This window comes from Vanellus vanellus (assembly GCF_965231255.1).
Source record: "Vanellus vanellus genome assembly, chromosome: 2".
Classification (NCBI taxonomy): domain Eukaryota; kingdom Metazoa; phylum Chordata; class Aves; order Charadriiformes; family Charadriidae; genus Vanellus; species Vanellus vanellus.
In genome coordinates, this window is record NC_138906.1 from 15,137,851 (window position 1) to 15,282,029 (window position 144,179).

General features: G+C 39.7%; 1 long non-coding RNA gene across 1 annotated transcript; it reads right to left on the reverse strand.

Moving 5' to 3' along the window:
• Positions 1-44,225: 44,225 nt before the first annotated feature.
• On the reverse strand, positions 44,226-91,994 carry LOC309668607. Its single transcript, XR_014268859.1, has 3 exons — positions 91,963-91,994; positions 44,828-44,924; positions 44,226-44,338 (listed from the first exon to the last, which is right to left on the reverse strand). It is a non-coding gene; the product is annotated as an uncharacterized lncRNA (long non-coding RNA).
• Positions 91,995-144,179: the final 52,185 nt, after the last annotated feature.

Here is a 144,179-nt window from a genome sequence, read left to right on the forward strand (position 1 = left end):
CCACCTTCTAAACATGCAGGATTTTTTCATTAAGAGATTAAAGTGCAGGTATGTTGTGAATTTATCATATCCTCACAGACTGATGTCTTCATGCTGCCTCCAAACCCTTGGAGCAGCTTGCGTTCCTCTCGCTAAACTCCACGCACGTACCTACAAAACCCATGTATGTCAGTGGATTCTGCCCGGGTTCAAGTCCCAGCTACACGTGGCCTTCTTGAAGTCTGCAGGATTAGCAAATACTACAAACCTAAAGTTAATCACAGAAAATGTAGTGCACAATGTACAGATCCAACAAATGCTCTAAGAGATCACTCCAAGGTCCACAAGGTGGACAGACTCAGACTAGCTTCTCGCGATAGTGCCAGAAATGTTCCAGCATTCACATTTTGCATACACGTACAAGTACTCCGTAGTGAGAGTTATACTCTCTGAAGGATGAATATGAAATCAAGAAGCTTTTGGTGAAAAATATGTATGTTTTCACCAGTATTTTTTATTGAAATGTTCTCGCAGGCTAATCAGAGCCGTCATTTAGAACATAAAGTCATGCTTCTCTTGGATCTCAGTTCACGAACTCTGCGCAGGGATTCCATAAAAAACATCAGTCCAGAAATTGCTGCACACATGGGGTAAACTCTGACCTTTTGTCTGGCTCCCAGTGAAACTAAGAGAGTTTTATAACTATGGGCATCTCAAAATGTAAGGGTGATAAAGTCTGAAAGAAAAGATCAATATTTAGGTTAGCAGATAGCTCTCCAGAGGACCCAACCTTTTTACAGTCGCCATCTATCTCCACCAGAAAGCAGTTTCACATCAAATGAAGAGCAATAAATCTTACGAATGTACAAAAGCAAAGGGAATGAACTTAGTCTACAAGCCATGCAAAACAATGCACAAAATGTGTTCTTGAGAGACAACAGGAATATCTGTATGGACATAATCCGCAATACAGTGTGCCAGAAGTCTGACAACTAAGGATAGGAAGACACATGCAAGAGTTCAGACCATGTTTATCAAGAAAAGTTCTAAAATGTGAAAGCCACAAACTCCTTATTTTTTTGTCATATAATTATCTGCAGCAAAATGGCTAAAAATGGTCTTATCTCATTCAACATCTGTTGGATTGTCCCATGACAAAGAATCACTTCAGTCCACATGTTATTCTAGTATATAGATAAGCCACACTCTAAACTCCCTCGAGTACCTGAATAGAATCTTCAAGTAGGAAAGTATATTTTTAGACCTACTTTTTGAAAGTTCATGGGAGTAGAAATACATCATGCTGCCTTCTAATTTTCTAATTTCTCTGAAAAGTATTAAAAAAAAAAAATTCCCCAGGAATGCCCAGAGATACAAGACAAGACTTGGCAGCCGTACTCATAGGCCACCCATGGAGTAAAAGACTACTTAACACAAGTACAGTTTGCAGGTTCTACCTTTGTAAAGCTAATGGAAAACTGGGTCATTTTATTTGCAGTTCGAGAAATGTAAAAATGGTGAATAGTAGAAGGAAAGATTTTAAGAACCTTTTTGCTTGTTGGTTTGTTTCACATTGTTCATTAACACCAGGAGATGTTAATAGTCTATTTTCATCTTTTTTTTTTTTTTTGAAGTGTGGAGTCCTAGGCACATATGAGCTGTGACTTTTGGCTTCGGTTGATTAACTTCCCTATTTCTACTATGTTCATTCTTGCTGTCATATCCAAATCCAGTTTTCAAGAGGGTGCCAAGTCCTTGATGAAAACAGTCTTTTATTATATCCTAACCAATGGACTGGAAGTAGACTGGGCTCATATGGGAATAATCAATCACAGTTTACATTTAGGCCATTCAGCACATTTAATACTCACTCACACACACAACATGTAAAAAGATATCTACTATTAAAAGCATTGTTTTGACACAATTCAAGAAAATATAGATTCACAGTATTCTAGGTCATTTGGACACATCTTTCTTCCATTAATTTTAATGGAAGAGATGGACCAGATTTGTATTTGGCTTGCAGTGATACAATTTCACTAGAAGTCAGTTGGACAATATTCATAGAATCACAGAATCATAGAATGGTTTAGGTTGGAAAGGACCTTGAAGATCAACGAGTTCCAACCCCCCTGCCATAGGCAGGGACACCTCCCACTAGACCAGGTTGCCCAAGGCCACGTCCAGCCTTGAACACCTCCAGGGATGGGGCCTCAACAACCTCTCTGGGCAACCTCTTCCAGTGCCTTCCCATCCTTAAAGTGAAAAACTGCTTCCTAATGTTCAATCTAAACCTGAATCTCTTCCAGTTTAAAGCCATTCCCCCTCGTCCTATCACTACATGCTCTAGTAAAAAGTCCTTCCCCAGCTCTCCTGTAGGACCCCTTTAGGTACTGGAAGGCCACAATAAGATCTCCCCGGAGTCTTCTCTTCTCCAGGATGAACAGACCCAACTCTTTCAGCCTCTCCTCAAATCAGGGTATAGATCTCCCAAAAGAGAATCAGTTTGTGAATCAAAATGATACTGTGTTGGAAAAACTCAAACATACTCTCTTCTGCTGAAGACACACTGATTAAAAACCCTGAGCTACATACTTTCTTTCAAATGTTTCATTCTTACTGGTTTCACCATGTATGAACACCAAAATATTTCACTCCCTTTCAAATTGAAAGCAGTTTTATAAATAAGGGCTCCTAGATAAGTAATTTGAAACTCACTCAGAAGATTTCTGAGAATTTTGACAACCTCAGAAAATACTACTGTTGAAAACCAAACTTCCCTCAGAAATGTGTTAATTTTGGTAGCATTTTGTGTCATCAGAATATCCAAGCAAATATGGTTCAGTAATATCAAATTGTACCAACTTTGTAAGAATGTTAAATGATTTTGTTATTTACTTCCTATTTAATACATTATAAAATACATTATAAATTAAAGAAAGACATCAAAATCAAAATGAAAAATCTTGATTCGCTAAAAGAGACTTTTTTAAATGCATTCTTCCATATGCATAGATGTTCTGCAGCCTAAGGTATTTCCTAGGATACATAGTTCTCAACATAATTGGTTGGTATACATTTCAAAGTATTTCACCACTAATGGCTTACATTGATTAACTACCTAGATAACGCATTTTACTGTACTCCATAATCATAATACAGAGGTATTAATTCATGAGATGATGCTAGCTATCAACAAATCTACGCTCTATTATTCACTGTAACTTTTTGTCTTCAGAGAAGATGATTTCAACTACACAAGCAAAGCTATTGTGAATCAAATCTAAATGGGAATATAAACAAGAGTTTAAAAACTCCACTTTTGTCACCTTTTTTCTTTTTTTTATCCCTAAATAACATGCTTTAAAATAAAAGGTCAATTAAAAACTTTTAAAAAATAAAATAAAATATCAGAGCTTCATGCCACGACAGTTTCTTAAATTACGTGATTCTCCAAAATTGAACTTCTAGGAGACAGGCATTTTTTCCAGGATACAAGGAAATTTTTGTAAACTCTTCCTTCACCATATCAAGAAGACAAGAACATTTCTGAATAAAGGAGAAGACTACAGGAGAACTTTGGGACTGCCTGTTAGATCTGGGCTGAGGTGGGAGATACTAAACTAATCCCTCCACGATGCCGACTAGGCATATTTCAATAAGAATAACCACAAATACATGTATACTAAAAATATAGTACAACCTACAACCAGAAAAACCTCTGTTGCCCTGGATACAAACCCTTCACAATGATGATTTTAAAACTTTCCTAAAGAACCTCCCTACTCAAAAACCCTGTTCACAGCCATGAAAGTATTTTGATGCATTATCGCTTAAACCTACATTGAAGTTTATTAGAACATATGATGTGCCTCTTTAGAGGCTTTAATACCATCCTCTGGTCTCCTTTGATACTGTATAACAATACAGAATTGATGGCATAAAACCGAGAATGTGAAGACTTGTGACACCATGAGCTAGAATTCAGTATATATTAGTAGTATTGTGTTAAGCCAGTGTGATTTTAGAAAACAGAACCTAAGTGCAATGATTTTTATTTCCTTACGATAAGTAATATGAACTGGAAAGAATTACAAGATTAAACGTAGCATAGTTAGAAAAAATTTCACATTTTTACCCCTTTTCTATCATTGGGAACAGAACTCTCTTTCATTGTGTCTTTCAGATCTATCCATTACATTATCTTTGCCAATTCTCTCTAGTCGGTCAACTCTAGCTACTCCACTCAGGCTGTATCTTCATTCTGCAAATCTTTTTTTTCTCCTCATCTGCACAGGTATTCAAGTATGGATATGCTCAGCTCTCCTGACCATATGTCCGATGCCACCGAGCATCGGTTACTCAGTTACGCTGTGCTCACTAATTCTTGGCTTTGTCTTCCAGATTGCCACCCAATCAGGAGTATTTCAAGTCCAGTATTTGCATTTCGTTTCACTGTGGGACAACTAACAGTCTTGCCTGTGGAAGTTATTTTGTGCACCACTGAGTGTAGCTTTGCCAGTCTTTTATACTGCTCATTTTTCTGCATTTATACTTGTGGACAGGCTATTAAATTAATATATGAAGTGCCGCTGGTGTGTTGCAACTATTTGCCATACAGGCCAACTTTTCAGGGACGTGCTGGCAGAATTTTCAGACACTCTAGGAACACACAAAAGCAACAATGTGTTGGGAGAATCACTTTGGAATGATACAGTGAATTATTTGATTGAGGCTCTGTTCTGTGTGCAAGCACAAAAGCAAACAGCACTTTACCAAAAAAACATCATGCCATGGCATCCATCTGTTCACAACTAATACACACAGTTTGTCTCAACTATCAGGCACTCTGATATATGATGGAAGATCCTCCTATCGGACAGTTTGCTCCTGCCGTGTCAAAGTTTCCCCACACTTCTCAGGCGAGCTGGGTTTGTGGATGAGCACTTTGAAACTTACAGAAAAATCGCCCTGCCACTGGTGTAAACCTTCTGTGAAATCAAACATACCTAATGTAGTTGGGGAAAAAAATTGGTTTAAGACAATGGGATTCCCAGCTTCTGATTTACCTGTTGCTATAGCTTTCTGCTAGAGAGAACCAACACCTCTACTAACTGCACAGGTAATGCTATTCAGTTCTGAAGAGCACCTTGAACGTAGAGTCAAGTTGACCAATGACAACAGAAAAAGCACAAGCACAAAGATTCAACCATTTGCATATTTTGTTCACATTATTGTATGAACGTGTTATAGTTATCACTATTATGCCAATATACACATGTTAATGTATTAAGGCCATGTTATGCCTTTTTTTTAACCTGTTGCAAGAGTAAACCACTATTCTGGAATACCTTGAATATTTTTTCCTGCAATAGACTACAAAGGTTACCTTAGAAAATAGAGAGATACACCAAAGATTTCGGTGACTCCCTAGCAATGACATTATAGTGGATTATTTGGAGGACTAATGGCAAAATATTGCTGTTTTCAAAAAATTAGCATGGCAATATAGAACTATAGAAAAATAAGTTGGAAAAAAAAACTCCAAAGGCCATCTGGTCTAATTCCTGCTCGAAATAGGGCCCACTGTAAATGTTGTCCACAGGAGTGAGTCATATTGCACAGCCACACTATTCCTATTTAGGTAGACACAATTCTTAAAAACGAGCCCTGGCCATTGATGAACTATTGGACAATTCACCCATTCAGAAAGGATTCTTGTGAGCGTGATAGGTCCAGCATCAGTGAAATTAAGGGACACAAGAATAGCTGAAGTGGTCACCTCCATGCTTTACATGTCAGTCTTAATAAGTGGACACTTACATATTTGCTCTTTTGTGGACCGTGAAATTCTATGGACATCCTGTGCTGGTGTGTTGCAGGTTTCTAAAATGTGTGGTGTGTGAGATTGTTGGTTGTTTGGGTTTTTTTAACACATGTTGTTGTTGTGCTTCCAGCAACAGTGGATGGATAAGCTTTCTGGAATATCAAGCATGATTATATTGGGTAAAGGCTGGTCTTTTTTTTCCAATAAAATATAAATGTAAATATAAATCTGTGTGTAGGTTAATCTGGAGACAAGAAGTATTATTTAATTGGCTTGTGCTGATAGCTTGCTATTTTTTATATTTTAATAAAACATCATAGCATAGTTGTGATTTTTCATCTCCTTAGTTAAGTGGAGAATAGCACATGTTTTAACAAACATAGACTTTTTTTTTACTTACAAACCTATGCAAGTCAGAATCTGCAGACAACTCAGTAATATATTCTGCTTGCTAATAACAAGTTGAAAAGCTTTGTAATCTGTAAAATAAGAGGGACAAAGAGAAAAAAAACCAAAACAACAAAACAAAAAACCGCAGCATGCCTCAAAAATAATCGTTTCAGTTTACAGCTCTAATCCTTTTATTTTCCTTTTCCCTCCTACATTTTACTATATGTTCTGGTGGTATCCAGTGATTGCCTTCTATAGTGGCTAAAGCAATGTATTTCGCTCTTTCAGAGGACCTTTGTTATCTTCCGCATTGTAAAGAAGATCCATCTGGAGAAAAGGGCATTGAGAGGTGATGAATTTGGCACAGCAAAGACATCACAGGGCAAAGTCGCAATATTGGGATACTGCTAGAACACTCATTAATCTCATCTCATTATAACTGCTTAAGATATTTCGTATGCACCCGGCCTTGCGACCATTTCCTGCACTATTTGCTTTTAACACCTTGCTCCTTTCTGTGTGTACCTCCAGCACTCCCACTTTTTATCTCATCAGCCATGAACTCCTCACCTTTGCCTTCACGAGCCTGCTCCTGCTAGCTCTCAAGGACTAGCGAAATGTTGCCCACATCTTAAAATCACAAACAAGCGTTTTCGTGTTTCAAGTCCCCGACAGTGGCTAGGCAGCCGGCGCCCCGAGATCACTGCCGCACACGCAGCTCTGCATTGCCTCGCTGTTTCTTTGGCCTTCCTCTGGGTGCAGTGGACCTACCAGTTGTGGCTGTCTCCTACTTAAAAGGTGCGAGTTGTGTGGTGGATTTTCTTCCTCCTGGGTCTTTGCAGAGCATGTGGTACAGTTGAGTCAGGGACCACTGCTCGTGCAATAGCAACATACAACCAAGGGGTAATAGATAAATATTTGCTCACAAGAAGCCAGTAAGTGTAATGCTTATCGCCTATCCTCTCCTGTAAAAATAATGAAAAGTACTTAAGACAATAAGACTCATTTTGAATATTTGATAGTAGAATTTCAAAAACCGGTAGGGCTGTGGTTTATTTGCTAACCCTTCCCTGAATGAAAAATTACTGCTTGTTATGAACACTTTGATAAATCCAGCCAATTGTTAATGTATAGGGTTGTCTAGCTTTGAATGGATTTATGTACAGAAATGCTTAAAAAATGGAAGAATATTTGCAGAAATATTGCCCATAAAGTCTTTATTTACATAACATTGTGTCCTCTGGGGGGGATGTGTAGTGTACTCTGGTGCTCAGTGATTTATTGCTGTTCGTTTAAATGACACTTTGCTGAATTCTGAAGGACTTTCGTCTGACATATAGCATTTCTTTTCTAGTCCTTAAATACATGCACATTCACACACAAAACCGCATTGAACAAGACAGATGTATTAACATTTGTTAGCAGGTCAAACTAAAACATTATCAAGGATGCAGTGTTCTCTTTGACCTGCTAACACTTAAGCAAGCTGCAACAGCCCTGTATAATTAAGATTGTAATATGCTTTACTTAACCTTTGTTAACTAACACATGAAGGAACAGCTTTTCCTTTTAGCAAGGACAAAGCGTGGTATTTCAAAAGGGCTTATGTGAGTTGAGAGTAAGACTCTGTACACAGTTAAATCCTACATTTGACTGCTGAACCCATTCTTTCCCCTTTCTACCCAAATCCACACGGAAACGACAACAAAACAGAAAAAAAATAAATGGCTGTATTGAAACTACTTCGAATTATTTTCCATACCAAAACCAAAAAATGAAGACACCATTTCCCATTTGTACAAGGTGTTCCCTAGGAGACAAAATGAAACATCTAAATTCACTTGTCAGGAAACACCAAAGAAATGAAAGACTAGGTTTCACAAATCTGTTGCAAGATAAGCTGCCCTGGCTTATCCACTTGTTCAATCACCAGAGCACATCCTATAACGTCCAAACTCCAGTTCTTGCCTCTGGTTCGGGGATTCGAGGTCAGGCTTTTCTGACAGTCCTCAGCAGAGCATGCCCTCACCAGAGTGCTGTAGAGTACTCCAGGATACTCCTCAGAGCGCTCGGAGATGCAGGTAAACATCCCCATCACTGTAGTGAACTGTAACTCCTCTCCTGGTTCTGCTTCAGGTGCCATTTAAGCACATGGCAAACTGCAGCAGCTTCTGCTGCAGGCATGGTTGGAGCTCTACCCCACAAGAACAGTCATCCATCCAGAGGAAAACTTATTTTGTTCAGACTGACCCACTCTTTGCCCAACACAGGTCTCTTCCATCCGCACTCAGTAGCCCAGCCACCACTCACGACTTCTTCTAAGCCTTTTGAGCCTCCTAAGCCTTTTCACTGTGGTCTGTGATTGCACTGGACCTTTGTATAGGAAACACAAAGAGAGTGGGGGAAGGAAAGGGTCCCGCCAGACACAGGCCATCCTTAACAAAGATATCAGTAAAAACAAAGCTACCTTCACCCTCCCAGCATTGTTCCCATAGTTTCAGGAAACAGAGTTTTTTTTTGAAGGCTGCAGAATTGAGTGGCAGGTGTGAGAGTTATAGGAATCTGTGAAAAAGACTTATTAAGTGACTAATATTCTATACATAAAAACTCTAAATGTTTTCTGCAATGTTGAAAAAGCTGAACTTCCAAAATTTCTAATTATGTCTACTTCAACAATACAAGAAACAATACTATTCGTAAACAGGTTTTAATTTTCAAATCCGCTAAACCACAAGCAGGGTGATCTCACATTTCTTCTTCACTTACCAGGTTTTCCTATAATCCCAGACAGAGTGATGTTCTCCAAGCCCACTGCTGTTTTAAAGAAACATCTCAATTTCAATAAAGTATGTGCCCAGCTTTTTCAAGACCATCTGAGTTTAGACAACCTAGCAATTAAGTCCAGGATTGCGGCAGTTAATGATCCCTCATCGTGCTTCATCAGGAGGCCTTTGGGAAGCTATCTTGGCATTTATGATTAAGGGACTGACCAACAGGAGCAGGAGTTGTGTGCTAAAGACCTTAAGCAGATAAAGACTTCAGCTCATAAGCTTTTCCATGCAGAAAAGTTGCAACATGCATGAACAAACTTCCCAAGGCATCCCTAATTTCAGGTGCCAATCAAGGTTTTCAAACATGGCTCTAAACTGTGTGGTTAAAACCACACAACATTATACCAGAGCTGACTCCAGTGCTAGGGGAGTGTTAAGTCCACACCTGATCACAGACCCTCACATCACCTTCAAGAGAGAGGAAGACAGCCACCCAGGTGAGTGAAACGAAAAATGTGACATTAACACTAGCAAATGAAACAACCCAGAGAGAGCTTGGTGGCCCTGAGGCCAGAAGGCACAGTTCAGCTCATGTCCCTACAGCTGTTATTTATTGGCAGAGCCATGGAGAATAAGCAAACTGCCAAACATACAGAGATACATCATAAAGACATCTTAAAGCATGGATAATTTTGATTTCTGCATAACTTCTGCTTACTTGACTACCCTTCACCTCCAAATCACCCTACTTCATCCTTCTTTCCAGGAACACAGTATATCGAGCCAAAGGAAAGGAGGTACTCCCTGCAAAGCTCATGCCAAGTATTTTCTTTAGGGAAGCAAGCTGACTCCCTGCAGGTGGAAAGCATCATCCCGGTGAGTCTAGCAAATTTTGTGGAACATCAGAGATAAAATGCTATTATCACAGAGTCCTTGTGCCCCATATCTGTCAGGTGGTTTGGGGGATGTTCTTCCACCCCCTCACTATAGCCACCCACTGTGTAGACTGCAGATGCGTCTCTTAATTTCAGATCCACAGTCTATTATTTTTCCAACACCTTCCATCCTGGCACTTGGAAGTAAATCAATATCCCCTCTTAGCCTGTATCCAAATCCCCATGTATAGAAAAATAGGTCTCCACAGGGTATAATTTTGAAATGTAAAATGAAGGCTAGAGAGTTCCAATTATCTAACTTGAATGATCTAATGCCAGTAACCTACTCGAAGAAATTTGTAAGAAATAAACCCTCAAATTTCTTTTCTGTTTTTAACAACACGGGTAATTGCAGGATTGGCAGTCCTGGATGGCTCACGTCATTGGGCAAGAGGACAGCTGGAGATAGACCTGTCTTGGGTCATACACTTGATGTTCAGATCTAGTCTTGGACCGTTCTGGAAGCTCATACAAGTTTGCTGACTGGGACAACAATTTCAGAGATAACTGATACTGCAACTTAGACTTAGCTCAAAGCCCTCCAGCCTTGTAGGCAAATCTGATTTTATGGTGTTAGTAAGATGGATTCTTTCACGGAGAACCTCAGACAAGCGGTGAGATTTCTGATGGGAAGCTCTGAACTGAAACTTTGGGAGTTTAAGAGGTAGATGGGAATGAGTGCCTGGGAGGGGATCCTGCAGTTTGAAGGAGTTCAGGAAGCTGTGGCCATGACCTTCCTCTTTTCCCACTGCTCACTGCTTCCCGATCGTTTTCTTTCTGCGTACAGTCAAACCACTGAAAAGTTAATCAAAAATCATTCCAGTGTGGATCAGAATTGTGAAATAGCCTGAGAAACCACCATCTTCTATTTATTTTCTTTTCTTTTCCAGTATTAATCCCCAGGAGGGCTACAGCACAATCTCACTTTGTGATGCAACCTGTCACTGGCTTGAAAGCAGGAAAAATGAGGAAGGAGGGGGTTGTAAGAGTTGTAAAAAATGAAGAGATTTCTCAATACCTTCCCCTGGAGATCCTGGAAGATGTTAACATAAGGTCTCCTAGTGGCTAGGGCCAGTGCTGGAGGCAGATAAGCAATAATAAAATAATCTTAGAATAATAAAAGCTGAGAGAGCTTGTGTAACTCATCATGTCCCCATTTTTAAAAGTGCCAGTATGAAAGGGCCACTAAAGAAAAGACCTTCAGTTTTCTTATTTAAATAAATTACTTACAAAAGGTGTCAATACCAAAGAGTTACCTGTTTTATTGCCCAAAACCAACATTTTTTCTAAAGAACTTTCTATAGTGAATAGAGCCATCGTGTAATATATATTACCATTCTATGTATGAAAATTCTGGTTCAGGATGGGCTTAAAACACTCTCCAACACAACTATTGTTTCCTTCCTCAGGGTGTTCAGAACAATGGTGATTACCTGGCAAGGAGAAGGTTTCAATATCTGAAATACCATCTGTGCTCACAAAGTAAATAGTTTTCTTAGCGTCTACTGTCTTTCCTTCCTAACTCCCCTGGCTTGCTAAGGAAATAATTGACAAAACTAAGCTAAATGGGGAAGACTTAAAGGAGAAGACAGACCATCAAAAAGCACAGCCTGGAAAAAGTCTTTCCAGGTAAAAACTGAAATCACTGACAGATCTCTGATATTCAGCACAGCCAGAATTGCCTCCCTTAGCTTTCAGCCCCTCTTCAATATATATGATGATTTATCAAATAACATTAAAAAAATGACTTAATTTCTTGGTCAGAGCTCCTTAAATGTAACATGGGGACAGTAACAATATCTACTCTTATCTGTTTCTGTGTTCCTGGTGCTCCATGGATCAACACCTGTAAACATTTTGTCATCATTACACCCAGTAGTTGAATTTATGTCAGTTTTTCCTGTGATTTTGTCAGGAATTACTATCAAATCCATAAAGAAAAATACAATTAAAAAAAAAATCTTTAAGGCCAACATATAATATTTATCTCAATAAAAGGCAACAACTTGCTCTTTCATTGCCATGTTGCAATAGCTATTTGATATTCCCAGTTTTAGGTACAAATTGCAATACTGCTGTGAAGTTATCTCATTAATGTTTTCAGCACAAACAAAAGCACATGATTAAAAAAATACCGTATAGATTAATACTCATAAGATTGATGTTTGTTTGGCTCTTTAGGTTGTAGGTTATTTTGGTGTCACTCTCTTTATCATTTTACTAAATATTCAGCACCTGAAATTTTTTGAAAGGAATATGTTATCCTTAATTGCCTCTCTGCCACCTTCTCTATGGCTGAAAATGCAGTAGCCACTATATGCTAGCCAGTATTTTACATTACAACTGTCCTGTTAAGGTCACTATACTTTCAAATACCCTGGATATCTGCTCAATCTCCACAAAGTATTTGTAGGGGAGCATGAGAGAAGGGGGAAAGTATATGTCTAATATTCCCACCTTCCCACTTTTCAAATGCATGAATAAGTACTTCTGGTTTTAAGATAGGCGCTGTGAATCATTGGTTTAATTCCTCAGCAAATCTCCCCCAGGACAGACAGGCTGAGCTTGAGCACTCCAAGGACACTACTGACAGTCCAAGGCAACCACCTCAGTCCTGGCTTTCCCGTTTCTGCTGGCTGTGCAGGGAAGGAACCAAAGTGGTGAGGGAGTATCTTTCCTATACAACTTCACCTTTCACACATTTGGCAACAACAGCAACACCACCTCCGGTCTGAACCTAAGACTTTCCAACAGGCACATGTCAATAACACTTTCCTGTGAGAAGATACATAATGTTTTTCTTTGGGTTGAGGGGGGGTATCTATTATTGTCCTAAAGTTAGACTATTGCACAATTTTGATTACACTCTGCCTGTTTTAATCAACTGCTTCTCTCTTTGATATTGCTTAAAGAGAAAAAAAAAAAAGGAATATAATTTTCTCCTTAAATCTGTCATCAAGAGCACCAACTACTGTCTTAATAAACTTTTGTTGAAAACACAAGTTTTTCCAATCTCAAAGGCTCTTATCTCTGAGGTGCACTGAACTAATTAGTAATTTAGCAGAAGTAGAGGGAAAAAAGTTCACTTCAGGCACTTTGGTAGACAGAGACAAAGAACAAAGTTCCTTCATCTGTATTAATACTCTAAAAAATAGAATTAATGACCCGAAGCTAAGACAGTACCTGGGATGATTTTATGGAGTCAGTGTTTAATTTGAAAACATTCACACACCGATAATATTTAATGAAAGCAACTAAGAACCATATTGCTTTACTTTCAATAAAAGGAAAACAATATTAATAAATTACTAATCTTAAAGCACATACTACAACAAAGCCAGTATCAGACTCATCAGGATCCCACACAGAGGCTAAAGCATGGCAGTATCTGCCTCCCACCAGTGAAACGGACGACGCGTGCTGCTATGTATCATGGCCAAGCCCATCTCCATCCCCACCCCAACTGCAGGCAGCCACCGTGTTTGCCCCAAAGCCTTTTTCACTACTCTGTTTCGCTTGTTGTTGTCTTACTGAGGGGGGGTCTGCTTATTTTCCTAGTGAAATTTGATGAGTCCACTATCAGAATATTTTGTTTTCAAATGCATAACATGGATGCACACCATTTCCAAAGCCAAGGTGGACAACCCTTTGTATGGTTGTCAAGCAGACCTGAACAGGATCATTTCAGGTATATTCAAGTGAAGAGAACAAAATCCTCATTTCATATATATCCACCTCCCAAATCAGCTTATGGCTAGTAGCCCTGAATTGTGACAATCTGCACCCCCTAAATCAAAGGTGTATCAAATTAAGTACCTATACCACAGCACAGAATCCTACAAAAGACCTTGCCATTTCCCAGCAGACTACTAGTCCACCTAGCTTGAATTTCTTGCCTCCAATAGTCCAGTTGCATTGGAAGTAAGGTATTTTCTATAGTAATATTTCTGTAAGATTTTTTTTTGTTTTTTTACAAACAACAATAAATTAAACACCAAAATCAGTATCCAGCTAGTCATCATTGCCCATGATGTGTTAACAGCTACATGTGTTAAATCAAAGGAATAAACATATAGAAAGGTTTTAATATGGGATTAGAAAGAAGGAAAAGACATCCCAAGAGTGACTAAACTATCTTATTGTCCTTTATTTTTCACGTTTAGTCTTTCAAACAAGCAGTTTTCATGACGGGATCTTTCAAGCCTTCTGCAAAATCCAAGAGAATTAGGAAATTATTCTGTGAGCTGATAAAAATCCTCTGGTGTTTGGGACTCTAAATCCACTACTTGGACATCACTACTTTGAACCACAATTCAAGGTACTTTTAAATAGAATGAAGTAATAAGTATTGGTATTTTGACGAAAAAATCGGTATTACAGGTGCACCTTTGTATGGCTCAATCTTTTTTCTTTTAAGCATCAAAAAAAAAAATCACTGCGCAGTTCCTCCAATCGTACAGTACAGTTCACTTATTATTTTTAAGGTATTTTTCTCTGCTTTGGTGTCATAACCCTGTTGTTACCTCTTGTAGGAACCAAAATGTCAATGGCAAATTGTATATGAATGCAGTGAACGGATTTCATAGCTTTTTTCATACTTATATGAGATTAATCTCACCTCTATTGGGTGCTATTGACCGTGTATAGAAGTCCTTACCTGATAGATGGCTGGTAGAAAATTAGTAGTCAGAATGGAATTTTAACTCCTGAGGGAGTTTTGTACCATATATAGTCGCAGAATAAGGTATTTTTTTTTCCTAATTGCTTGAAGTATAAATAGACAAAGCAAAATACAAAATGAAGGAAAGAAAAACGTTGTTTTCAGTGTCAAAACTTTCCCTGTATGCTGGAGCTGGGCACTCCTCTGGGTCGCAGACCCTTGCGACACCTGTAATCCCGTTATAAGGGATCACGACTGCATAAAGGGGAAGATTCTAATGAGTTTTTGCAAAAGTACGTAAATTCCTAAATGTGTTTTGTAAAACCTTAGTGTCAAGTGACTTGTCTAAAATGACACAGACACTTTTCAGAAGAAGAGAGGGTCCTCTGAGTCCCAGAAAAATGTTTTAATTAAGTCAGCATTCTTCCTCACTGAGAGCTATAAGGCGATAGAATAATTTCATAATAGCAGTACTTAAAAGCTCATCATTTGGACGATGCAAAGTGAACTGAAGAGTTGTAAACTGACATATGGAAAGCTGACCTGAATGGAAAGCAGATTTTTTTTTTCAGTCACTTATTCTCTGTACTGGAAAATTTGAATTCCAAACTACAGATAAATGTAACCACTGGCAACTATTATTTTTAAAATACCTTAAAAAAGATGAATAAATGAGTTTTCTGCCGGCTGGGGTTACTAGTACTGAAATGGGATGGTATAATTTAAAAACACTGTGAAACAAGCAAAATCACATCTTATTTCAGTTTCTTCATTTTACTTGTAAATTTTTACCAACATGCCATAAGTAAACTGCTTACAGGATACTTTAATCATTTGCCAGTCACAGCCAAATAAGTGAGATTTCTGGGTAGGCCATTTACCTTGGATTTGAATCCAAATGACAGAATTATTTGGATGTAACACAATTAAGTCTGTCCAGTTATGATGGCCATTTAATGAGCTTCAGCAAGGCAGAAGGGAGTTAGCTCTACCTGTCTAAGCAAGGTTTTAATATGCCATAAAGCTAACATAATAAATAATTTAAGTGCTGAAGTATTACAGAGCTAAGACTTTCCCACTGACTCAGTAATACGGATTGTCACGCACGGAGACAGCCATTAGAAATCCAACCGATAACAAAGTGAAGAAGAGTAGATCACAATATTTGACTGCTAAATAGTTAAAAATGTGCTGTCTCTCTTCGTCGGAATGTGTTATGGTTTGAGATAGTTGTAACTTGCACTTGACAGACATTTCTGTGGCTCTGCCTATAGGTCTGCTCTCCTGTGTCATGTTGCTAGAAGGCACAGTCCTGGGGAAGAGTGAATGAATGAATGAAGACAGGGAGAACCTCATAGAGTTGTATAAGAAATCATACGCCGCTCTATTTTAAACAGAAAACCCAAATGATTTCTATCAGACACTAAATTAACCCAGCGGGGATTTCTGACTCTTCCAGGCAGAAAACTACTTTATTCATAAGAATAATTGGATCTTTGAGAGATCGTCATGTTTCATATCGTGAGTTGTAAATGTCGGCTCATCTGTAAAGGATTATCATGGGGTCTGTGTGTCTTTACCAGGGCAATTATGCAGTTGGTTGAGTTCAGCAATGCCCTCAAACCTAGCTTTAGGACAGAGTCAAGGTCCTAAACCAACAGAAGTTGGCCTTTTCAGTGCTGGGCAGGAGTGAAGTCAGCAGCACAGCACTAGGAGCCTCCTCTGTCACTTATGACACAGACCAGCTAAAAGGAAATGGAAATGATGCCAGAAATGGAGAAAAGGGGGGGTGGGGGGGTGGGATAAAAGGACGGTCCACCTTTAAGACGGAAATGTGAAAATTAGCCTTGAGTTATGGTCCTCCAGGAATTAAGGGAGGGTATGATTTTTACATCTGCTGAATTTTCCAAGTCCTCTCTTCTTTTTGGTGACAAAAATTCATAATTCAAAGACAAAACATTTTTCCGCCACCGTAAAAAGTTCACAAGTTATGAGGTAATTACATTAGCACGCTGAGAAAAGAGAAGAGTATGCAAGAAATCCTGATTGGCGTTTCTCTGTTTAAAAGGAATTATTTTCCAATACCTGAGCATGCCCAGAGGAGCTAGTCTCTGAGCAGCTGTGAAACAGAACCTTTTTACTTCGGGGTTAGTGCAGGGAGCTCATTAGCACAGCCTCAACCCTCAGCTAAACAGCCTTGTTTGCATATTGAAGCAATAGAATGTGAAGGTGTTAAAAAGGAAGAATTGCAGCCGCTACTCCTGACTGACATGTCTATCTGGGCTCTTGTGTTTACAAGAGAATAACGAAGCTGCCCCAAAGCCCCTACTGGGCCTGATTATTATGCAGAGGCTTCTTAGATTATGTATAATTGATATCCATTTTCCCTCCAGCTAACCAATGGCAGCTCTCAGGAGTAATGCTCACTCTCCTGCATCTTACCAACCAAGCAAACACTGGAAATTGTTATCTCTTACTAGGCTTAATAATTTTTAAAGACCAAAAATTGACATTTACATTTTTCTGAAGCACAGATGACTGCACTCTTGGTGGGGTTTTCCTGCTAATAACAATCAAACAGTGGAGGTATTGTATTTAAGTATGATGCTGGTCTGGGGGTATGTTTGTGTATCATTTCTGTATATTTATGCATGCACACATTCAATGGACTGTGTATATAATATGTGTGTATGTCCCAGATTTTCCATATATTAATAGTATGGTAACAAAAAGCATGGGCAAATTCTGAAAGTGTATTTTCTACCATTTTTGTGAAAGATTTGCAAGGTGAATTATGCAGGCAAGGACATTCCTTCAATTACATTTACTGGTCCCCTTTCTGCACTTACAATAGTTATCTTCATCCTTACAATTTAGGCCAAATGTTCAATTCCTAAACCTGACACAGGCATGAAATTGAGTAGTGCAGCGCTCATTTTTTAGTGCTCAAACAGTTCTCTGCTCATCCAAGAGAAAATACCATTGAAGTTTTTCCTCAAAAAACGAGATATTACATTTGGCCTTTAAATTACAAAACAGTTATGAGATAGAGGTTTTTTATTGCATTGGTCACTTTTTTTTTTTTTTTTGGTCTGGTTCAGAGCTTCTGAAAGGATGTTTGCGGGGGAGGACTGGGCACGATAATTTTAAAAGTTTTGTCTGTAAAGAGCTGATCTTGAAAATGAAATGCTAATAGCTTGAGATAAACAGGCAAAGTCTGTATAACCCTCTCAATGCACTGTACTTCAATCCTGACCTTCAGCCTTTTTGCTGTTTTGGTCCTGGATATCTCTTCAGCACAAACTGTCACTTGCATGGAGATTTTTTTATCCGTACAAACAGTTGCCAGAATAAGGATGTGTCCAGTCCAATCATTTGCATGTCACCTTTCTCTCCAGAGGTGAAGGCCTAGCTCACTAATCCTTTCTGCTACCTAACCTTGGCAGAATTTTAATTTTAATCTGCTCTCCGAGGAGGTGCACAAGAAAATGCAAGGAATATTAATACATGGGCTGAACTGGGTTGAATGTGAAAAGGTGATCGCTCTGTTCCCATTCAAAAGCATAGCTACTGTGAGTGCACTGAACCCGCTCTCTGCACAGAGCCAGTCAAACCAGCAGAAAGGAAGACCCTGCATTAATTGAACCACTTATACCACCTGAACCACTACCAAAAATCTACATAGTGCTTCCATCCGCTGAAGAGCCTGAGCAATAGTAGATACTAATAAGCAAGGAGCAGACAACCTTTACATAGCTGATTTTTGTTCCAGCAACTTTTAAGAAACCAGAGGGTAGTCACAAAAAGCTGAACAGTTTGCAGCTGCCCTTACGTTAGCATAACTGCCTTTATGTGACGGAAACATAAATAGACAGAAACCAACCGTAACAAAAAAATTTCTGCCGAAAGAAGAGGCAAGTCCCAACAGGCAGTCATTCACATAATGATCTCCTGACCTGTGTTTAACAAAAGCTACACACCAGTACTAAAAACCACTGAAGTCAAATAGTCATTTCAGAGGGGCACCTTTGGCCGCTGGACCACGGGACTGCAGTATGCACTGTCACACGAGGATTTCAGGGCACGTAATTACACTCCAAGCAGTGTTAGCCCTGCACTGACCAAGTGGATCAGTTAGGAGATGCAATAAGCCGCCTTTTTTATAATGTAAGCTTCTGCTTCTACGTAAGCCTCTGCAAAGTGGTCATTGCTGTGCTCAAAGAGCTGACTGGTCACATAGGTCTGTCTCTCCGCTTCCTTTCAGGTGCTAACTTTAATTAAAAGAAGCTTTAATTAAATATTAATTTATTACTTATTTATTACATAGTGCTTTTCCATGCCAAGAACTGCTGAGCTTGCCATACAGATGTTATTTGATCTCTGGGAGGAAAGGAAGAAGGCTGTGTCCGTGCATGGGAGGGGGACATGATCTGTATTAAGATGCAGCCCACATTGTGAAAGACTTAGTTCACATCCAGTGTCTACTATAAACCTCAAGACCGTCTGTATTATAAGGCATATTTGTGGTGTTCACGCCTTCAGTATATGATTTTGAGATGCTCCTTAAAAGTAGTTGAGGCAGTTCATCATCACCTCTCCTTGAAAAAAAGTTATTGAAAGGACAGTTGCACCTTTGCTTTCACATTTGCTCTCAGACACACTGAAGCACAAGCCTTCTTTGACTTCCCCCAGTGTCCAAAAGAGGCTACAAAACTTTATTTTTCTTCAGAAATGTAGAACCACCTCAGTGCTTCAGGTTTGGCGTCATCTTCTGCAGGTCTCCCGCATGAAGAGGGAGCATGCCTGGTCTGATTTGCCAAGCACTTGTAGAAGCTATCAATAGATCCAGGGGCTGGCTTTAATAACACAAAATCTGGACTCTCTCTTATGAGGACATGACTATTCTCCTTCTTTCTTTTGTTCTATAAGCCTAAAATAAAGACGTAAAGACATCATTGCCCAATCTCCTTCTGGAGAGCAGTCTGTGATTGTGTCTTGGAGTAGACTCTGTTTCTCAGCATACTTTTCCTGAGGAGTGATATAATGAATACTGAATGTTTTTCTTTTATAATTTAAAATACCGTCCAAAGTCCATTTACCATCATCACATGGAGAAAAATTGTGCTGACTATCTGACAAAGGTCATAATCAGTAAATATGCAAGGTGATGTACAGACTAGAGCTTTGGTCCAATTTGCTAAGTGATCCATCAACAGTAATTAAGAAACAATCATCACGATTTGGTCTAGAAAGCATTTAAGTGTTAACGTATATATATATAGACATATTGAGTTTAAAAGACTGACTGAGAACCTCATAGGAGGTTTTTCTTTTTATTTCCATTTGCTTCTAGTTTACACCAGATTTGTCTCACCCTGTGTTGGTAATTCCTTTTCCAGATCCAGAGGAAACCAAGGCATGCAGCCATAAGTGAAAATCTATATTTTAAATCAGCTCTGCAACACATTTTTCTGTTTATTCGCTGCTTATCAGTTCCCTTGGTAGTAACAGGAGTCTTTTGAGTCACAGCTTCTGTGCCACACTGGTTGGCACATGGCACACAAATGAAGCCACAGCATGAAAAAGACTGCAGGACATGATTATAGCAAAGAATAATTGAAGGCCCAGGAACCTATGGTCCAGGATAAATTTTAGCCTGCCACTCGGTGTGTTCTGCGTTCGTTACTATTCAGTGGAAGTGCCATACACAAAAACAACAAAAAGTTTACTCCTGGCACAGGAAATTCTCACCCGCAAGAAGGCAAAACAGTCCGAACTGGAGACAGAATAACTGTTTGAATGAATATTTAATGACTGCTTCAAGAGGTTAGCACAGGGAGGGAGGAGAACAAAGTCTGCCCTTCAAAGACTGCTCATGTACACGGTCAGTGCAATTTGTTTTACAAGTCTATTGAAATATAACATAAACTCCCTCTTTATTAGATAGATAGGTCCTCTTTGCTTTAATTTGTTGCTGCTTCCAGACTGACACTGTGAAACACCTGAAATTTTCTGTATCCTAAAGAAACAGACTATACTTTGGTATAAATACAGAAATACTGGTAGTGGCTTTAGTAGTCAAAACCCTTATTGTTCCACATCGTTTCCTAGTTCAACAGAGGAACTTAACATAATTGGTTTGCACAAGTCAGTGCCCAGGAACTACCTCAGCTTTTCATTTTTTCCATACCTTGCTGGTCTATAGCTACCGTATGTTGACCTGAATATCACTGATCTTAGTGTCTTGCAAAGTGTTCTTGCAAAATTAAGTGCCGCAGAATTGACATAATTTTGTATACGAGAATCTCACAGACAGTATCAGGAGATAAAGCAACGCTCTTTGGAGAAACAATAAAAGTACCACTACGTAGGACTATCACCTCTCCCAGCTCACTGCGCTAAAATTTCAAGTCCTAAGAATCTGATTACATCCATAAAAACGTAAGTCCAAAAGCTTTCTAGGTACTATAAAGAACAGTCCCTTATTTATTTTTAAGTCTGTTAATGTTGATATCTTTCACGTCTATCACCGGATTTCTCTTCATTTCCTGCCAGACCAGCTATATGCACAGAATACCGCAGAGACAAAAGAAAACTTCCACAGCCGAGCACCGTTCGCTTGGGCTGCTTTTTTCCTCAGAAGCCCTTTTTCAGACAGCACCTCATTGCTGCAACAAATTAATCACCAAAGCCCTGGTCTGGTAATGAAGTGCTATGGATTTGCAAAAGCTCGAAAGGCATTACATCTATTACCTGAAAGAAAAATGAGGTGAGCGCTCAGGACAGGAAAATTAGCACAGCAGCCCTGTCAGAGGCCAGTCTTCCTCTGAAAAGTGACTAGTGAAGTTAGCAAAGTCCCAACACTCTGATGGTTCATTTTTGGCCAGGGCCAAATATTCATCTCTACAGTTGTGCTTGAAATGTAAAGAGGAGATAGATTTTGCATCAGAGCTGCATGGATCTTGGGTTGTTGTTTTCCACAGGTTTGGTAAAAGAAACAATTCTCAAAGACTGGCATCAGCCTGATCTTTGTTAGGACTCACAGAGGCTTAGATTCAAGTACAAATTACTCCTTAGCCCGTTTTCATCCTCCCTCTTCCCAAGCCTATCATAACTTTTATCATGTTCTGAAGGAACAATCGTGATGCTTATGTTGTTATTCAAGTGGGCAAGTTAATTAAGTTCTACTTTATCTCAAAACATTTTTGTGTTTTACCACTGATGACAGTTCTGTAAAATAAGACAGACAGCATCTTAAAATAAGACAGACAGCATCTTCAAGTGACAGAATGGACAGATGTCTTTGGCCTTAAGCTATAACAAAAGAATGGGGAAAACACTATAAATGCATAAATACGGCATTTCCTGAGTCCCTGCAGAAACATTCAGCATATGCCTCCTCTGACACTTAAGGTTCAATTCTAGCCTGTTATAACAATCTTAATCTTAATGGTACACTGAGAGACCTCCTCTGCTCGAGCTCCACAGCTTTTTGGAGAGGGAGAGTGAGCAATCCCTCAGCAATGCTCTGGTGTTGGTCCAAGCTCTTTCTCATGGAGATGGATCAAGCACAATAAACCATCCACCACCAAATACACCAGCTCAGTTCTTGCAGAATGGATACTTTGAGACTGAGCCAGAGCCTGACTGCTTGCAGAGTAGGCATTGCCACAGGAGCTGTCTTGACAATGTTGCTCTGAACCCACTGAAGTCACTGAAGTTACGCTAATTTTCTTTAAATTGCAATTACTCCAGCTGAAAGTAGAATCAACACCAAGGAGATTGCATCATCCCCACACAGAGCCTGGGAGCTCAAGAGCAAAAATGCATCCCCTGACCTTTTATTGGAAATTCGCCTCCTAGCAATAAAGAAGGGGAGAAAATGAAGAGTGTATGGTGAGGTTTCCTATTAAAGCATCAACAAACACGCCAAGTGTTGAACACATATTGTACATAAACACATACAATCTCTGCCCCTCAGCTTTTTCTAAATCTCCTCTCTCTCCTATCTCTCCAGGCAATATATTCCTTTTCTTTCAGCACAGCAGAATTGCCTTTTTCAGGACCATAATGTGAACCATCAAGCAAAGCACAGCCATTTGAGACTTCCCATTTAAAAATAATTAATAACAATATCAGAACAATGTTGCTGCATGATTACAGGATATTATTTAACACATTTTAGCTGAGTGAGCAAGGGATATATTTCATTTGATTTCCCTCACATTTCAGATACTTGCAAATATACATATAAAGAAAGTATAAAACATAACAATTTTTGTCATGAAGCATACAGTGGGGCTTCATCTCATCCATTTAAAAACATAGTCTCTGAAATTAAGATAATCCAAAAGACAGTAGACATCATCCTGTCATCAGTGCCTAAGACAAGTTTAATGAAGCTGAGATGGCTCAATCTAAATGTCTACTGTTAAAGCGGCTGAAATTAGAGAAGATGAAAACCACTGTAGTGATGAGGGGGGAGACCAAGGCAGCAAAGGATTTGGGCCAATGTGGGAGCACTGGAACCACCTGTATGGACCAATTTTTGTTACAGACTTCAGAGGAGATGTAATTCTGTGTGTAATTCATGGAGAATGAAGTTCTCCAATCACAGGTGACAAAAGTTAATTGTAACAGAAGGATATATTGTTGTAATCTTAATGAAGTAATTCATTTGAGAGATCTTGTACAACACTCAAGTGCCCTGATTCCTCCTCCTGTGACAGAAAAGCTGCTGTATGAAATTTAGAAATGAGGATTTATTACATCTAAAGCACAGTGCAAAGGGCAGTTTGTAGGTACGCAGGGCAGCAGCAGACTTGCAGTAATAGATTGATCCCGTCCCCCAAACATGAGAACTTTTCCTTATCAAAATCACCTTCACACATCACATCTTCACCCAAGCCTCACCACACTACCCGTCTCAGTATCTCTCTTTTTGGTGGTTAGGATTTATTCATGTGTATTAAATCAGAAATCTATAAATTTTTGACACTAAAAAGGCTGATCTAGACTTTCTCTAAGACTTTTGGAGGGTGCCATTGAAAGAAGTAGCCATAATAATTAAACAGGTAGGACAGGCACTGAAAAAAAAAAAAACAGCACAGCTACACATTTTTTGCACTAACTGTCAGATAATCTTATGTATTTTTAAAAGGTGAGTTTTGCCAGAAGAGTAATTTTGGAGGAAAAAAAAAAGTTCAGATTGTGTTCCAGAAATTAAGAGTCTGGGCATGGTCAAGGATCTGCTAGTTGTGGAACACTCCATGAGAACTAACAAGCAGCCTAAAGGAAAAAAAAAAAAAAAAAGCATAGATAGTAAGGTATCCCCTGAATTCGAGGTAACAAAACACCTTTATGTAGGGAACTAGCAATCCTTTTAACCATCAGTCATCAGTTCATTCATAGTTGCCATAGCAGAAATCAACTGAAATATTTCAAAGAGTGTCGCTTCAGAATTGCTGCCAGAAATTGGAGATGAAGGCTTTGCATTATCAGAAGGGAAAACACAAATCTGGCATAGACTTAGCGTTAACTAACAGTAGCAAGGAAAGTGAGAGGCTGAAGTTCAAATGCCTTTTTCTGTGCCATTCCACCCTGCTTTGATATTATCGTTCCTAATTTTGAATCAGTGGAACACAGAAGCTGGTCTCTTGCCTTAAAGTCAGTGTTTGTCTGGCATCTAGCAAAATGAGAGCTTGGCCTGGGTTACACTTCCTAGGCATTACAATACAAATCAGTAAATTGTAAATACAATTTTTCATTAAGGAGGTAATCCTTCCATAAACCTCTTATTGTGGAATAAGTCTTTCTCTCAATAAACTTTTCTACATCTGATTTTCTACATTTGATTCTGCTCCTCTACTCTGCTCTCATGAGACCCCACCTGGAATATTATGTCCAGCTCTGGAGCCCTCAACATAGGAAAGACATGGACCTTTTGGAGCAGGTCCAGAGGAGGGCCACAAAGATGATCCGAGGGCTGGAGCACCTCTCCTATGAGGACAGGCTGAGACCATTGGAATTGTTCAGCCTGGAGAAGAGAAGACTCTGGGTACACCTTATGGCAGCTTTCCTACAAGAAGGCTGGAGAGGGACTTTTTAAAAGGGCGTGTAGTGATAGGATGAGGGGGAATAGCTTCATACTGAAAGAGGGGGAATATAGATTAGATATTAGGAAGAAATTCTTTACTGTCAGGGTGGTGAGACACTGGAACAAATTGCCCAGGTAAGTTGTGGATGCCCCATCCCTGGAGGTGTTCAAGGCCAGGCTGGATGTGGCCTTGGGCAACCTGGTCTAGCGGGAGGTGTCCCTGCCTATGGCAGGGGGGTTGGAACTAGATGATCTTTAAGGTCCCTTCCAACCTAAACCATTCTATGATTGTATGACAGCTAGGGACTTAATTAAAAATACAAAATCTATAAGGAATACTAAATTAACAAATACTTTTGTGAATATCTTACCTAGTAAAAAGAAAAATTAACAACTAGCTCCAATAGGAAGATTCTGTCCAGAAAATCTGTTCTTGCAACACAGAAAATTAGAAAGTTATTTTCCATGTTAATAAACAAAAGCAGTTAGAGGAGTTGTGGTGGTGAAGTGGGGATGGTCTGCAGATACGAGCATGGCAAGCTGTGTAGGGGAAAATGACATCCTTCCATTAGACCAATTTTTATAATTAGAAAAAAGCAGATGAGTTTTCTGGCACACAGAACATTCCTCAAGTTCTTCACAACAAAGTGTTATTCTTTGTGGTTACAAATCATATTGCATTATCACCTCCTGTTTTTCTTAGTTACTTCCATAGAGCATAAATATTTATTCCATTGGCCATTCCAGCTCCCTGAGAAAGAATGCCATCTACCATGTAAAAAGTGTTGTTTATGGAATATGCTTTGCTTCTAACAGCACAAAAGTCTTTTATCAGCTATATTACAGTAGGTATATTATGTCTTATTTGTACTGCTGTTGCCTAATGAAACCCTTCCCAAAATTCTGCCATGCACTCTAAAACCACAGTGAGAAGCTTTCTTACATTAAAAGATTTGTTACCTAAATAAAGAAAACAAAGAGAAAATGAAAAAGAGAGCATGTTACCGACAGGGAACTGAGACACAGACTTGATTTCCTCAAAAGTATTTTCCAAAGACATACAATAAATCAGCGGCAGAAAGTCTGATTCCTTATTCCCTATTCCGTCTCAAACTTTCCTTTCTTTTATTATTTCCTCTTCCACATGATATTACTTACCCAAACACATGAGCAAGATAACTATCACAACTATGATGCTACGCTATTATATAGCACTAAGGATGAATAAAAATGTGAGCTATGGAGTAGATCAGTTTTATACTGTGCTTTTGAATGTCACAGATCTCCACCCCTAAGAGTACTGCATCACCGTTTCCATAGTAACAAGATAACATGAGCCACTTCGGTGTATGTTACTGTCTCTGAAAGAGTCCAACCTCAAGATGAGAATATCATATTGGACTTTGTAAATGAATTCTACTGTGTACTTTTTATGAAAAATATAGCCCCGAATGATGTGCCAACTTGAATAGTGCAGTTATTTAATTGGATGATAGCAAAGATGTTATAGATAGAAAAGAAAACAAGTTCTCAGGTGTGACAATGAGCTGAAAATGCCTTTCTTTTACATAATAGGAGCTATAAGGCAACAGATTCTCATGCCGAATTAAAAAATGTTTATATTAAATTGATAGGAAGGAATTATGGGATGGTAGTGATATATAAGGCCCAGCAAAATGCTGCAGAGAATTTTAAAAATAGAGTAGACCCCAAAATACAACTAATGGCTGAGGAAAGGTGTGATATGAGCTCACTCATAGTACAGGTATAATGGTAGCAAACCAGGTACCTGCACATCCCGGCAGTTGAGATCTGGGAGATGATAGACGGGGGAAGTAAAAGAGCCCAACAAGAGGACAGCAAGCTACAGCAGAGCCAAAAAATAGCAGCAGGTACAACGGACAAGGAGCAGACTTGTGTGAAGTGATCAAAAACCTGCTGGGAATGTGTACGTGGAGACAGTAGGATGGAAGAGAGAGGAATGGTCCTGCAAAGACAGGTAAGAAAAAATCACATACAAGATGTAGACAAATCACACCTGTCTGGCTCCAGGAACCATTTCCACCACTCCTAAAAATTTGACCTGTGGTAGGGCAATCCCACACAAACCTCGTCCCAGTGCTGAGCTACAAAGCCCACCTCATAAGCTCACTTTATCTCATTTTTGGAATGTTTTTCAGGATATCAGTTGTTTCATAGAGGTTTGAAATGCAAAATGCATATAATGGGTTGTAAAACATGGGGAATTTTCTGACTGGCTCCCTACGTGGCAGGAATGTGATTGAAATACAGTAACATGATGCATTCTTATGATCCAATTACTTTTTTCATACATTATGGCTGTTTATATATTTTGTCTGCCTTTTGATGTCTAAAAGTTAAATTAATTCAAAAGGTCTGTGCAGTGAGAAGACCCTCCCTCTGACTTCTAGACACGCATGGCTGGGCTTGTATTCTCCTACCATATGTATCCCTTTTAATGGTTCAGACTTCAAGGGGCTGACAGCATTTCTTCATTTGATCAACAGCCTGAACAGTTGCTCTGTGCTCTAGCATGTACAATGGAAGGGGCCCGGCAGTGCTACCTCTCTCAAAAAAAGAATTAAAACAAAGTCACTTCTTTCCCCAGCAGTCCTGCATGCCAGCTCTTCATTTGTGTTGAATGTCGCTAAATCCAGATGGGAGCTCCACGTCGCCACACCGAAGCAGCGGCAGTCCCTCACTGATGAGGTCAGCAGCCACAGGAGAGCACAAAGGGGGGCTTTAATCAGTCAGTCCATAACCAGTTGAGGAGAGATTAAATTGCCTCCACTAAAACACTGGCCAACCCTCACCGCAAGGAAAGTCTTCAGTGAAACCGTCTTTTCTTCTCTCAAAACTTTGCTTCACATCATTTGTAAGAGGAACCTGGGGAAACCTTTGTAAAATCATGAGAGCAGGGGATAGACTTGTGTGAAAGTATGAAAGTGTAGCTGTATGGTCTACTGTGCAATAGCTTTCCCCATAAAATATCCTATTCTCCTATTCCTGTTTCATTCCGTCTGGTGGGGACTCAAGTGGCTCTAATGAGACAAGCATGAGCAAAAGACAGACAGGTAGACTGTGAACTGAGTTTCAGCAATAATATTTCTCAGAGGCTGGTTATGCTCCTGAGTTTTAAACGCAACTCACTTATTGAAGGAAGATAACTGAAGTGAAGATGAGTATAAACACATATCTGAACAAAAGTGAGATTTGCACCAAGTCATCCAGTGATCTCACTCCTCTCTCAGTGAACCAGTCATCTGACCTGCCCCATGAGAGCTTTTCTTCTTCCTCCCTCACTGCCAGCTCTGAGCATCCTTTTCATCCAGAGGTCTCTGCCATTTCAGATCAGCCGGTCTACCACTGACTTTTGCTCTAGCACTGCTCAGGTTTCTAGGGAGTTCAGAAATGACCTCGTGTTTTACAGAATTCATTCCAGCTTTCAAACACAGAAAGAAATTTCAGCACCTATTATATATAGTACCTGTCCGTAATATGACATGCAACAAAACTTCACACCCTACCTGCAGAATATATAGCTGAAATGTATTTAACCTTCAGCATATATAAGAGCAATAAACAACTCGAACTTTGCCTCATAGTAAGGACATGAGAAATGAGAAACTCTGGTAAATGGTGATGGAGCAAGACTTCCAGTAGGAAAGTGACATAGGCAGTCTTTACGGTAATGCTGACAAATAGACTACTATTATAGGTGTTGGGACGTGTTATGGGACTCTTCCTCCTTTGCCTTGCAAAAGAACTTGCTAGAAGATACCAACAGGACTCCAGCCTCTAACCCCAAGCTCGGTTTACCCCCACAACAACAAAATATAACAAAATTCTTTAAATGGACACTACTTAGATTTGCTGGGTGAGATAGGTAAAACAAAAGCTTTGAAAACTATTTCACTCCTTCACAGGGAGAGTTTGAAGGCGATGCTTTTGTAGTGGTTTTTTGGATAGTCCTGATTTGCAAGCCAGTAAGTTTCAGTGATTTCCTGCATTACATTGATTCCACATCACTTGGTCCCCAGACAATTATTCTTCTCTCCATCACCTCTATAGACTGGTTTTGGGTCTGCTCCTTGTTGCACATCAGACCCCTGCACTACTGCCCCAACTCCCGCCTTGCTTATCACCTGTGTTTCACCCTTTCTGTTAAGGGAAAGTATAATTTTTATTTCCTTCCCAAATGCTCCAGCTGCAGGCAGTAGCTTTCCTCTTTACTATTACCGTACATAGGATGTGCACAACAAACTGGAACAAACAAATCAAGAAACTGTATCAGAGTCCCTGGTATGGAATAAGATAATGTCTTTCATCAGGATTTCCATTTGTGACTTCATATCGTCTATGAACTCTGGATGCAATGTTTGCACTGTTAGATGTCTGCAATGCAATGGTGGGGGGTGGATACCAAAAGGTTTTCTTAACAATCAGCTAGAAAGAAACAGGCATCTTAGGGTGAAATTAAATTAAAAAAATTTAAATGCTTGGTTTAGGCTGAGATGAGTAAAATCTTACTCTTCAGGGACTGAGCTTTGGGGGGACTGGAGGGTTGTTTGAGGGCACTGCATTGACTTGCTTTCCCCAAAGCAAGCCAGACATAAGTGGTTCAAAATTGGATAATACATGGCAGACATTTACTTCTAGAAGACTTAAAACTTGGGGGGGTTGGTTCCTCTTCTTGACCATGGCAGGGTTATATTAATTGCCTAAATGATCTAGGGCACAGTCATCTGGAAGAAATAACACCATGTGATGAAAAATACCATCAGTAAGTGAAGAATGCACTAAGGAACACATTAAGAGAATGAGAAAAATATTTTAGGACATAGTTTAAACCCTGCCAGTTATGGAAAACAAACTACTCATAATCTTTATATGCTTCATGTTTTCCTTCAATAGCATCATCTTCTTTTCTAATGAAAACAAGCAAAACATCCAACTAAAGCCAACTAAAAATTGCCCACCCAGCTCTTTTTCTTTACCCTTCCTGAAACTGCAAGTTATTGTGTTGGACAGCTGGGAATTTCCCACTCACTAAGGGCTCTGTAACTTCATGTAAGTAAACCTCTACAGAAACTGCAATAATTTCTCACTAAGATTATGCCAGTCCTCGGGTTACAGAAGAAGCCACATGCATATTTTCCTGCAAGTCTGTTGGAAATTAGTACTATCGATCTCATAAGTGGGTTTATTGAATACGGAAGAGTAGGGGAATATTTGTACTGAGTTTCTTGGAAGTTTTGCCTAGTATAGTTTATAACTCTTTGTAGATCTCCTTGTAATGTCATACTGGGATTTTCCTAACTCATTCTGTACCACACAGAAAGCTGTCATAGGCCTGAGGCTGTTAATATCATAATATCATATTAAACTGCAAAGAGAGAAATACAAAGAGATATCGTAGATATTCACCACATATTCCTGCTTCTCTTGTCTCAAAAGTATCCATTTCAAAAATTTTAATTTCAGAAAAAGTCTCAAGCTCGATGTGTTTTGTTGTGTTGATTCGGAAAGTTAGACTTACACCTAACCAGCTCTTCAGCCAAACATTTGTTGGAGACAAATGTTACCTCATTAATCTACCAGTTGTTTAGAGAATATGGTCAACTTGCAAGCAGGAGGGTACCTCTATGTCTCTAAAAGGAGCTCAGTTTCCAAAATCCTTTAAGATGCAGGAATAATCTACAGTAATAAACTGTCAAAGTGCCAAAGGAGGCTGTGGGGTCCAAACTTTGCACTGGATGTCACTTATCTCCAAATCCTTTCTGACAACACCGAGGAAAGCATCCACACCAGCCCTCGGCACATGCGTGAGAGCCGGCAGCTCAGGGGTAACTCACACGGCTCGGGTCATCTGCTCACTTCTCCCAAGGAACATAACTCCCTGCGACTATCAGCACCCTCAAAGACCACCCCAATTACTGGGTAAGACTGAGAAAAAAAGAATGAGTCCTATTTATACTATCAAGATAAAATATTAAAGCAAACGACTATGATGTTGGAAAAAAAGTTACCACAGCAAAGTAATATTAAGCATCCTCCCTGGCTTGTGTATTTTATCAGTTACCACAGAGGGCTAGAAACTTAATCTTTTGCCCTAAAAAACTTCCTATGGTTGTTTTGCTAAAAGCAGATTTTCTCTTCAGCTATTACGACTTCACTGCTTGAATGGCTCTTCAGCTCAGCCCCAGTCCCTGTAGACTCAGCTCCCCTTAATACCTGCTGAATTTGTGGATTTCCTGGGTCTTTTCTAAAGATGGGTCTTCATAATATTGGTAGGTGCAGTCTGTGCTAGCTTCTTCTCATGGTGTCCCACCACGCCGCACCTGGAACCTCCTGTTACATGACTTAGTTTTCTTCACAGCACGTAACGGAGAACGGAGGGTTGCAAAGACCAAAAGAGCTGCTTCAGGGAAGAGTAATCCTTTGATGTGTCCCCTCATTCCCTATCACCTTCTCTGTTCATTACTTTCTAGCCCTCTCTCATGTCCCTACTGCCTCTGAATGTCTCTTCTCTGAAATAAAAAGTCTTAATCTATTTAGTATATCTTCACATAAAGTTCTCTTTCATATTTATTGCCATACCTCTCGCTCTTCTGTCTAAATATACTTCCTGTTGTATATGCTTTGTCAGAGGAGACATCAAAATTGTTGGCAGTTTTTAAGATGTGGGTTCACCACTGATTTACGAAAAAAAAAAAAGTAGGGCTGCGTTCTGATCTTCTGGTCTCCACTTCCTCCCTGACAGTGTGAAATCATCACAAAAACAGTTTGCTGAGGAGCATCTGTGCAGAGCTAGCTGATAGGAACTGCTTAGAGCAAGGAGATGCCACCACTAAATCCCACCCTTCTCTGGGGTTATACAAACTCCCGATCAGGATTAAAAACCAAAACTTTCTCATGAAGAGCACTCCATGGGATCATATACAATATATCACATTGCATGCAGAGCACTCACCGGATATGGGAGAGCTCTCATCCAATTTGCCCCTTTCCGTTGGTGATGATTGAAAGCCATCCTTCTCGGCTCCAGAGGAGCACTTATAAAAGTGAACTTACCAGTAGGTCTCCTTCCAAGTGACACCTTGGCTGGTGTGGGAAGCTTCCAACCCTCCTCTGCCTCAGCAGGTCCTGGAGGTATTTTTTCAGCTACAACAGCTTTAAAAGAAGGGATAGGGAGTGTCTTTTCTTCAGACTAGAGCAGTAACAGGCCACTTTCTACAAAGGTAAGAAACATGGATTTAAATCCAGGGAACTAAGGAACTAAACTGTGGTTTTCCACATGCTGGTCAAAAGCTCCAACTGGTGAGCTGCTATACAAAGGAAAAAGAGTGTTCATACTTTCCAGCTTTGTTAAAAGGGGGGAAAAAAGCCAAAGTAAAAACAGTTGCTCCATTTTTACAGTCCCTGATCTGTCGGGCTCTTTGTGAAAATAGGGACTCTATAAGACATCTTAAGCTGAAATGTTGGAGTATTCAAAAGTTATTCTTCACTCTTTAAATTCTCAGCTTAACAGCCTAATTTTTGCAAATGTGGGAATAAAAATGGGCAATTGTACACTATGCAGTGACACTCTTTCAAGAAGAGAAAAGCAAGAAATTCTTTCCTATTTTTCCTGGCATACACAGGCTTCAGAACTGAGATTTCTACCACAGTATAGCAGCAAGAAAATAGGGGAGTTTTATCTAACCTGACAAATTGCAGAATCTAGCAACAGGAGAAGACAGAAATATTTTTTTTACTTTCTTTTTCCTTTGCTTTGTTGGTAAATTTCTCCTCTAGATATTGGAAATGAGCAGCGCAAAAGGAAGGGTGGGCTTGAATTCAGAAGAAATGAGGCTTTGATCTTAAAGAAGGTAAAAATCAGAGCACAGGGAGCACACATATCACTAGGTCAGGGGAAGTGATGTCACACTCATAATGAGCAACAACAATACTTCTGAAAAAAGAACTTCAAAAAATGCCTCCTAGATATTAAATCAAGGAGTATGTTTGCATGTTAACTGCCTCCAAGCGATCTTTTATATTAAACTACTTTACGTGCAAGACTTCCAGATCATTTACAGGGCAAGCGCTTAGGAAAATAGGGGCTTTCCAAGCGCCTGAAAAGATTGTCTGACTGATTGTCTGTCTACAGGTTTTCTTTTAAAGCTATTTTAAGTGTATGATCCCATCCCAGCTATTTAACTCAGGAACCTGTCAATTACACGCTGCCTAATTGAACTCTCGGATACTGTAGGATCGCAAGCCACAAAGCATATGAACAAAAATGTGAAGAAAGGGGTTTCTGCTGTGATTTCATTCTTCAAACCCAATTTGAAAAGGTCAAATTTCAGATTGCACAACCCCATTGAGACTTAGGGACTAAACTGGGACAATCACAGAAAAAAAAAAAAGGGGGAAAAAAGCTAATTTTTTCTTCTCCTTTTTAAAGGCAAGAGGAGGTCTTTAATACCAGTTACTCGCTGGGGCTGATAGCATGGGCTGAGGGTGGGGAGAGGACAATGAAAATTGAAAAAGGGAAACATACGAGTCAGTTTTTGTACTGCTGAGCTAGTAAATGGATGAATGACTGACTGTGTGACATCTCCTTCAGAGACACTTTGCAATCCTGCTTTCTCTTGCTTGATTCTTTTTCTTCAAAGAGAAAATATGGGATACCAAACAGATTTAGGGGCTAAATAAGAGAAAATGCCACTGGAATCAATTTTACAAAAGGCTAGAAAGAAATTGTGTATTTCACAACGGTTGGACTGTGGTTCTGAGCCAAAGCCCCCTGAGGTTAAGTGAAAACCTTAATTTCAACAGGCTTTGTGGCAGAACCTAAACCACAGTGTTTTACAGAAACGAGAGTGGCAGTATCTATCTTGTTGTGCATTAAACGAATTTAAACTACCTGTTTAATCACCACACCAATGGATTTACATTGTCTCCATGTTTATTGATTGACTGCATAAACAAGCATGACCCCAGCTAGGGTAAACCCTTAGGATTCTGCCAACTCTGGTGGAGCAGTGACAGTTTATGTCAGCGGAGAGATCTGAATCAAAAAGAAGAAGGGACTTTACACGGTATATGGCCGTCCGTGCTCTTAAATAGCATGAAATATGACTGAGTGAGCTCATAATTGTAGCTGATGAGCAGTTACTCCAAGAAAGAAAAAACATCTAACCACATATGCTCATGTAGCAGGTGGCTTGCAATTATGATCAATCCCAAATGTTGTCAGAACTATGCCTGGCACCCTCTTTGATATTTAACGGGTAATTGAGTGTTAATTCTATTGACCTTATTTGCAGAACCTCTTCCATCCTGGGAGCATTAGTGACTGTCAGGCAGCACACTTTACGTAGCTGCCTACTGAATGTGGGTTTTTTAGTGATTTTTGTTTTTTTACCTGAGGCATTTCAGTCATGTAACTTCAGCAATCAATTTTGGCCCAAAGCATCACACGCCTCAGTCACAGAGAAGCAAGTATTTGCATGCAAGCTTGCTGTTCAAGCACCAGGGAGAAGAGGGAGTCCACAAAAGCTTAAGAAACGGGAATCTGAGTTGAATCATCACACAGTCAGCTAAATTACTGGCCCTGTAATTAGCCTTTTTGGAGGTCTCTTAAATTGTTAATCCCCTTGCTGGATATAATTGCTTTATTGAATCTAAATTAATCCAATGTTTTAAGAAATAACCATGCAATTCTAATGGCTACATAAAATTTAAAAAAAATATGGAAACTACTTTGTTTGAGACCTAATTTAGATTAGAGTCTGCTGAACCAATTAGTCTTGGGAATGGCATTTTTTGCAGAATTTTGTTGGGGGAGGGCTGAATTTGGGGGTTGGGGGGGGTAATATTTTATTTACACAGTGTATGCAAAGCAGCTGCATTTAAAAATTCACTAGATTGGGAGTAATCACTGCATATGGAGAGTGAGTCGATGCCAAATCAGAACTGGATCCATGCCAGGAAAGAGAGCCGGGGGTTAGACATCTGTAAAGTGTTGGATGGGATGGAAGACAAACCTAAAACACTTCTGTTCATTATACATCTAGGCTATTTCCGAGCCATTCATCTAGATCTGAATTTCCATTCCAAAATCGCTGTATCTAAAGATGGACATTTGCATATTTTGCAGCGCACAAAAACTTTATTGAGTCCCAGAAGGACTAACTTAACCTGAACATATACCACTGAAATACCCAAGGGTAATCAGGTCTTATCTGACCCAGTCTGGGATAGAAAAAACATATATCATCCAGGTGTCTGAGACTTCCAACACTACCAGGAATTACCTCATTATCCTACAGCACTAGCCTCATCAGATAAAGAAGAGGATAAGAGGAAGGACGTGGAAACACGAGAAGGAGAGCAGATAAAAGGGAACTAGGGAGAAGAAGAAACATGTTGAGTCTTAATTGAGCTTGGAGAGGAAGCAGGAGGAGAAAAACATAGTTGGCTGGGTTATGATTTATTCTCTCTAGTGATCTATGTTTGCAGTGGATTGAAACGTGCTCTTGTTCCTAATATATATTTTATACCTTGTTTATCAAGTGTGAAGTCAAGGGTGGACAAGTTTAAGTTATGGGCAAAGTATGATGCTTCTTTAGAGCCCATCTCATCAGGCATTACTTTGCAAAGCCCAGTGAGCATGTTAACGTTTCCTGAGCTGTTACAGCTGATTCTACTCTGAGCCCCAGCTCAAGGAATATGTTGTTTTAGTGTGTTACAATAAACATTTAAATGCTTTACACTTTATATAATCCCTTATAAGCATAATGTGCAGTCTTGATCCCCGGTGCTTCACCAAGAAAAAACCACTGACTGAGCACAAGAAGAGAATTTGAGATGAAATTTGTAAAGAGAAAGAGGAAAAGAAGAGCAGAGCCAGGTACTCAAACCAATGGAAAGACAACCCTCTTTATTTTTCTCCATTTGCCTACAAAAGCAAGGAGAGATGGTCCAGCTTGGAAGGGTAGCAGGAGGGAAACAACACGGTGAACAGAGATCACTGGTAGTAAGTATCCAAAGATTCAAAAATAATTATAACTGTTAACACATACTTTGTACTTTGATTCCTATTTGTGGAATATTTTGCTACCTTTAAGAGAATTTCTAGACATTCCATGTTTATATATACTTTTAAAATTCCGTATTTATATATACAGATATGCAGTCATCTTTTTTACAAACTACTTTTTGAATTGTTAAGACTCCAGCGGTATACATGACTATTTAGAATATCATCACAGTTAACCCTATTAAAAATGAAAGGGGTGTTTGAAACTAGCCCAATGAACTTAAGCGTCCAGTTACCCTTGGGAAAACAAGTATGTAATAAAATGTCATCTCTGAAATACAGCTCTGTATCTCTTACACACAGCTGAAAAACTGCCACTTCAGCACTGAAGCATGACAGCTGCTCAGAAGCATACTATGACTCTACATGCTGTTCTCTTCACTTGGTCATGATACCCTCAGTAATTCTGTATTTATGGAGCTTTTAGCCAAAGATATTTTAATTTGTACACAGGTGAGGATTTCATGATACATAGCTATCAAATGACCCATTGCTATAACACACTTTTTTTTCATAATTATCCAATTTCTAACTCTATAGACAAAAGAATCAATCTGGCTCATCTGGATATATTCCTCAAAGTCCATGTATGTATTATATTTGATGCCGTTAATATGTTGAGGCCTTTTTTTTCGGTTCTTCTTAATATTTAACATAGAAGGAAAAAAAAAAAGAAAAACAAACTACTGAATAAATAACTCACCCAAATGCAATGTCGGATAGTTAGCAATATTTTTCTCTATTATTTTAATATTACTTTACAGGGAACCAAAGGTAAATATATTAAAATAGAAGCTATCAGCATCCTCATTTCTCCTCCCAGAATATCAGTCCTCATGTCTCATTTACTTCAAGTTCTTTTTTTAACTGCAAGCACTTCTTGAAGTCTTCGCCCTTAGCTTCAGTTGAGGAGCTCATCCTGCACTAGGCATAGCCACTAGCATCTGTACCACACTCGCTAGCTACCACCATCTGAAGGAAAGGTACCAAGTGTTCTAGGACCCTGGTCTGGTATGCATTCCTCAATCATCCAACATCCAGGAAAGCCACATAAAAAATGCGTAATCAAATTAACTATGTGCATTAGCACAAATTACTAAAGGATAGTGCAAACCCCTAGGGGAAAAAATTCTACGGGCTTAGGAGCATAACTGTGACAGAATTTGAAATGGAAAAAAAGCATCATGAGAAAAGATGTTCAAGTGCATTATTAATGAGAAAAATTGAAGAAGGTAATAGTTAACAAAAAAATATAATTGAATACTAGCAAGTGGGCTAAAGTGTTGACTCTGACACAGGATTTGGGGAGCAAAGTGATGTCTTTTATTAGACTGACTAATTTAGTAGTAAAAAAAAAAAAAAGATACATCTTCCGGAACACAAACACAGCTCCTGAGGCAGATGCTTGTCTATTTTCCAGCTATATCCTTTGGTCTAGTAAAAGACATTGCCTTTCCCCCACAACTTTTCCTTGCTTATACTCGTAGGCTATCATAGTTACAGCACTATCACTATATCTTGAAAGTTTTCAATGATCTGTTTGTTTCAGCCTGTGCTTAAAAGATCAGTTTCAATGTCATAGCCAATCCCATTAAAATCATAAAAAGAAGGGTGAAAATCAGGCTAGAAAAGGGAAAGAATAATGGTAGAATCTACATGGATAGTGTAGTAGTTTTCAAGTGGTTAGGCCTGATGTAATTCAGCACTGAGAATACAGAAAACCATCTTCAGAACCATCAGCAATTATCTTTAACAACTTGAGAAATACATATTCCAGAAGACTAGAATGGGCAAACATTTATTTACTTTTAAAATGTCAAAAAGAAGAAGAGAGCCTAACTTCAATCACCAGAAAAATATCAGAACAAAAAATGAAAAGCTCTATTTGTAAGAATCTCGAATATAACCAGGATGTACATAAGAGCCAAGATGAATTTTTAATATATAAATCACGTCAGGGCAAACCTATTTCTCTCTATGGCAGATAACAAGCTTTAAGGATAGATACTGCCATGCATCCGGATTTTGGCTTTTCACATCTCACAGGACATTCCAATAGACAAGCAGATTTAAGGTAGTTAGACAGTTACTTGGGAGATCCCATTCAAATAATAGTTATGAATGATTCATTTGCAAATGAGCACGATTCATCAGGTCAGATTCTGCAAGAATCTGTCTTTATGACATATTCATTAATGAACGGGTAGATAAAATGCTTTTTGTATTTGAAAATGACACTAAGCTAAAAAGGCTTCAAACCCTTCCGAGTGCAGAATGTACATTTTAAATGATCTTGGTGAACAGCAGAAATCTGAATTCAGCTCAACAATTAAATGAATTCACATGCACAAGAAAAATTATCTGCACAAATATAAGCTGGAGAATGACTGGCAAGACAAGCCCAGTGTAGAAAAGAACCTAACAATTAGAAGAGATCATAAACAAGCAATAAAATCACACCATTGCATAAGAGATCGTAAACAAGCAATAAAATCACACCATTGCATAAGAAGCAATCATGCTGGGTTAAAGAAAATGAGCACATTTTATGTTAAACACACAAAACATTCCTTCTGCTCTGCTCAGAGTTGGTAATCCTTCATCTGGATCTCTGTGGCCACTGAAGGTTATCACATGTCAAGGAATACATCGACCAGCTGCAGAAAGTCACAAGAACAGAGAGTGAACCTCCAAAAAAGTGACCTAGCATGAGACTTTGCAAGAACTGGGCTTGCTTAATCCAGGCAAGGGAAGACTAGGAGGATATCTGATAACAGTTTTCAAATTTTTAGAAAGATTCTTTCTGAAAGAAGATAATTAATTGCTTTCCGTAACCCCTGAAAAACAGGAAAGATTGCAAGAAGGGAGAATTAGGTTAGAGGTGAGAGAAATATTTCAGTGTGAAAGGCCGACTAAGCGATAAGTAACAGACCTACAGAGATTTTTCATGCTTCTTAGAAATTTTAAGGAGGAGCAAGCCGAACAATAGTGAGGATTGGTTTTCTGTATCGATCCTGCTTTGGAGCACACTTTTAAATTAGTGGATCTCATAAATATTTCACAGAAAGTATTATTATTGAACAGTATGCAACTTTCTACCCTTGCTCTATTACATAGACTGTGGTGCTAAACATATTTCTATTAAGGTCATTATAATGTAAGTCAAATATGAAAACTGAAAGTAAAATGATTACCATAAACAAGTATTCAAAACTGTTTTAACTAGGCAGTATGCTAGTGACCACAGCAGAAGAATGGAAGCTGGAGATATATATGCCCTTCACAGATTTTTCACAGTAGACCTCTACATTCTGTCCAAATATTTCATTTTTCAAAAAAAGATCAGAATTTAATTATTAATTACACCCACAAAATGTGAGTGCCTTTGTGAATAGTCCATATTGCATTGGCTTCTAAGGTTACTGCACGCTCAACAGTTTTCTGTTTCTTCACATTAAAAAGTAAATAAACCAAAATCAATTCCTGTATCCTGCAGCTCTTAGCTTTGACATGTCTGTTATTTCAGAAATATCAATTCTTATCACTTTCTTTCCCACTCTGGATTTTTCAGTAGGTCGTTATTTATGTAATACTGTTGATGATATCTACGTCATGCCAGCATGGTTATGGACAAACCTATAGACTTCATATATGTATCAGCATACCATGTGGAGGCAAATCCTTTAAGCAGTCTGGATGATACTCCTCTCAGTTTTTCATAGAGCTGAAATAATGAAAACTATAGCTTGGGCTATTAAGAGGTAAGGTGGTCCCCAGCCTCACTGACATAACGAGATCCAAACATTCTCTACTTTGTTGTAGCCTCCAGGTCTTCGTCACTTCTTACCTTAATGTTTGTGAGAGGAATAACATAGGGATGTTTATTAAGCCTGTGATCTCCTTCATCTCCAGCTCTTTCTAGTGCCTCAATAGCACACATGCGCTGTTAAACAGACCTCTCCAATCTGTGTGGAGAAGTAGCACCGACATCAATAGAAATTCTGCATGTCTGAAAGGCTTTCTCTTTCATAAAACACTTTTCTTATTCTTGAAAATAATGGGAAACAGCAAAGCACAACTGCTGTTAAAAGAAGCTAACATTTTACTTGTCCTTGTTGCTACGGTCTCATAAAACTCACAAATCGTCCACAACTTTACTCACATTGGTAGAGGTATACTAGAAAAAGCATTCACAAGATCACACTTGTCAGTATGGATTTTTGTACTTAGAACAAATCTGTGCATACACATCTTTTCTAATGTAAGTGAGCTACTAGGGACTCATTTTCTCCTCACAAAACGTAGCACTATGAGAAAAGAATATTTTAGAAAGTTTCTTTACTTCATTGACTGGATTTCTCCAAAATCGGTGTCATCAAAAATAGTATTTGAGAGAGGTTTGAAAGTTATTTTTAAAAACAAACACACATACTTTCTGACAGGAAAGAGAGAGCTTGTGGTGAGCTGTACAAAACCACAACGTACTGCTGTTCTGATCATTACTCCACGTTCCCAGTTACCGGACCACATGCCAAAGCAGCTAAGACAACCTGGTCCAGGAATAATTGTGTTGGAGCTTTAGAGCTGCCTCTGGGTCTGACACGTCGTTAGACTGCCCCTGTGCTGCCTGTCTTCCTTGTCCTCCTGAATGCCAGTTCCTTTCCTTTCAATGTTTTTTCCTATAATTTGTCTCTATTTTATCCGTTCATGAATCACATTCCACTCAAACCCTATATACATCCTGCAATACCCGAGGCGTATACAGCAGACCTTCAAGCTGTGAGTGCAGGTTTTGCTCCGGTGGGCAGACGGATTTAAGAAGCACACGCCTGCTGGCCTCAGAACTGCATACAGGGAGCCCGTCTGCTCAGATGCAGCCTGCACACAACCAGCCTGCACACAACCAGCCTGCACACAACCAGCCTGCTTGATTCTCACTCCGAAGCCTTTGCAAATACATACCACACCCTGTTAGTCAAGTACCCATTTCCTATTATAAATAAGATGTTCTTTTTTTTTTTCTAACTAGATCCTGGCTCAATCTGGAAAACTCAGACTTGGCTTCAGATTTCACGTGCCCTGTTCAGTTCTCGGAAGTTTAGCCTGGTGTCTGGAAGCAACTTCAGGATATCCAGAGTTGGATTCGGTTCGAATTTGTGTTCTGAGATAAAAATGGAACTGTGACTTTTTAGGGGTTGCCTGTGTCTACACTGCTCAGACAGAAAGCTCCCGAGGGTGTCCAGAATATCCTGTGTGCCTCCACACCAAAGGTGCTTGGGTCACTCCCAGCATATGTAGCTCTACCTCCTATGGGTATGCGCAAAGAAAAACCTGTGCCGCAGGTTTTGTGGCATGCAATAAGTCATCAATCACTCAGCCTCCTACTTTTCCACACTCTGCAGATGTTATGAGCCTACCATGCAACCCTACATAAGACATGGGGTCTCGTAGCAAATGGCAGGGGAGGAGGGCAAGAACCAGGGTCGTGGCCAGAGGCAGCTCCCGTGGTTGTCAGCCCTCCCCACTGGTTCCCAAGTTCTGACATTGTCTGAACTTGCAAATAGAGGCTGCACCTTCTCATGGAGGAAGGATAAGGAAGTACAGAGATGCTCATTGGTGATGGGACCCCTTACTAGACAAACTGTGGAGATGCCACCACTGCCAGCCCAGCCACCGAGTGTCTGCAAGCCTGATGGTGAGTGCAGGCCTCAGTACAGCAGGACGGTCCCAGGGGCAGCAGTGCCTCATCCCTTGTAGCTGCAGGGCATACCTCGGAGATACACTCGGAGACACAACCTCCCCTCACAGGAGGTTTCCAGTGCCCCTCAGAGAGTGCTGCAAGAGGTGACGTGGGAGGGTGGACAGTCAGGGGTTTTAGCCTTGATGATGCCTTCAGCAGTGCTGTGAGGCTTTGAGGTCCAGATATCTTGCCATCTCAATCACCCCATTTGCAAACCAGTGTTACAACATCCTCCATAAATAAGGGCTTGTCAGCAAGAATAAGGTCCTTTAGGGCAAATCTGCAGCTAGCACTTGTATGGTGTGCTGCAAGCAAGGTGTTGGGTCTCCCTCTCCCTCTTGCCTTGTGCAGTGCCTTGTTAAAATGCTCATTGCTGCCCAGCGGAGAATACAGACACTGTGTACCAAAGGGGGAGAAAGAAACCCCAGACAGGTGGGAAGGAGAAGGAGGAGGTCTCACCTGGCTTCTTACAATCTTGGCCTCAGTTTTGATCTGTAGGTCACAATATGATGTGATTGGAGATCCATGGAGCTAAGGAACCAGCCCATATTCTCCTTTATTTGGACACAGGACACGATCCAGAAGATCGAAGGAGAGGTATTACATCTTTTCCAAGCTCCATTCAAGTAGCTGCACACCATCCATTGCCAGCTTACGTTTCACAATCACAGAGTGACAAGCAATGTCTACACCATAAGCTCCTTAAAGCCCAGTTTTGCACTGAGGACAAAACTGTGCCTTTTTAGGAATGCCAGAAAACGCTATGTATGCATTAATAGATTGAAAAGTAGTAAAAAATTGCCTTCTCAAAAATATTAAATATGCACATTAGGAACCATTATGAAAACAGACTAATATTGCACACTGCAGATGACATTCTTAACTCCAGAACATCTTGACCTGACTCTATATTTATTTAGTACTTTCACGAAGATGGAGTAATCTCTGGGGACTTCACCAAGCACAAAGAGGCAAAGTGATGTGTCCACAGTACATAACACAGTGATTCAGGAATGTCCTTCCCCGACCCATTATCATACCTGTTAAGCAATATTTCTTCACTTTATTAACAGGCTAAGAGATCATGAGAATTAATCACTGCGATTAATTGTGTTTATAGATAAAATGTATATCACAGGTTGTGTTTATTATGTCTGGGGTTGGGGAGAAATCATACATTGCATCGAATGACTGTCAGTTCTGCTGCAAGCGCATTTCTCGCTGCTCAGCTATAAATAGCGCTCGCAACACATGTGAAAAGGATCACGCTCCATTCCAAGGTGGGAAATCACTGAAGAAAACTCTTCTGGTAAACAAGCCCTTCCTGAAGGCTGTCTGAATAATTGGCAGCGAGCGCAACTGCTGGATCGCTCTGCTGACAAACACTGCCTCGCTCCTCCCCGCTGCTAAAGCAAGGCTGCGTGCCAGGGAGGGCTGAGACCACTAATACGGAAACTGAGGAGTCTTGGTGCTGGCCATAGAAAAAATCCAGCCAAAACTGCACTCTTTAGCAGGCCGTCTCCTGAATAGGGCTTGGGTTTTCCCTGCAGCTCCCGTCTCAGCTGTCAATAACACCATCTCCCTCCCAGCGCTCACCGCGGGCTCAACTCAACGGCAGCCCAGCCCCGCATGGTGGACACAACAGATGTGTTTTGCCAAGTGAGACGTTCTTTAGGATGACAATTTCACTGCCTCACACAGCCCCTTTCAGTGCTCCTTAGAAAGGCTTTTGTCGTATCTCTGTAGAAGTCTTCTCTGCTACAGCTTAAGCACACGGTTTGCTGTACTGTCCACCAAGAATGGGGAGAACAAACTCTCCTCTTTTGCACCCTTCTTGGTTTACTTTTGAAGATCCTAGACAAGGTCGCTATACCTGCTGACAATATTTTACACAGTTCAAGACTGTTAAGCGTTTGTATATCATCCTGTTCCAGAAAGGAAATGGGATGCAGCAGGACTGCTGCATTTAATTATTTGATGGAAAGTATGCTTAAGGGATCACACACCTCTGCTCCCCTCGGCAGTGTCACGCAGCATCGCCAGTACCTGCATCGCACAGCATTTAATGGTCTATTTTCCCCCATCACCAATCAATCGCATGCACAGTGTTAACTGCAGCTGTGCTCCATGTCCCACGCAGTACCCGTGTCAGGGAGCTTGGGAATTCGTTCCATTTTGTGAATTAAGCCATATTTATTTAAGTATAAAATATGCCATCTGACTTTGCTATTAGTAAACATACTATGAAACTGATGGAAAAAATGTTTATCAGATATATTTAGGCTGCAAACAAACACACTGAGGCATATTCATTCCATCCCCCTTGACAGTTTGCACAAGTCATCCTTCAGAGATGCCCACCCCGACTCTGTGAGGAACGCAGGCTCCTGAATTCCGGTGCACCAGACTGTATCGCAGTCTGATATCTAAAGTAGGCAGTGAGTAAATCTTGCATCAGGACAAACATAAGTGGTTATCTCAGCATAGCCCTTTTGGTGTATGCAATTTTTGAGCAAGATCATGCACAACAAACCTCCCAGAAGCCTTCAGGCAGGCAAAACTCAATGGATCAAATACCTCCAAAAGGAGCAGCCCAGTCCAGACTGAAATGAATTTGTTTTCGAATACAGGTGAAAGCACAGGAAATATTTTGCAGTCTTCAGGCTAATAATTATGACGATGCATCTAAAGCAAAAGACTTCATTTTGAGTCACTGGTCAGTAGATACACCCTTCATGTGATTAATATTGAGTTTCACAGTATAGATAACAAATTCCAAGCCTCTTCGGAGATATCCAGATCTTCACAGAGACAACCTGTTTAGTTACTATTGACATACAGAATACGTTATTTGTTTTCCTTCTCCTTCACATTTGACAGTTACTGCTTAAGAAAGGACTTTGATACAGCCCATGACATGCCTGAGGGTGTTTTTAAAAAGCAGTTTTGGGGGAAGAGGAAGAGAATGAATACATAAAAATAATGCCTGATCTAAATTAGCAAATTACACGTCCCCAGATGTTTCCTTCTTGAGGTTTCGCATAGAGCAACTGCATCAGGTCACCTGTAGTTTAAGGTTTTCAGTTGTCACTAAATCTTTCCTCCTTTTTCATAAGCTGATCTCATATTTTCCAGAGTGATGTTGTTTTCACTTCACATCTTCTATAAAAACAAATAAAGTATTCCCTCCCCCACAAACAGGAGCACACGCACACGCATACTCCTCTCTTTGGTCTGCGTACAGTAGCTTGGCACCAAAAAGATATGTGATTAAGTTTTAACAAGTGTCAAAGCCAAGTGGCTCACAGACACTTACCTGGAGATCAGAATGTGGTTTAGGTGCTTTCTGAAATTCAAATTAGCAAGTGTCATTCTTCCTGCCTTCTACCACACTTCAGGGAATGTTTGATCTGCTGAGAAAGAATGAGACATAGAAAATGAGCAAGAGGCAAACCCCCAGTATCCGGGGGCTCAGACTTCCCACTCCCAAGCACTGCCGCGGTCTCTGGGAGCACGTGAATAATCAAGGTTACTCTTGCTTACATGGCCGTATTGCAGGGCACTAATGTAGTGCACCGTAGAACCGATTCCCTCATAAATATTTAAGTCAAGGATTTCAGCATAGAACAACAGGACAATTAACAATTCAAAACGCTACCACTGAAAGTTATTTTTGACACCATCAGCTGGAAGTGAGCAGACATGCCTTTGTTAAGTTACAATGTAGTCTATCATTTGTAATACAATACCAATGCAAAAACAATCCCTCAGAGCATTGATCAGAAATTTCATAATCTTTTTTTGTTCGCTAAAGTACACATTTTATAAAGACTGTCATGGTCTCGTGTTACTGCCATGTTGCTCAGAAATAAAAGACATTGCAAGGGAAGGAAGGAGATCTAACATCTGATGACCTACATGGGTTCTTTATTGTTACAAATGCTAAATGTAGGTAGTTCCTGTATAGGAAAAAAAGAAAATAGATTGTTATATAGAAAATGTATTGTATACATCAAATTCAATAGAAATTTTACACTACACAGTGGTCAGAATCAATGTATCAATGTTTACCTACAGCTACCCCCCCCATACCTTTTTAATACACTATTACACAAGTGTTTGAAAAAATACGCCAACAACCACAAACAAAAAAAAGAGTTGTAATATCAATGTATGAGCAAGAGTGACCTTTTTTTTTTTTTTTTTAAGCTGAAAACTATTAAGAATTAAGTCCAGTGAACTGTAAGGACCTGCATCCCTTGTCCACCTGAGTATCCCATTAAGCTGCAGCGGACATATTACAAAGGAAAAAAAAAAAGATAAAATGAAAAAGAAACCAAGTGTCAGGAAAATAGGAACTATCCAAGAAACAAGTTTTTCCTCTTGCTCGTGCTCAGTTAGACCTATACCATCAGTCATCTTCTATCTTCACAGCTTCTGTGTTTGCATTCCCAACGCTGAATGGCCCATCCTCCAGCCTCACACTGAGCAGCAGCTGAGTTTTAACCAGACTGCATACACTGACATTTTGCCCATTTACACACACTTTAAATACTGACTCCATTCTTCTGCCACAGGACAGAAAAAAAAAGTGACATCTAGTTTTATACTGAACCTTCTAGTTTTATACTGATTTGTTGAACTTGTGATTTCCCCTTGCAGAGAAGGCAGCGGTGTGGACATGCAACATAGAATCATGAAATGGTTTGGGTTGGAAGGGACCTTAAAGAACATCGAGTTCCAACCCCCCCACCACGGGCAGGGACACCTCCCACGAGACCTGGCACATGGCAGAGGATCCCCTTCGCAGTGACTCTTCCTACATGAAAGATGGACTAAACTCAGCCCTGTCAGAGCATTCTCTTGACTGCATTTAATCCTCAAGTGACCCTTTTTCCTGCTCAGAGAGCAGTACAAGGCAAGAACAAAGGGGAATTAAAACATTTTAAACCATATATGCCTCTCATTGTTTATGGGAGCCCACTTATCTATATAGAAGAGGTACAATTGTGTAGTCGTATTAACAAAGAATCACAATACCCCACCCCTGACTTGCTGATCAGTTTTATATGTACCTATGAGTACAGGATGTGCTGTGTACCTTAAAATGTTTGAGATGATCCTCTCATTTGTCTTTGAATGCTGCTAATTTTAATGTGGCTATTTTTTGTAGACAGCAGGTAAGATCTGAGTGCTTTCTGAAAATGCAAGAGGATTTAAAAGGATGAAGGGTCTGAATATCTGAAGATATTCTTTTTACTTTATTTTATTTTTGTTCTTTGGCATATTCGACAATCTATTCTTCTACACTGATGCAATAAGTTCAGAAAAGGTGTCTTAGGAGCAAGCTTGAATGCAGTGTAAAAAAGCACCAAAGAAAACACTCTGTTCACCTTGTCCCAAAGATTTTTTCCAAATATATATATCTACACATACATAAATGCCTTTATTCATAGCTCTGTTGAACTATAGAAGTGAATAAACAGAAAAGCATTGAATAATTCATCAAATTTTCTTCCTTTATCACTCAGGTCCAATATTCCCACATAAACATATAAAACCAAACTGAATTATATCAAATTATTAATATTAAAGATGCAACTGTAGGATTTTATCCCAAAGAAAAAAAATGTCTTGCTAGCCAGCATTGGTAGACTTTCTACGACTTCAGCTGGAGACAGACATCTAGATCTGAACCAGCCATTCTAGTCTCTGCATAGCCAATGTAGATGACCGAGTCCAGGGACTAAGACATCTCATCCTAAGCACGGATCCAAACCAAACCATCTGAATAAATTACAAAAGTATCTACTTCTCCCACTGGTAATAAAGGGAGCCCAGAATAACTGGCTCAGATATAGGCATCTATCCCCTGGTGTTTAAAGTCAGAAGAGAATAAACTGGACTGTGTGTCCAGTCTCTGACAAACCTTAAACAAACCCACCTACACGCATTGAATTATGACTACAGGAACTGTGTCATGCAAATACATATCAATATCTGAAAGTATTCCAAATATACTGTTACCTTCAAGCCACTGCAGGTAACTCCAGTTAAAATGTGCTCCCCAGGAATACCCAACCAGATCCACTGCAGAGTTTATATGTCAATAAAACACTCTCCAGTGGCAGCAGAGCTTTGACTTGACTTTAGTGAAAGGGGGTCTTATGCAGAAAATATTCTTTCTATAGTGTTTACTAATTGATCTTGCAAGGCTGTGTTTAGATGGATGTTAAGCATTAACTAGATGTTCTCTATTTGCAGGTTATGTGTGTAATTCTCCACACTGAAAGATAAGTATATATATCTAAAAATAAAGCTCCATATACGGTTTCCCAGTAGACAATTGCTTACTCATTTGAAATGTATGTTTTCTTAAAATTTTGCTCGCTGGGATGGCCTTATGAAATATACATTTCATTTTAGCAGGGGTTCCCAAAGGAGTCAGCTGCCAGGCAGCTTTTTTCTAGCTCCTTCAGTACAAACAATGTGAAGCAGGACACTAAATCTGCAGTAGCAGGCAACACTCAGGAATTAGAGTTTCAGCTCTGTTTCTGCTGACAGTGCCCGAGGAGTACCTGGATCCAAACAATTCTGTTAGCACACTGGATAATTAATTCCCAGCAATTTGTTACCTGACATTTATTTCCTACAAAGCTCTGATATCTGAACATGCTCCGCATAAAATCATTTTTAGGAAGGTCAGGGAGTAATAGGAAATGAATGAGTGAAATTTCCCTAGTTATGAATGTTTTCAGTATTTTTGCATCCCAAACTCCTGCTAGATCCTCCCAGAGTAATTTTATCTGCTTTTGTATTAGGCAATGGAGATATTCATTCTCCCAGCTGGAAATCTACCTTAAATTCTGTCCCAAATTTCAAAAACATGAAGAAAGAAGAAAAAAAATAGAGCCAAGAAAAGAAAAAGTGTGGAGTCAAACTATTGCATAAAGTCTCTAACAAGCTACCAGTGAATTCAGCCAAAAGACTTAATACTATATATCACATCAAACATGGTCGCACAGGCCACCTCCACTGTTAGTCAGAGTCAAATAATATCTGGAAGTCGATGAAAGGATGTATTTTCAAATAAATGCTTGCTGTTTTGAAAGAGTATAACGTTTTGTTGTACATTACAAAAGCTTCGAAAATCAATGTCACAACCAATAAAACTACATTACAAGGTTTTGGCTGAAATAGAGGACAGGGAAATAGTAGTATACTGCTTGACAGGAGTCCTGAAGACATTTATATCAGGAGTCATTTAAAACTCAATCAAAAGGGATTCAGGCACCATTGGCTACAAGTAATACCAGCCAGAAAGACTAACCTCTATGAAACCATACTGAAAAAAAACTTTTAAAATGTATTGTTTTGCAAGAAAGCCTTTCACAGAGTAAACATCTGGAAAGAGTTTGACTGAACTGCCAGCCCGATCTGTTCCTCTCACACAGCAAATATAAAACGAGATGAAACTATAGATGGTTTTAGAGAGGAAAATTGAGGTAAACTCCAGAGACAACTATGGTTTCTAGCAAGGAAAAAAAAAAAAGATACTTAACTTTGAAGAAAAAAAAAGTTATGAAAACAAACAGCTGGAGAATTAAAAAGGGCGAGAAACTCTCCTCAGAGCTTTTATCCAGCAACTAATAGCAGAGGTGAGCGGTACTCGCTATGGGGAAAGTGGGCTGCTCACATATTATTAAATGAAAAATTGGGTCCTGCTCATTCCTTCCGCCCAGTCTGATTTGCTGCAGAACCATCTGTTTCAAAATGCATTGAAACGGTAGGGTAAGATTTTGTGGACTTTTCTACCATTGGTCAGGGCTCCTAAGAGGGGAGATATTAAAAATAAAAAGAAATTTAAAGGGGTTAGAAATAGGATAGGAAAATAGGGTAGGATAGGTAAGAAAGAAAACGGTTAAAATCTTTTACTCAACTGTAAGCAAATTAATTTAAAAAAAATACAAACTCTGCCTTTTTATTTCTGTAAATAAGTTATTTACAGAAACCCTAGAGTTCAGGACAAGTTGACATGTAAAGAGGAAATGAGCTATTAGTTTTGAAAGACAACATCAAATCCAACAGGCAACATGGTCCATCACAAGAAAGATGCATGAGAATCATTTTAGAGATCTGAAATGTTACTGATACACACAACAATGCGCTTTTGTTTTAAATCATTGTAAGAAACTTTCTGGCTCTTTTACAAACCAGATAGCTGAAGCGACTAGCCCCCAGCCTCGCCACGTGTCATATTCCACTTCCTGCAGAGATAAAGAGTAATATTAACTTTGCAACTTCAGGCTAAGAAAGGAAACAATCCCTCAAGCTTCACCAGCGAGGTGGGTAGATACCCTGCCAGCCTCCCCCAAGGTGACGGCTATCAGCAGTCACATCTTTCCCCGGGACAGCACACGCTAAAATCCATCTGTCTCCAAATCGGAGTACTTATCACTTCAGTAAAAAGATAGAGATTTTGTTTGCAGAATGGCTACCCTCCTGACTGAAAAAGGATTTACAAGCCTGAACTATAGTTGTTTCATAAACATAGACACTCCTCCCTTGCAACTGTAGTGCTGGTGTCCAGGTTACTTAAATTAAAACATTTCTTTCCTCTTAACTGCAACCAGTATATTTTTTTTTCTCTACTGAGGCCACAGTCTGACAGCACTGAGGTGACACGGTCATCAGAAAACAGAGACCCTATCTTCTTTGTCCCCTCCTTGGCCCTTGTTTCCAGCTCCACGCTACCCCAGGCTGCACAAGCGCTAACACCGCTTATTTTCCCAAAGTATCCGATTTACCAAGCAGCCGCAGCAGGTCAGCGGGAGGAGGAGGAGGAGGAGGAGGAGGAGGAGGGAGGCAGTCGGGGCAGGATTACTCTCTCTGGCAGCCATGGTGGCTCAAATGCCCCACAATCTGCAGCTGTAGGCTGGAACACCTTGCTTCGGTTTGGTGACACTATTCCCCAAGAGGCCTAAACGATGAGAGACCTGAGATTTACAGTTGCGTACACTAATTGCTTTGTAAAAGTGCAGGTAACAAAAGCTGTCACAACAATTCATTTATAAGTTTGTTAGATTTATGACTAAAATTTCATTAAAGAAGCAGACAATGAGAAAAGTAGAGCTTTACTAAATAAACATGCACATATCTACTGTAACTACATATCTATTGTTTGCTAAAACTGCCATGGTACTATTATGCTGTCTCTTATACATTAAAAAAAAAAAAAATCTGCACTGCTAGCACTTCTACTTATCTTAATAGATGTATAAACACCAAAATTCAATTTGTCCATTAAATCACTGATAAAAAGAAAAAAAAATGTTCTGCTATTAAGCTTTACCCCTATTAAGTTTTGCTGGATTGCTGCACTCTTCATTACTGTTGTCTCTCAAAATATCACCTTCACTTCAGCTGTAAATAGCCCAGGAAAATAGTTCAAATCTTAAAGGGAAACTTCCAAAGAAAATACTTTTTTTTTTTTTTTTCCCCTCATAGCTAAGACCTTTCCCAAGGGAACAGGCCACTTTTGGAGGTGTTAGTGCTTCATGTTTGTAGCAATGGAAAAAAAAGTATATAGAAATAATGGGTTGGCTGAGTATATTATGAAAGGCTTGCTCCTATTAGGGGATTCAGGGCAAATAAGAGTCAAGATAAAACAAAGTTATGGTGGAAAGCTTGGAGAATTTGTACTAGTTTCAATATCTTTGCTTCCATCTTCTAAATTGCCAATTGTCAAATGTCATTACTGGTCAGGCTGTTAGCTGCTTATCTGATTACAGCGTAGCCCCCTTTCTGGAGTGTGAGTGTGTCCATGTGTAAAATCATAAAATGTGCTTGTGCAGGTGCAAAAGCTCAGGAAAGCACGAAGATGATAATTAAAGCTATTTTGTTGCCTTTTTAATACATAGATACATCTACAACAAAACGCAGAAATATTAAGCTGTTTGCTTCTGTTTGTCCTTAAAGGGTTTGCGGCTGCGTGCACTTCAGCAGTTGCCAAGAGTTCTTGCACAGTTTTAATACTAATTTATGATGAAGCATACCAAATGAACCACAAGTTATTTAAGAAAATGAAATAAGGAAACTTTTGAGGTTTTAGCAGGAAAACAGACTGGAGTGAGAGTAGTCTGATGTAAATGAATAGACGGCTTCAATGAAAATGAAAGAGAAGAAAACTCCCTCCTGGGGTTCATTATGCCTCTTGAGCTGTTGGTAGTAAAGTTAATTTTTAAATGCTTTGAGGTGATTAAGAACTCAGGCATCACTCTAAATGTAAATAAGTCCTGTTTCATTTCCTTGCAGTTAACTGATTGCAGCAGTCACCAGCTACTTAGCTTGCTGATGTATTTGAGATCTGTAGTCTAGTTCATAATTAACCCTCTTCATATGAAGCGAAAATGCTGGCAAGCCTGGTTTTGAATGTATATAACCAGGATGTGACATACTCCCTCACTAGAGAAAAAGAATGTTTATATTTGTAAATAATGAGGGCACTATTTCAAGCAAAAGTATCACAGAATGAAAATCAACATATAAATGAAAAGTTTGCTTCCACCCACAATGAATGCAGCTTAAAAACACAACCAAAATGGATGCAGTTTAGAAACTTCAGCTGAATTTATAGTAAAATTTGGAAAACCATTACAGCTGGACTTCTTCCTCCCCACCAGGTCTAATCAACAGAAAATCTCAGCAATCTGTATATGAATATCACATACAAATTACAAATCTCAGATTGTAATCCAATTCTTGTAAAGCATATATACAAGCAATTAAGATTATTATTAATCAATAAACTTGTTCAACACAGTGACTGCGTCCTGTGAAATCTGTATTCTCATTCCAAATCCGTCTCAGGATTGTTTCATGGCTGGGCAAATGTTTCAAAAGTGACTAATGCTGTGCACCGGTTTGTAATTACCCAGTACTTACTAAACTGTAAACAATCAAAATGTCTCCACTGGATACTGAAATACTGCGGCAACCTACACTCACCTCTGAAAATGCTGCCTTAAAGTTCCCTACGCTTGTGAGAGGACAACTACATCTCTCTTTCTTAGAAGACTGAGGGTAAATTCATTCCCAGTTCTGAAATATTTTAGTTATCCATTTTTAGTAGAGGTTCTTCACATCTGTCCTACTTCAACCTTGATCATTCTTGTGATATAAGCTAAAAAAAGGAATGGCAATAAAAGCGGAATTCAGGACTTCTACACTCCCAGACTTAGCAATGAAATGAAATGACAGTTAAACAGCACTTTTATTTCCTCATACATGTCAGTCTGTCAGGGACTCCCCACATCCCACCAGGTAGACGGAGACGTCCATTTGGTCCAGAGATCAGCTTTTTTTTATTTCAGCCCAAGAGTGGTTGGTATTAAAACCAAGAAGCTCCCAATGGTGATATGCTGAAGGGTAACATCCTCCCGACTAAGAATCCCAAAGGTACCAGGTTACATCCCCCAGTCTTTGCAGTCCTGATACGACTGATGGAGAAGATGCAGTTTCCCAAGAAGTTAGGTGTAAACCATTAAGAGACTTGTGAACCTGCACCAGTGTTTCCAGCTCCCCTGAGACAACACCAGGCAGCTAATGCCACAGACAGACAATCTGTGCACCCTGTGCCCCTGCAACCTGCCCTAGCTAATAGGAGTCTCCGTATTCCACGTCAGTTATTTCAAGGTGATTGAAGGTGACATCGCATATATACTTCACTGCAAGAGTCGTATGTTCAAATGGGATATTAGGAAAAAGTTCTTCACTGACAGGGTGGTGTAGCACTGGAACCAGCTCCCCAGGGAAATGATCGTGGCCCCGAGACTGTTGGTATTCAACAGGTGTTTGGACAATGCTCTTACATGTATGGTTTAACTTTTAGTTTGCCCTGTGTGGAGTCAGGGGTTGGACTCGACAGTCCTCATGGGTCTCGCCTAACCCAGGATATTTATTCTATGATTCTAAAAAGAGCAAAGGTATGGGCTTTATTAACAATATGGGTATACAAGACAAAACATGCAACATCCCCATTGTTAAAGCATTAGGCCAGAGCCCAGGAACCTTGGGTTCAGCTCCTAGCCTCAAACTCTTATAGTGAAAAATTTTTCTCACCTGATGTCAAATTTCTTTATGACCCAAAAGGGCATCTGAGATTTGTCAAAAGATACTATAAAGACAGCAAATATTTCAAGGTAAGGGTCATCCTGCAGAGAAGTCCATTTTCATGCAAAGTCAGTCATTCCATGTGTTTAGTTAAACCAGATTTAAACTTTCTTTTTTCTTTTTTTTTTTTTTAAATTCATTTGCTTTTATTAAACTGAATACCAGAGGGATTGCAGGAGGAAAATATACACAAAATAGACATGAAGTTTTCACAGGCTCCCTCTAAACCAAAAAGCAAAAAATCTCTCACAGCTGTTGGGTACACCTCTGCCTTGCAGAGAAAGAGAGATTGTGCATCTCACCACAGAAGGTCTAGAAGGAACTAGGAAGGAAAGTAAGATTCATTAGCCAGTGAACTAGAAAGAAACTGAGAATTTCCAAATTAATAACAAAACACTGAAGTCACTATAAATAAACTGTACAAAAATGCAGTTGCTCTTTTCCCAGCACTGACATTTAACCCCGAGTGGCTCAAGTGGAAGAAAGAGAAATGTCCTAAACTGATCAAGACAAAGACTTCCTAAAACAGCTGGCAGTCTGAGCTCAGCTCAGCACTGCCCCAGCAAGAATCCTATTTCTGCTCCCAGATCGTCACTAGTTCTTAGTAAATTTGCTGAAATAAAATTCACCCCACTCATTTTGGAAACAAGGTCTCTCCAGTGAGTTTTGGTCCCAATTTCCATCCTCACACTGAAAAACGTTTTACTCAATGTTGTTTTCAGATTAAATGTTTCATACAGCTTAATCTTACAAACGTCTTGAATACAAATGAACAGCTGGATTGCTAATGCTTTCCTTCCAGAAAAGACAGCATAATACAATCATATTTAGCTAATGAGTAAGTCTCTCACTACATTTTAACTTGTAGCTTTTACACAAGTTAACAGAGGAGTTTCTCTTCTCCCCTGCTCTTCTTCAACTTTTAAATCAAATTACAGCAAGTATTACTCATGTCTCACTTTCTATTCTTCACACTTATAGCTGGAAAAACATAGGGAGGTGAGAGAGGTTGATCTAGTCATTTATTAATGTCAGGGAGCTTCAGGCTAGATCTATTCAGTGGGGGAGAAACATTGTTACCGCTCTCAGTAAATTGAGGCAGGTCCCGTCAGTCTTGCAAACAAAAATTCTCCAGTTGTTCACGTTTGCTAAATAAAGGTTCTCTGGCCAGCTGCCTGCTGACAGCCACTGAAAGACAGCAGCAAGAAACACCGTACATCTCTCAGGCACCCGCAGGGAAAGCAATGTTGCCCCACAAAAAGGTTCACAGAATTTCCAAGCAGCAAACAAAAAGGCACAGAGAAATCACTGGAAAGCACATATTGAAACAGGTGGCTGATTGTACAGTTATATACATATATTATTTATAAGGAGGAGCTGGCTGAAGCATCTCCAGTAGGCAAGGTCTTTTTCTTTTCTTTTCTTTTTTTATTTTCCATATTCTAAATATGGCTGACTTCAGGATTTATGTTAAAAATTATGTCAAGCTTTGGAAGTTAGGCTTGAATATTCCTGTGCATGCATATGTGCACTCAATGACTGTGAAGATGTGAATTAATCTATGATTATAACTAGAAATTAGTCTTTGAAAATAACTCTCAAAGCAAGGTAATACCTGCTGGACAGTACATTTCAATATTCATTTTTGCAAGCACAGCAGCTACCTACAGTACTTTAACCATCACTTAAGAATTCTACATCAATGCTCTTATTTGAATTGCAGCCACATTATTAGCAGGTGGAAGTTCTCTCAAAGGCCACAGCCATAACAAGCCTGTAACATTACCAATTAATAAATATGGCTTTAGAAAGGTAATTTCTGTTATAGCCTGCTTACCAGGGATCTGATAAAAACCCTCAGCAACTGTAGCATCCCGTGAGAAGGTATGCAGGCAAAGAGCAGGTTATTTTGTTCCTTTTGTTCTTAATCTTTCTTTGTGTTTCACTTCTGCGGGCTAAATGAGGACAGATTCTTTGCATGGAAGTTCCCCACCCTTCACCTCTCCTCCACCCACCATGACACCCATCCCCACAGAGGAGAGGTCACCTTCACTGTTCTCCTTCCCTCTGGGGCCACTCACTCACAGGCAAAAGGAAAGCTAAAAGTCTTCTCATCTCACAGACTGACCATGGAAAAAGTATCAGAAATCCTGGTCAGCCTTTCTACCCACCGTGATGGTCAGCTAAAAGCGGGAACAGCCAAGAAGCCACTTGACATATGGATGGACACAGAAGAGCGGGGTCCTGTCCATGCGGTGGAGCAGGTGACTGTGGTGCTGCTGCCTGGCCCTTAGAGCTGAACATCCAGCAGGACACGGCCACCTCCTGACTAGAAGCAGGGGACTTTCCCCTCACTACTCGCTAAAAGCAAACAGTCATCCCCAAAACAATACATTTATTTTAAGCCTTTAATTTTTTTAAATAATCTCATTGTCTTTCATAGAGGTGAAAAAGAGGTCTAACCAGTTTTGAACGTTTGCAAATGTCAACCAGTACGAAGTGTATAAAACCACAGTAAGAGTTGGCACCTTTGTGTAGTTGAATGAGTGGATCTTTCACAATACTTCGGCACGGATTACAGTTTTCTTCGTTGTACCACTTCACCAATGCAACCTTGCTCATGCCTTACCTGTCTGGGATAACAACAAGTACTTCTTCAGAGAAGTACTGCAGAAATTAATATTGAAATCTGCAGAAATTAACACTGAAATATACACAGCATGAAAACCAGTAACGTCCCGTTAGCAGGACAGACGCGCAGAGTCTTGATGCGGTGCCCAAGTCAGGCTTCCCCAGGTGAAACTCTGGAGGAGGCTGAGCCTCCGCAGTCCCGAAGTGCAGAGCATTAGAGGGTGTTCAGCATCTCTCAGAGAATGAGCAAGACCGAGTGGTCCCAGCCCACGCTGACAGACTGAGTGAAGATTTTTACATCTTATTCTCAAAGCTTTTCAAACCCTGACCCTAAGAGAGGTGCTAGGAGACTTTTCAATTTTCTTGCTTTTCAAACTCGATTTAATTTAGTTGCCCCTCTCTCAAATCATCAAAGACTGAGGGGGATTTGAGGAGAAATGCAATCCTCTTTCATTAAAAGCAGGGTCTTATCACAGATCTTCGTGATTTGTATTGTCCTGGCAATAAGGGAGATCACGTAACTGGGAGTGTTTATTTTCTATGAGGCAATTAAGGTTGAGAGATATGATTGTAATTCTATGTGCTTACTTGCAAAACTATGTACTCACTCACACCTGGGCTGGGCCTGGTCACTCTGGCACCAGTTGCCAAAGTTATGTATGTGTGTGTGTGCACATATCAAGGGCTTTGTGAGGTCAAAGAGAGATCAGTCAATCGAGACTTGAAAAACCTTGTCAGCGTAAACAAAAATTCTTATCAAATTGAGAGAAATATTGATTTTTATATCACATTTCTCTTTTCCCAGCAAATCTAAAAGGATGTAGCACAGAAAACTCATTTGAACTGCTCTTCTCTGCAATTTAGAAAGATACCCTCTTTTAAGTTTTTTTTTTTCTCATGCTAACTAATTGTTCACCTGAATGCATATCCCTTTTTATCCTTGATCATGCTGGTTCCCTAGTTCTGAACACTCAAACAATTCCAAAATGGGTTGGAATTTATTCTTACTACTCAAGCCTACCAGGCATACATTTTTTCCCACAGGTTAAGGAAATGCACCACTTCCAGCCACTGACAAAATACTACAGTCTGTTTTACTATCTCCTGAGTAAAAAAAAAAAAACAGAACTTACAGAACAGAGAGAAAGTTGCCTGGACAAGGCTATGACTTGCCAATTAAGGGCAGCCACAACCGCTGATTACAAAAATGCAGTTTTCTGTTCTGACTGGGGACAAGCCCTTCCAGTAAAATAAGATGTCAATTAGCATTTACCATAGACCAAAAAGACTGGTTCTTAACCTTCTCTGACACTAGAAAGAATAGAGGATGCCCATATGATATACGGCTACTCAGTTAATTATCTGGCACAACCAGCCTCCTCAGGTAATCACCCAAGAACTGCTAATTATGAAAAGAATAGATTATACTACAAAAAACATATTCTTAAACTTCTTTCCTGGGCAAGGTGATTTCTTCTCTTTTCTTATCCCTCAAGAAAAGACTGAATGTAATAAACATCGGTACTTTCTTCTGCCAGCTTGCTATTCTCAGCTACATCTAATCTCTTACACCTGTTCAGACTCATTAACCCTTGAAGTTAAAAATCCTATAGAATGGTACTTCTCTTAATTAACTTCACTTGTAACTGAAATCATAAAACTAGGACGAATTTGGTATGAAAGTTGGTTCTTAATCACTTTCATTTATACTCCCTAAAATCTGATACAGATTGACCCATTTTTTTCCCATTCCGTGACCAGATCCTGCTTACCTGTGTTCTCCCACTCTCAATAACTTGTGGCTAAAGTCCAGCAGGACGAAGCTGATCCCAACGAAAACTTTGGTGACAACAAGAAACAAAGCATCCGGAAACATTTTTCTCCCTGGTGCATTCTCCTTAGGACAGAATACCTATACTACTGCTGAATGAGTATTTCCTGTGTTCATCAGTGTCGTTAAGCTCTCATTTAACATCAGCTTCAAGGAAAGAAGAGTACTAAACCCTGACCAGTCGCAAGTTGTCCTCAAGCTCGTGTGCCAGTATTGTCCTATGGCATCAGAAATATCCAGAGAATCTGAAAATCTTGCACTACATCTCGCACCATATAACAAGAAATGCTACCTGTATATCAGATTTGTTTGCCAGATTCTACAACAGCATCCCAGGGAAGAGTGAATACAGATAAAAATATTAAATCTCATATTCAAGGTAACAAGGTTGATATCTAGAAGATTGATTAAATCTTCTGGATAAGGATTACAGCCAAAACCATCACTCAGCTGGCACGCTGGGACTTCCACTAAAAAGGTAAATTTTGAGGGCTAACTCAAGACTGCAAGATAAAACTCCCACAAGTCTAACTGCGTCCTGCTACCTTCTCTTTTCACACGCTTACTTAGCAAAGTATGTGTACATGTGTAGGGATGCTCATATACTCCCAGAAAGAATTTCAAAACTCTTTATTGCACATGCTTACCTCACTTTGGAAAAAATGAATCCAGATACAGCAGATGTTAGTTATATTGGTTAATGTGGCTCTGGGAGGAAGGATGCTGTGTGGTACAAGAACCCATAGGATGCAAAGACTAAATGGAAATGAGATTATCAGGGTCTATCTCTAGAGACAAAGTGATTAGTCAGTCAAAATGATTATTCAAAAAGAGCAGTCTCTGACAGGGGAAAAAAAGATGGAATGAGGGTCATAGGGAGACAGTGTACGTTGTTCAAATATCTATAAACAAGCAGCACGGAAGGGGGCAGGGCCTGAAGTACCAGTCACAGCAAGTGGAATTACCTATTTACTGGATGCAGTGAAAATCTACTGGGAATTGAAAGGGCATAAGAATGCAGAAAGACAAACAGCCCCATGTAGAAAACTGAGTAATGTCCTGACAGGGATGGAGCAATAACTGTCATCCAACATTGGAGGTCGCCTTGGGCAGAGTGATCACGAAATGATAGAATTTTCAATTCTTGATCACGTAAGGCGGGGAGCCAGCAGAACTGCAACCTTGGATTTCCGAAGGGCAGACTTTAGCCTGTTTAGGAGCATGGTCGAGAGTGTCCCTTGGGAGGCAGTTTTGAAGAGCAAAGGTGCCCAGGAAGGCTGGGCATACTTCAAGCAGGTGCTCTTAAAAGCTCAGGAGAAGGCCATCCCCTTGTCTCGAAAAACGAGCAGACGGGGAAGACGACCAGCCTGGCTATATAGAGAACTTTGGCTGGACCTCAGGAAAAAAAGAAAAGTTTACATTCTCTGGAAAAGGGGGTTGGCAACTTATGAGGATTATCAAGATATAACAAAGCTATGTAGGGGGAAAATGAGAAGGGCCAAAGCTCAATCAGTACTCAGCTTGGCCACTGCAGTTAAAGACAATAAGAAAAGGTTCTTTGAATATATCAATAGAAAAAGGAAGACTAGGGAAAATGTAGGCCCACTGGTGAATGAGACAGGTGCCCTAGTGGTGGAGGACGCAGAGAAGGCAGAGTTACTGAATGCCTTCTTTTCTTCGGTCTTCGCTGCTAAAGCTGTCCCTCATGAATCCCACCCTCTGAAGGCAAAGGGGGAGGTCTGGAGAGTGGAAGATTTTCCCTCAGTTGAGGAGGACCGGGTCAGAGACCACTTGGCCAAGCTGGACATTCACAAGTCCATGGGCCCTGATGGCATGCATCCGCGAGTGCTGAGAGAGCTGGCGGATGTTATTGCTAGACCACTCTCCATCGTCTTTGAACGGTCATGGAGAACAGGAGAGGTGCCTGAGGACTGGAGGAAGGCCGACATCACTCCAATCTTCAAAAAAGGCAAGAAGGAGGACCCAGGGAACTACAGACCGGTTAGTCTCACCTCTGTCCCTGGGAAGGTATTGGAGCGACTCATTCTGGATGTCATCTCCAAACACGTTGAGGAACAGGAAGTTATTGGAAGTGGTCAACATGGATTTACCAAGGGTAAATCGTGCTTGACCAATCTGATAGCTTTCTATGATGTTATAACTGGTTGGCTGGATGAGGGGAAAGTCGTGGATGTCATCTACCTTGACTTTAGCAAGGCTTTTGACACTGTCTCCCATGACATCCTCATTAGGAAGCTGAGGAAGTATGGGCTAGATGAGGTGACAGTGAGGTGGATTGAGAGTTGGCTGCGGGACAGGACTCAGAGGGTTGTGATCAGCGGCACAGAGTCTAGTTGGAGGCCTGTAACCAGTGGTGTCCCCCAGGGGTCAATACTTGGTCCTATTTTGTTTAATATATTCATTAATGACCTGGATGAGGGGACAGAGTGTATCCTCAGCAAGTTTGCTGATGATACCAAACTGGGTGGGGTGGCTGACACCCCAGAGGGCTGTGCTGCCATCCAGCGTGACCTGGACAGGCTGGAGAGCTGGGCAGAGAAGAACCTAATGAGGTTCAACAAAAGCAAGTGCAAGGTCCTGCACCTGGGGAGGAAGAATGCTAGGCACCAGTACAGGTTAGGGGCGGACCTGCTGGGAGATAGCTTGGAGGAGAAGGATCTGGGGGTTGTGGTAGACAGTAAATTATCCATGGCCCAGCAATGTGCCCTTGTCGCCAAAAAGGCCAATGGAATCCTGGGCTGCATAGGGAAAAGTGTGGCCAGTAGGTCGAGGGAGGTCATTCTCCCCCTCTACTCGGCACTGGTGAGGCCACAACTGGAATACTGTGTCCAGTTTTGGGCTCCCCAGTTCAAGAGGGACAGGGAACTGCTGGAGCGAGTCCAGCGAAGGGCAACTAAGATGATTAAGGGCTTGGAGCACCTCCCTTATGAGGAAAGGCTGAGAGAGCTGGGACTCTTTAGCCTGGAGAAGAGAAGGCTGAGGGGAGACCTTATTGTGGCATACAAGTATCTAAAGGGTGGGTTGAAGGAGGATGGAGCCAGGCTCTTTTCATTGGTTCCAAGTGACAGGACGAGGGGCAATGGGCACAAGTTAGAACACAGGAAGTTCCGTTCAAATACACGGAAACAGTTCTTTACGGTGAGGGTGACAGAGCACTGGCACAGGCTGCCCAGGGAGGTGGTGGAGTCCCCTTCCCTGGAGATTTTCAAGACCCGCCTGGATGCAGTCCTGAGTAATGTGCTCTAGGCAATCCTGCTTTAGCAGGAGAGTTGGACTAGATGATCTCTAGAGGTCCCTTCCAACTCTGATAATTCTGTGATTCTGTGATTCTGTGATCTCCAGACTTACAGGGAGTAGGAACGGAGCAGCACTGATCAGTCAGAACCCCTTTCTCCCGATCAAATTGAGGTTTAACAGATTCGGGAGGGGCAAGCTTTAAAATGAAAGGGGATTATATAAGAAATGCTGTTCACTTCTTAAAATTCCAAAGTTGGGCACCCATTCCTATTACTATGTCCTAAGTTTTCCAGCCCACTGTTATCTACAGCTACTTGTGTGTAATTACATGTTTCACAAAGTGGCCCAGTTACAGGAAGCCATGACTAAATGTTCCTACTAAACTAGCCTCTTGTGTATTAGTCACTCTGTTCATACAGGAAAAATGTTTACACCCATTTTGAATTGATGCAAGTCTGGCATCTCACTGCATCTACATGTGATCTACCTTTGCAAGTGGGAGAACACTCTGATCTGCTGTTTCAATTCACTTTTCAAGACATATCTTTTCCTCCAAATAATAATGTGATGCGGAATCAAAAAAATTACTACATGATGTTTATAATGTTGTATTTCAAAAGAATGAATTATTTAACTAATGTAAGCATAAGAATAAACTTTGCCTATTTACCATTATGCCGTAAAGAAATGCAGGTGTATGAGAGAACTTTCATGTATATTACAGGTGTGCATTGACCTGGACATTTCTTTAAACAATAAAACTTTTCTTATGAGCACAGAGAAGAAAGAAAAAAAAGAAGGTCAATAAAATATTTATTGTCCCTCCCCAGCCCAATCCAATCCCAATAAAGAGAATAAGAGGGGAGGGGCAGAGAACCTTATTCAAATAGATCATAGAATCATAGTATCTTTTAGGTTGGAAAAGACTCTTAAGATCATCAAGTCCAACTGTTAATCTGACTCTGCCAAGTCCACCACTAAACCACATCCCTAAGCACCACATATATCTACAGGTCTTTTAAATAACTAAAGGGATGGTGACAAAACCACTTCCCTGGGCAGCCTGTTCCAATGCTTGGTAATCCTTTCAGTGAAGAAACTTTTCCTAATATCCAGTCTAAACCTCCCCTGGTGCAACTTGCAGTTGTTTCCTCTCATCCTATCACTTGCTACTTGGGTAAAGAGACCAACCTCCACCTCACTAAAACCTCCTTTCAGGTAGTTGTAGAGAGTGATACGGTCTCCCCTCGGCCTCCTTTTCTCCGGACTAAACAACCCCAGTTCCCTCAGCTGCTCCTCATCAGACTTGTGCTCAAGACCCCTCACCAGCCTTCTCTGGACACACTCCAGCACCTCAATGTCTTTCCTATAGTGAGGGGCACAAAACTGATCACAGTATTTGACAAAACTGAACACACTATTTGAGATGCAGCCTCACCAGTGCCAAGTACAGTGAGACAATCACTTCCCTAGTCCTGCTGGCCACACTGTTCCTGATACAGGCCAGGATTCTACTGGCCTTCTTGGCTACTTGGGCACACTTCCAGTTCATATTTAGCCAGCTGTCGACCAACACCCACAGGTCCTTTTCCCCCAGGCAGCTTTCCAGCCTCTCTTCACCAAGCCTGTAGCATTACATGGGGTTGTTGTGACCCAAGTGCAGGACTCGGCCCATCAATACAGCTTGTCTAGATCCCTCTGTAGAGCCATCCTACCCTCAAGCAGATCGACACTCCTGCCCAACTCGGTGTCATCTGCAAATTTACTGAGGGTGCACTCGATCCCCTCGTCCAGGTCGTTGATAAAGATATTAAGCAAAACTGGCCCCAATACTGAGCCCTGTGGAAAACCACTTATGAGCGGACGCCAAGTGGATTTAACTCCATTCATCACAACTCTTGGTCATCCAGCCAGTTTTTTATCCAGTGAAAAGTATGCCCATCCAAGCCATGAGCAGCCCATTTCTCCAGGAGAGTGCTGCAGGAAACAGTGCCAAAGGCTTTATTAAAGTCTAGGTAGACAACATCCACAGCCTTTCCCTTGTCCACTAAGCGGGTCACCTTGTCACAGAAGGAGATCAGGTTAGTATGAATCAGGCTACGTACTTTTTTTAATATGGTTGACTCTTACTATAGAATTGCCATAGCACTTGTCAGCTGCATATATACTAGCTGTATCAAGATCCCCTTTATAGTGACATCATGAATCTTATTTGGAGGAATTTTCCTGACCTCGCCTTTGTAAGAGAATTTTCCTTCTTGCATAGGAGTAGGTAGACGTGAACGGTGCATATAGGAGAAGACAGGGACAGTTGTGTTATTTTATATTTGCACAGCACAGTGGAGTCATTACCACTTTGCAAAATGTCATCAAGCTGCAAGAGATTTCTCTTTCCCCCTCACAGTAAAATGATAGCAGTTTTGCAGCACCAGACTGCATCTTTCTGTTGGAGTAGACCTTGAAAATTTTACTCAGCTATTATCTTCCACATATTCAAGATATTAAATGGTAAGGCTGACTGGGAAAAAAATAATGCTATAGGACTTTTTTAATGACAGCAGGGCAGACTGAACTGTCATTCTGACACAGTGATATTAAAATATTTTAAAAACCGCTTATGTTAATCAGCTGTGTCAGTGAAGAAGGAAAAATATGCAAAGGAATATTAACTAAAATCACCTGAAAAGGGTTTATATTCACACCTGATACTGTTCCCAAATGAAGCTCTGAGCTGAGCATCACCCCTTACTGATATTCACAACATTATTCTGGGCTTCCTCTCTTTTCATAGAGAGACAATGGTTTTCAGTGCTCCTCCTCTTCTAGCATCACTGGGATTTCACTTTATCCTATTTCAGAATAAATGGAGTTCATTAATGTAATATATTGTGCTGTGACTTCAGATTAAAGAAGCACCCAGAAAAAAACACTACAGCTTAAACAGAAAGATAAGTAGGAATAGAAAAATAATACTTCCTCCTGACTGCTCTCTCTTCCTTTCCAAGATAGTGATTCTGTCTGAGAAAAAAAGTTACCTAGTTGAATAAACTAATACAGGAGAGGGACAGTTGGCCTTCTGTGCATATAAGTTGACTAGTTAATCAAGAAATGCTTCAAAAGACCTTGAGTGCAAGTCTTTGTTTATTGAGAATAAGCAATCAATCAGTCAGAGCACACAACAAGACCTTGTTCAAACAATGGATAAAGATGAGTGCCTCAGTCACACAGCTGAGATTGGACAAGTAAGCCTGACATTACTAGCAAAAAGGGCAAAGTCAACAGCATAAAAGTCACAGAATAAGAGAGTTCAGGGAGGTCTCAAGCACAGGAATGTTAACATACATTCAAATGGACAGAGGGCTTTCTTGAGATTTCTCTTAAACAAAATGTTTATTATTTAAAGCTATCAAAACTCACCTTGGAAACTAGATTAACTAAATCTCCCACATCTGAAATTTCTATGACTTAAGGCCCACTTCTGTTAAATTAATTTTCATGAGATTAATAGCATCAAGATTATTTTTTCTTCCTGTATGTATTTGTACATGTTTTCCAGATTTCATTTACAGCAATCGCCCCTGTTTATAAGCTTCACTGAAAGCAGGCCAAATGTGAGCAACAGCAGAGAAGAGAAACAGTCCACATCATTAAGAAAAAAATAATGGAAAATCTAGCGCAAAACAAGTACTAATTATTCTGTGAAATACATCTCTCTCTGTTTCTCTTTCCAGCAGTTTCTCAAAGTCTTTCCTTATTTCAAATGAAATTATAAGAACTCCCAAGTTTTGCAGCCAGTAGATCCTGACAGTCTTTTGATTACCTGCTGATGGATGAACTTGCACTATTTACACAAGAATGGGGGGGATGTCTGGTGAGTAAAGAGAGACCAGATATGCAGAATGATTTCACATCCTTGGGTTAATGAACAGTAACAAGATGAGAACGTCATTCGCTTCAACAGCCTGCAAAATGTATGTGAACACAGAACTTGATTCAACACAAAATTTATGGGTCTGCTTTACTTGCTGCTAACTGCAAATCCCAGCACGTGTAGTCTTCATTCTCCCACATTTTCCAGGAAGGTAGTGGAAATCTTCAGATTAGCAAAGCTGTTTGTGTGAGAGAGTTTACAAGACCATAAGACCATGTCAGCTGTGGTGTAAAACATCGATTGACAACCCAGGCTGTTACTGCTAACCATTTCTGCACCGCAGTCCAACAGCCCATTCCTCAAACCCTTAGCTGGTCATGTAAGTTGATTTTCCTTGAGCCTTTGCAGAACTTTTCTGTTCAAAATTTCTCTGCTATGCTGCTGCTGAAATTCATGCATTTATCTTATTTATATAAAAAAAGAGTCAACCAAGAACTTAGTTGTTGCCAATGGAATTTATTTGACAAGAATCTAGTACATCTTTTGCTTTTGATAAACTGAGCATTCCTGCAGCTACGCAAACATCTCCATAAATAAGTATCAGTCTTATCTCATTTATTTCCACGAGCACAGGAGAGACAAATGCTGGAAATGGAAGTCTGAGGTATATTTCACAGTGGACAGAACCAGGATGCACTTCCCTCTCCTGTGCTGCACTTGGACGAGGGCCCTCCAAGCCCTCAGCCTCTGTTGTGGCTATGAAACTTTCATTTTGCACAGGTAGAAAGGAACTAAATTCGCACTGACCAATGTATTCAACTGCTCCTTTTGCCCAACAGGGAAAACACTGTGCTGAATTTTAAATGAAGTGAATTTGGTAGACTTTCAGAGTATGAACTGTTTGATGCCCTCTGCACCCCAGGGGCTGCAGAAAGGCAACAGGTTTTTGGCTGCTTGAGATTCCAGGGGGTGAAGGGCAAAAGCAATGAAAAAATGACTTTGTGCTTTGCTAATTTTCCTCCATTTAGGAAAAAAAAAAAGACACACACAAGGAAGTTACTTCTTATGATAAAGTCTAGGAAATTTCTTGTTAAATGCATGCTGATCTTTACTTATTTTGAAGCATTCTGTAGATTGAAAGACAGAAATATACACATGCAAAAGGTTCTGGTTCACCCAAGCACTAAGGATACATATCTTTTCTTAAGATACTTCTTTTTGAGGAGACCATTTTATGCTAAGCTTTCTATTATTATTATTCTAAGATATTAAACTAATTTTGGTGAGATACTATTAATCTGATCCATAGTCAACTCTCCAGGAATTTTCCACAACGATAGAGGAAGACTTTGGCTAAAGTATTTTCAGTTTCTTCTAGCTGCTTATAGGGCTTCTCCACAGGATTAGTATGACACACTAGCACAAGTGGGTGACCTACAACATGGTAGATGAAAATTTGGCTAGACTCAAAGGGTCAACGGTTCAGTCTAAGTAGGGGCTAGTTAGGGGTGGTGTTCCTGAGGAGCGAATACAGGGGCTGACACTATTTAATATCTTCATCAGTGAGCAGGGACGAAGGAATGGGAAGGCTCGTGGCTGACGCCAAGATAAAGGGAAGACTTTCTACCTGGGGGACCAGCACTGCCATGCAGGGGGACTTCAGCAAGCCAGAGGGATGGACAGACAGGAAACGCATGACATTCAGCAAAGACAAATGCCAAGTCCTGCCCTGGGGATGGAAATGCCCCTTGCAGCAGTACAAGCTGAGGACAGACTGCCTGGCTCGTAGCTCTGCAAGAGGAGCCTGGGAAAAGGGTGCAGGATAATGGCATACACTGTTGCACCAGCAGGAGACCATAGTGTTATGGCTTGAGAAACCCATAACAATTTATTGTCATTTAGGCAATCGTTCTATCACCTGATGACCCCTCCCCACCTGGGAAGGGGAATTGGGAAAAAACAAGGAAACCTGGGGGTTGAAATATAATCAGATTTAATAGAATAAGATTTGATAATTAGCATTAATAGCACTAAAGAACCAATATTGATCTTGAGACCAATATCAAATATACAGAGATTATACTCAGCCAACTATATCAGTCAGAAGCCATGCACTTCCAGCAATAGACACCAAATATCGACACTGAGAGTGCTACAACTTGGGAAAGAAGGCCTCAGGGGTCTGGCACTGGGGCGAGAAGTTCTCAGGATGGCAGCCATCAAGGGAGAGAGAACTTTGCAGCAAACTTTAGAATTTATATTGAACGTGACGTTCATGGTATGAAATAATCCTGTTGGACAGCTTGGGTCAAGTGCTCAGGTCTTGCTCCTTCTCATCCCTGCACCCAGCAAGCTCGAAAACACTGAGACCTTGAAATCCACACACCATATCTGGCTATAAAGTAAATATTTTTACAAATTCAGACAATAGAGTCTTCTAAAAGTGCAGTCTTCCCAAGTATTAGAAGATAAATTAATCCTGTGTCGCTCAAACCAGGACACATAGCCAGAAAGACAAAGGGAATACTGCTCCTACTCAGCACTTGTGAGGCTGCATCTGTGTCCAGTTTGGGGATTAAGATATATTTGCAAACTGGAAAGAGTTCAGAGAAAGGTCATTTAGCTGGGAACTGGAGCAGAGGAAATCCAAGGAGAGGCCAGCGGTACATGTTTGTTCAGCCTGGAGAAGAGTATGGAGGAACCTAATTGCAGCCTTCAGCTGCAGAAAGAGAAGTTCTCATGAGGGTGGAGTCAAATTCTTCTCTGAGGCACTCAGCAAGAGGTAACGGTCACAAAAGTTGCAGCAAGACAAGCTCCAATTGGACATAACAGGAAAAAAATTCAGACTGAAAGTGATTAAGCACTGAAAGAGGTTGTCCAAGGATATGGTGGAATCTCTGTCTTGGGATATTTTCGAAACGTGACTGGACAAGGTCCTGAGTAACCTGATTTAAATCTAAAATTATTCTCACTTTGGGTGGGACTAGATAAGCTCTGGAGGCTTATTCAAACTTGTCTTTGACCCAAACTCATCCTTATGGGCACAGCAATCTCAAAAGGATAGAAATGGACTGTGGTCCCTCTGTCATGTCAAACGAAAGCACGAGAGCTGGTTGCCTTCAGATCGGGTAGCAACGCTTCTGGAGGATCAGCTGGGCTAGTGCACTTCCACACATCCTCTCTCTGCTGCAGTATCTGAAAAGCACTGAACATTGTTGAAGTTTGTGTAGAGCCCAGAAATCTATTATGCTCAGAGGAGAAGAGAGACGGGACAGCAGAGTACTTTGCCCAGGAGAGCTGCGTTCTTGTGTCCTGCCCTGCCGTCGCAAGGTTCGTTCAATAAACTCACTGAATCTCTCTGGGAAACTACAATGAGACGATCTTCACATTTACGCAGAGCACAGCCCAGTGAGGTCCAAGTCCTTTGGACAGCTTTATAAGATAAATATTTGTTAATTTGAGTTACCATAATAGCGTAAGTGTTTACTGTCTGTGAGAATTGCTTCCTTTTGGTCTCCTCCCTGCAGTTTTCTACAGCTGGAAGTTGTTCTTTCCTTCACATTGCCTGGCTGACCTCTGAACTCCCCCTCACCTCTCTCCAGCCTTCCTGTGCAACTGGCATTAGACTCTAATCTCAGTTCACTTTTCCACTCTGCTACTACTTCATCCACTCCCTCCTCAGCACGGCCAGCCTGGGAGAACACTCACTTGCCATTTATATGGATTTCACATGTTGTCTGTCATTCCTATCATTCCTGTTACCACCTTCGGCATTGTTTTGCTTTGTCTGTTTGGATGTTGTGTCAGACCAGGTGCTTGGATACTCATGGGAATAGGTGTGGTGAATAAAATTTATAGCTTATGGTAACAGGAACTTCATAACAGCACTCTGAATATCTGGGGTTAGGTGAGTGCAAACTCTGCAGGAATTCACAGGACCAGGCAAGAATCCAGGAAGGAGTAAAAGTAGGGAGATATACTTGTATTTCTAAACAAGGCATTCTTTCTTGGTGTCTGACCCCCTGCAGCCCCTCCTCTGGTGCACGGCAGCACCAAACAGCGGTGGTGCGTGTTGGCTTGCACAGGAATGAAGACAACTCTCCCTTCCGCAAGCTGCAGCAGGACAGACACTGACACATAAGGGTTTTCTCATCTTTCCCATATCATATGCTACCCTAACACACAATCAATTGTTACTGTCTTTGAGAATTTTGTTACCATTTCGAAAGAAAAAGAAAGAAACTATAGCTGATTACTCAACACCAAATTTGTGGAATGGCCTCTTTATTAGCCAAAAGATAAATCAAGCAGTTCTGTGAGTGCCGACTAATATAGCCGGGTGGATTAGAGCACCACAGCTGTGCCTGACATTGTGTGTTGGGGTATGCATGAGTTGCAGTTGAAGCTTTCTGTGTGGTGGAGACATTCAGAAATTTTCTCTTTTTTGATTTTCCTGGTGTTCCACGAGGAGTGAGGTTATCTTGCGATGTGCCAAGGCATAACTACAGTCTGTCCCTTTCCTCTCCCTACCCACTCAGTTTCACAAAACTTGTAGAAATTTATTTGGTTTCGACAATTTTACTTTGTGGCCAAACCCAGGTGAGATCAGCTATCTCTTCAGGGACCACTGTAGGAGCACACCTAGATATAAGTACACGTGGTGTACGCGCACACACACGCACAGAGGATGAGTACATGAGCCTCATTTTCTCAGGAAATCTGGTTAAACAAATGAAAGCAAAGAGATGGAGCAGACAGGTATATTTAGTAGTCAAACAGTTTTCCTCTTTGGATTTTTTTGAATGAACAAATAGGTTTGGGACACTTCATTCTACTTGCTTTGGGGCAGCATGACATTTTCAACACCCATACCTTTACTAATTTTTTCCTACCACTCTACAGCATATGTAGGTAGGTACCAAAGCTCAGGCATTTCCCATTTCAACTCCAGGTTTCCAGTGAAGGGGGCAATATATAAATGCAATAATCTAAAATGCTTTATACAGCCCATGAATGTAATCAATGGTAATTTGCACCTATCAGTCCGTCACTTGTTATAATTACAGCAAATTTTGAACCATAAACCTCTAAAAACATCCATCTTGTAGTTTTTGAAATAAATACAACAGGATGTTAATAAACTGCAGGAAAAAAATCATGCTCCTAACTGCTACACGTGTTCACAGTTGTATTTTTAGGTTACATATAATAGACAGCAATCTTTGTTTGGACGCCAACACACACTTCCCCAGTGAACTGCAGGATACACATAAATAATCAGGGCTGGAAAAAGGTCATCACAGGGCTAGAACTGGGGCTAGCAACAGCACCGCGCAAACCAAGTGTTCAGCAAGCCTTAAGCAAAGCAAATGAAGCGATGTGCAACATGACTGACTGTGCTGAAAGCTGAAAAGACCTAATCTTAGGGATGAGCCAACCTCGAACCGTATCGTTCAACAAATTTTATTAAGGATTGACAAACAGTGAGAGAAGTTACACAGTTAAGCTATAGCTCAAGGGAGTAAGAGTCCAAAAACAAAGTGAGGAGCATTTAATAAGGTGCAAGGACCACCAGCTGAGCTAGCAAGAATCAATAATTAAGAGCTTGGTCCCAAGGTCTCCTTATTGCTGCACTAGAGGACATGTTAATGGTATATATTGACGTGCAATTAGGGATTCCTGAAAATGTTTCCCTTTTAACTTTTGCAATATAAAATTTAGCTAACAGCAAAAAAATAATATATTGATAAACTGTGTCTGCTTCCCATCAGGAAAAAAAATAGATTTCATCATGAGTTACTTGTCTGAAAGCTCAATTTTTGTATCTGAAAATTGAGTTATTTTCATTTCAATGCACTTGGGCACTGTCTTGTGGTCATGCTACCATCGCATTTGCTTTGTTGGGCCAGAATCCCTAGGCAGATTTACCTGTACTGTATCTTATGCCTAGGGACTCCCATGCTGCAAGCAAGAGAGTCTCTACCCAAAAGTGGGAATTGTTTCATGGAAGACACAGATATTTCCGCAAAGAATTAACCTCTCTCAGCAGCCCACAAATTGAGCACAGAGTGCATAGCATGCTAAGACTTGCTGCTTGTCAGGAGGAAAGGTGGCAGAGGAGAAAGCAGGAAATTCAGAAGTGTTACACACTTTGCGACTGAATTGTTGTATGTTTTAAGCACAGCTTCATAACACTAATTAGGAAGCTAAGCCACATGATTTCCTGACAGGTTCCCAAATATCTTAGAAAATCCCTCAGGGAGCACTGTAAAATGCAGGAACTCCACAACTGGACAGTAACTAAACAGACTGAGTTTTGAATCTCACTCCAATCTGTCCACAAAGTCTGCTTCCTATGAAATTTCTTCTGTATGTTCCATATCAAGGAAATATATTTGCTTGTTTGTTTTTCTTTTCTCTCAAAAGTTTCCCATAAAGCAGATAAGGCATCTTGCTTTGAATTCTGAAGGCATTTTAAATTAATACTGCATACTTAATCTTGTCTTAACGTGCTTTTGGTTTGTGTTGTTGTTTTTTTTCTTTTCGTCTGGGAGTTATATTTGATGGCATGCAGCAGTTGTACAATCATGCTGATTAACTGATTCTCAGTGTTACAGGGATACTATGAAACTTAGTTATTTGACGTTTGTAAAAAGCTTTTCAGAATCTTAAATGAAAGCTGTTTCAGTTTAAGTAAGAAATCGTTATTAGGAGCAGAAAATGGAAGAACATCTGATGAAATGACATATACGAAAACTACAAAACAGAGCATCTATGCAAATCTTAGCTAGATGAGCATCCATTTGTAGCTCCTTTAACAGAATTAGAGTGGTTGAATACCATGTGCTGGAGCCTGATCTCATTTACCTGAACTGCACTGATAGGAGCTGAGTTACTCCTGATTTACACCAGCATAAACAAGACCAGAATCAAAGCCATGGAACAACCCCCTGTAGGTATGCTTAGAATGAAAGAATGAAGAAAAGGGAAGAGCTCCCCACTAGACAAACCCACCAGCCCAGGAGGATTCCTGGTTTGAACTACTTGCTATATGACAACTGCCAGTCCTCTGGCAAAACTGCTGCTGGGTATGCACAATTCCGTACAATCATGAAGAAGAACATTTCTCTTCCACAGAGGACATATAGAGTCAGAGTTCAGGGAAAGGTCAACGTCTATTAATGGTCAGAAAAAGTGACCTGGTAAAAATGATTGCTCCTTCCTCATCAATCAGATTCATTTCCCATATGCTTGAAACAAATCTTCTTATTTTACTGACAAAAGAGGCTTTTTTATTAGTTACCTGCAAGCTGGTTGATCTTTCGAGCCGAATCTGAAGCACGAGGTCAATCCTTTCTTACATCCCCAGCAACGTTTTTGGTGAAGCTTCCCTTGCAGCCCACACAGCAGCTGCAGGAGCTGTGATGGAATTACAGCACAGCTGGATGTGAAGAACATGATTGCACTTTAAAGTGCACTTGCAGCTCTTGAATAAAAATTCTGTCTGCACATGTCTGATGGAAAGGTCACTCAGAAATAGGCATGTATGCCTGCAACAGACTTTCTAAGGTAACCTCAAAGCATATTCAGTGCCGTGCAGGACAGAAGCTACTGAGGAGCTGTGAAGCTCAAATGGGGCATGTTTGCAAGGAGGCTTACAGCCCACACAGGTCCAGCCAGTTCCTGGACTGTTGTTTGATGCAGATCCCATCTTAGCATTTAATCTGCAATTCTCAAGTGAATATTCACTTAGTTCTTATCGCCTGTAGCAACTGCCTGCTTCACATTACGACACTGCGTAGAGAGACAGAGTTCCTGCACGGTTATTCTTGCCTTACAGTCCAGAACTCCATTTTGGGGCTGAGACTCCATTGCATGCTGCAAACATATCCACAATGACTTGTACAAAAAGCACACCAGAAATTTGGGCAAAGCCAAGTACTAAAACCAGATCTGCAAAGATCTGTTGAAGTATCCACATTACAAGGCCATTATTCTTCTCCAAAGACTGCCAAAAAATTGAGACTGTATTTCAGATGCCTGACAACTGCTGTATAAGAGGATATCATACTGCCCTCTGCAATACGTTTGTTCCCTCAATTTCTATACATGAGAGAAAGGTATTTGCTAATTCGGCCCACTGCACCTGCAACACTGACTTACGTTCCTCTGCCAGCAAAGTAACCAGCCGGGGCGGAATTCTTGAATGACAAGGGAGTGCCAGGAGCAGAGGCTGAGGGATCAGACTAAGACCAAGGTAGGATTCCCTACTTGCTATAATTTTATTTTTTCTAAGTTCAAAGGAAACAGTTTCTTTTTTTTTCTCTCCTTTTTTTGGATTTGGATTTTTGGATTTTGGATTTTTTGGATTTCCTATTGTAGGAATTTAAGGTGTGGTAGGAGACCCACCTAAAAAACCCTGAAACAGAGATGGAATAGTCAGCACACAGCAGTCCCAAAGCTGAGCAGAATATCTGGAGACAGGAAGTTCAGATTATTCCCCTTGGGTTAAAAGAAAGGTTTCCAGTTCTTTCAGCATTTGGGTATTCTTGTTTGTTTATTTTTCCTAAAACTTCCCCAGTTTGTCATTAACCCCACTGAACTGTGAGGTTCAGTGACGCTGTGAAAACAACTGAATATTCCTGAAATGAACATACAAATGCCAGGTATAGGGTCTGTTCTCCTGCTTACACGAAGACCATGTTAGTCCTATTTACTAAGGAATTATCCTAAGAGTTAATAACCAGCTTACCATCAGCCAGAATCTCTCTTAGTTGTCATTAGTATGGGTTTCTGGGACAATCTCTTCTCTAGTGCCTTTGGCTTCTGATATATATTTTCCATGATATATTTGCCTGTTTCCAACTTTTTGAGATCTCTATGTATTGTTTCTGTTCCTTACTTGGCATTTGCCCAGTCTTTGAGCTATCTGCAAACTTTATTCATGATAATTTATTTTTTTCTTTCAGAGTGTGTGACAGAACTCAGAGGGTTGTGATCAGCGGCACAGAGTCTAGTTGGAGGCCTGTAACCGGTGGTGTCCCCCAGGGGTCAATACTCGGTCCAATTTTGTTCGATATATTCATTAATGACCTGGATGAGGGGACAGAGTGTATCCTCAGCAATTTCGCTGATGATACCAGACTGTGTGGGGTGGCTGACACCCCAGAGGGCCGTGCTGCCATCCAGCATGACCTGGACAGGCTGGAGAGCTGGGCAGAGAAGAACCTAATGAGGTTCAACAAAAGCAAGTGCAAGGTCCTGCACCTGGGGAGGAAGAATGCTAGGCACCAGTACAGGTTAGGGGCGGACCTGCTGGGAAGTAGTTCTGAGGAGAAGGATCTGGGGGTCCTGGTAGACAGTAAATTATCCATGGCCCAGCAATGTGCCCTTGTTGCCAAAAAGGCCAATGGAATCCTGGGCTGCATAGGGAAGAGTGTGGCCAGTAGGTCGAGGGAGGTCATTCTCCCCCTCTACTCTGCACTGGTGAGGCCACAACTGGAATACTGTGTCCAGTTTTGGGCTCCCCAGTTCAAGAGGGACAGGGAACTGCTGGAGCGAGTCCAGCGAAGGGCAACTAAGATGATTAAGGGATTGGAGCATCTGCCTTATGAGGAAAGGCTGCGAGAGCTGGGACTCTTTAGCCTGGAGAAGAGAAGGCTGAGGGGAGACCTTATTATGGCATACAAGTATCTAAAGGGTGGGTTGAAGGAGGATGGAGCCAGGCTCTTTTCAATGGTTCCCAGTGAGAGGAAGAGGGGTAATGGGCACAAGTTAGAACACAGGAAGTTCCGTTCAAATACACGGAAACAGTTCTTTACGGTGAGGGTGACAGAGCACTGGCACAGGCTGCCCAGGGAGGTGGTGGAGTCCCCTTCCCTGGAGATTTTCAAGACCCGCCTGGATGCAGTCCTGAGTAATGTGCTCTGGGCAATCCTGCTTTGGCAGGGGAGTTGGACTAGATGATCTCTAGAGGTCCCTTCCAACTCTGAAACTCTGATTCTGTGATTCCATAATATATGAAAAAACGTAAACAGAGTGGGGCAAGAATTAATCCCTGCAGGAGCCCAAAAGAAGCATCTTTGCCTGGTAATGATTTTGCACTTACAGTTATAATTTGAAACATAGTATTCAAGCATAATAATTTTGTACCTTTCTCCTTTCTTCATCAAAATTCCACTGAGTACTAAGCAACATTCATTTCAGATATCTATTAATCAGAATTGTAATCCTATTTAAAACAAAAATGATTTTGAGAGGATTTCCAGGCTGCCAATCCATGTTGTCTACATGAACTGCATTATTTCCCCTGTTTATTTGTTAATTGTGCACTCTAACAAATTTATGTAGCGTTGAATTCAGGCATTAAGTAACCTAGATTTTTAAACACTGAGAAATGGTACTTAAATATAAATTTAAAATATTTTTAATCTTGCAGTCCTTTGAAACTTTCCCAGTAGACTAAGATACATCATTGTTAATGGTTGAAAAAGCTCCTCAACCTCATCGTTTTAAAATCTCAGATATATATTATGAGTTCATAAAACCCAAACTCAGTAACTACTCTCTCTCAACATATCCTAAATTACTAAGGAAACTGAAAGTATTTTTCATTGCGAGATGATACAAATTCATTAGCCTGTTTTTTCACCAATATGGACAAATATATTTTTTCTCTCCTGTGCCACTTTTCTGTCATTGATAACTGTGCCATCTCACTGAGCAATAGACCAGCAATATTTTTTAGGATTCTTTTTGTTATATAAGTGAAAAACATTCTTGCAGTCCTTGGCTGTACCTACCATTGATTTTTCCTTTTATGATTTTTGCTTCCCTCCTCAATTTTCTATACATTTAAAGATCTACTTTGTATTCATTGGTATCAGCTTCTTCTTTAGTACAAATTACTCTTTTTAAAGCTGTGTAGCTACTTTGATGTTCTTCTCTATATCATGTGGGGGTTTTGTTTGTTAGCTTTTATGATACAGTCTTCTTTCTAAGCTGTAGAAATGGATTTTGGGGGACCTCAAAGAGTTTTCCTAAATCCCTCAGTTCTCTTCTTCATTAGCTGGTTAGTGGCCCTTTTTACACATGAAGAATATGCATAAGTGCATGTCACAGTGTATAGGTTTCTACTCATTTAACACACATGTATAAATGCCGTAGTAAAATACTGTTCTTTCTCATTCATTAAATGCTGCTGTCCCAACCACATCACTTTCAAAAATCACTGATTATGAGATGTCATCACTTCCTCTTTCATTTGTAGAGTAAGGTCTAATACAAAATTTCTCTATTGTGGGTACAAGATCTTTTAGACCAGGAAATGACAATTTAAATTTGTTTTGAAAATCTAAACACATTTTACTTTTATATCATGATATTTCCAACACATTACTCACACAAAAGTCTGCCACGATAACATAATTATTTTCCTTTACAAAAGGGTACTCGTTAGGACAGTACTTTGGTCTTTTCTTACTACCACAGTAGATGACAACTAAATTCTTTTTCATGATTTTCTCTTTTAAGACCCTGACCAGCAAATACCTAAGGTCACTAGCTTCAAACTGTCAGTCATTTGGAGACATTTATATCTTCTTTTCCTTTCACATACAACACTAATCCTTAGGTTTTTTTGCTTAACTGGTCCTTCCTTGGTTTTAATAATAAATTTTAAGCCTCTCCATCATGCTTATTTTCATCTCATGTATAATGAGATGGATATCTGAAGTCTGTTGCTTCTCACCACAGAAGATGGGACAACATTGCACAAACCTCTGCTCCTGTTTGTTCAGTACATTTCTGCTCCCCACCTTTTGCCTCCTGCTGTGCGTGATGGTACCTGCTTCTCTTGCCTGGGGTTATTAACAGCTGACTACTTTCATCCCGGCTTTCACTTTCTTTGGTTCCCCAGCAGCCGGGTCCCTTCTTCGTACATCTGGAGAAGTGCTGCCACTCATAGTAAGCTCTCCAAGAACTCTTAACCTTCTCTGATATGCCACACTGCCTTACTTATCCTTTCAATTAATTTCCCCTCTCTTTATCTGCTAGACCCATATACCGCTCTATTTGAACCAAGGTGGAATCAAAAAAGGGACAGATTTGTATCTTACTCCTTGCTAATTTGTCACAATCCTAATACTTTCCACATTTGGCTCTTTGTTTCTGGAGTTCTGGTTTAGTGAAGCCATTTTTTTTCTGCACAAATATTCATAGAAGTCCAGATGTCTTCCTTACATATCTTGCTTACTGTTCACAACAATCTTTCTTTGTATCTAAGATGTGATATAACGTGGCTCTGATTACACTTGCACAGCTGTAAACCTATTTGCTTAAATGGAGCTATTCCTCACATTACACAAATGTCAGAGCAGTGAGGCCCCTAATTTCATACCATAGCAACTCACTTTAGCTAAAATAGGGGGTTTTTATTATTTTGTAAAAATAAGATGCTTTCATTCTGACCTAGATAAGAATCTCTTTCCCCTCCCTGCTTAAGACAACTATGAAAATGAGATTGTAAATCTCCTACGGAGAAGAGACTTGGACAAATCAATAATTTATGTTATGATTTTGAGAGACTTTCACCTCGAGGAAGTGCCAACCCTATTGTAATTGTGTAGATCTTGTTTGAAAATGTTTTCCGTTACTAATGGGAGAACCTTTTTTTTCTTATTATTTATACAAGGCTCCTTTGATTTCCAGCGTGTGACACTTCAGAATGAAGATGGTGTCTGCATTAATTAAAAACAAAGATGAGGACTCTTACTTTCCTCCCCCCTCACTTAAAATCCGAGTAAAACACTGGCAGGCAACACTCAGCATGCAGTGCTCTGTTTCCGACCATGAACCCCTTTTATAGATTTCTGTCATTTTAGCTGCTCCTGGCTAAAATCGCTGGTTATAACAGTGAGTTGGAAAGAAAAATGAGCAGACATTTAACAGCAAAATGGGGGATAGGTACACGTGGCAATTAAATAAGCCTTCTACAAATCTCAGCCAGAGAGTGTGTCAGTCATACAGCTCCTAAACAAGACCCTGGCAGCACGAGGTTCTTGCTGAGGCCTTTGGGGGAGAAAAATTTACAAGTTTATGCCCATCCATCTTTCTTTTGACCCCTGTAGCTTTGTCAAGTGCAGACTGTCTTGTCAACACCTCACTTCCCCAAATCTCCCATTGTTTCAGGAAATCTTCATTATGACTTGTAGCAGTATGTTCAAACCATTTGCTTGCTTCCTTCTACAGGATCTCTCAAAGATTAGATAAGGTTATTATTAATGGTCACCCATTCTCACCCATTGCACCATAAGTGAAAACCACTCACTTAAAGTGAGGTAGCATGCTTAGGTATCCCCACATAAACTACGTATACAAGAGCTCCTGGAATGGCATCACCAACAGTAGGGCTGGGACAAGTCTCCTGGTAGAAGTTCCACATTTCTATCTGGGCCACTGTAGGCGGTTGTGACATTTCTGAACCCTACCTAGAGACAGCAGATGACCTTCAGGCCTTCTGGAAGTTGTAGAATTTGTATCTGCTGTATGCCGAGGAAAATTATTCCCTTACCTCTTTATAGCAAACCGAACCTAGGACATGGCCAAGGGCTAAGAGATCTGGCAGAATAGGAACTATGGAAAAAAAGAAATTAAGGGAAGAGTTCTTTGGGCTGGGATTTTTAAGATTAGCACCAACTTTCAGCTCCAGTGGATTTAGCCTTTGTTTAAAATGAAGCACTATGCTGCATAAATTTTACAGATTTGTGGGATGAAATTACTTGCCTTGTGCAGAGATTTTCCTATCCCTCTGAACACACTTTCTTCCAATTCACTGTTACCACCATGAAAAAAAACTTCTGATGTACATTATGCTGGAAATATTAATCTATTCTTGTTCACAATCTGAAGAAATAAGCCAGTGCTTTATTAAAAATGAAAAAAAAAAAAAAAAAAGCCAAACCACCACATCATTTAACTTTCCCAAACTTCCCAAGTCTTGATAAAGCTTTATGTTGTGCTTTTACATTCCTAACATAACAGGACTTCACATCAAGCAGGGCAAAAATCTAAAACAAACTCCAGAAACACAACTTCTCATCAAAACAGAAAGCATGGCTTTATTTAAATATTCTCTTTTTTACACACAATTAAAAACAACGTAAGTAACGAATGAACAGATAGGATGACAAAGAACTTCATGGTCCCTGGTCAATTTAAGATTATTTAACCCTTATTTCAAGGTGAAAAATAATAACTATTGGAGTTTTAATAACATAAAAAAAAACCCTCCCAGAACACATCAAGAGTTACACCGGGAAAGGAAACCCTACAACCTCAAAAGATTCAGATGTATAGACTTGGAACTCCATAGCTCAGACTCCCTCCTAACTCCTAGTCCCACCTATTCCCTCCCCTTTCGCATGTTAGACTTTTTCTTTGCCTCCTCTTACCGCTACAAAGCAGCTCAGATATCCACATATTTACACAGCATTCATGCCGACAACTCTGTGACTAACTGATGAATATGTAACATGATCTTAAAAAATGCATGTGAGTTATGCAAAGGCATCGACTTAATGAGTACTTTCATTTTGTCTTTTTATTGCATGGAGGGGTCAGTTTATCTAACAAGGAGCATCAGAATAAATCACTTGTATTCTGAAACCTTGTCGATTCATCTGGCTAAACAAGGAGAACTATTTGAAATTAATCAAAGGACTGGAATTCTTCTACCGTAGGATGGGATGGGATGTGCTGTTTAAAATGTCAGGGCACCCAGGACATTTTGGTATGCCATCAGAGGTCTTAAAAACATGACATAAGAAGTAAGCTCCCATCTTAGCAGTGAGCAGCCAGAAACTTTTTTAAAAATCTTCACTGCCTTTAGAAGATTGTCATAACAATTATTCATTTTGTTTTCTGGAACTGAAGGGATGATGCGACTATTTTGCTAATGTAAAAAGAAAAAAATGTGCCGACATTTATCATGCCTTTGTTATTTCGCCTGCGAGCCCATTATCATAAAAGTGATTTTTGTGCAGACTCTTTAAGTGTGACAGAGATGGCCTTTTATTTGTGCAGTGGTGCATGATGAGTATTCATATAGGAAACTACAGGTATATTAGAAATACTCATTCGGAAACTTCACAGATTGCTGCCTTCAGGTATTGCACATGAAGAGCAACCATTAACTTCAAAAAAAGAAACAACCAAGAAGTAACTATATCCAATTCTGATCAGTCTGGCAAGATGGACAACACCATGGAAATTGGGCAGATATCTCAAAACTTCAGAATTTGCAAACATTAGGTGTGAGAAATAATACTCAGTGTAAAATCTGACATAAATTACATTTGCAGGAAAGTCTTGAAATAATTTTGAATTTACACATTCCTAATAATTCCCAGCCATGTTTGTTTCAAAACAATTAAACAAAACCTGTTTAAAAATATAACCTGTTGATGCATTTTTGCCATCTCTTCCAATTAATAATTCAACTCCAAAAGTTTCACTGCTGTTTTTATAATGTATGCTTTTTTTTTTTTTTCACCTGGGTCATTTCTTACTCATGTGAAAGTTCTATCTCACTTTCTGCCTTCAACAGTTTGAAAACTTTAGACAAATCATTAATATTAAGAAGAATGCAAAAGACGGTAGTTTTCTCATCTTGTCTTTGTTTCTCTTTTCCTCTGGGCCACATAAGGATGTTCAAGTCAGCAGAGACAGTGTTCCTCTTTAAAAAAAACCTGCTGATTTAATATTTAGTAGGTGATGGATTCCACCTCAACAATCAGACTCAGGAATAAAAATAGTCTGAATCCCACTCAGTGCCATGCACAAATCCATAGATAGAAACCCAAAGTATTGTACAGCACATTTCCTGCTCAGTGAGCTAGAGACAAGCTGCTGTGATTCCCTATATATACACATATATTCTGAGCTGATGCCTGTCAAACCAGCCCCTGGTTAAGTGGCAAGCATAATATAGCTTCCTTTCCCTAGAGGTAACTGTCCTCATTACTGAAGCGAATGAACCCCTAGGTATATAATAGAATCTTCTTTAAAATATTCATCATATGACAGCTGATATTTCAGCCATATTTGACTGGAATGCCACATTTTGGGGAATTTAGGACTCCGTAGTCAATTAACCCAATATTTTGCTCACCATCTAATTTTTTTTTTTTTGTCATAAATCATTAAACATTTATGTTAGGATGTAACCCGCTACTCTTCTATTCAGGGCTGAGCAAGACGTGCAGACAAGGGTTTCTCTGCTGCAGCAATGTCCATTAAAACATCTGGACTAGCAAGGCTGAAACCTTCCGCTTTCACTCAGCCAGAAAACACCAACTTCTGCAAGGTGACTCACATCATCCAGCATGGTTCTGTTCCCTTCACACTTCTCAGAATCAACACTGCAGGCTGTGAAAACCTCCCTCTGCCAGCAGGTCTGAGGAAGACCACGGGCAGGCAGCGGGACATAAATCAGGGGCCAGAATACTTCATCAGAAATCAGAACAAAGAAGCTATGTAGGGAGAGAAAGAGACACGTACAGGGGTGGGTTATTCAGCCCAAACATTTCCATCCTCAAACGCCAAATGATCCTTTTCCTTTTGCTTCTGTATTCTTACTTCTTTCTTTAAAAAACACTGCAGTTTTCCCAGTCTCCTCCTCCCATTTGTTTCTCTACCCTGTTCTTAATTGCAGCCACAAACTCGAATAGGTCCTATTTCACCTGCCCTTCCACTGCATCCCCCTCCCAGCACAAGTACCTGCTGCCTCTTCAATTTAACCTTTCACAACCCTTCCCAGTCCTGGTTTCATGCACGGCACATAAGGCAAGTACACAAATAATCCCCGCCGGCGTGGAGGGAGGGTGTCACCGACACGCAAGGCTACGCGGGAAGTTTGCACAGCACCTGCTCACACTCTGCGAGCCTTCCTGACACCAACACAGCATTCCAGTGCACCGCTATTATTTTTAAGTGATTTCTCATGTGATTGGGACTGCATCTCCGTTCCCACGTGCCACTGAAAACACCGGTGGCAAAATATTCATCCTTACTATCATCAGGACTTATTTGTCATCAGAATCCCTCTTTAGTTTTAGTCATTTGCTTAGTCTTAATCTACTGATGTCATTGTGCTGGTCTAATTAAAATCATTTGCTGACGAATATTGTCAGTAATGTTACAGTTGACTAAATTAACACTGGCTTAGCCCCAGCTTTTTTATCAGCTTAACTATGCAGCACTGATTGATGAGCATTTAAAAGCAGGAATTCCTTTCTTCAGGTCAAAGGCATAAAAGAAAAAGCTGGAGATTTGAATGTGATACATCAACAAGTATTACCAAGGCAAGACTGATATAATTGTGCAGAAGGCAAACCAGACACACCTCTCCACAACGTCCCTGCAAGCTGGGCCATAACAACAAAGATGCATTTGGCCCAGACTGTTCAAACAGCAGGAGAAGAGCTTAATATCTTGCTCTAAAATTGCTGTTATAAGCAACTTATCTTGTTGTCTGACTCTTATTTACTTTTTTGGCATAAATTGAGTATTTCTAGACCACAAGTATTCCTACAGACAAAAATTAATTGCAATATTCATCACTGTATGTGTCTAAATGATAGGGAGGCTGGAGTGTTTTACAGTGAAAACACATCCAATTTTAATGAAGTTCAAAAGAAGAAATGTTTATTTATGGATTAAAGTACACAAAGATCTGCTGCTCACACTTTCTGAAATACTGACAGCTTTTCCTTTTTTTTTTTTTTTTTTTAAAGAGAGAAAGAGAGAGAGTAAGGGAAGGAAAGACTTCACATCTCGTACGTAGTTGTGGTGAGTGGATCAACGTTCCCAGCAGACAGGCAGAAAGCTCCTGGGTCTTTTGACACTACTTGAGAATAGATGATATACAACTGAAGTCTGAAGACAAAGTTGCCTCTGAGAGGTTGCCTCTGGTGAAAGGGTGGAGATGTTGTGCTGATAGCCCATCACAGCTGCGGGGGGGATGTCTCAACATGTCTTGAGAAAGACTGCATATTTCTCTGTTTGGGGCTCAGCTTTGCTACTGTTCAAACCCAGTGACATTGTTTTAACACTCCTAAAGTTATTCTGCAGAAAAGAGGTGGAATACAAATTAGAAGAATATCCTGAAGAATTTTATTTCCTATTTAGTAGGTTCATAAGAGAAAAGAGCATAATTACCTATCTAAAATCAGACCCTCTACTGAAGACCTAAATAAGAACAAACTTAAGAGATGATGTGAAGGCCTCAGAGTGACATGTAAATATAACAGAACTATGGGAAAAAAAAAAATAGAGGGAAAAATTGAGCTCTTGGATAAAAGTCCCAGAATGCTTTTCACCGTTTTTGGAAGTTTCAGCCACCGCCTATTGAATGAGAGCTGCTGCCAGTGGTCTTCAGAATTATTCATTAACCGATGGTGTGCAAAAACATTACTAGGGGGAATACCTTCCTCCCCGAAATACATATTCAGCCTGCTTGGATGTTGGGAAAGAAGATGCTAACACCAATAGAAAACTGTGGCTGTGCATGGCCTTGACAGCACTCCGCTGGATCAACAAGAATCCAGGTTTGTACAGGCTCCAGCAAGTTAACTAATGCAAGAAATCCTGACTGTATTTAAAAAAAAAAAAAAAGCTTTTCTTGGATTTCTCTGTTCAGGCTGGCTGTCTGGTTAGTTAATTTCTGGGAGGGGCATGAAAGGGAAAAAGAAAGTACGAGAGACAGATAATCCTTACTGCTCTGAGAACCTTTGCTACCACTGACCTGCTGTCAGACCATCCCAAGACAAGATACAGTCTGTTGCCATCACTACAGTCCAAATCGTCTATGGATTCAACCACAGGAAAACAGTAAGTCCGGAGTTAGACCTTAGCTTATACTACATGGACAGAGAAAGAAAAAAAAAAAAAAAAAGGAAAAAGAGAGAAATAATTTTTGCTAAGCCAGCTATCAGCATGCTGCTGCAATACTCTGCCTCAGGCCATGCAGCCTCAGCTGCACCATCTGCCCTGGAAAAACTCCAGAGAGGAAGGAGCAGCTGAGAGTGCAACAAGTCAAGGATCCAGTATAACTATGACTGGTCTGTGCTAGGAGTTCACCTGAAACCTCACCTCCCCAGATCCTGTTTCTTTTTCTGAGACACCTACTTTGTTAAATTGTTATTTTTGATGAGCTGAATCTTCTATTCAGCTGTCTTAATTACTTATTTCCCTGTAAGTACTGGTTTCATCTGCCTTTCCAGTGTGTAACCTTCTCCCTGAATTCACAAGGGACAGCATCCTGGGTAACAGGCACAGCGAAATGCCACTCGCAATGGAGGTATTAGGCACCAGGAATAAAACACAAAATAAGATTTTTGTAAGAGCAGTAAAACCCCTCCAAAGTCTTGGTGACATCAATTATCAGAGATAGACCTAAAATGTTTTTTCCTATGTTCAGCAGCAAAATTCCCATTGACTTCAACACTGCAGGATATGTCCCTGTGCACTGAAATAAGTCACCCGTATATGAATTCAGACAGGAAGAAGTGGCCTCCAGCAAAGCAATTTTTTATCTTTTGGTTCTGAGGAGTAATAGTAAAAAAGTCTCTCCCTTCAATCTGTATCTCAGTGAAGTCACCCACAAAGAGATGCAACGTTCTGGATCACACTCTTGTTTTCCTTCCCTTGACATCTTACCATGCTTCCCATTTTGTTTATACATTTCCTCTTTATTCTTGACATGCAAAACTGACTGACTTCATATGAGGCCGTAATGCAAGGACATTTGTGCTTTCTGAGGGTAGACAGTATGTGTTAAGGAATAAAATCCAATGGTCTCCTGCGGGGAAGAAACAAGAAGGCAGTATGAACCTTCTGCAGGTACAGGTGTGAAAACCTCCATTTCAACTAACACGCCAGGGAGTAGATCGGAGATATTTAGGTTGTAAAGTGCAAGTCTACAAATTCAGCCAGAGAACGTGACTATCTTACTGGCAGTGCAACAAGGCACATACCCTTTGCAACTCTCGTTCACAGGAGAGAAAGAGTAAGAGCTGTGCTACCTCAACCTGCAGAGCAGAAGAGCAGCAGTTGTCCCCCTGTTACTCTCCTGTACACCCCAAGTCCTTTTCTGCTGACTGCGGAGACAGCACTTCCCATGGGCCACCTCCACATCAGGCCAGAAGACACTCTGGGCAGTGCAGAGACTGTTCTCCTAAAAACCCTCCATGCTCCTGCAGCTGTACACGGGTCCACGTGACAGGGATGGATCCCTCATACTGAGATCTCAGCGTATGCAATGACTGAAATATTTTGCTTCTGTCCTCACTACATTAATGTCAAATCTAACACTGCCTTTAGCAGGAGCAGGGCAGGAACCGTGCATGGCATCAGACGAGTTGCTGAATGGAAAATGCACATTACCTGGAAACTGTCTTCAAAACTCATTTTAAAGAGAGACTTTGGAAAAATCTGCCATCATTTTAATCTTTACAGATGGATTAAAAAAGGCACCTACAAATAATTTAGAAAGCTGCCTATGTTCTTCTCATGTGTCTACAAATTATTTTCTGCTTATGCTTTTCAATACCTGAATCCTGATTATTGCCACTGGTCTTACTGCTCCGCAGGAAAGCACTGCCTCGCTGCTGCTAGCTCCTCACATCCCCGAGGTAAGGGCAGAACCTATTCTGACTTATTGAAAATGACTCTGTTTTCTCAGAGCACAGAGCAGAATTTAATGATCAGAAAAGTATATATTACACAGGCAATTGCAAACAGTTCCGTGCTTCAGGATTTTGAAGGAGGTTATTTCTATAACATAGTTATGTGGAATGTTTTCTGAAAAATTCACATGTATACTTGAATCCATCCTTGGGGTCTGGATGTACAGAAGATGGATTACAAAATTTGTCTTGCAACTGTTTTATTATCACTGCCTACTGCTGTCAAAGATATTTCCTTTGATATCTCTGATATAATCCCATCATCACTTCAGGGAATACAAAGTGATGCCCAGCAGACTAGGAAAGGGTAGAGGTGTTCAACAACTACACAAGGAGAAGTCAAATTTCCTAGGCCAGAGAAGAATGTAAGGAGAGGTGAAGGAGAAGGAATGAGCAAAACTGTCCTCTTCGCTCACTGCAGTGGCTGTGTGTGTGTGTGTGTGTACATCTCTCCCCTGCATTCACCTTCAGTTCTGAGGCTGAACCCACCATTATCTCCTTTCTGCTCGTGGAGAGGCACATGCGGCTCCACGTGACCTCTGATGATGAACACCAAACATGCTGTGAGGCTCAGACAGGTAGCTGTAGAAAAAAGAAGGAAAAAGCAGCATAAAAATATTCTCTAGGGATAGAACAGGTCAGAAGAGTAGTCATGCAGATCCAGCCATTCGTTGTCAGTTCATACATGGTGCAGTACTTATCACCTGAGGGCCCTTTGGCAGCTTAGTTGAAGTAAACCATTTGTTGCCGTCCACATCCAGGGAGCAGCCACCAGGGCCATATTACCACCACGCTGGCACCGGCGGGGACTGTTATGGCTGTACCATGAAGCAGAAGAGAGAACCAGGCAGGGAGACTTAGTTTCAATTCCTTAAAGGAAGAGGACTAGGACACATGAGGAGGACAGAAAGAAAAAACTACGAGTCACGACTCTGTCCTTAGCCTAAAGTGAAGGGGCTTACAAGGCTATAACTTTCCATAAATACATATAGAGGGAGAAGGTTACCTGTTTGGCACATTTTGCCAGCTGAGTGACCTATTTATATTCCATTGTATTTTCCACAAGTGCAAATGTGCAATAGGCAAACTTCTGCCCATCTGAACAATGACAGTAAGACAGAGCTGTCCTGTGATACCCCAGGATACTCCTCAGCAAAACCTATAGGAGGAGGTTCAGAAGCAGTAAGGAGGAGGACAGCCCTGCTCACGGCATGCTTGCTTTCCTCTCCTGCAGTCATACCCGAACACTGCAGACTGTGTCTATGCTAAGAGGTCTTTCCATGCATGGAAAAAACAATGCCAAGGAATCTTGGTCTCACATTGCAGTCACGAGCTTAATGAAGATAGCTCTCACAAATCTAGTGAAAAGCTCTGGACACAATCCAAAAGACGATGTTTGGAAGCAAATTACTGTACTGACAACAAATTGGGTTCCTACTCCCAAATTTTAAAGTATGTAATTGTATTGAGTTTTGTGGCTATTTCTCTCTGTAACATCCACGAAAGATGAAGGGACTCTGGACAGAAATTTATAATAGTTGCTTTACAGACTATATCTGAAACTTCCATTTCCCACATTTACCATTGAGATTGACAGTCCCAAATCCTTCCATGAAATTACTGACCAAAATTATACTATTGCAGTTAGTACAAGCAGTGCAACAAAACTCTATACAAGTTTAGATACAATACAAAAAATAGGATGTTTATTAATATGTACCCGATGCTTTTTAACTTATCTAGCAATTTTAAATATACAGTATTAGTTAACTACCTATATTTGAAAAACAATACTACCCATGACACAAATGCTAGTATCCAGATTATGACAGGCACTGAAATTTGTGATCCAGGTTTCCAGGTTCTTGCAGGTGGGGATCAATGGGGTCAGAGAGACACAGCAAGAATTTGCACAGAATACAACAGGAACAGTAACCTTTCCTCTTCTTATATGACCTTTTACATCTGTCTATTCCTTTAGGATCTACTGTTGTTAAGGACCAACATTATTCTACTTTAGGGACAAACTATTCCTTTCGCTAATGGGAATAATTTGTAGCAACCACTTGTCACCTTTTAAGACCTGTCCATTCAAAGGCATGTTCCAGAGACCGACATTAATCCTATGAAAAAATACGTGCTGTAGTAAGCTCTGACATATTGCAAATGCACGCAATGCTTGACATTTTTATGATTATGCTAATATTGTGACATTTGATGTGCTTGTTTTTGAAAAAACATAGCGCAATTAAGTTCTCTGAAAGAAAAACAGAAAGAAACAAATCAATCACTGAGAAGGCATGAAGAATGAAAACTGCTTCTACCGGCTTTGGAAACAAATGCCTGCTAGTCAATGGCAAACAACACGTTTGAACTAGATATTTCAGGAGACTTGTCAGTTTTACTCTGAAAGCAAAGAGCACTGATAGGGTGACTTTCAAAATTTTTAGCACAAGCACTGGCTTGACTTTCACCTGTTCCCTCTACCTTTGAAGTATATTAGCATTTGTCATAAAATGACTCCTTCCATCACTGAAAGAATCAAAAAACAAAAAAACAAACAAACAAAAAAAACTGGTTCCTCTTAAACAACTTCAAACTATGGATAACCCAGTTAGGTCATGAAACCTTGCTTTTAACTTCATCCTCATTTAAAACACACTGCCTACTTCAGTTATTCCCCAAAGTAAAGTAGGAGAGGAGTAAGATTTATAAATACCAATATAAATAATTTTATAATTCCTCTCCCCCACCTACAGACCGGAAGATTAACAGGAAGAACCAGAGAACTGAATGAGGTGATACTGGAAGAGCACAGCGCTTGAGGGCAGGAAGGCTAAATGGATCAGTGCTGTGGAGTCAAGAAGAAACACAGAAGAGCACTTTTGGCAAAGGATTCACAGAGCAGATGATCAGAAAAGTACCTGAGGGAGTTAGAGTGAGAAATCCCCAAAAGCCTGGAGAACGTGCTTCACCTCATGAAGTACCCTAACATCAAAGTGTGGATGGGGAACGCTGCAGAGCTCTAGCAGAATCTTCAGGAAATAGGTGATGGTTTCTGATGAACAAATCACAAAAAACCACTTCTGCATCAGAGTTGACTAAAGTCCCACCAACATCTGATCTTAACAGTGCAGCAGACGCTGGAGGAGAGCCAAAGGGGGAACCAACTGCATATTTTTGGTACAAAGCTACAGGAGACGTAAGGAATGGCTACAGCTTGATTACAGCAACACTAAGAAGCAAGAGCCATCTCCCCTGCCAGAGCCTTGAAAGCAGTAGCTCACTGAAAATACGGAAGTAATTTAGTATCAACTTTGGAAGCAAATTAAAAGAACATTCATAACCTCAGGGACTGTATACATTTAATCTCTTGTTAAAGATAAATACTAGCCAGACTGAGTTTAATAAGACTAATTTGATGGAGACTTACTATTGATGAAATCAAGAATCAGTTTAACTCCCAGAGATCCAATTCCTTACACAACACATAGTCAAGGCAACAATAACAAGCTTAGGAAAATGCAAAAAGTGACTAAAAAAGGGGTTTTGATCAAAAAAATTGAACTCTTGGTCAATTATTGGCGAATGCTGAGTTAAACTGAAAATTAAATTATAGAGAGGAAGAACCTGGAAAAAGGTAGAAGTTTTAGCTCTTTTCCCTGAGACAGTGCAAGACAACAGATTTAAGTTAAAGAATTGGTCTGGAACTCATGGGAGAAAAGAAAAAGATTATTCAAAATCAAAAGTAATGATCCAATATAATACAAAGCCTATAAAATTACCCTTTCAGCACGCTCAGAGACTCCTACAACCTTTTCTGTTCCTAATAGAATGTGTACACCTAAACTTTGTTAATGTTCTCGGTGTTTGGCTTTTTTCAGATACATGCACTCTGGGATTAATCATGTAGAGCCACTTGACCTATAGAAAGAGCTCCTTATATAATTGGCACGATAACAGATGCAGCATTTCTTTAACAAAAGTGACAATTAGTGGGTACCCCTTCTGCCATCCATTCAGTATGACACTAACCCTTTCTGAGTTACTTTCCTACACTGCAAAACTAAACCCAAAGCTCAAATCAAACTTAGATCAAACTTCCTTCTCTTGGGATGTTTTAATTTGGGACAGCTCAATGCCCCATATATTTCTTTCCTTGGGCTTAGTCTCCAACAAACACTTTCTGCTCTTGCTGGACTCAAAGCCTTTGAGAAAGATGACCCATTGGCCAGTGGTGGTCAGAAGGGAAGCAAAATCCAGATGGAGATAATGTTTCTTTCTACTGAACTAAGTTCTTTGAGTAGGTCTATGCCAATATGTAAGCCCAACTACAAACACACTGCTCACCCGCAGGTAAGCACTTAGACAGAAATTGATCCCAAAATCTTAAGCTTTTAAAGATGGCAATTAGCTTTTCAGTACAGACCGGTATCTCAGCCCCCTGTCCTGGAAAAACTAAGACCAGACATACTACAGCCTATTTTATCCATCTGGGATCAGATAGTTCCAAGCTGTGAATATTTGGGGGGGGCTTCATCTCACCTTATTTTACTCCAGTAGAGTGTAGATATATATATCTCAGCTAGTTAATTTAAGCTTTTTTAAAAGATAAAGACGAAAAATAAGCATTTCAAGATGATTCATCTGACCTATTTTAGTTGATCTACATTACAATGAGATTGATCACACCTTAAATTGTATTAAGGTGAATGACTCAGTCTGTGTCTGCCTCGGTAAATGGAGCATAACTACTGGCTCAGACATTTTGAACAGACAATGCAACCTTCTGCTGACAATGGAGACAAGACACATCCGGGCTACTACAATCAGTATGTCTAAATTCTTCTCCTAGCACTCCACATATACCCTACACAGAAGTGAATCCTCCGCTTCACTTTCTTTTTCACCAGCAAATAGGACCTTTGTCTTTCTGCATATAAGCTGCCTTGTATGATTTTTACAATGCAGAGGAGGAAAAAGGGTTTTTTCTTTATTATTTCCCTCAACATTTGGGAATCCAAATCAGGAAAGGAAGTGTGTCTAAAGAATCCACTGCCAAATATCTGGATGTCCCAGGTTCTGCTAGATACAGAAAAGTGCCAAATTCTGAATCCTGGTTTGAATTCATTTTCCTAGCCAAGCACTAGTAGTAGCGCTAAAATGGGATCTAATGCAGCAGAATATTAGTCTTTAGACCCACCATGAACTGATGTGGTTTTTTTAAACCCAAACTTGACTAACAAGGTTTTTTCAAAACCCAAACTCATTATAATTAAATGCAATTACAACCCCCATGGCTTTAAATCAAGGTTTACTCAGAATGAAGACAGCTTCTGCTAAATTAAATTATTTTTCCCTGTAGGTGGCATGGTAAAAGTTGAACTAAATAAGGGAAACATATAAAAATAGCAAATAAACAAGCTCACAGATATATACACATTTTTCTTGATCCAATGGCATTGTAAACACTAATTAACGAAGTACTTATAATTATTACAGTAAAGTCAAAGAACTAAAATTTAAAATAAGACAAATACTTTCCAAAGTGTCCAAGATTTTGGCTAACTCTGCTTTTGCATTGCCAGGTGTGAAAAGCCAGTTCCCTCATTTCACAGTGCTGAACTACCTTAAAATCTATCGACAGCTGGGGTTACCCAGCATCTCTGAATATTACATCCAGAATGCCACACCTTCTTCCAAATTTAGAAACTCCTTTTGACAATATTTCCCAACGTAGTTTCCTGTTATACTATACAACTCCTCAAACTACTAACAAGGCAGTCCTTAGACCAAAAAGATCAAACCTTGGTTCCACCGAACATGAGGGAGTTCTGACACTAATCACAATGAGGTAAAACTTAGCCTCTGGTGCAGAAATAAATGGGGAGGTTGGGGTATGTATGAAGTTATTTGCTGCATTTCTTATAAGGAGTCCACCTTACCTTTGAGGCATTCTATAATAAATACTATATCATTGCTCAATTGTATGGAAATGGTGATTAGTGGTTCTGCAAATGTTTTGTTTGGGATTTGCGTTTTCGCATCAAAGGATACTTCTCTGCCTTCGTGTGCTGTCAGCCTCTTTAGGATGAGACGGCTCAGCGCAGGGATGCCTCAGCTATATCAGGAAGAGAAGAAAACATGTTAAACCACAAAAAACATACAAGCTAAACACAGAGACTCTGAGTTCAGCCACAAGGTCTCGGAAACGGAGGGAGCTGTGGCAAAATATTATGGCTTGACTAAATACCATGCCCCAAAATTTAAGCTACGAGCAGTTCTTAACAAAGAAATTCCAGAGACTAAGGCAGAATGAAAACCAGCAGGGAAATTTAGCTTCCACTCCCAATTTCTGGCTTTAAAATATTTTTACTTTCAGATATTTTACAATTCAAACTTTGAGAGTTCTGTATAGTTTAAACAGCTGTCAAATACATGTGCTGTAGACCCTCTGCCATGAGGAAGTGGTTGATAATGGGGAAGGTTCCTTAGGGTGGGGCCACCATCCATTTCAGAATTCCTGAGATGGTCCTGTTTTTTAACAGGTCTCTCCCACCATTTCAGTATGGTCAAGGAGCTCCAAATGGCTTTGAGTTGTGAGGATCATGTTGAGCAGAACTTGCTATAGCACTTCTTTTCTTAGATAGACCATGCAGACAGGGTTTGGTTGGTTGGGTTTTTCCTTTTTTCGGGGGGGGAGGGGGGGGGGGGCAGCGCTGGACAGGGACAGAAGAGTTCATCTTCCATCTTTCTGTTGAGATTTAAACTAAATCTAAGCAGTGCTGAATTGATTAGTGTACCCCAAACCAAGAAAGTATTCTCTAGGTTGCATTGGTTTTGCTAAGAAGGATTTCACACATTTACTGCTGTCTGTCACCATAATGCTATGACAGAAATATCCATTGATAATGCTTTTCAACCTTGTAAAAGACAACACAAACTGTTGCTGTTCTTTCAGCATGTCTAAAACTGTAAATCTGCAATAGCCCATCTCATCCTTTGTATAAGCTTTTACTCATGTTACTTTTAAATGTGATTTCCTGATGTGAAAAAGTTAATTTAGAACCCATTGCTTATTTAGGTATGCAGTATAACAACAACAATAACCATTTGAAAAACATTGGTTTGCCTTTGTAGAAGTCAAGGCTTCATTTTTTTGATTTATGATGTATAAAAATCTTTGCAGAATCTAACAATTAAACAAGATTATTGATTGATTTTTTTAATGAGAAAAAAATTCTGGACTGATGTTCTGGACTGATGACTCTAGGGGATGACATCCCATACACAAAATATAACATAAGCAATGAGGGTGCTTCTTCCAATGGTCCTTAAAGACGGAGGACAAAGGAACATAATGCTGAATTTTCTAATACCAGATCTAAGTCTGGGAACACCAGAAAGGGTGTCATCCAGAGCTGAGATGTAAATTTCGTTTAAGGATAGCTGCCCATTAGGGGTGGGGTGAGCCCACTAACTCAGTCCACTGTACAGATGTGAAGTAATAACACCCTTAGTTACTAAAAGTAAAGTCAGACTACAACCAGCAACCCAGCAGCTGCACACAGCATATTCTTCTGCTTAAGGTTCCCATTTCCACTCAAGTCTTGAGCAACTATTTTATGTCACATGATCAATAAATGGCTGCTCAAATGACATTCTCTACTGATATAGCCTACATTTGATCTATCACTGGATCCGCTGTCTATGAAAGTCTGGAAAACAAATACAGCACACATTCAGAATCACAGAATGGTTGAGGTTGGAAGGAACCTCTGGAGGTCATTAGTCCAAGCCCCCTCCTCAAGTGGGCCACTTACAATCAGTTGCCCAGGACCATGACCAGCTGGCTTTTTCTCTGTGCAACCCATGCCAGTGCTCAGTCACCCTCAAAGTGAAAAATTATTTCCTGATGTTCAGAGGGAACCTCTTGTGTTTCAGTTTGTGCCCATGGCCTCTGGTCCTGCCAGTGGGCACCACTGACAAGAGCCTCACTCCATCCTCTTTGCACCCTCCCTTCAGGTATTTACAAGGTATTTCATACATTGATAAGATTCCTCCTGAACCTTCTCCTCTCTGGGCTAAAGAGTCGCAGCTCTTTAGCTGAAAAAAAAAAAGTTCCAGTCCCTTAATCATATTCATAGTCCTTTGCTGGACTGTCTCTAGAATTTCCATGTTTCTTTTATGCTGGGAAACATTTTTTCACTGAAAGGGCTATTAAACATTGGAATAGGCTGCCCAAGGAGGTGGTGGATTCGCCATCCCTGGAGGTGTTTAAATAAAGAGTAGATGTGGTACTTAGGGACATGGTTTAGAAGTGGCTTTTGTCAGGGTAGGTTAATGGTTGGACTTGATGATCTTAAAGGTCCCTTCCAACCTCAGCAATTCTATGATTCTATGAAGGCCAGAACTGGACACAGCGCTCCAGGACTGGCCTCATCAGTGCTTAAGAAATGGGAAAGATCACCTCCCTCAACCTACTGGCAATGCTTCTCCTAATGCAGCCCAGGATACCGTTAACCCGTCCTGCAGGGGCGCCTTGCTGGCTCATAATCAATTTGTCATCCACCAGGACCACCAGGTTCTTTTCTGCAAAGCTCCTTTCCAACCAGTTAGCTGCCAGCATATGCTGGTGCATGGCGTTATTCCTCCTCAGGTGCAGGACCTGGGACTTCTCCTTGTTGAACTTTGTAAAGTTCCTGCTGGCCCATTTCTCCGGCCTGTCAAGGTCCCTCTGGATGGCAGCACAACCCTTTGATGTGTCAGAAGATAAACATGTGCCTGAAGTATAAAACTTGGGACAGCTTCCTCATCATTTCTTCCAGCATCTACAACTACAAGGCTTCAGGCCTGATATTCAGGGTGAATTACAAGACCTCTCCTTGGGGGAGGTATGGGATACCCAGGTCCACTAGGTACACCTGCTCAGTTCTCTCTTTACTCCAACAGCAAAAGGCATAGCTGCATTTTACAGGTAACTTTTTAATTAAGCAAATTACATTCTCATTAGAACGCCATCTTTAAAGTACTGACGTAAAAAAAGGATTGTGCCTCACACTAACTGGCTGATAAAGATTCCTGTTCTATCAGAACAAGCTTCATAAAGACAGATCCTTTCTCAAATAGTCTATCAGTTTTTTAAGAGAAAACAACAACAACAAAAAAAACAATATTTGAACAGGAAAGAAAGAAGTAGATTCATAGGAAGAGCAAGGAGCAAGGAGTAAAAAGATTAGTGTCAAAAGGTTCAAGTATTTAAAAATATTAAATTTATTGCCTCATGGAAATTCACTATAAAAAATGTTATTCAAGGTAGCTGATAAAACCCATGCCAAATAGTAACATAAAAAAGAAAGCCTTTATTTTTGTTAGCAAGCAAAAAAAAAAAGTGGCTTAATACTACTCTGAGGCTCACTCCACCTCTTCTTTACAGCTCTTCATTAAATTCCATTAACTTAAGATCAAATCCTGAGGTATATTTAAATTTACTGACTTCAGGAATGATTCCAACAGCACCAGACTAATGAGAGAATCAGGCTCTAAGAGCTGCTTGCATAAATACTGTCACACCTTTATAAAGTAACTTTTTTTTCACATTTAACATTATTACATTTAAGAGGGAGGGCTCTTGCAGGCTGCATATTCCCCAGTCATCACTGCCACTTTGTAAAGCATGTTTAATGACGCTGTGATCTAAATCAATTTTTCATGTTTGCCTGGGTATCATAGGCAAAGAGCTTTTGGACTACAGTGGTGTGACTGATTACAATACATCAGTCTGCAAACAGGGCTCCAAAAATAGAAAGATGACCAAATACTCAAATGGGAGTGGAACTTTACAGTGCCCCAAAGAGAAGCTTTTATGAGCTCTAGAGGAGACACTATATCAAGGCAAACTGAATTCATTCAAAATTTATTTAACAAGGCTGGACTGATATGATTTTTTCTAGTTTATTTCACAGCTATTAATCATTAAACACATTTTAGATAATCATCTGATATTCATTTTACATGCAATAATGTTTTTATTGAAGTTAATATAATTGTACATTTTAAGAGCTTTGTTGAAAATCTTCCCTTAGGAACAAAATTATCTGCAAAGTAACGCCATGAGTTGTGTGCTTCATGGGTTAGCCAATTTTGTGAATACGCATGAAGTGAACATATATCATTATGACATTATTCTGATGCCATACATACCCTCTGCTTTAACATGCATGGGGTTTTTTGAGAATATCACTGCTGATTTAATAATTCTGGAGAGGCTAACAGAGGAAATACAGACATTGTAGGCTACTATTTTACAGTTATCTTCTTCTTTCCTGTTTTGAGAAAGAGTTTTTTTAGACTAGACTTTTTTTTCTGCTCTTTTAAGATTTTTCTCTTGACTTCAAGGAAACTCCTCCCAGAAAAAATACTTTGGCCCTAATCCTGGAAGCTGATCCCTGTCAATGGACATACACAATATCCCATTGAACTCAGCAGAGTTCAATATGAACATGAAGGTTTCGTGGGTATAGTATGAAGAGCAAAGCAAAATTCAAAGGTTTCAAGGTAAGGTCTATACTTATACCTACAGCGATTGACCGGCTAGTGTCTATCTTCAAGTTCTGCTAGTCTACTTTCCTAATTAAATGTAAAAGCGATACCATCAGAACAATAAAAATGTTTCCAATTCTCACAGATAACTTTCTGCACTGGAATTACACTCAGTGACTTTCTGGCAATCTTTTTTCTAAAAAGATTTCAAAATGATCTTATGGATCCCTTTTCTCCAAATTACCCAATTTTAAGTTACACAAAAAGAAACTCTCCTACCTAATCCTTTGCCTGAAAATTCTGGTTATTCTGGTGAATAACCTCATTAATCAGAACTACAGTGAAGGGCAATTGCCTGTAACTGTCCAGAGACGATTCTTGACAAAATCCTACCCAAGTTTTCAAGCTTCCTTGAGTAGAAATCTAATAAACCTATAGCCACAAAAAGCTGAAGTCTTTCAAAGACTTTAACAAGCTGCTTGTAATTTTTTCTGGCTTATTGAAGGAAAGGGAGTCAAGAGGAAAATTCCAATAAAACTGTATGTAAGCAAAGGTTTGTTTATGTTTGTATGGATTAGCATTCACAAGTTTCCTGTTACTAGACTTCCTATTAGCGATGTTTAACTTTAACCACATATCCCGGGTTAAGGAATAACTCCTAAAGTCAATTTCCTGATTAGGCTAAGAAAGGTCAAAGGTTAATTTTGCAGCCACATGGTTAAGCTACCAACAGCTACCGCGTAGCCTTGTTTTAACATATAAAGTTACTACAAATATTAGCTAAAGGAGGTGGCACGCTCTGGTGATTACACAAAAGTGTTGGGGAAAAGTGATCCCAGAGGCTTATTCACTCCAAGTGAAGTTTACTCTCTTCACATGCACGCACAAAACACACATCAGTGGAGACATCTCTCAAATATGGGGAGGTCAACCTGGCAACTATAAACATGTACATCCTTTTAAACATGGCTGTGTGACCGCTGCCAGAGCCCAACTCACATCCAAGAAACTTCCCACTGTACATCCTATTATAGACTTTCTTCAGACACTTGCTACAGACCTTCACTAAGAAACAAGGTTTAACATTAAGAATCCACAAACTTAAATTTATCGTATTCTTGAACACAAAGCACGGGGTTTTCTGCTTCTGACAGGTGACGAATTTCCAAACAGCACTGCCGCAGATATTCCTGTTGTACCAAATCAGCAGGAATTAATGGATTGGTATTTCTTCCACTTAAATACTAAAGTGAACGATCCACCGCAGATGAAATAAGAAGTATCTGAAAATGTTTGTGGGGCTTCTGTCTGGAGGGATACATGCTTTCAACAGTAAAATCAATTTTTGTTTAATAGTGACATGAGTAACAACAGCATATTGACACATATCAAAAACAATGAGGAAATCGAGAGTTAAAGCTGATAATCTGGCTTCGTTCACACTGTAGAGCATTCTCCTTCCCTGGTGAGGTCTTATATACAAAATATTTCAGCACAGAAGCTGAGAGTTAAATGAATGCAATCCCGGGTACTGACTTTTTTTTTTTTAAGTTTTTTTTTTATTATTAGATCTGTGAGGCAGATACTGGGGAAATTTGACATTGTATTTAGTGAAGTCAGTCTTGGTACTTAGTTACCTCATTACGACCATTGTAGACTAAAATAGAGGGCTCACAAGTAACTGAGTAACTTAGGTTGCAAGTCATAGTTTTAAAAGTGAAATGTGGTTAGACTCTTACCCATTGCTAATACGTTACTGGTACGACCACAAGTCTTTTGGGATGGATTCTCTGTTCCTGTCTCTCTCACATTGTCATTTATACTTGCATCAGTGTGGTGGCATTTTACACTTGTTTTGCACAGTGGAAGCCTCTAGATAAGAAGCAAGATAGCGGAGACAATCAGTCATCAGTCTTTACTCAGGATTTCCTGACTGCATGTGAACAATAACAAAATCTACTTCTTTTGTACAAACTAATGCATTTGAATATATATAGAAATAGAGAACATCTGTTTCGTACTCTTAGATCTGGTTAAATTCCAGTTACAAGGAACTGGCTCAATTTGCACACTTAGGTTGTTTGCAAGTAACATTTTTTTGTGAACCATTCAGTCATTTAGCATTCACTGCTTATAAACAAAGCAAATACAAGTGGATGCGCATGAGCTGTTCTTTATTCACTTGTAGACTTAACATTTGGAATTCACTTTTCCAGCCACGTGACCGGTTCTACCAGTTAGACAGTACAATTTCTGTTCTCTGACTAGATTTCTTAAACTTTGTAAACAGGCATAGCACTTGAAAAACATGTCCCACCATCCAATGAAAACAATGATGATTACCTGAGGTAACAGCTACTTTGGACAGAAACAACAGTCTAATGAAATTTGTTATATTTTAAGAAATCTTCATTTATTCTTTTGTGCTGAGAGATATTTCTGTCTGGCTAAAGGTATCCATTTCAGGTTTTAAAAAGCTCTGTTTCTTAATATGTAGTGGAGTAGGGAAGAAGGAGGAAAGATATCAATCAGATTTATTGGCTGGATTTCTCTTGTCACATTCACACCAACTCATTACTACAAATGCAGCATTCCTGTCCACCCAGGAGCTGCCACCCTCCACCTTCCTCTCTACATCTCCCCCAGTTTAGTTTAGCTTGATGGCTCTTTCTGGTCAGCAGCTTTGACATTTTATCAGCTGATTTTGATTAGTTACCCCAAAACATGATGTTCTAGGATCATTTACATTTTACACTGTAAACTCTTTTGTAGAACATGCGATGATGTTTCAGCAGCCCAATCTCCTCTGATGTAAATCCTCCTGTCCCAATATTTGACAACACTGCAGATACAAATCCCCTGTATTCCCCAGGTGGAACACAGCAAGGTCTACTGCCAAGGAATCTCACTTTCTATAGTGCCTCTGCCTTCTTCTTTTTTCTTATTATGGGGAATGCCCGTACCATGGCACCTTGGAAAATCACTGCATTTTTCAGTCTTTTGTTTCCCTACTGCCTATAATACCTGCATACACACACCCAGCACATAAAGAATTATTGCGTAAAATAATTTTCCGATAAAACTCTGATAAAAATACAATCTTTGGCAGCCAAACTCACTAATGTCCTGTGCCATGCGTCTCAGAGGTATCCCACAAAGAGGATAGCTGCCACTGCGTTCTAATAGCTCTGATCCTGAAACCCAAAGAATGGGCATAAATATTTTGATCGCAAAGGTTCTAGTTTCTGTCACTGCTTTTTTTGGTGAGGGAGAGTTGAGGAACTAACATAAGTTCATTCATGTAGAAATACTTTACACCTTTCAACTTTGTTGCTTTGAAAGCCCAGAAAAATGGCCACTGCTCATGAATGGTGGGACTCTCTACCACATGGAGAGTGAGGTAGGTTATCTATTTCTCTCCTGTGAGAAGACATACTGCACACTTTTAACACCGATGGAAAAATTGTTAGTGCCCTTGCTTTAAATAACAGTGGAGCAGCTAAAGCACGTAATCAGATCCTGGATGACTTGGGTAACATGTTCTCCTGTGATAAAAGGTGTTCATCTCCTGTTTTCAAAGAAACTGCCCTAAACACTAAATTAAAGCTTGATCAAAGTGGTCTAGTATGGCATTGCACTGCATCACAGAGCAATACATGAACATGTACAGAATGCACCTGGAACTGGAGTCCGATTTTAGCTTCCTGTTTGGAGCTGAAGGGAGAAACCTGGACTGTGGTTAGATATCACTATTCAAGATTTCCTACAATATATACTAACTATACTCCTCATTATTCACTGCTACTTCTGTCAAGATAATACCACAGTAACTCCAACGAACAACACACAGTAGTACAGCCGATAGCAAAACTTGGCTCGATATCCTCAAACATAAATGGATATTTTATCTGTTTAGTGCATGCTGTCTCTTTTATTGAAACCGAAACAGTGAAACAAAAGTCATCCTGAAGAGACCAAAAGAAACTTAAATATGTATTTTTTCTAAGCACATGAATATTTTATGATCTATGGTTTCCATAGTGCTTATTTACTTTGTTTGTTCAACATTTTGAGTTGTCAGAATAGGCCTTAGACAGAGCAACAACAGAAAAACAAAAAATAAGTTAGTAACAAACAGAATTCTTACATTTTTCCTTGGGTCGCAGACATGAGGTTATGCCCACTATCAAGACATTGCAAATAACATACTAATTGTTCATTGGCCCAAACTTAAACCAAGACTTCAACAATCCCAGCAAGTATTTAATATATAATTTGAAAATAATTCTGATCCTATTAAAATGTAGAAAATCCTCAATAAAAATAATCATAGAAGGAGAAGCCAAATCAGGTATATTTTGCAACAAAAATAGTGTGTTCTCAGTACAATTACTTTATCAGATTAGCAAATTTCTTACTAATATCTACAATGACATATTTTAAAGTCACTTATTTGTGAAAATAGTTTCAGAAAAGGTTAAAGTTATAAGGGATTTTTTAAAAATCCATATTATTATAATTTCCTCCATTTGTCATTCTTTCTTCATCAGAATTAAATCCCTACCTGCATGTCGCATTTTGGTATTCATTTTAAACATATAAAAATTTGCTTCTTCCTTTCAGGTAATGATGGAGTAGGAAATAGCAAAGACCAGCTTGGTTGGGAGATGCCCAATATTTTTGACTGTGTCTTTTCCAAATTCTGTGTTGTCTTCCAGTGAAAAGCAAACAGAAATATTTAAATTATTTAATTGCCTCCCAAGGCTCTACCTAAACTCTTCCTTCAGTCACACTCTCTGCTTTCAGTGAACCTCAACAACAAGGCAAACTGAAAGCTTGCTTTGTTATCCTGGTCTGTGGCACCTGAATGGTGCCAAACAAAACTCAGTTAATTCAGAGCTCTTAGGGAAAGGATTTCTTTCTCTCACTCCTCCCTGATACCCAATAAAGAAACACCAAGTCTTTTTTTTCCTTCTCAGTATTAACTAACAGCAGAGACAATAAAAATATCATCTCCCTGATGTGACAGTTTACACACATTCAGCTTCCTCTTTTTTTTTTTTCTTTCTTCTGAGTCTCCATTTGATTTCTCATGGTTATTATTCATCTACATAAAGGCATTATCTCTTATGGTATGAAGTGGTTTTACATGGAATCCTTGTAAAGCAGCAACTCATAACCATAATGTAGGCTAAAATGTGTTATCTAAATTGCTGTGGTTTCAAAATTTACAAAAATGTATTTCCTAGAGCAATCTAACTTCTCCTTTTACTACAACAACAAAGTAAAGCCATTAGGAAGACTATGAGTTTGAGCAATTAATTACACACTTAGTAATATTTTATAGTTTTCTAAAGACTTTAAAGTTCTTTCCAAATATTATGATTCAGATCCTGCCACTATTCCTCACACAGACTAGGAAAATAAATGGAACTACTCCAAAAGCAAATTATATTTAGGTTCTGGGAAAATTTGTGTGCTGATTAAATATTTTTTTCTAACAATTCGGTGAAACAACTTTGACTGTATGCATTTTGCAGAATGGGAACAGACATTAAGCAACTTCACTTAACAAAATGGTAGAAAGCCAAGGTTTCTTTCTTTTAAGAAAAAGCTTTGACTCTAAGTACCTCACAGATGTGAAGAGTTCCAGAGGCACAAAAGGTGGTCAGCCACATAATCATTACGGAAAGCCTCAGAGTTGGATTCTACCTCACATTTTATTTCTGTAAATCTCCCCCTTGCTGTGTTACTGCACCATAAAAACATAAAGAATGAATAACTAACCATTGCTCAGAGTTTCATGTTTATTACATAACTAATGCCACAGTCATATCAAGAAGATACATACAGTAAAAGAGTATATCATAACATGCAAAATTCTTAAACATTTCAAGTGTACCACTGACATGACAACGACTTCAGCAGCTACTCAGATCACATAGTTTGCAAAGGCATCCTTTGTCAAATGAAATAATTAAAATTTAGGTTCAAAGTTAGAAAAAAAAAGGACAAGGACAACCACTGGTTCTGATATGCCTGAGTTAGAATTTTAAAAATATTAGGCAAATATTAGTGATTTAAAGATGTAGATTCAGAGAGTACTAGCTATTTACTGAATGTTTAATAAAGTCAGGTACAAACTAAAAAGCTCAATATGTGTTTCTCAATTCCACATAGAAATCTTCAGTTTGGTTGTTGGAACCATGTCAAATCAAATTTTTACTAAGTTTGAAAAAAACTGCATATATTCATGGTTTCCACAGACTAGTCAAGAGCTTGAAATATTGTTCTTGACTACCCAGTCAAGACCAATTCTTTCCACAGGAAAGTAATTCTCAGAGGAAATTAATTGTCACGCTACTTCCAATCTGAAGATCTAAACACAGTCTTTCCCCTAGCCTTTGGCACAACCCATAATAATTGGACCATAGGAGAGAGCAACAAAAAAGTGGATCCACAAGATGCATGCCAAACATCACTACCAGCTCAATCATTTGCTTCTCACCTTTCCCCCCCATCAGGAATAATCAGTAGCCGAAGTATTAAATGACGTGTCACACTCATTCACCGATGGAGGAGCAAGACAGAATGACACATTCTGCTGATCATTTATAACTATCGGTTGTTATAGGGTATTAACTTGCAATACGCAGCCCTGTTTGAATTTCAGATGAGCAGATGGCCAGATGGATTAGCCTGTGAAATTAATATTCCAACCCATACACAGCAGGACTTTGTATAAGTACCGACTGCTTCAAAATCCATGAAGTCAATTTAGTGGATTTTATTTTTCAGGCCTTGCTTATTATTTCCTCCACAAATGCTGAAACCTGCAACAGAAAAAGACAATTCTGGAATACTTCAGGTTTTTGGTGTCGTGGCTTTCTTGAATATTTCTTTCACAATGCCAGGAGCGCTTATTTCCAGTGCACACCAGGTGAAAAGACCAAAATTCATTTATCTAGCTTACATGTAAATATTTGTATATTCCTACAGTACAATGAAGTGTACAGTACATGGGAGCTATAGAAATTAGGTGCCTACTTTTGGCAACAGGTTTTAGCACCACTATTGAAAATATTCTCCAATAAACCTGTCAGTGCTTATCAGAATGATTCACGGCCTCCCCCTGTGTAGTCCCCAAACAGCTGTATGTGCCCAGATACCTGGCAGATGTCACCCGCGGTGTCCAAATTGACTAGAACACTAACGCCGACATGCTGAAAGAGGAAGGAGCAACCCGCTTGCTGGAGAAGGTGACAAGTTCCAGCTATGAAAAACTGCAAATTTGTCGTGTCACCCGGACCTTTCTGAAAAGCTTACCTCAATTGCCATCAGTGCGCCTTGGCCTCTGACCCATTGCAGATCAACATAATGCAAGTCTTGGGGGAAAACCGATGTATTTTAGAGCCACCAGCTTGATTACTATTGATTATCTACTTGGCTCGATGGTAATTTCCCTTTGACAGTAGCATTTCTGCCTGACTGCTCCTTCTGGGACTTGGCTTTTGTGTTCCTTTTCTTTTTTTTTACCCAGATTGGTTGCAAGAAATATATTTTAATTCTTGTTTTGGGCAGAGCAAGGGAGGTAAAAGAAGGGAAGGGCTCAGCTCTAATCACGGCAGGAACTTATGAAAGAAATCCCTCATTGTTCCAGGGTAACCAAGAAGGCAACTCTACTTTTGAAAATTAGACTGTCTCATGAGGTAAGTTTTCCTTTTCCAGTGTGATGGGGGAAAAAAAAATCCTCTAAAATAAATAATATATGAGACATTAGACTACTCCTATATTGTTATAATCTCACTAGATAATGTGAGGACTGAAAGGATTCCTAAAGTTAAATTACTGTGTGGTGGAAAACTAAGTTTAGAGCTGACTCTAAAATACGATGACCCAGTTGAGTGGTTCAGTAAGAATGACGTTGGGCCTCCAAGTGGCAGATGAGGCTTTTGTTTTATTTGTTTGACAGTAAATATCTGGCCTGTTGCTTAGCAGCCATACCCAGAAACAAAGGCGTTTCCAGACAAAATAAACTACATTACAGCAGGTAAATCTTTCACAGCAATTACCAAATGGAAATGAGAACTGAACTGATTGTTGCAAAACAACCCAACACCTTGGTTTCCTGCAGATGTTTTAAGCACACAAACGGCAATTCGGGATTTCTTGATAGCAGTGCAAGAAGACTTCATATATTAAAAGAAAAAGGAGTACACTGATTTTGAAAAATGATATGCTGAAAATCCTACAAATGAAGACCAAAGTTTTCAAACTTCTGTCAGCTGCTAACTTCATATTTATCATTAAAATATAGTTATTTAAACACAGAATCACCATTCTGGGATTATGAGATTCTGTGACTAAATAACTAGATTTTCTCTCAGACACAATGAGTATTTACAACTGTTGCCGAATTCCTGGGAATTTTCATGTGCCCTAGGAGCATTGCACTCATCTGGAACTGAAATACAAATAACAGAGCACCAAAGACCAAAAAGCTTTTGCGGATGTTTTAATAATTTGATATTAATTCTGTCAAGCCTATTTCTACCTTTGCTGGCACAAATGCATCCCCAAGTTCTCAGGCCACCAGGCGTGTGTGACACTTACCCTTGCAGGTTTTATTTTCAGGCTTTTGCAGGACTCACCTCCTATACCAAAAAAAAAAAAAAAAAAAGGAAATGCCAAAGCTACTCTTGCATATCGCAGCTGCACAGCTTTAAGGCAGGTATTTCACTGGGAAAGCAGCACTTAGCCTCACTGAGCAAACAGAAAGGGCCAAATTCTGCTCTCAGTTACCCTGGGGCACTCCACCACAAGAAGGAATCTGCATGTGAATAACCTAGAGGAGAAATGTGTTTCCAGAGCTTGAGCTTAAAGACTAAAAAAATGCTGGTGTGAATTCTGACATCTTATATTTTCATTGAGGGGTTTTTGGGGGTGGGTTGTGTTGTGGGATGGGGTTTTGTACCCTCAGAGTTGATCCACAGGGCATTGTCATTATGTTCCTGTCTCACCTTTCAGTTGATAGACAGACTTCCTGCTGGAGAGACATTATTATTTAACCGGATCCACTCATCCTGCCACTGATTTGTTTTACTTTTGTTCCTGGCAAAGAACAGCAACTCTAGGTAATGTTTCTTTTCTCATTTGGCTAAGCCCTTCAGAACACTTTAGTAAATTAACCCCATGTAGTTCACTTAGTAAACACAGGATCTCCTGAAAGGATTTATAAAACTAAATTACTTCAGAATTTCCAGACAATCTTTGTTTTTCTTTCGTTTTGTCTCAAACAAGCTTAAGAAAAGACTCAGGAAGCAAAAGTGAATGTTTAATTCCTCATCAAATAGGAGATGTAAGCACAGCATGAGAGAATCAAAGCAAAAAGGAGGGGTTTTAATAAACAATACGGATGAAGACATGCCAACTCTGCTTCTGGAGTAGAAGTATTATCAATGTATCTGCAATAGTCTGTTTTTAATTACATAAGTTATTCCTAGCTAGGTTTACCCTTTAGCAATTGTAATCCCTATGGAAATTCACATGTTCAATTTGACCACAACCGAATTCTAATTCATTAAGGTTAAGCTGCGTGTACATATATTTGTGTATATATATATATTTATGATAAATCCTGTACTGTACACCACTGCTCAAAGAGAAGTAATAGGCTTCCTAAAAATATTGGAGTAAAATTTTGTCATCTCAATAACGTCAGGCCAGACAATTATAATAGTCTCTTACATTAATCTACAAATCTATTAAGAAAACATATTCAGCATAGCTGTGTTCAGTTGAATATTTTCCCTCCCACATTGACAGGGTTTAGAAACTTCTATCAGATGGTAAAAATCTTTAAAATATTGGGTTGTAGATGGGATTCATAAAACCTTCCTTGGGGATCAAATCCCATGTTACATAGTAGACAACGAAAATATCCAGTTAACCTGAACAAGCCTTGGTCTGAACTGTAGAGTGATCAGCTACTCACCATTAATTCCATACATATATTCTTCTTTCTAACTACAATTAGGAACACAGTTTTCTCAGTGGTGCCTGCATCTTAAACAAAAGACTTCTCTTGCTACAGTAAGCCAAATGGATCTCAGCAATACGAAGGAATCGCAGTACAAGGAAATCACAGATTGATACAATCGGCTCTGCAGGATACCAGAACATTGAGCACCTCATCCCCACACGTGACACCACCACAACAGTACCCTGGTGCTTCCCTCACAAAAATGTGTACTCTCTGGATGAACTGCAGTTCTTTTATAATCATTCATGTATTTTCATTTGCAAGCAAGTTAATATGACTGAGTCTTGTGAATTCTAAGAAAAAATACATCCACACATGCCAAATCTTCCCGCACAGCCATTTTGAACGGTCTTTGATTTAATTCCTCAATCAACAGCAGGATCAGTTATTCTGTCAAGGAGAAGAAATAACAGTGTCTGTTCTCGAGTAATTAACAGCAAATAAACAGACAAAATAACTTGTGAATAAGGCATAGATTAAAGTACATTTGTAAAAAAAAGCATTTTTATGATTCAGGTAATTGTTCAAAAAAGCAGGACCTACTATGAGACAGTAGGTGAACACAATATAGTGCTGGATAACCTGAACACGACTGCTTGGAATCCTTTGCTCTGACTGTATTCAGGCTAGGGAGCTGGAAATTCAGCAACTGATTTTTCATAAGGGCAATGTGGAAATCTGCAAAAATGAACTGAACTGGAATTTTCTGTGGGGAGAATGCGTAAGGGTCTGAGAGAAATATACACATCACTTTCTGCTTGCCTCCACACTTCCCAAACGCTCCAAGAATTACCAAGACAACAGGACATACCTTCCAAAGTCTTCATTAATGCAGCACACTAAAAAAGAAAAAAAAAAAAAAAAAAAAAAAGGATTTGTGCTCTAACCCAGAACATTGCGATGAGTAACCACTAGACATGTGGACACAACGGAGGAATCCACAGATTGACAGGCTCAGGGATATGCTTTATGTGGGAAAAAAACGAGATACCTCTGATAGTTAGAAGTTAAGCAGGAATATTTTCAGCCTCCTCAGTTAGGATTTAAACACATAAAGGGGACAGTGGAGGATCACAAATGTGTGTCTAACCTACTTGCGGTCTGAAAATATACAAAGCCGCTTTAAAAAACCGAGTATGAGTACCAAGAACAGTTTGGCTCCACAGCACAGAACTCTGCAGGCTAATTTGGGGGATGACAACGTTAACCTGCAGGAAGCTCTAAAGTGGATTAACCCTTGCACAGAAATTAGCTCAGTTAAAACCAATTTAGATAGCTCAACACTCCCTCTCCTGTAGTCCATGCACCCTGGAGAATACCCTCAAAGCTTTCCCCAGCAGAGGCGGCAGCAAGCACTCTGCCCAGAATAGTTACAAAATGGAGAGCGGATTTCTCAACCAGGGTTAATATGTTACTGTTGAAGCAGCATTAGCAAAAACCATCAACCCTGCACAGAAAGCGAAGCGAAGCACAAGCAGAGGGGAGCAAGCACTGCGGGCCTGTAGGACCATCCTGCTCTGGAGGAGCCATACAGAACAGGGCAGGCAGCTAGGCCTGATGAGGAAAAAGAGTGTTTCATAGAAAATTTTGAGACCAATTGGCCAGTGTTGTCTCTGCATCAGCTTCTTCTCAGTGAAGAGCTTTAATATATTGACTAAAGGTGCAAACAGAACCATTAAAAATAAACCCTCTGAAGTCCTTTGTCACGTTAGCTGCCTGGGCTCCCTGTCTGTCCTGTATGTGCTGTCTTGGATCTCCCATACCCTGTCCAGCAAACTCCTTCCCTTTCCATACCACGGCAAACATTTCTTACAGCTGAGCTGAGCTTCTTTGCAGTGACCAAGCCAGAGCTGAACATCAGCACTCTGGCAAGCCCAGGATGTGGCAAATCCAAGCCAATAATGCATAGTCCAAAAACCAGTACAAGCTCCCAGCCAGAACTGGTGTTCGGGTAAAACTGTGCTTAGGAACTCACGCAGCAGCAGACACTCCCTCAGCCTCAGATTAAATGCTGTATATATCACAAGAAATTCAGATAATGCAACCCACCACCAGTAACTCCTCTCTGCACCCAGCAGTTAATTCATATAGGTGTTCTTTTCTTCTCTTCTCGTAAATGTTTGCCTCGGTGTATTTAAAGCTGTGAATACTTGAAGTTAACACCTTTGACTTCAATCCATAGGCAGTATAGGACCAATTTCCTAATTACATATATAAAAATTTGTTTCCCCTTACCAAAAGAAATAATAATAATAATAATGATGAGCTAAGTACAGCCATAATAACACACAGACATTTATTTATAATGAAATCAGGACACCTGAACAAGAGAGGTTTGCACCAAGATTTTTTGTTATGTATAAGCTCCAGTTCCCTTCACTTTCAGTCTTCCTGCCATGGTTAACAATTACTACACTTGAAGCCAAAGCTCCTCTGGAGAACAAGAGCCGAACTGCCAGCACAGAGGCTTAGATATCCAGTTAATAAATTAGTAGCAGCAACATACCAGGACATACCAGTTCACATTCCTCTTTTTCCCCACAGAAACATCTTCTTTGTGAAGGAATTTCTTTAGGAGGTCAGTGCTAGAGAAGAGCGTGGACAGCACTATCTGCAAGGAAATGGCTATTCCAGGCTCCAAGAATTAATCTGGATAACTTGCACAGACTGCTTTAAAGGAATGGTAGTTACATTTTTAAAGAATATTAAATCTTCTATACGGAGCTCTTCTGCCACGTTGCAGCATTCTATCTGATTTGACAAAAATCTAGTTCTTGCCCTTGTGCAAGCCTGTCAAGAGATCCATGTAAAACATGCAAATGAAAAGAAAAAAAGCATAATTAAGCTTTTCGCATCCTAAATTTTAAGTTTAGATAGAAGATTGAGAGTAAGTGAAGTACATCCAAAACCTAATCTTGCTATAAAAGAATGTTTATTCACATGCATTATTATTGTCCATTAAATATTCCTCATTTTTTTTCAGGACTTTACAGTTGCCTGTGCAGGTAAATAGTACCATTACTTCTATTTCTCCTTAAGAGAGTCATCCAAATCAAGTGATATTCTGCAGAGCATCGTCAAATATGATACACTCATCAACTATGATATATAAATGGAAATTTCTAACTTCAGACTGTAAAAATGTGCTCAAAAGTAATAAAGGTAGTACAAATGAAAATCATCTGGGAAAAAAAAGTTCTGTGCTTTGACTCATCTCTTCAAACAAGCAAGGCAAGGAGCTTATCAAACTAAGTTTTAGCGATCAAGTCTCCAGATTAAAAATACACATTTCTGTTAAATTTAAATGCTCCTGTGTTCTTCTATATATTTTTTTTTGCTACAGTCAGGAGAGAAAATTGAGGAAGTTTTATTTCACTGAGATCCAAATTCACCTCACTAACTGCAGGAATTTCTCTGGGGTGCCTAATTAGGAGCCCCGTCAACAAAGGTTGCCTATATAAGTCAATGCTGAGAGACAGCTTTAAAGGATAATTCTGTGTTGCTACTCTAAAATTGCCTCTCCTTATAGGCTATAGAACAAGGCTCCTAATCTCAGCTGGGTATTACAATTAGTTGAAATTAATTCTGGCCCCAGTCCCTAGGGTTCTTTCAGTAAAAGAGTTTTCCTTTTTTCTCTTCATTCTCAAAAAAACATTTCTACTCACAAACCCAAGAAACACATAGGACAGATGCGCCTGTCTTTCACTTGGCCCTGCAGGCTTCTGGAAACCTATGAAAAATACCATTCTCACTGGTGCCGTGGCTTCACAGTCATAACCATTGCTACCGCCTTAGACTGCGTTCAATGTTCCTGGTAGACATTTCTAGCTAGTTTTCTTGAACTTCAAATTCACCCCATTTCTAAGTCATTGAAATCCCCAGGAAGGATCTTCAATAGCCTAAGGTGGCATAAAATGCACAATGACATGGCTCCCCACTACAAACCTCCAGTGTTTCTGAACACAGATGGAAAAAGTAAAACAAAGCTCAGAGTAACTCTCTGCATCCACGACCCGGGAATCAGCCCACTCTGCAGTTCTGAGGACAGCCAAGATACACAACTCTCACAAATGTACTCTGCTCCTGAAGTAATCTGCTTGTGAATTTGACACAGGAAGAACATAGAGCCATGAAAGAGAAAAAATTATCAGATACGTGTATTTATATAACTTCTGCTCAGGATACACTTTACCACAGTCAAGGGACACAGCCTTGCGGAACCCCATTCCAAGCTCTGTGAACTCAGCCAAGTTCAGTATTCTTTCAATTAACCAGGTAAAAGGAAATCCAGGCTAGTGACATGCCAACAAAGTAAGGGTCATCTAGGAATACTAAATGAGAATATTCAGCTGTCTAGGGTTTGGATGGGGGTGGGGGAGAGACAAAACTTTATTTCCCCATGCTCCTTTCCTAGAGAGACTAATTTTTATCCTAAAAAGATGCTTTGCTAAGGAAAAAAACAATGATTTCTCACCTTTTCATACTGCTCTATACGACATATGAAAAACTGAAGGGAAGAATCAAGAAGGTGGTTTAGCTTGCTTTTACAGTCAAAATTCATGTCTGTGTACTCTGGAAAGGCTGCAGTGACCGAAAAATTAACGAAATTATGATGTGAGAAAAAAGAAACAGAAAACAGAAAACCCTACAGAAATAGAGATTGTGTTGTCTAGTGTCCTTCAGCCAAGATTTTCAAGAATGACTAATGATTTTGGCTGTTACAATGCCTGAATTGCCTTTGTGGGGATTCATTTCCAGAAAGTGCCGAGTATCTTTACTCTGAAAATCAAACCTCTTAACACTGTATATAGCTGGGAAACTGAAAAATGAGGTATGGAAAACTTTCTTTAGATTTAGAATATTTTAAACACCCACTTAACTGCAATGCCCAAAAACACACTTGGAGAAAATAATGGCATTGTTAAGGGATCGGATTATCTGCTATATAGTTACAGTATTGCAATATATACCCCTGAGATATTCAAGCAGCTCGTGAGGAAAACTAGGGATGATAATGTATTATCTGAGACATGTAGAGTTTAAAAATAGGCAAAAATAATGCCTCCAGACATTTTTTCTTTGCTACACCAAGACTGACACTTTTAAAGTATTTTGTACATTTGCTAGACATTGAATTTACCACATTAGTGATTAGCCATACTTTAAACTATTTCAAAAGAGTGGTTTTGCAGAAATTAGTGGTTTTTTTTTCCAAATGTAGACATTCTCCTGCAGTTATAGATATATACCTTGAAATCACACATGAAGCCCGCAGAAACTGATAGATCTGATTTGCATTTAAGAGTTTGTATACCTATCAGGCCAAATAGGACTACACAGATAACTTCAATGAAGCGTGTGCTTGTCTGTCTTTATAGGATTAGGACCTTCGCTTACATTCAAATATTCAGATGTCCTAATATCTAAACATTTACTACAATCCACTTGAAAATACACCACAGCACACAGAGTTATTATATGCTACAGGATACCATTACTCTGTTTCCAAGTTCACCCAGAATTTACAAATTCCCAGCAAATTACAAGACGCAAACAGCTGCACGCAAGATTAAATCCCCTACCTCCAGCAGTTTTACAAAAGTTTTGCATGATATATGTTCATTACACAAAGCTAAGCGCCCACCAGTCAAACTGTTATGAATGCCCCCAAACTGGTTATCTCTTCAGAAGATAAAGTGTGCTGTTTATATAACTTATTAAAAATTGCACCCTCGCATTCCTTTTTCAGATAAAAAGTGTGAGGGCACTGCTTTATCACTTTAACTATGTGTTTCTTTGAACATATTTGTGCTTTAAAGTAAACACCAATGCTAGTTTTTTTACGACTACTAAAATCAAAACACATCTTTCCAAACTAATCTGTACAATGGTTGGGAAGAGCCTTTGATTCAGTACCGTAATTATAAACAGGCACTTAAGACAGACATACTAAAAGAGCATCAGTCATTTAAAATCAAATTAACAGTTTGATTAATCAAACACCAGACTGTCAAGTCAGATAACATACCTGATAGCTTTGTTCAGTTACCAAAGAGGGTTTCCACTTTAAGCACCACAGATTTCATCAGCAAAACAAAATTTACTCAAGCAGAAAAATTTGGTTTCCTTTAAATGTGTTCTATAGTATTACTAGGAAAATTCTCACGACAAGCCAAATTCTGCTTAACTTTCATGTGGTCACACGGCAGGAATTGAGAGACTTTACTGACATATTTCCTGCCTCTTTGAGGCCCACTTTTCAGGCAGAAAAGTGCAGTGGGATTCAGGAGGATGTATATTAATAGAATCAGGTCAGGCTTATGAGGTATACCAAAGAGGTAGAAAAATAGTTTATTGACTTATTTCTTGATTATTTACTAAAATAGGTATGAGAGGCCGGCACATAGCATATGATCCGTTGCATGCATTTTCACCCCTGAATCCTCCTCCGCTCCATTAGAGCGTTTTCTCTTCCTAGCGTATGACATGGAGACTGAAGACCAGTCTTCTCTACAAAAACCTGGAAAGACCCTTTGCATTAAAGACAATATAACTGCTGCCATGATGTTAAAAACACAAAATGGAAAAGGTCGCGCTACATCACTACTTCCCCACAGTAACAAAATGCACAGACTGGAATACATCATGCTGACACAGCCACACATCTGTAGAACTATTACAGAAAACACCAGCCCTGTGCCACAAAGCAGGGTATTCCACTGTGCTACTGGGATCAACCAAAATCGAGACAGTGTGACTGAAGTATTGTCCTGTGAAGTGAAGTAACTCATCATTCATCCACTGCAAGAACAACACAAGGCAGCATGTCTGGCAGGAGGTGTCTCCAGATATGTTGTATTTGATTTATGATGAAAAATTATGTTAGTCAATACACAAAGAAGGCATACACTTCAATTAACCAGAAAGGTCTCAAACAAAAAGAGAGAGAAAACCCTCTTTCTTCTGCAATATCCAAATGCTCCTGATGTTGGACGAAGGCAATCAGGCAAAGATTCTGCATGCTCCAGAATCAAAGCTTTCAATCCTTTGGCCTTCACAAATAGCCTGAAAACATCTATGAAGTACAGCTAGAGAGAGAGAGTTTCTCACTGTATCGGTTCACCCACTATTATTAGACACGGAAAGATTGCACCTATGACAACCACTCTGAGTTGTGAAGCAGCATCAAGAAGCAGATGTGTGCTTCTGGGGATAGGCCCGTTTTCAAAAGAATGATTGTAAATGCATGTCCTTTGCAATGTCTGATCCAGAGCCCATTTCTAGCATGGCAAGGAAGGATAAAATGGAAGTTTGCCAAGTATACCAACATAAAACCTCTAAATTCATAGCAGACAAATAAAATGAATGGGAATAGGGACCAATTCCAGATTAAACAGCAGCAAAGGAAAAACTTGAAGGAAGAAAACTCACCACCTCGTACACTAAGGATCTCTTTGTCATGATTCCATATGCAGCCTGCATATCTATGGATGTGTAACCAAAGAAAAATCAAAAATGCCTCTTGTAAATGGTGTTTGAAAAACTGATAAATTCTTGGCTTCATTCCACCACTGTTTTTGATACTCGTTCATTTATGATTACGATTCAAACTTTAAATGCCTCTAAACTTTCAGCCGAAAATACATATTATTTGCTGGTTGCATTCTAAATGACAGATCTTTCAGGGAGGTTTCTGCCTATGGGGCCATTTGGGGGCTGAAGAGTTTAATTCAACTTCATGCATTTTAATGTTCAATGCTGACCATTGATATGCTGTGACTATTGAATGTGAGAGACCTAAAGATGTGCAGAAAGTAATTGGCCCACATTACAAGAAAAACCCCTACAACTGTGTAAAAAAAAAAAAAAAAAGGCAAGAGAAAAACCTTAACCCACTGCTTAAGTGTGTTAAGAGTGAAACAAAGATCATGGGTTAGCGGAAAGCTAAAGGCTTATGGTAAAAGCATTTCTCTTGCTTACATTGGCATAAAGACAAAAGGTTTCAAAGAAAACTTATATGGTTTTTGCCAATTCATTACAGTACTTCTGCTAAAAAGAATTTCCAGCACAGGTCAAAATCCAGTGATATATGAACCACAACGTCTTCTGAGGTTTGGATCAAGCATGCCCTGAAAATTATGGCTGCTTATCTAATCTCTGAAGCTTCCTTTCTTCCCTTTCCCTCCACAGGCTCGATCTCTCCCTCTACAGCCTCATCACAATTTACTACTACTCATACCAGTACTTCTCACTGTTTTTAAAATATCACATATAAATCCCACCAAAGCCTTTTTTTTCTTCTTCTAACTGCAAATATCATTCTGATGGCTGTTTCAGGTATCAGATCTCAGGAAAAGAGAAGCGCTAATGCATTGCAACAACAAAATTCAAATCCCGTTATCTGGTGGACTGAGTTTTTCATAGCCACAGATGTTTCCTCAGGATTGAATGAACTAGAACCCATCACCTCCATCCCACAACCCCGCTGCAACGATATGTCCTAGAGATCTATTGTATACACTCTATACAAAAATTCACCTATGTATTGGCACAACTGTATAGGTAATTTGAACTTTAAATTTTTTCTTCAAACCTATTACACCTGGAATTGATAAAGTTTGCCATTGGTGTTCCTTAATGTGAAGATGTGGCTTCTTTTTAAAGCAAATTCTTGATCTTCAAGCTAGATGGATCATCAGACAATGATGATTAATAACAGGTATGTATTGTTTCATCATTAATCCTCATTGACATTAATGGAGGCTCAGTTTTCAAAACTGGCACCTAATAGCAGGCAACAACCTGTTCAATTCATGTTTGAACTATCTACCATACTGATCTAAAAACATTTTAGATCAAAGAAAATTCAATCAGGTCTTTTTCTCTGGAAAAAGTAATTTTAACAAAACCCAAAGTTTTCATCAATTTTGATGAAATCTTAGATGTGATTGATAGTTTCTAATGAACAATTTCTGTTTGGTTTTAATTTGCATTTTATTTCTACTTCATCGCTTCATTTATTTTATACCTTTGCCTTAAAATACTGATATGTAGCATTCTTCAATATTAACAAAGCATAATCACTTAAGTATCAGGTTACAACAATTAAACATTTTAAAAATGAAATTTTTCAGAATTCCCATCCCATGGAAAACTTCAAGTTTTGCTCCAGGTTAGAATAAAAAGAGAAGGCTTCAACACATTTTATCCTGAACGACAGAAAAATGTCATTTTCAACCAGCAATACAATATCTAATTTAGGAATCCAATTTTAATGGCCTTATATGAAAATGAAAGTGCTTAAGATAGATATTGGCTTCATTTTCAGAAAAACTCAGAAACACAAAATAATGATCAATGCTCAGGACTGAATTTTTAAACACTTGGATTCCTTATTTTTGTTCTCGCTTTCTATAAAAAAGAAACAAACAAACAAACAAAACCTTTCCCAACAGCACAGTCCCAGCTGCAGGCAGTGAGGAATCATTCTCTTCTACATCCTAATGGACATTTGTCTCTGTCGCTGACACCGTATCAATCTTGGCACTCATACGGGAAATCTCAGTACAAAAGCAAAACAGGGATGAACTGATCCCTTTAACCTTAGCATCTTGAGCACATGAAAATTCAAAGCAACATATTTTGTCATCCCTGTTCTAGAATGCCTTCCTGTGCAGACACGATATCCTCAAGCAACACAAGACTGCATTGTAAAATAACAATTTTGCTCATAAACTAACAAATTTTATTCTATAACAGAATCCTTACATAGGAAGCTACGCTAGAACAACTGCAATACAATAGCTTATTTTCCTATATGCTAGTTAATCAGTTTACCCAAATTCCAGAGAGAAGGTCACTTTTAAGTGGTATGCAGGGAAATTGTTACCACACCAACACCTGCACGGCCATTAACAGCAGTACCTGACTCAGTTTTTAGCCTCATATTTTGCCCAAAGTTCAAATTCACTTAACAAAAAAAGAAAAGATAAATATCACATTTCGTAACTTTTCTAAATCATATTGGCTTAAAGTACAAGCATCTGAAATGAACAGAAGGGAGAAGTTCAGACAATTGAGTAAATTCATGTCCCTCGTTTGCTGTAGACAAAGATTTCTCTCTTAAAGTCTGTTGAAGATTCGGATAAAACTAATTCAGACTGAATTAGTTCAATCTCTTGCTCCCAAGCATCTGATCAATAAAACAGGGTTTTAAAAACATCAGAAAGACAGTGAACTTCTCCAGAAGGCTATCTCAGCTGAAATCTACACTAAAACGTCATTTGCCTTAATCTGGGTATATAACATATATGTCATCTGGCACACTAATGTATATATTCCTCACTAGTCACAAGAATTTGTAGGAGTCTGGACCATTTCCTTCATAAATCTTAGGGGTGTAATAAAGAGAAGCCTTTCACAGTATGTCACTGTGATTCTAATTCCATTAACAACTTTATTTCAACAGAAACTGTGGCTCTCCAGATATGTGCTCCTGAGACTGTAGGATTTTCTTTTCCCCTCTGCATTAGTTTAAAATACAGGCTCATACAACTGCACAGAATAATAGCACTCAAAGGAAAAAAAAAAAAACCAAAACTGTTATAGAAGGAGTTGTAATCAGCAAAATTCCAGAAAAAGGGGGGAAATGGGATTATTTTAATAGCTTTTTCATATTGGTACTTGCTGTATCTTTAGAACAAACATTTATGGAAATTAAATCAAGACTTTCTCAGACTTCCTGCTTCCTTTGCAACATTCTCTCCTTTTTTAGTCTACATACTGCAGAATAGATTTAGCTCCCTCTTCACTTGCCACCTTTAGATCATGCTATCCAAAGGGCATTTGAAGGAGAACTGCACCTAATTCGGGCAGTCCAGCAGTACCAAACCGCATGGGATAAGAAGCTCTTCCCACAGCAAACAAACCGTGTCATACTATTCTTTATATTTTTAGTTATAGCTGGTATTTCTCAGGCACGAATCAAAGGACGGCTCGGTCATCTGCTGAGAAGTTACACAGTTGTAACATTGTTTTAAACATCTAAAAGGTCAATACCAATAAAAATACGTGCTCACAGTGAAAACTTCCCTTATTCGACATCAGCTGCCCAACACATCTTGCTTCTGTCCAAACACTATCCACTCTAAAACCAGAGAGTGGAAACAGCTTAGCTACTGTCTCCACAAGTACAATGGTATTCACCCCTTTTTTTCCACTTTTTGCTCACTGCAACATGAATAGCCGTGGTTAAAGTAGCACTTGACCGTGCTCTCCTGGAGTCAAATCTGAATTCACTTGCCCCCTTCCGGGGCAGTTTCCCCCGACTGTGGGCTTGAAGAAGGAGACTTGACAGACAGTGTCAAATTCAGGCCAATTTTCCTCTATACTCACCAAGAGGCAATAATCCAGGGCCAAGCCTACTTTCCTGACAGCAGAGATTCAGGAAAGAGGGTGTATTATTTAAACAAAGGAATGAATTATTTATTCCATTGCTAGCAAAACTCTAACTTACACTTTTACAGCCTTACATAAATATCTATGATCTAGAAAGAGAAGGTGCATCTCAAGCAGACAGCATAACTTCTCAGAAAAAAAGAGCTCCTACCACCTCAGCTTAAAATATTGGTCATGTGTGCCATGCAGCAACATTTAAAGACTCCAGACAAACCTGGGACTCCTTGTGTTAGGTGCTTCAACCATAAATGCTAGGGGTTATTGCTGCAAAGAATGTACTATTAAAAAAAAAAAAAAAAAAGACAAGGAGAATGAGAAAATATGTTTATTTCCAGATAATTACTGTAAAACTGAGGCACACACATCAGGCTATGCTGGAAGGGTGCAGAGAGTTAAGTATAACACCCATCAAGGTATCTCTCGTGTTGCTGAATCACAAGGTAACAATTTGTTTGTTCCTCCAAATCTTTTAGGAATATGTGAACATATATAATTTCCTTCTTCTGAGTAGGACTGTATATCCAGTGGCTTTTCATATTTTTGGACAGCACAACATTCCTTGAAATGACTCCAAACCTGAATAACAGTGTTTTAAAATTAACTCCAGTCACAGTTTCATTCATTCTCAGTGGTGATTCAGCCCTGGAAGGGGCTGGCGATCAAAACCCCCGGTGATACCATGTATTCTTACATAAAAGTGGCCATGCCAGGTCAGACCAAAGGTCTATCTAGTTTGATATCCTGGCTCTGAGAGCGGCCAGTAGCAGATGGCTAAGGAAAAGTGTCCGAGCAGGGCAAGCACGTAGTGATCCTTCCCCTGGTTACCCTTCCAGCATCCTGCGGTTTCAGGGCTTCCTGAGCCAGAGGTTCCGACAGCAGTTTTATATGCTGAATTACAGGATTCAAATCCCCAGCCCTTTACTTCGTGTAACAACGGGAGAAAGAAATGTTTTTCACTTAATTAATTCATGTGATAAGCAAGATCTGTTTTTTTAGCCTCGACTCTATTTAAGTGCTCCTGCTGCAAAATTACATTTGTTTAGGCACATTTCCATGTCACACATCTAGACACGAATTCCATCGATCTTCTCATTTCATTTGCTGTTTGAAGCTGCAAAGAATCCACAGTTTGTCCATAACAGATGCCAAAAGCCTAGAAACTTATTACACACTGCTCACAGTGTGGGTTCAGATACATTATCAGCATAAAAAGAAAAAGGCAAATTAGGCCACAGTAGGAGAACACATTTTTAATATTACAGTCTGCAGCTTGCATCTCTAATTTGATGCTGCTGTTTCCCAAAGTTATGCTGCATCATTCTAGGTTACTGAATTGAAGAGATGACAGTGAGCTAAATTTTTACAAGCAACTGGGCAATGCAGATAGTCAGTGCACTTGATGAATTCCAGAGAAACCTTCAGGGCCAAAGTGAATGAGACATTTTCAAAGAATTCTTTAGGCATTCATATTGACGGAAATTAGGTATGAATATGTTCGGTGTTTCAAACTTGGGAAAAAGGGAGATTTTAGTGCACTCTTCAAAAAGAACAGAAAGGAAAAACACTCGGCACCCATAAGAAAAATGCATATATACCCTTTTTTAACTATAAATGCTCAGTCCTGTTGGTTAAATACACACACCACACACAAACTTCACATAAATTATCATCTCAAGAAATCATTACTTACTGAGAGGATTATCTGTGCCATTATGGCTTCTCTCTGGAGCTGATAGTTATCTTTTACATCGTATCTACTGTTTAGTCCAGCTACAGTAGAAATCTTGAAAGTAGATATCAAAGAATAGCAAAGAAATGCAGTCAGCAAGGAAAAATAAGTTGCAGAACTCGTAGTTTCATGATGCATCTTCCCAAGACTCTGGTAATCTGGGCAACTATGTTTTGCTTAATTTGAAGTTTCCTTCATGAAAAATTTCCCAACTAAGGATTAGATAACTGATATTGAAGGATACCTCAGTAACAATGAAACTTTAAGGTATTTTATTTTTATGAAGTTATAGATTTTTTTCTTTAGGAAGAAATAAATCAGACAGCTCATATATATGGAAAGTTTTGACCTGGTCAGATGGAAGCAGAAAGGCAAAAGCCAAGTGTCTGTTGACTTTAGGCTAAATAGAGGTCTTTAATATTAGACAGGTTCAATTTCAACAGTTCCAGAACCCTGAGATTTTGCAATACTGTTCAGAGGAGAGGCGCTTATCAGTGCTTACCCACTAAAATGACTGCCAAAGGATGATGAGTTCCTGCCTTGAGCGTTTACTTTGCTAATATTCAGAGGATGCACATGCATGCACCACGAAACCAGTCACCAGTGAACATCATGTCTGCTCTGGCTGCTGGCTACCAAGTGGCAGGCATAGTAGAAAATGATTCAGAATTGTAATTAATCTCATGATTATTCAGCCAGCATTTCATTTATGATGCTTACAGCAGTTCATTTTACGTTCTCCAAAATAAGCAGTGTGCTACCATTAGATATCTCCCTCATGCAAACTAAAGAATTGACAGTACAGGAGGATTTCAAAAGCACTACATAATAGTCAATTTTCATGTCAGCAAATTGTTATCAGAAAATGGCAAAAAACTAGCTGCTCTTCATGATGGATATTCAACATGTTTGGGCCTCTTCTGCATTTCTTGGCTTGCTCTGTGCAATGAACAGTTTGAGACCTTTTGGTCTCTATTATAATCCAAAGTATTGTGTTACTTGAGCAAACAAATTAAACACAGCAATTAACTGGGAAGAAGGTGTCTGTGATTCTTGATATCCTGAACTGGAATTAAGTTAGCACCAGCACTCATGTATCAAACACATTATTACTATTACATTCAGCAACACTGCAAGGCCTCAGAGCCTTTAAATTAAATTAAAGTTTTTAAATGGAGAATCAATAGTGCATATGTCTGTAGTGTCTGAGATACGTGTGGTTTGTTTGACTGAATCATCAGGCAAGCTTCTAATTGCTTTTTTTATCATTATTTTTTTAGGAAAACATGTAAGTGTAAGAAGATAGGAAATGTTTAAAGATATCAGGCCTGTTTGCCTCTCTCCCTCCGGAAGAAATCAGGATCAATTCTTGGAAATACTAGATGTGTGAAAAAAAAAAAAAAAGTCTAGTTGTTTCAGGCTAAACTAATCTATGAAAATAACTTCCTAAGAAGTGTATTTTAGAGATATAAGCCTGAAATCCAGCTAAGTTGGGGAGCTCTGAGAGACAGAAGAAATAGTGGGACAGTGAATTAAGATGGTTCAGCAACCACTGCCAGACAAAAAGTTCTTTAAATGAATTACTAAAAGTAACAAACCTTCTACACAGTCTCCACAGACTCCAGACTGAAACAACCACTGCAACTACCAGACTTTTCTTCCCCATTTCAGTTATCTTACAAATCAAAAAAATAGGCAAGAGCACGCTTGACTCATAAGAATATAAAATTGGACAAACAAGGTCAGATTGAAAGCCTACCCCGTACCAGAAGGTGGACAGCACAGGATACTTAAGGGAAGACCACAGAAACAAAACAAGAATTTCTTCTATAGTACCCTTCTAGTTTTGACAACTTGCAGTTTAGGGATAGCCTGACCAAAAAGCTATATCCAACCACTCCTTTATGTTTAGCAGCTCATCATAAACTTTTATTAAATTATTTATAAATATTTTAAGCAGTTCAGGTTGTACTGTAAACTCTGTGGAAGAACACACTGACAACCCCTTTATGAAAATCCATAATTTTTTCTACCTCCTGTTTTTAATCTTTAACCAGTGATTACTCTAAAAGAAGGCAACACACTTTAACACTATTCATTCCTTTAATAATAAAGGTATCCTTTAATAACAAAGGTGATTAGAAGATAAATTCCACACTGTAGCTAATAATTTAACAATTCCATATTTGAGTTCTTCTCCTGCAATGGCACTGTGAATCCTGGGACACAATTCATCTCATCCTGCTGATCTGTCATTTGCACTTCTGAGTAGTATCTTGTTGCTGTACTGCTGGCCATGCTGGTTTTAGGAAAAGGTTCTTTTTTACATTTTTTCTTTGATAGGTGGTACACTTTTACTCTGAGCCTCTAATGTAGGGTCTTTAATCATTTTACCCTGTTGGCTGCTCTTTTAAATTTCTTTTCAAGAAGCTTTCTCATTTTTATGTGTTTTCCATTTTTGAAGTTAAATATTACTACAGTGGTTTTTTTTTCCTTCCACAGGACACAAACTTTGAATTTGTCCTGATCAGTTCAGCCTGCCAAGTAGTAACATCTTGAACTACACTGTGTGCAATGCTGGGGATTTAGAATCATACAATTGCTGAGGTTGGAAGGGACCTTTAAGATCATCAAGTCCAACCATTAACCTACCCTGACAAAACCACTTCTAAACCATGTCCCTAAGTACCACATCTACCCTTTTTTTAAACACCACCAGGGATGGTGAATCCACCACCTCCCTGGGCAGCCTATTCCAATGTTTAATAACCCTTTCAGTGAAAAATTTTTTCCTGATATTCAATCTAAACTTCCCCTGACATAACTTGAACCCATTTCCTCTCATCCTATCACTTGTCACCAGGGACAAGAGGTCAGCCCCCACCTCTCTATAACCTCCTTTCAGGTAGTTGTAGAGGGTGATAAGGTCTCCCCTCAGCCACCTCTTCTCCAGGCTAAACAACCCCAGTTCCCTCAGTCGTTCCTCATAAGGTTTGTCCTCCAGACCCTTCACCAGCTTTGTAGCCCTTCTCTGGACACGCTCCAACACCTCAATGTCCTTCTTGTAGTGAGGGGCCCAAAACTGAACGCAGTACTCGAGGTGGGGTCTGCTGAGTACAGGGGGATGATCACTTCCCTAGTCCTGCTCACCACACTATTCCTGATACAGGCTTGGATGCCGTTGGCCTTTTTGGCCACCTGGGCACACTGCCAGCTCATATTCAGATGGCCATCCACCAATACCCCCAGGTCCTTTTCTGCCGGGCAGCTTTCGAGCCACTCCGCCCCAATCCTGTAGCGCTGCATGGGGTTGTTGTGACCCAAGTGCAGGACCCGGCACTTGGCCTTGTTGAACCCCATACCATTGGCCTCAGCCCATCAGTCCAGCCTGTCCAGATCCCTCTGCAGAGCCATCCTACGCTCAAGCAAGCTCAAGCCTGCCTAGTTTAGTGTAATCTGCAAATTTACTGAGGGTGCATTCGATCCCCTCATCCAGATCATTGATAAAGATATTAAAGAGAACTGGCCCCAGCACCGAGGCCTGGGGGACACCACTTGTGACCGGACACCAACTGGATTTAACTCCATTCACCACCACTCTCTGGGCACGGCCATCCAGCCAGTTTTTTACCCAGCGAAGAGTACATCTGTCCAGGCCATGAGCAGCCAGTTTCTCCAGGAGAATGCTGTGGGAAACGGTGTCAAAAGCTTTGCAAAAATCCAGGTAGATAACATCCACAGCTTTTCCTTCATCCACTAAGTGGGTCACCTTACCATAGAAGGAGATCAGGTTTGTCAGGCATGACCTGCCTTTCACAAACCCATGCTGACTGGGCCTGATCACCCTGTTCTCCTGTGTGTGCTGTGTAATGGCACTGAGGATGATCTGTTCCATGACCTTCCCAGGCACCAAGGTCAGACTGACTGGTCTGTAGTTCCCTGGATCCTCCTTCCAGCCCTTCTTGTGGATGGGTGTCACATTTGCCAACCTCCAGTCAGCTGAGACCTCCCCGGTTAGCCAGGACTGCTCATAAATGATGCAAAGTGGCCTGGTGAGCACTTCTTCCAGCTCCTTCAGTACCCTTGGGTGGATCCCATCTGGCCCCATAGATTTGTGCACATCCAGGTGCTGAAGCAGGTTCCTCACCATTTCCCTTTGGATTACAGGGGCTTCACTCTGCTCCCCATTCCCTGTCTTCTAGCTCAGGGGTCTGGGTACTCAGGGAATGACTGGTCCTACTCCTGAATATTGAGGCAAAAATGGCATTAGGTATCTCAGCCGTTTCCTCATCCTTGGTCACTATGTTACCAACCCCATCTACTAAAGGACAGAGATTATCCTTAGTCCTCTTTTTATTGCTAATATATTTATAGAAACTTTTTTTGTTGTCCTTGACACCAGAAGCCAGGTTTAGTTCTAGCTGGGCTTTGGCCCTCCTGATTTTTTCCTTACATAGCCTCACTACCTCTTTGTAGTCCTCTTGAGTGGCCTGCCCTTCCTTCCAAAGGCCATAAATCCTCTTTTTTCCCCTAAGTCGCAACCCTAGCTCCCTGTTCAGCCAGGCCGGTCTTTTCCCCGATGGCTTGCCTTTCGGCACATGGGGACAGCCTGCTCCTCCACTTTTAAGTCTTCCCTCTTGAAAAACATCCAGGCTTCCTGAGCTCCTTTGCCCTGGAGGACTGCCTCCCAGGGCACTTTGTCAACCAGGCTCCTGAAAAGCCCAAAGTCTGCCCTCTGGAAGTCCAAGGTAGCAGTTCTGCTGACCCCCCTCCTTGCTTCTCCCAGAATCGAAAACCCTATCATTTCATGATCACTGTTCCCAGGACAGCCTCCAACCATCACATCCCCTACAAGACCTTCCCTGATTACAAACAACAGATCCAGCAGGGCACCTTCCCTAGTTGGCTCTCTCACCAGCTGTGTCAGGAAGTTATCCCCAGTACATTCCAGGAACCTTCTAGACTGTTCGCTCCCTGCTGTGTTGTATTCCCAGCAGATATCAGGCACATTGAAGTCCCCCACGAGGACAAGAGCTCACGATCTTGAGACTTCTCCCACCCATTTGTAGAATATTTCATCTGCCTCCTCATCCTGGTTGGGCGGTCTATAACAGACTCCTACTACGATATCTGCCTTGTTAGCCCTCCCCCTGATTCTTACCCATAAACACTCAACTCCATTATCACCATCATTTAGTTCAAAGCATTCATAACACTCCCTGACATACAGGGCCACCCCCCCACCTCTCCTCGCTTGCCTATCCTTCCTGAAGATCCTATAGCCATCCATGGCAGCGCTATAGCTATGTGAGTCATCCCACCACGTTTCTGTGATGGCAACTACATCTTAATTATCCTGCTGTACAGTGGCCTCCAGCTCCTCCTGTTTGTTGCCTATCCTACCTGCATTAGTGTATAAGCACTTCAGCTGGGCTATTGGTCCTTTCTCCTTTTTACTGGAGGGAGCCGAAATTCTGCCACCCCCAGACTTATTCCTACGGAGCCTGGTTACGTCCCCTACCTTTTCCAAGTCTAGTGCAAGCATGCCGCTTCCAGGCTTTTTGCTGGCAAGCCCAGATCTATCCCAATCCCCCCCTCCAATTCTAGTTTAAAGCTCTGTCAATGAGCCCCGCCAACTCCTGCCCTAAAATCCTTTTCCCACTTTGTTAACCCTTTATTCAGATACCACTTCTTCCTTTTTTGAATTTTCACCCATCACTAATAGAAGAAAACTTTCTAGAAAATACCAAAGACGGTACTTCTTAGTGGCAAAATTGCAAGCCTCAACTGCTTCTGATGCATTAAACAAATTCCTATGCCACTGAATCAACCTCTGTGAGTATAAGATTGTCACAAACTATGAACCATATGTTGCTGATGAATAAAGTTCATAAACATCTTTCATACTATGGGGCAATGCTTTTTTATGTAGAAAAAAAAAACAGGAATTGCTTAAACTGCTTGCTTGTAATCATGATTTTGCTGCATAATACTTAGATTTCCTCATTTTTTATATTTTAATATAAAAAAGCCATTAAGCTTTTTTTATATTAAGTTAAGTTATTCCATCGTACTTATATTTTGAGTACGTATGTAATGATAGTCAAGTTAAATGCAGCTTCATATTCAACTTCCAAGAAAGCCCTCAATGGCTGGTTGTTTTACAAGGTAGAAACTAGAATCTCAAGAAAACTAAACAAAACAGAAGACTTGCCTACAGCTGAAACTTTCACTGCCATAGCTTTGTTAAAAGTAAGAAAGAATTATGGTAGACCAATAAAAATCCTGGCGTAACTGAAGTGGTATCACCCGAAAAAAAGTCCCTTTTGCATTAATTGAGCAGTCAAAATAAGCTCTGGCAAGATGTTTCTCATTTGCAGCTGTAATTATAGAATTTGGAGTCTTGATTATGGAAATTTGTAAGCATAACACAACCAGTAAACCTCTCATAGATAAACACAGCCTTAGCCACATCCATAAAATAGCAGTTAGCAGCATAGTGTTTCCTAAACACAAGTAGAGCAAAGGCTAATACTGGTTTAGCACCAGATCCGAGGCCCTATGTTCATGAAAACAAGCGTGATGTAATCTGTATCACAATGACTACTACTGCAAATTGATTTTGAGACATCCTGGAAAGACTAATTTTAAAAATCAAAGGCAACTTCATTTTTGGAAATGTGCGGTGCTTTAATTTAATTAAACGTTAGATCTTATATTGTTTGGAACAGACCCACATTTGTGTGTCTGAAGCAACAAAATAAATAAACAACTACAGTAGCCCATGTGTTATTTAGGTCATATTAAATCCCCCACCTTAGGATGTGTAAATGACATGTAGGATTGGAATAAAAATACTGGCCACATGTTTCTGCTAAACTGGATTATCAGGAAAAATTAGCAGGGTTGATATTTAAAGGTTAGATTTTCAGGAAAACTCAGCATTCAACATTTAGACACCTAACTCAGTGGACAGACTTTCAAAGGAACTTTGTCCCCATTTTGGCACTGAAATGTATTAATCAGATTTCCAAGGACTTGGTCCTACAGGGCATCAGGCATTCTGGCCCTGCAGCAGCGAAGCAGTTCAGCACATGTTTAATTAAAGTATGTAAATGGTCCCACTGAAGTCATGGGGCTATTTGCACCTTTAAAAGCCCTCACACAATCTATCGTGCTGCTGACTCAGGGCCAGAGTTTTCAGCACCTCACAGGAGTGACCCCAAAAGTAGTGATGAGGCCTGGGCATGATCAAAAATCTGCCAAAGGTGCTGAGGCTTGGTTAAATCAAGGAAAGTTTGTTTCCCATTTGCCAGAGAGTTTGCTGGTAGTGGGGGTCTTGCTCACTTGTTTCTATTTGGAGGAGAAAAGAATGTATATGAAGTCTTGTTTTATTGAACAAAAAGAAAAAAAACAGTACCAAAGGTGAACATAATTATTTTGAAATATAAGTCTGCCCTTCCATTAAGTACTGTACATCTAAGCTCTGCAAGCATCTCCCTGTTCCCTGTTGCCATCTCTGCTTCTCTTTATTCATTTAACTTTCTGTTCACTGATGTCCCTCATCCACAGACACCTGCAGATCAGCTGAACTGGCAAGCATTCCCTCTGAAATTTCTTATCTCATTGGGTTTAGTTCACATTTGGCTTTTCCACAGTCTTGGACATTGGGTTCTTATTGTTTCTGCCATCACCACATAAAGGCAGAGGTCACCGTTCTTTTCCTTTAGCTCAAGTGAAAAGTGATTATCACTGGTGAAGAGCAGCTGGGCAGATGCCACCTTTAATAACCACAAAATAAAATGCTGCACAGAAATTGCCCTAAGGGCTGTCATAGCATCAGTGTAAACTATCAGTCATAACTGGATCTGTGATCACCCTACAGATTAGAGATTGCAGCCATTACTGCCAACATGAGTTGTCCACTCCAATGCTACATGATCATACTTCTTCCCTCAAGTCGCCATGGCCACAGTAATTCTGCAACAATGGGACTGCTCCTGCATTACTCACCCATATGCACGAGCCATATGAGCCATACCATCTGGCTTTACAGTTTACATTAGTAGCTCTGGAACAGCATTTGCAACGGCTTCTGTGGGACATTTGCCTTTGTTTCTATGAAGCCTGACAGCCTCCCAACTGCAGCTCCTCTCTAATGTACAGTGAGCACTGGTCAGGGATGCCAAGACGATAATGTCAGTTCCAGCATTATACATGATGGCATCTTTCTGCTACCATGTGCAAAATTTCACACAGCCTTTTATCCCTAGTCTGCACTTTTACACACATACATATACAGCTGTTAAAATCGCCAGCATTCTTCACCAAAAGGATGTTAACTCCTATGAATTTATCACTTTTACAGAAAGCTTTTTGGATAAAGGGAATTAAAACCATTCTTTAAAATGACGCACATTCCTATTATGTGTAGTAAACATCATGCTGAAAGGGGGAAAAAAAAGAAAAAAAAAGCATTCCATGCAGCCAGCAGCTGTCAAGCATCAAAGATTTTATTTCAACATTATGTCAAAAATCACGATGCTTTAAGGCTCGTCAAAACATGAGTACATCTCCAAGGCAGATGTTTTGACTCTTGAGGCTGTTGAACGGCTGGATTATAGAAAATTTACCAAAAAAAAAGAAAAGGAAAAAAAAAGCACCCACCCATGCAACTAAAATTTTTAAGAAAAGAAAACATCCATACAAACACAATAACAGTTAGCCTTATTTTTGGCTACCTTTCTACTTTGTCAGCTGCATCTATCTAACACTCCTTTTCTCAGCTGCTAAGGCCCTTTTGAAGTGTCCTGCTATACTCTCTTGGTTCTGATTCCACTTGCTCTCCAGCCCTAAGCAATTGTTATGGCTTTTTAGTGACATCAGTCTTTATGTAGGCCATACAGATTTTTATATATGTTAAAATATACATTAATAGACTCTGCAAGAACATAACAGGCTAAGAATAAAAAATTCATATAGGTAACCAAAAAAAAAAAAAAAGAAATTGTTTTCAATTTAACTTTGGTCTAAGATAACATTACCAAACATACTGCTTCACAGAATCTGTTATATACCCGTGCTCCAAAACTAAATAGTGGAAAAAATAATGTTTTCAGAACTCACTGAGATTCAAATAGGTGAATTCTTCAGTTCCAGTGGCTTTAACATGAAATGGCTAAAAAAGCCAATAGCAGAAGTGTTAAAGATATAAAAGATGTATTAATTGCATAAAGATGTATAAAACCAGATCATATTGGATTTATGAACCAAATTACATCAAAACATCTTATTAAGTTCAAGGTTCTAGGGGAAATAGCCATTGACCCAAACTATAGCAGCAACAGATATCTAGACTCTCAGAAAGCCTTTGACAATTTTTCACTTGATGGATTAGTGCATACAGTATTAAATATAAGGTGCCCTAAGGAAAATTTTGAGACTGGATAAGGAAAATTATAAGATTAAATAATTGGTTCATAGACAGAAAGCAGAACATCAGAATTTAAAGTATCCATTCACCATAACATGGCAAGAATTGTTTAGCATGGGTTTTATATCAGATAGCTATTTCTAATATTTTGATTAACAATTTACAGAAAAGAAATAAAAGATGAAATCTCTCTATTGCCACCAGCATTAGAGGTTAGGAACTGGTTCAAATACGAAGAAATGTTTACATTTTGATTAAAATACAAGCTCAAGGTGATATGGGAATTTTAATTTCCACATGTAGAATGATGCATCCAGAAATGATAATTCCTTAATTAAGTACAGATCAAATAACAGGAAAACAGTGTAATGGAGAATGTGATCTCATTAGGTATGGTCACAGTTTTTACATTCACTGTCTAACACAAAGCAGAAATTTAAATGTATTTTGCTTTTCTCAGAAAGGTTCTTTTGTAAGAGAGAAATCCTCATGGAAATCCACAGCAGTTTCCTCGCTAATTTCAGTGGATCAGGGTTTCACCAGAAATGTCTACATTGTTTGCTCTATCTAAATAAAGAAGGAAAATGTCACATGGGTAAGTGGTGAGGATAAATGCAACAGGAAAGCTTTTCCACATGAGAGAAAAATGGAATAAGTGCATATGGGGTAGGTAAATTTACCCTGATGAATTTACTTGACTACCTTAAGGACTTATTTTCTGTAAATTAAGCACAGTCAGATGCATTAGATGAAAATGGGCCTGTCTGAAATTACTTAACAAATGGTTCCTGTAAATATGCATTACACTCTAGGAAAGTTCACTTTCCTAACATGCTTCTGGCTCACACCCGCCTCTTCCCTTTGTTTGTAGAAATGAATGGCTATCACCTTCTGGATTGTTTCTAGAAGGTCAACAGATAATTTAGGCGAGTCTCACGGTTTTTGTAATGAAGATACACTCTCCTTGAGCCTTAAAGATAAAAATATACAGAAGGTCATTGAATTACAAGTATGACTGGGTTTTTTTAATTGCACTGGAGCTGGTGATGAAAGCCATATCCCTATTTACTGGGGAGGTGCGGAGCTTGGAGAGGGAAGGAGGGTTATCTTTGAAGGATATCACCTTGAGGTACATCCTCACAGACAAAAAAAAAAATGGATTTCATACAAAAGACAACAGGTTTCCTCAGAAGATACAGTTCACTGCCACCTTACGGCATGGTGTTCCAGAGCTAGGACAGGAACTGCAGTCCCCAGCTGACGATCACTCATTGTTCATGCCAAGTTAGAGCATTTTGTTTGAATTAGCTTTCCAGCTTGCAAATTCTGTCAGATTTAGGTATGGAATCAAGACAAATTGCTGCCTCAACTTCCATCCCACCTACAGTAGGAACAGAAGTTTCATGAAATCACTCAGCCACCACAACTCACTATCCAGCACATTTATCTAAAATTGCAACCAACTTCAGGGCACCGCTTTTGTCTTTTGCTTCTTTACTCTCCTGAATCAACTCTTTGGGTTTTCTCTTGCCTGTCTGTGTCTTAGGTTCTTTTCTCTGCATTTCTTTATCTACAAGAACTTTCTTTCATATGTACCTTCATTCTCTTTACGCACACTCACTTGCCCCATTTGAGATGCCACATACTAACTACAAGTTTAACTGGAACTGAAAAATCATGGAATTTTGGAGTCCACACTACAATGAAATTGAAAGCAGGGCAGAAATCACTGCTTCAGTGATACGCAAACTACACAGCATTTTTTTTCTTAAAAATTATGAAGAGAACTGTAGAAAATAAAACTACAGTAGGAGACCTTAAAATTTCATGGTGTCCTAGAGGCTACATAAATATATTAGTCAGAACACAAGTCTGAACACCTTCTTCTGTGCAGATGGAGGTCTTAGTGACCCTGATCCCGATTCATCCCGCAGAACACTAGCAGTTAACTGAGCTGCTTAAATAAGTAGCCTCTCATCTCAGGAGCCTTCTGCTGTCAAAGAGAGACGCAGACATACATTAGACATGCTGATTGGCTTTCTGAGTAACCCTGATCCACAAGCATCTAATTGCAGAGAGAGGACAAAACAGAATATCCTCAGCAGTGATACCTCAGTCTAGCGTGAGAATTAGCTATGCTAAATCCAGGTTATAGCATTCTGCCTAAAACACCTACTAGCAAGCTTTGTAACTTCAGGAAAAGATTAATGTTAACATTACTGACTCCCTCAGAGCCTGTTTATGCTTCAACTGGGATTAAAAGAGCATATGAATTTTAAGTGGCTATTATGAACAACTAGGAACAACCAAGAGCACAGGAAGATGTAGTGGGAATAAATATATAGGCACACACAAATATTCAGAAAGAATTCTGGAGTGGCTATTCTTGATTAGCTCAATATATAGTCAAGCCTTCGGTCAAAATGGTTTGCTAGGTCAGGGGCACGTAAAGATGGACATCGTTCTTAACAGAGAAATTCTGTATTGCAGACTATCAGCCTTGGTCAGCTGACTTGCCCTCTGGAGGTGTTCATTTATCATTAGGAGTTGCCTACACTCTCATCTTGGATGCTTTGGCAAAATATATAAAGTTATATGAAATAAACTGGGGTCTTATCAGTCTCACAAGAGTCTGGAGCAATTGGGAAGAGAAAAAATTATGAATTAGTATTTTTAATTATTTGAGACAATCTCAAAGTTAATTTATCCTTCATGGGATATTCTCGCTTCAGCAGAAATAGCAGTTGCTCCACATATAACTCAACCTCTGCCTGACAGCCCACCCAAAAACTAGTACAGACAGGCCACTGAGCTGGCTTATTCAAGGAGAAAGAACATGTGGTCATGGGAGGAGATTCCTTGACACTTCTGAAATCTACACAAACCTCTGAAAAGAAGACAAAACTGGAAGTACTGCTACAGATTATTTATTCTTAGATTATGAACAAAGAAAATCATACAAAAATTGATTAAAATAAATTGGAAGAGTAAGGATAATATAGCATTGTGAACAGAGGAATAATGAATTTCCAGGAAGAAGTGGCAAAATTAAGTGTTACTAGTGTGTGCAAGCACAAAAGTGGGTAACATGAGCAACATTCAGTACATTTGATGAGTATCCATAAATTCAGCATCCTCAAAAGCCATTTCACCTTTCTGGGACTCACTGGGGATTTTGTATGGGTCATATATTTCTTCTGGAATACCGGCTATGAATTGCTCTTGGGTTCTTTCATTCTTCACCACAAGGCTTAACTGTGACGTTCACCTGGCTTTGAGCAGGGGTTTGGACTAGATGAATGCCAGTAGTAGGGAAGTAGTTCTGAGGAGAAGGATCTGGGGGTCCTAGTAGACAGTAAATTATCCATGGCCCAGCAATGTGCCCTTGTTGCCAAAAAGGCCAATGGAATCCTGGGCTGCATAGGGAAGAGTGTGGCCAGTAGGTCGAAGGAGGTCATTCTCCCCCTCTACTCTGCACTGGTGAGGCCACAACTGGAATACTGTGTCCAGTTTTGGGCTCCCCAGTTCAAGAGGGACAGGGAACTGCTGGAGCGAGTCCAGCGAAGGGCAACTAAGATGATTAAGGGATTGGAGCATCTGCCTTATGAGGAAAGGCTGCGAGAGCTGGGACTCTTTAGCCTGGAGAAGAGAAGGCTGAGAGGAGACCTTATTGTGGCATACAAGTATCTAAAGGGTGGGTTGAAGGAGGATGGAGCCAGGCTCTTTTCAGTGGTTCCCAATGACAGGACGAGGGGTAATGGGCACAAGTTAGAACACAGGAAGTTCCGTTCAAATACATGGAAACACTTCTTTACGGTGAGGGTGACAGAGCACTGGCACAGGCTGCCCAGGGAGGTTGTGGAGTCCCCTTCTCTGGAGATTTTCAAGACCCGCCTGGATGCGGTCCTGAGTAATGTGCTCCGGGCAATCCTGCTTTGGCAGGGGAGTTCAACTAGATGATCTCTAGAGGTCCCTTCCAACTCTGAAGATTCCGTGATTCCATGATTCTGTGAAAGGTCCTTTCTAACCTAAGTTATTGTATGATTCTAGAATGTTTTTAAGACTCACAATTTCACAAATCGATCAGCTTGGGAAGTTTATCTTACCTCCCCAAAAATTAAAAGCTCCTTGAACCACATTCTATACTGGATTAATATAACGCACTGCCCCACCGAAGCCAATGTTTTCAATAAAGTACAATGGCCCTTATACATCCATTGCACAGAGGATACAACCAGAACGATAAGAATGCTAACCATGGCTGTGAAAAGAAAAAGCCCTTGGTACACATGGAGTTGTATACAGGATGAAACTTCCTACCTAAAGGCTCTGTCTCAGGGACAGAAGGTTTTGTAAACACTTTGTTTCTCAGTAAAAGCCAGAGAACCCCTTATGTGATACTGCATTATTGCGTTTTGGTGCAAAGAGGCCTCAGGTAATCAATTCCAGATCACCTGTTCTTCTCATGGAGAAATGGTTATGAAGAGTTGCTGTTACCTGAAAACAGCCAATGATCATTAGTAAAGGTTAATCATAATTAAACTCTGTACATGTGTGTAATTTCTCTGCCCTTTTTCACTTTAAATATCAGACACTATATGTAAATGTATTCATGCTAGCAAAAATGACCCTCTTTTCACAAAAAGCATAAAATATTAAGAAAATTTTAAAAAATATTTTGAAAAATATATACATTTTCTTTTCAATGCTGGTCCCATCATGTAACAGCTCTTACAATGTGTTCCTAGAATCATCTGGGTTAGGAAAAATTTCAGTCTGTAGGATTTCAAAGGCTATCTCAATCCAAGCTTCCTGCAGCATAATTTCACTAATCCTACACCACCCCTGACAGATAAGCATCTTGTTGAGTCTTGCATATTCCAGTGATACTGGTTACAAAACAGTCCTTGGCAGCCTTTGCTATTGCATAATTGCTCCTAGGAGGGCCGAGCTGACTTTGTAGAGTTTGAAACTTGGCAGATATCTTAGCCTCTTTTTTTCAGGAGTCACAAAAATAAATTCTAAATTTGGGATCCATTTTTCTTCTAGCTGAAGCTGATTTTTACCAGCCATTAAAAGGCTAGGCAACTTTAGGTTGGTACTTAATATTTTGAACACATGGAAGATTTTTGCTGTGAAGTTGCTCTCTTCTTCCACTATACCTTTATTTCTGAAAGCAGGCCATTCTTTGGTTTTTTGTACTTCAGTCATTCCTTCATAGCTCCTCCATACAAAAAGCAGATTCACGGTTGAACCCTCAACCTGACAATGAATTTAAAATTAGAAGGGACACATTTGTCTATTTGTATTTCTCAACACCGGATTGCAAAGATTTTTGATTATTCTTAAAATAAGGGGTTTCTCCTGAAGTTTAAGGCTATTTATTGTTATTGTTTTCTCATTAAGCAGAAGGAATAATTGATGACAGTAATCCATAGGTATCCCTTTGAATACCCACAGACATAATCAGGTCTACTTTATTATATATCTTTAGATTTCAGCATGCGGTGACAGCATCTATAACATTTTATTAGCTCAGTGTATATGATTTCATTTTCTACTATCAAAGCAATAAACACTCAGACTGGAAAGGGACAGTGCCATCCACAGCAACTTTCATTCTACATGCACTCATTCAGATTAAATGACAGGATACAACTGATGAGTGATTTGAATTAACAACACTCTCAGGCGGCAGAAGAAGCTACTGCCCCCTAGAACCTGTCTTCCTACTGTGAAATATATTCCAGTTTTACCTGTAACTTTAATAAGAGTTGTTTATTTGACTGCTGGAAACTTTTGATTACTGTTAGGAATGTTTATATGCCAATGCTCACAGAAACTATTTTTACCCCCCTGGAATATTAAAAATGTCCAGTGAAGGCTCAGCTGCTATTTGTAATTTGTAGATTGTGAGTGAACAAATGTTTCAAAGTGTTTTGTTGGTAAACTTCAGTGAGCATCATTAAGACGATTCGATGAAAAAAATGTTGAAATTATGCCCTGCTCCATTCTAAAGAAAATCAAACTTAAACTAAAGTTTAAGGTATTCTTTTTGTGATTTGGGTTTTTTCCTCCTTCATTTGATCAAATCCTTGGTCAAGGAGCTTACTTTCTAAGCTAAAATGCAGCACAGAGCTTGCAAGCACAGAACTATGTTAATATTTAACTTGGATAAGAAGAATTCCCCCTGTGTTGGTGGAATCAATGTACAGTGACTAGAAAAGTTGGTAATGACAATATATCTACCTGGAATAAGACCTCAGAAAACTGTGTTGTAGTGACCAGGCAGCACATCACAATTAAAATCTCTGCTTTTCCAGTTTAAGCTAATACTTCTGGCAGCTGACAAAAAAACCCAAAGCATTTCTGGTAAATGCTTTTTACATGCTTTTTATTACTCACAAACATTTAAGAAGTTAATTTTCATTTGACAAGGCTGAATTTTTCTCCGCTGCTTGTCTACTTAATGCACAGTGATGCTGTTGGTTTAATGGTGCAAAACCTGTATAATAAGATGTCCATATCAATGTCAATTATATCTGAGGGAAACTGAAGCAACAGTAAAAACAAAATGTTGGAACACTTTTTGAATACTCTACGAGGTATTTATCAAATTCCACAGAGGTAGTGGGACCAGCACATTTTTGCAAAATGCACTCTTTAAAAACCTTCTCAGTCCTTGACTCAGTAACAAAATGAAAAGGTGGGAGATATGCACTACCTGAAACCTTACGAGGATGACCCAGTTCTCTGTTCTATCGTCAGTCATCATGACCTACTCCCAAGTCATGGTACAAAGCTACACCCTGCTTTTTCACGAAAGTCAAACACATTCCTGCTCTCAATGAGATCAATAAAGCTTTCATATTCATAGCAAGAAACAGAACTCTGCCCTGCATCACCATGCTTCAACATACCTATCTATAAATAAACATCTAGCGAGCTAAAGAATTCAATTAAGTTTTCATTTCTCTCAGTCAACTGCAGATCACAGACGAAGCTCCAATGACAGCAAAGACAGATGATGAAAACCTGATCAATTGCTATCACTGCAATTTAGATAAAAAGTCACTCACTTTTCAGCTCTGCTTGGTGCCCAGAAGAGATTAGATTAAAACTAAACCAAGAGGAGAAAAAAAAAATCTAAACAACAGCCAAAGAAAACCTTTTCCAGCTCTTGTAAGTGTCCTCAGTTAATCCTACCATGTAAAGTCAGGGCATCAGCAAAAGCTAAAAGCAAATTCCAAAAGGTTTTTGAAAGTTATCAGTACTACTGAGTCTTCAGAGATAACCAGCATGAAAAGTTAAACTACCTGTTCGCTAGAGCCGTCCCCCTCTATACTGGATTTTGGACTATATTAGAGAACTATCTAGAACATGATGGGGGCAAACATTACAAATTCTTGTGTCTGCATTACCCACTATTGCAAACAGCTGTGCTGCGTGTGATTCCAAGTAGTTCTGCTGTTATTCAATTGTTATAAAGTCACTGCAGAAATGTGCTAAGATTTGTCTATCACACCCTGATTTATTTCAGTTTTGTGAAATGAAGATAAAGCACTGAGATGCAGGATCAGCAACTGATACTTTACTTTGTATTGGATAACAGTTTTGCAAGTGGTTTCATAAAGCAGAATACAAAGAATCTGAATTTAGCTCATTGTTATGAACAGAACACAAGTAAAGGGGAGAAGACATCTACCTCACCACCACAATGCTGTCATCACATATAGGAGTCTCTAAAGCAACAGAAGTAAAAAACGTTGACTTTACTTTAAAAAAATCCACGCTTTATTTAAAAGCTGAGGAATTGCACTTGGTTCATCCTACCAAATTCTGTGTACGGCAGCAGTTAAATATGAATAGCATATCTCAGCAGGCAGAATTAGCACCGAAGGAAACATTTGAACAAGGACAATATTAATCCTAGATTTTATCTTTCTTCTGTCAACATCTGTCGCTAGCACAAATCATGCAGTCACTTAGCCCATTGTCTCGTGATGCCCAAGCCTCTGGCTGCCACACACCCCACGGCAATCCGCCACAGGCCGCTCTTTGGAACCAAGCATACTGCCAATGTATGACCATGCACCCCACCGCGAGACCCCCACTGAAATATATATATCTCATCACATGACTGAATATATCCCTCTTACACAGCTGGGCTTACCAACCCCGTCTTCGGATTTAACGTGCACCCCGCTCATTAACAGAGCTGCGCTAAGGAATGCAGCAAGGAGGGGGCTGCTGGCACCCAGTACAGGTTATATACTGGCACCCCGTACAGCTGACGGGCCTTCGGAGAGTAAAGGGAGTACAGAGTCGATCACAGACTGTGTCAACTATTCTGCCGGGCTACACCAGGACTGTTGTTGCCACGATACGAATAATCCTTTGGCTTAAATTTTCTTTTCTAGCTGTCAACAATCAGCATAGTACAAGATAAACAGAATTTTGCAAAACAGAAACCAAAAAGGACCAAAATGTTTAAAGTACCATAAAATATCTTTCTTCTTTGAAAAGTGTTGCATAGTGTGACTTGGCCAAATTACCTCATAATATCCCATGTTGGCTCCAAGCTAAGGCACCAATGAAACTGTAAGACAGAAAAATGCAAATGCTTTTCTGCCTCTACTGCTAAAATAAATCTGTTTTTCCTTCAAGCCTTCTATTATTTAATTCATGCAGTGCCACCATCTTGGTCAGGTAGCTCTTTTGAGAGTTGGTAAAGAGAGACAGAGAGCAACAAGTGTATCCGTAGAGAGACACCACACAACAAGTGTAAGTGCTGGCTGTGTATTTGCATAGTTGGAGGGAAGAAAAATGGGATGGAAAAAGTACACTAGACCAGCAAGCAAAACAGTGGTAGCCTAAAAATCCAGCAGCAGGCAGAAAGAGGATACAAAGTTGAATAACGGAAGCCTTCACATCTGACAGAAGCCACACACCTTCTGAAGAATTCGGAGGTCCTAAAGCTGACCGGAGTATTGAGGCAACCCATTCAGAGTCCCTCTTCCCTATTTTACGCTGGCTGAACCTTTCATTAACCATTTGTCTCTCCAGTTCCATATAAACTGTTAACTAATATTAACATTGTTAACCAGTTTCCTCCTATTTGGACAAAAAAGTCCAGGACTCAGGACTGAGAAACTTCATGCAAAAAGTAAAAGGCTTGATTGCCAGTACCCAGGGCTTACATCCCTCTCCACACCATCATTTATACACAGAAATTATCTTGCCATGATGCCCACTGCACATTAGGTGGTCACACAAGCAAACAGTAGAGGAAGCCAAACAAATTTTTGCAGGATAATCCTGGGAAGACTGGATAGATGCACAAACAGTGCTTTTAGTAGGAAATATCTTTGTACTCACACAGGTTCACTTAACTCAGCCAACAGCTCAACACTTCCAAAGCTGTAAACCATTTGACATGATTCACAACAAAAGTTAGCTGGCTGACAGGCATCACACTAGCGTAAAGGGATTGAAGTCGACCAGCTACAAGTATGGACAAGCTTTATATTTCACAATTCTACAGACACTTGCAAAAGCATTGTTTGGCTGTGGCGTTTTCATATTCTTGTACACATTATTAGTCAACTACATGGTACGATGCTACTATTTACATGGCACAATGGTACAATGAGTAGCATGTCTCCAATAAGGCAGGAAAAGGGGATGTTAAAGGTCCATTGGTCAAATTTTCACTGACACATTTCATGCCAGAAAACATCAGTTTAGGAATCTACTGCCTTTTTTTTTTTTTTTTCAGGAAACCATCTCTATTAAAGAACACTTCTCACTAAAAAATGAAGGACTAGTTCTTCTGCTGCAGTTTTAGACATTAATTCAAAAAATTGCTGGCATTATGTTCCAAGATTAATTTTTATACTGTTGTTATTATTCTAACATTGATTAATAAAAGCACTGCACAGTGCCATGACTACTAGCAAAAAGTGAGGAAATAATGAAAAAATAAAAATCAAAACACACATCAATATAAATACTCATTTGGAAATGAAATTATGAATTGTTATTTTGGAAAAATACAGTAACCCCACCCTCAAAGAAAAAGAGACACCCATTAATTATATTCTCATTGTTTCCATTCCAGAGGAAGAATGGAGAATTCTTACTATAACAAGAAATAGAAGAGCCAATATTTCCCTCAAACAAAATTTGTGATTTTACCCAAGCCTATACCTGCAGCATCCCATCTTCAACCTACATTTTCTCCCTTTCCTCTCCCCTCCTTTCCACAAACACATGGGAGGGATGAAACCTACCTGCAGACTTCACTATAACCAACAGCCTCCATATTTATGAAGACCCAGAAGCTAATGTAAGCTGACCACTGAGATGAGAGTTGTCTCTAAGCAGAGGAGACACAAGGAAAAAAAAGAGAAAAGGGATAAAACAAAACACCTGAAGTAGAAAGCCTAGCTCAATAGTAGCTTTTTAGATCTTCTGAAAAGGGGAAATGAAGACTGAATATGGCCTGACTAAGCCTTGTGTAAATTAAGGCTGCTCAGAGGATACGGGGTAGCGGACCTGTGAAGCCTCAGTTTTTTACAGCAGTGAAGCAAAGGGCACACGCATCACAGTGTGATTTTGCATTATGATTAACATCTACCATATAAAACCAGTCCCACGTGGTTGTGTGATTATACGTGGAATTCTGGGATTTGTTCAGCTTTGCTATAGCTTTACTGCTATATTACTTTTCAGAGACATTTCTTTTCCTAGATGCCCAGCGTCAGCATTTGATTGATTAGTGTGGTTTTTCTGGTTTACCCACTAAGTTGATTTGAACAATTCATTTGTTAATATAGTGAAACACACGTTCAAGATTACAAATTGTTTAACAAGCCTTGACAAACAAGTCCCTTGGTGGTCTTGAAGTTTCTCAGAAGCAGATGGATGAGGTACAATTTTATAGATTCTCTTTCCTATTTGTGTAAAGCTGCTAAGGTCTGAAATAGGCTTTAGTGCAAACAAGGGGCATTGTCAGACAATAAAGAGACAATTGCCTGTGTTAGCACAACAATTAATTTATTTGCAGAGAACCACTCGGTCTATTTGTTACCAGAAATGTGCTAATTATTCCTGCTAATTACATGCAAAACCTTCATTATCACCTATATGAGGAAGAGGACCCCTCAGGTTTCAGTGACAAATTAATTACTGTGTTTTCCTTCTGAATGTACTTCTAGACAGTCCCTGTTATCTAAAAAATAAATTGGCTAGCAGGAAGCTCGTCTCTCAGAGACATTCTGCAATGTAAAAGCAAACGTACAAATATCATATCAAGTTACGATTGCCGTTTTTTCAGGCAGGTATATCCTGAAGCTCTCAGAACTACTGTATTAATTTACAAGCTCTTAATCCTAATAAAATATACCATGCACCGTTAAATTCCCCTATTTAACTGCTTTCAGAGCCCTTTACCCATCTATAAAACAGCGGATAAGATAGCAGGCATTAAGTTTAAAAAATATAGCAAATAAGCCCAATGGTAAACTACACAGTCAGTACAACACAGATATCATTTCAGTGAATAAATGTGATTTCAAATTCATAATAACCAAAGTGAAAAGGACAGCAAAGTGGCTGAATTACCCAGCCTTTCATTATCATCATTCAAATTCAGCACGTAGGACATTTGCCACCAAGTCCTTGCAATGTATGTCAGGCAGGGGAAGTTCCATGCAGAAGGGTGAAGAAGAGGAGGCACGCAGGAGCAAGGTCTTGGTTTGGACAGTAGGAAACATGGTGAGTGAAGGAGTTACAGCACAATGAATCTGGCAGAGGGATGAATGGAGAGGCTGCAGATAGTTTATCTGCACATAGGCAGATAAATCAACTGTTTTAAAAAAATGTTTTTAAATCTCTTAAATTTTGCTTAGAACCCATTAGGTAAGTTTCAGCCTTCCCTGCATGACACCTTGCCAACAACCTGCCTCTATTTCCATTAAAAGGTGCTCTGGAGTACAGTACCCAGTGTCCACCCCGCTTATTGTTACCTGAGGCCTCCTCAGTTTCTGTGTTTGGCACAGCAGAACACCAATACCTTAACAATTCAGGGTAACAGTAGCATCCATTAATGGGCACATGAACAACATCATACAATTCCAGGCTGTGAACTTCAACCAGAACTTTAGCAGCACTAAAAACTGTTCAAAGCAACAGCTGATCTGTGGCTGGATACAAATTGTGTAGTTTTGGCAATACGGCAAGGATGGGAGAGAGTAGCTCAGACAGGGTTACTGAAAGGCTGGCAGTACAGTTTCATAGTGAATCAGGTGGTGATCAGCACCCACCCAAAGTCATAATTCAACAGCCACTCCACCTTATGAAGATAAAGCAGGAGTGGAGGAGTGGATTCAGAATCTGGATGTCTACAAGACACAGCCCCACCTCTCCAGACCATCAGCACAGAAAGGCAATGCCCAAGAGCGCTGAACCTAGCCTTAGAGACTAGCTCATCCATGACTCACTGGACCTATGCCCTTACTTCACTCAATCTGGGTATGACTTGTCATACAGCCCTCTCTACTACATAAAATGTAAGATACTTATCTTCATCTTTTCTTGCATTTGTAGCCCATTCCTCAGACCCTTGTATCTATTGTGTATATCGAGAGACTGACTTAAGCCCCTAATTCACCCACGATAAGTCCCATGCCTACATGTTTCTGGTTTTAAGTAACTGTGTTGGTGCTTTCTGCAATGTTCTCCCTCAGAGGCAGGAAACCCCCACAAATAACTATATGGCAACTTCATTATTCAAGTCTACCTTCACCCTCTTCTTTCACTGAGGTCTTCCAAAACCTCAGCAACAATAATGCTAATCATGCTCAGCTTCCATACGCTGCACTACCGAATACGGAGTTTCACTGCAGTTTCCATCTGTATATCTTGGTTTGCCTCTTGCGTCAGAGGGTAAGTTCTCCAAAGCAAGAGCCATCTCTTTTGGTATTCTTGTAGTAGTTAGCATGTCTTAAACACTAACTGACTATAATTAATAACAATAGAAGAAAAAGTAGTCGTAATAGTAGTAAGAGGAGGAGGAGGAAGCACAGGGCAAGTTTTCCAAACCAGAAATGCAGGGAAAGATTCAACAGTTGGAGGCCAATAGTACTTTTGTCATTATTGCAAAAAAAAATTTAAAGGTTAATGACAGACCAGCAGAGAAAACATGCCAATTGGCATGTAAACACAGCTGCATGCACTTATAAATTTTACTTTCATTTTAGTCTATAATCCTAACTGAGGTTCTGGCATAGATGCGTTATCTATATGTGTCCTCTAGCTCAACACCCACCTCCACTCAAATAAATCAAAATGAAAACAAGTGGACAAAAAGCAGTACTGTACTGCATCTGCGTGCAGTAGTTTGTTTGTTTATTTTTAAGTCAGAGACATTCATGTAAAAGTTAGAACGTGTATGGCTTTATTTACTCAAAATAATAACTCATAAAATTATGCCTAAAGCTCAGACCCCGCCACCAGCATAGGAGCTGCTTTGTTGATAGGATATTAGTCCAGTCCATGAGGACAATAAAACAAACTTTTTACATATGAAAAATTCTCACCTCCAAATCATATCTTATTACCAGGGTTTCTGTTCCAAAGCACTGGAAGGTTTCCTTGGCATAAGCAAAATGTCCCATCCCTGAAATTTAGAACACACTTTTTTAACCAATATATCACTCTGTAAGACTGAAAACCTGAAAAGAGAACAGAATAATTAGCATTGCCGCTAGGTCTCTAACACGTGGCCTCCAACCTACCGTACCCAAAAGCTGTTCAGATCCAGAAAATGTAAAATTAACGCATGATCAATCCGTTGAAAATTGGTCTCAACAAGCAAGAGCTTAGCAGCAGCATACAAAAGCAGGGCATAACTTACTTATGACAGAAAGACTTTTTTTCATTTATTGTAGCCAAGTGGCTCACCAGATTCTTTTATCTGTTTGTCAATAACAAGAACAGCAACATTTGACTGACTTTGAGAGATGGCTGACAACAGGGAGGTTATGTGGCAACAAGAATAGGAGGATTCTAAATTTGAGGGGAAAGTGATGGAGGAGGGGGGTTGATCTGAAAAACAGATGTGCATAAAGAGAGCTGCATGGCGTCAAAACTTATTGAGAGCTGGAAGTTAAGGGGAAGATGGAAAAGCAGGTGATTTCATCTTATTTTTGTTATGACACAGAGAAGGAACAAGACATTGCTTTCATAGTGAAACATTTGAGCAATAAAATCATGAGTTTGCCTAGAAGGCAAACCATTTCAACATAGGCCTTAATATCTTCTAATTTGCCTGGACTGAATTATGAGGACATATTTTTGGCCAGGCCTATACCACAAAATATGAGTAGGATTAAGTGCATTCAAAGTAGCTGACAAGATGCTGCAGCAGAAGAGAACCTTCCCGCAGAGACTAGAAAGTAGGGGTCAGCACTGGATTAGCTGACACATAGACTGCATCTTCTGTTCCAGTGGCTTAATTGCCTCACTTAAACCTATCAGCATGTAAAAGTAGCAATAAAAAAATATTATAAACTCTTTCTCATAGCTGGAGACAGCAACTATGTGACAAAGAATGACTCATATTTTTTGCTTCTTTTCTATGTATGAAGTTTTTAGAGATTACCTCCTCTCTTCTTATTCCTCCCTGTCTAATATTAAGATAAGAATTTCAGTAGTCAGAATTGTTACAATTTTAACAGTTTAGTAGTAAGGGCATTTTTTTCAGATGTAGGGTCTAGAGACTTATACATGTACAGCTACAAAAGATATGGATCCACTCTTCCTGCCAATCAAGTTCTCCAACAGAAAAAGCGAATACTGAAGTTGGAAAGAACTGATCTAGCTCAGAATTACAGAACTACTAGAATTTATTTTACGAAAATCCATGTGCACTAAAATACCAAGTAATTTCAAACTC